The sequence below is a fragment of the Elgaria multicarinata genome, chromosome 1 (genome assembly GCF_023053635.1).
Source record: "Elgaria multicarinata webbii isolate HBS135686 ecotype San Diego chromosome 1, rElgMul1.1.pri, whole genome shotgun sequence".
NCBI lineage: Eukaryota > Metazoa > Chordata > Lepidosauria > Squamata > Anguidae > Elgaria > Elgaria multicarinata.
In genome coordinates this window covers 151,593-273,488 of record NC_086171.1, presented here as the reverse complement: position 1 = coordinate 273,488, position 121,896 = coordinate 151,593, and the positions used below count along the sequence as shown (strand labels likewise).

General features: G+C 49.4%; 3 protein-coding genes across 7 annotated transcripts; 1 reads left to right on the top strand and 2 right to left on the bottom strand.

The window, feature by feature from the left end:
- Window positions 1–493: 493 nt before the first annotated feature.
- Window positions 494–33,386, top strand: SMARCD3 (SWI/SNF related, matrix associated, actin dependent regulator of chromatin, subfamily d, member 3). Of its 3 annotated transcripts, none has more exons than XM_063121613.1 (13): window positions 494–794; window positions 14,396–14,649; window positions 16,936–16,978; window positions 19,000–19,122; window positions 20,565–20,687; window positions 21,341–21,436; window positions 22,951–23,052; window positions 24,440–24,601; window positions 25,357–25,454; window positions 26,186–26,321; window positions 29,083–29,205; window positions 30,585–30,686; window positions 30,811–33,386. In XM_063121613.1, exons 1-13 carry the CDS (start codon window positions 717–719, stop codon window positions 30,862–30,864), a joined length of 1,494 nt encoding a protein of 497 aa, XP_062977683.1. In that variant the 5' UTR covers window positions 494–716; the 3' UTR covers window positions 30,865–33,386. The 3 variants fall into 3 exon arrangements, with proteins under 3 accessions (XP_062977683.1, XP_062977678.1, XP_062977689.1); XM_063121608.1 differs by having other exon boundaries at window positions 20,565–20,831; XM_063121619.1 differs by lacking the exon at window positions 14,396–14,649 and having other exon boundaries at window positions 718–794; window positions 20,565–20,831.
- Window positions 33,387–36,541: 3,155 nt separating this feature from the next.
- On the bottom strand, window positions 36,542–88,719 carry SUSD2 (sushi domain containing 2). Of its 2 annotated transcripts, none has more exons than XM_063139813.1 (14): window positions 88,472–88,719; window positions 85,611–85,815; window positions 65,633–65,784; window positions 64,909–65,076; window positions 63,727–63,898; window positions 63,133–63,334; window positions 58,388–58,473; window positions 57,708–57,976; window positions 54,993–55,145; window positions 49,905–50,066; window positions 42,884–43,141; window positions 41,881–42,153; window positions 40,582–40,764; window positions 36,542–37,147 (listed from the first exon to the last, which is right to left on the bottom strand). In XM_063139813.1, exons 1-14 carry the CDS (start codon window positions 88,539–88,541, stop codon window positions 37,062–37,064), a joined length of 2,439 nt encoding a protein of 812 aa, XP_062995883.1. In that variant the 5' UTR covers window positions 88,542–88,719; the 3' UTR covers window positions 36,542–37,061. The 2 variants fall into 2 exon arrangements, with proteins under 2 accessions (XP_062995883.1, XP_063003497.1); XM_063147427.1 differs by having other exon boundaries at window positions 49,905–50,063.
- Window positions 88,720–101,969: 13,250 nt separating this feature from the next.
- On the bottom strand, window positions 101,970–116,421 carry CIB3 (calcium and integrin binding family member 3). Of its 2 annotated transcripts, XM_063119927.1 has the most exons (6): window positions 116,371–116,421; window positions 115,847–115,881; window positions 112,727–112,838; window positions 108,920–109,067; window positions 102,501–102,696; window positions 101,970–102,025 (listed from the first exon to the last, which is right to left on the bottom strand). In XM_063119927.1, the coding sequence occupies exons 1-6, from the start codon at window positions 116,419–116,421 to the stop codon at window positions 102,004–102,006; spliced, it is 564 nt and encodes a 187-aa protein (XP_062975997.1). In that variant the 3' UTR covers window positions 101,970–102,003. The 2 variants fall into 2 exon arrangements, with proteins under 2 accessions (XP_062975997.1, XP_062983978.1); XM_063127908.1 differs by lacking the exons at window positions 112,727–112,838; window positions 115,847–115,881.
- Between the last annotated feature and the right edge of the window lie 5,475 nt (window positions 116,422–121,896).

Below are 121,896 nucleotides of genomic sequence, written 5' to 3'. Positions count from 1 at the left end.
GGGGGAGGAATGCTGCCCGCGAGACCGGCCCTCCCTCTGTTCCTTCTCCCGCAGACTACCCCTCCCCTCCAGCCTCAGATGGCGGGGGGAAGGCGCCGTTCCTTTCGCTTCCCTCGGTAGCTGGGCGGCCTAGACGGTCCCGAGGGATGAGGCCTGGAAGCGGGGAAGGGAGGGGCGCCGCGGCGGGAAGTCATTGTGTGACCGGCGGGGACGAACGGACAGACGGAGCGCCGGGCTGGGCAGGCGGGCGGCGCCGCGAGGCTCCCGCCCGGGACAAAACCGGGCGGCGGCGGCGGCGGCGGCGGCGCTTGGCCTTGGCTGGGATCAGCCGCGGCGTTGCCCCCGGGGCTGGAGGATCGCCCGGCCTCCCCTCCTCCTCCTCCTCCTCCTCCTCCTCCGCGCTCCTCTCGGCCGCGCCAAGCCGAGGCGCCCGCGCTCCTCGCGGCTTATCAGCGGAGGAATTCGGCTGCTGCTGCCGCCGCTGTGGGCCGTCGCGGGCGCCCTGCAGGGCCCCCTCCCCCCTCGGCCGGCGGCGCTATTAGAAGTGTGAGCGGAGCGCCCAGCAGGGCTCGGAGGGGAGCGAGTTGGAGAAAAAGGCAGAGGAAGGAGGGAAAGGGAAGAAAGGGAGGCAGCGCGGAGCGGGAGAGCGGAGGACGGACGGACGGACGGAAGAGAGACCGGGAGCGAGGCGGGGAGGCCGAGCTCAGGCGACCCCAATGGCCGCGGAGGAAGTCACTGGAGGGGCGCGAAAGGCGACGAAAAGCAAACTTTTCGAGTTTCTGGTCCATGGGGTGGTGAGTGGGGGAAGTTCGGGAGCTGCCTGGCGGGGAATGGAGGCTTGAAGGAGCCGGCCGGCCTGGGAGGGGGAAGGGAGGGGGCAGCCCCTAGCCTGCTCTGGGGCTGGGGGGCACGCCCCCTCCCCCCAGCACGTGCTTGGGGGGACGATCTGGCGCGTGGAAGCAGGTGCGTTGCCCCTTGCCGCCGTGCTCAGAAGGTTTGGGGGGATACTGCTGTCCCTTTTTCCAACCGGCCTTCGCTAGCCCGGGCTCTCGAACGAGGCCCCCCCAACGCCCCCCCGTGCCAGTCTTGGGCATTCCTCTTTTGTCCTGGTAGGCGAGAGAAATCCCTGGCACGCTGACCCGAGTAGGGCTGGGAGATGCTTCTCCTCGGCAGCCCGAAAGTTCCTTTTTCGGAAACTGGCAGGCCGAGCGGGCCCTGAGAAGCCCACCTGTGTGCAGACCCCAGCTTAGACCCTCTCCAGCAAGGGCACCACTGAGCATGCAGGGGCCATGGGCACTGCTGCTCCTTCCCAGTCTTTCAGACCTTGGGAGTTTCTGGCCTGTAGTAAGTTGGCATTCTTGGGGAGCCCCCTCTTGCCCCACCCTCTCGGCCTGTGGCCTGAGACCCCTGGCAAAAGTGGCGGTGGGGGGCAGGGTGGGGGTTTCTCCTGACATGACAGGGGCTGAGAGCCAGCAGGGCCACTTAGCCCAGTCCTGGCTGCTCCAGGCTCTTGCTTGTCCCGCCTTGCCTTTGGTGGAGGGTGGCCTTTGGCGGCCCGTTCCAGGGCTCTTCCTTCGCTGTAGCTTTTCTCTTGTGGAAATCCACAACCGGCTGTAGGTAGGAGGCACATCCGGGTGGTGCTGTGGGGTCCTGCGCCCTCTACTGCAGGTCCCCTTGCAGGAGCTGGCTGGGGATGCTAGGAGTTGTAGTCAAACACATCTGGAGGGCTCCAGGTTGGGGAAGGCTGATGGAGGGTGCCTGGCATCCTGGCTGTAGCATCTGACCAGTCAGTTCTGAGGCCTGTCAGGGCATCCGGCGGCTCCTGAAAGGCAGGCCTTGCATCACTTTCCTGGGACCTGGTTGGGGCAGGAGCTCTCTCCCCAAAGGCAAAGGCCAGGAAACAGGGGTGCTGCCTGGCTCATGGGCAGCCAGACCGGATCAGAGGTGTGGAAGTGGCCTCTGGCCTGGCCAGGGTGCTCTGGCATGCCACTCCTTCCTGAGGAGGCGGCTTCTAATAATAGAGGGCACCTTAATGGAAGTGGAATGTGCTGCTGCTGCTGCTGCTGCTGCTGCTGCTGCTGCCAACCCAGGAGAGCTCCTGTCCCTTGGAGCAAGCAGCTCCCCCAGCATTTTGAGTCCTGGGGCAGAGGGGGAGAGTTGTCATGGCCGCCCTCTTCCCAAGCCCTATTCACTTTGCCTTAAGACTGGACTGGACGTTCACCCCTCCAGGCCTCGCAGCATGCTTCCCTCCCTGGCTCCCAGGGGCTGCTGGGTTTCTTCTGCCCACAGCCCACAGGCACAGGACTCCGTGCCCAGGCGCTCGCCATGCTGCTGCTGCTGCAATTGTGGAGATCCTTTCCCTCTTGCCTGGCCTTCCTTGCCTCCCACTAGCCACAGGCCCTCCCTGCGTCCCCCTGCTCTTTCGGGGGCATCCCAGCATGCAGGCAAGGAGGCTCCTTTAATCTGTTGCCAGGCCATGGCATCCACTGAAGAACGCAGGAGAATTGGTCCCTGCTGAGTGGTGTGAGGATGCCTCCATCCGTGCAGCTCAGAGTTTAGTGAACAGTTCGGTCACTGGACCCATGTAGAAAAATGCCTCTGTTATGCAGTCTGTAGTTTTTGCTGCCCTCTCTGGGCCCAGGGCAGCTCTTTTCCTACTGAAGGCTTCTTAATGCCTGGGGTGGTGGCAGCAGGGGGCAGCTTGGGATGGGGGTGCTACAGAGGGAAAAGGCTACGTCCCCCCTCCCCCTTCTCCACCCACTCCAAGCTGCCTCTCCTCCTGTCAGCTCTCCTGCAGAGGTTTTGTTACACACACCGTTGCCCTGTACCTTCGGTTCTTCAGTTCTTATTCTACTCAGTGCACCTGGGATTAAACTGGGTGCTGCTAATCACGGTGATGTTTGCTCTGGTCAAGGAAAAGGGATGAAAATGGACAGTTTGCTTCAACATAGCATAATGATCCTGCTTCCAAGGTACAAGTTTCCAGTGATTCTAAAATACCTTGGCAAGGTGTAAAGTGGGCCCGGATGATGAGACAGGGAGCTGAGGGGCCAGTTTAGAGAGCAGGAGTGATCAGGGAGGAACTGGAAAGGGAGACGGGCTGTGATGGACCCTGGAGCTTCTCAGAGCCTCCAGTAACTTTGGCTTCTGGTCTATGCACATATTTTGTAAACGAACCAACCAACCAACCAAAAGGACTAGTAACTTGGCTTAAAAATGAAAGAGCAGATCTCAGAATGTCAGTTCTGTGTTATCTCTGCACAAAAAGGTGCATCTTTTGTTGAATCCAATCTAGTATATAAGTCAAGCTCTCTGTGCTGTTGGTTATGTCGCGTTTCCTCCAGGCTCAGAGGCCACTTGCTCTATGCCAGTTGCTGGTGATAAATGTTTAAGCCACAACGCAGGAAATAATTTAAGGGTGGCATTTTGCTCTTTTTTGAAATGTGAAAGAGGAGGGAATGGCCACAGGGTGGGGTGTAGGAAGATGGCTGCTGAAAGTGATCCAGTGTGTGGCAAAGCAAGATATGGGCTCTTCAACTCAGCAAAGAGTGGAGAAACAAATCAGCTTGTGATGGGGGCACATGATGCATCATCCAGGGAAGAGCCTGGGGTTTGGTCATCAGGAAAAACTTCCTGTTAGAGCAGTACGACAATGGAACCAGTTACCTAGGGGGGTTGTGGGCTCTCCCACACTAGAGGCCTTCAAGAGGCAGCTGGACAACCATCTGTCAGGGATGCTTTAGGGTGGATTCCTGTATTGAGCAGGGGGTTGGACTCGATGGTCTTATAGGCCCCTTCCAACTCTACTATTCTATGATTCTATGATCCTTCATGGGTGTTTGTGGTATTCCCAGCAGCCACCTGGTTGGCTCTAGCCTAGGCAGACTCACGTCTGGTTCTGCGAAGGTAGTCCTTAAGGCTTGGTTGCATCCTGGGCTCTAAGGGGCCCTCTGCTTTTACTCATTTATGATTTAAAATGTCTTTTAGCCATCTTTTATGGTGAAAAACCCTCCTAAGGCGATGCCCAATATTCAACATGACATAAATAACAATTCCCAAAGCAACACTACATGTCAGAGCCAGCAATAACAATAAAAAGCTACAAACCCCAATAAAATATTAAGATTCAATAAATAATTGCGTCGGGAATTATTACCCAATTTTGTGAACCGCCCAGAGAGCTTTGGCTATTGGGCAGTATAAAAATGTAATAAATAAATAAATAAATAAATAAATAAATGTTCAGCAGCCCAATAAAAACCTGTCCAAAAGTCCAGTAGAAAAACGGAGACATCTTGAGGGCCTCAGTCATGGGGCTTGAGATGCCCCTGTGGGCAAAGGCTTTCACAAGGGTGGGCCCAATGCTGCCAAGGCTGTCTCCTGGGGTTTCAGGAGCTGAACTTGGAAGTGCTGGTGCAGGCTGAAGCACGGGGAAGGCAGCAGTGATTCAGGGAACTTGGTTCCCAGCAGGGTTAAGTCTTTAAAGTCGATGCCAGCACTTTAAATTGGGCCTGGAAATGCATCAGTAGCCATTGCAACTGGTGCTGCAATAGTGGTGTTGCATGATCTGATAACTGACTTTGCATTTGCATGGCATTCTGCACCAGTTTTGCGTTTCCAAACCACCTTTAAAGGCAGCCTCATGTAGAGTGTGGTGTGGTAGTCCAATCTGGATGTCGCTGTTGCATGCATGAGCCAAGGTCTTTCCTCTCTAGAGAGGGATGCAGTTTATTTCAATCTTCCCATTTTTAAAATCCCAAAGTGGTTCACAACTTATTACAAAACAATACATCATTAAAAGCGGAGCAACATTTAGATAAGTTAATTTCATGTTTGTTGGTGCCTAACATATCACAAGGGGAGGTTGTTCCAGAGGGAGGGGACCACCACAGAGAAGGTCTGCATGCTGTGTTACTGCCAGGTGAGGCTCTGCAGGTGTGGCACCAAAAGTAGTTTGCAAACAAACCTAAGTTGGTTAAAAGGTGGCCACAGCTGATCTTGGACCTTCCCCAATTATTGATGAGTCCAGGAGAACTTCCAGGCTGCTCTTTTGGTCCTATTGGGGTGGGTGGGGGAATGCATCCCCATCTTAGACCAGTTGTAAGCCTCTGTCCAGTGTAGCAGATTTTCCTACCTTCTGTCTTGTTTGGATCCCACAGGGATCGGTATTCAGACCAATACCTTTCAACTTATTCATAAATGATCTGGAATTAGGAGTGGGCAGTGAAATGGCCAAGTTTCCCAACGACACCAAATTATTTAAGGTTGTTAAAACACAAAGGGATTGTGAAGAGCTCCAAAGGGATCTTTCCAAGCTGGGAGGGTGGGCATCCAAATGGCAGATGCGGTTCAATGTACCGAAGTGTAAGGTGATGCACGTTGGGGCAACCCCCTCCCACTACAAGTATAACCTAATGGGATCTGAGCTGGTGGCGGCCTAGCAAGAAAGAGATCCTGGGACTGTGGTGGACAGCTCGATGGAAATGTCCATCCAGTGTGCGGCTGCTGTAAAGGAGGCAAACTCCATGTTTGGCATTATAAGAAAAGGAACTGAGAATAAAGCGGCCAGTATCATACTGCCTTTATACAAATCTATGGTGTGACCACACTTAGAATACTGTGTACAGTTCTGGTCACCACATCTAAAAAAGGATATTATGGGGCTGGAAAAAGTGCAGAAAAGGGCAACTAAAATGATTAAGGGGCTGGAGCATCTCCCCTACGAGGGAAGATTACAACAACTGGGATTGTTTAGCTTGGAAACAAGGAGGCTAAGGGGAGACATGATAGAGGTGTACAAAATTATGCGTGGTGTGGAGAATGAAGAGAGGGAGACATTTTTCTCCCTCTCTCTCGTGAAGCTGATGGATGGGAGATCCAGGACAAATAAAAGGAAGCACTTCTTCACACAGCACATAGTTAAATTACTCACTACCACAAGATATGATGGCCACCAATTTGGATGGCTTTAAAAGGAGGTGGATAAATTCCTGGAGGTGAAGGCTATCCATGGCTACTAGCCCTGATGGTTGTGTGTTATCTCCAGTATTCGAGGTAGTAGGCCTGTGTGCACCAGTTGCTGGGGAGCATGGGTGGGCAGAGGGGGGACCAGTGGGGCCAATTGGCATGGTCCTGTGGTTTTGAGGAGTCTTACTCCGAGTCTCCTGGTAGAATGTGCATTTCTGAATGTGAAGAAGTGATGTCATATACATCTTGAATAAAAGCGCTTGCCAGTACCTTTTTTATAAAGCGTTCTAGTTCATATGTATTTAGAACTGATTAAAAAATACTTAATGAGCGGTTTGAAATGGGGCCTACATTTCCCGTCTGGCCCGGGCCTATGACCAGCTTTGCTCAGCCCTGGGTGGGAGGGTGCTGTTCCACCATGTCCTGCTTGTTGGTCCCTGGCTGGTAGCTGGTTGGCCACAGTGTGAACAGAGTGCTGGACTAGATGGACCCTTGCTCTGATCCAGCATGGCGTTTATCTTCTTCTTCTTCTTCTTCTTCTTCTTCTTCTTCTTCTTCTTCTTCTTCTTCTTCTTCTTCTTCTTCTTCTTTTTCTTCTTCTTCTTCTTCGTATCCCGCCTTTTACCCAATACTGATCAAGTCTCATCTTGTTCACCGTCAACCACCTCAAAACCACTTTGAGACACGGATTCATGGTTTCCCTAGTAGATTGAAAAGAGGTAGAACCAGGTACTACCTGCATACTGATGACATTTCAGCCTGAGCCTTGGCATTATTTCCCCCAGATATTGAAAAGGATGGGAACCAAAATGGGACCTTGTGCCACCTCATAGGCCAATGGACATCATGAGGTGGAATGGAAATCCCACCAGCACTCATCTTCTCAGGCTGCTCCTCTAGGAAGGACTGGAACGATTGTGGCCCCCATGCTACCTGTGCCCAATGCATTAGATGCTCCAGAAGGATGCCCCAGTCAATGGTTCCGGAAGCCACTGAGAGGTCCAAGAGAGCCAATAGGGTTGCACTCACACCACAACACTCCATGCAAAACCAGGCCTGAAACCAGATTGGATTGGATCTAAATAATCAGTTTCCAGCAACACTGCTTTTCATGTAGACACAACTGTGAAAGAAATTTAAAACAATACAGGATATTTAGAACTGAATAGCAATGGACAAGAGCATAGTTGCATTCAAAACAGAATTTGATGGACTCATGAAAGACGGGATATCAGAGGCTGCTCTCTAGAATGGTCGAGGGCAAGTCCTTTTAATTTAAGCTTTGGTGCTTTGGTAGCTGGGGTGGGGAAAGAGTGGGGCTTCCTGCCTGCCCCTAACAACAGAGGCTGCCTCTGGGGCTGGATGGCCCTTGGCCAGGCTCAGGAAGCCTTCAGTTGCCAAATGTGAAATGCACTTCGTTGGATGGGCTCCAGCGCAGGTTTCAGAGAGCTCATCGGCCGATCTGATGCCACAGTGCCCTGCCAGACGCCTCCAGGAAGCCTCTGGGCAGGGTGTGGAGGCAGCAGTCCTCTCGAGGGTCACCGTAGGCTGTGCTCCTGCACTAGCGCAGAATTCAACATGGTTCTTGTGCAGATAAGAGTGGGTGGGGTGAGTCAAAGAGGAAGAAGGTGGCCCGTGTTCCTTATTTGTAGGATGCCTAGGAGCTTTGACGGGATGGAGAAGCACCTCCTGACCTCCTCTGGCCTATGAGGGCAAAGCCGTGTCCTTGGCCGGTGAGGCCCGACTCCCGGCAGTTTCCTCCCTTACCCAAGCCCTGCGTGGAGGCACGCGAGCCGTGCTCCTACCTGATGTCCCCCTTGTCCTTAGTTCAAGGCCCACTTGGGGGCTTGGGTTGTTCTAATGTCTGTGATGTAGGTTCTTGGGAAGATTTCAACCCAGATGCTGAACAAATATTTGAAAATTAGGGGTGTGCATCGGATTCAACCAAAGCCTGGGCAAACGTGGCCCCCTTTGAAGAGTTTCTGATGCTTCCCATGGTGAAGTGGGCCTCCTTCCAAAGTGACCAGAACCAAAGCTGGACCCTGTACATGGCGTTATTCACAGTTCAGTTTTGGAAAGGCAAGTGAGTGTGTCTCCCAGAATAGTGTATTTTGCTTTCGTTTCTCTAAAGGCTGACCAGGAGTGGGGGTGGGGAGAAGGGCTGAGTGACTGACAGGTCCACCTTCTAATTCTAGGCTACATTTTACCAGGGGCTCCAATTACTGTGCTTTGTGGTGGGTGGGAGGGTGGGTGGGGGAGAACGTGGCCCTGAGATGGCTAGCCTTCCAATGCAACCAGGCGTCAGTATGAAGACAGCCTTAAACTGAATTTCAATCCTCATGACTCCTTAGCCCCTGCACCTATCCACCTGAAACTTTGCGAGATTCATGCCTAAAGGCACCTTAGTGATGTGTATTGTTTTCATACAAATTGCCCAAAAAATCGGGGGAGGGAAGGGAAAGTGAATCACTCTACCTCCCTCCAAGTTTGAGGACTCACCTTCCACATAAACTGGCGTGCCTTATCCTTCTGAAACATTGCAGTTTTATTACTTGGGGCTATCTGTATGTTAATTTCAGCAGAAAGGTCTACAACGAACATATCCTTTTTTTGGATACCCTTGAAATGTAAAGTCTACTCTTCTGCAAAAATCTCTGCATCTGTTAGTCTGAAACTTGGCAAGCTTCATTTCCTCAGCAGGAACACCTATCCAAGTAAATTTTACCAAGAAATAAAAACATAATGATTCTGAAATTTGGCAGGCTTGGTCCCCTACTAATTTCATCTACTTCTGACAAACAGAAAAAAGTTATAGCTATGGTCTTTTTTTTTTCTTCCCTTGATAATCATCAAGAAATACAAAAGTGCAGATTTCCAAATCTCAACTTGGGTTTGGTTCCCAAGTTGAAGTGGACAGCCTCCAAATTGGTCTGAGCAGAATCAGGCCATTTCCCAAAATGCCAGTTTGGGTCTAGTCTTGTCTTCTACTAAAATGTTTCCTCAATAGCCAATAGCATAGCATGGAATGGTATCCTAGAGGTAGGACGGACCTCAAAGGTCATCTAGGCCAGCCCCTGCCAAGGTATGAAGTCCATTGCTACAGCAACCCCAAGAGGTGGCACCTCTCCAACTTCTTCTAAAACAAGAATGAAGGAGAGGCCTCCACCTCCCATGGCCTCCATCTGTCCCACTGTTGAATAGCTCGTATGGTCAGGAAGGCATTCCCAATGTTGAATGAAGATCCTTGCTCTTGTAATTGGCCCCTGGTGGCTTGGGTTCTCCCCTCTGGTGTCAGAAAGAACAAACATGCTGCAACATTTTGGGACTGCTGTTCACCTATGGAAGGATGTTGCTCCTCCTGCCTCTTAACCTTCCCTTCAGCAGGCCAAACTTAACTGACTCCTTCAGTCTTTCCTCCCAGGCCTTGGCCTACTGACTTCTCACCATCGTGGTTGCCCTCAGCTAGACATATTGCAATTTGTTGATGCTTTTATTTATGAATTAAATTTATATCCAGGCTTTTTGCCAAAAATGATGCTCAAGGTGGCTAACAACAATAAACATACAGATAAAAATAGAATTTAGATTAAAACTTTATTTATTTTCTATAAAATGTATAAACTGCTCTGCTTTGAGAGATTTTAGAGCAGTGTATAATAAATTTAAACAATATACAAAAAGTTATAGTAAAAACAAACATAAAAGATAAAAACAGATACCTTAAAAACATAGCCACAAAGGAAATAAACAGTACCTAACCAGTTGCAAACCCCTGTTGCAACAAGCCAGCTTACATGCCTGAATCGAAGCAGCTTTGTCTGCCAGCAGAAAGTCTGCCACGAGGGAGTTCCACAGCAGCCGGCCCCATGTAGATTGTGTGACAGCAGTCCAATCAGGATGCAATTAACACGTGAGGTACTGGTTCCTCTCTATTCGGCCCTGGTTAGGCCTCATCTAGAGTATTGCGTCCAGTTCTGGGCTCCACAATTCAAGAAGGACGCAGACAAGCTGGAGCGTGTTCAGAAGAGGGCAACGAGGATGATCAGAGGTCTAGAAACAAAGCCCTATGAAGAGAGACTGAAAGAACTGGGCATGTTTAGCCTGGAGAAGAGAAGATTGAGGGGAGACATGATAGCACTCTTCAAATACTTAAAAGGTTGTCACACAGAGGAGGGCCAGGATCTCTTCTCGATTCTCCCAGAGTGCAGGACACGGAATAACGGGCTCAAGTTAAAGGAATCCAGATTCCGGCTGGACATCAGGAAAAACTTCATGACTGTTAGAGCAGTGCGACAGTGGAATCAGCTACCTAGGGAGGTTGTGGGCTCTCCCACACTAGAGGCATTCAAGAGGCAGCTGGACAACCATCTGTCAGGGATGCTTTAGGGTGGATTCCTGCATTGAGCAGGGGGTTGGACTCGATGGCCTTGTAGGCCCCTTCCAACTCTGCTATTCTATGATTCTATGATTCTATGATTCATGCATGGATGTGGCTGGATCCAGCTTCTGTGGGAATGGGTGCACTTGGCACAGAAGCCTCAACTGTGCAAAGGCACTTCACCAAAATGTAGGCATCCCAGTTCAGGGCTGAAGTCAGGAGTACACCCAAATGGCGTGCCTGACTCTTCAAGGGGAGGGTGACCCCATCCAGCATAGGTGGAACCCTTATTCCCTGATCTACCATTCAACTGACCAGCAGCACCTCCTCCTCAAACTGTAGTACCCAGAATTTAAGAACATAAGTAGTGACCTGAGGCTGGATCAGACCAAGGGTTCATCTCGTCCAGCACTCTGTTCACACAGTGACCAACCAGCTGTCGATCAGTGATGAACAAAGCAGGACATGGTGCAACAGCACCCCCCCACCCATGTTCCTAACCCCATGTCAGCTCCTCCTAAGCAATGTAGATGCTTAGGAGATTGACCTCTTAATCACCTGTTGGAGAATTTTGCCCAGTACTGACATCAGGATGTCTGGTCTCTAGTTTCCTGGATCTACCTTCTTCCCCTTCTTGAAGTCAGGGACAACATTTGCCCATCTCCACGCTTCCATCATCTCACCTGTTCTCCAGGAGTTATCAATGATCATTGACAATGGTTCTGAAGTAATGACCACAAGTGCCTTCAGCTTCCTGGGAGGTACTTCGTCTGGTTCCAGAGACCTGAACTCATTGGAAGTAGCTCTGTGTTTTCTCACTATCCCCTTTTACCTCCCCTGGTAATATGAACTTGCCTGTGGATTAAGAATCGGAGGAGAGTCTCCTCCATGTTCTGCCAACATCAGAGGTGTGCTCTGTTGGAACGCGGGAGAGGGCCCTTCTCTGCAGCTGTGCCCAGGCTCTGGAACGCCCCATCCTGGGAGACCCACCTAGGAACCGACACCCCACCCCCACCCCGCACTGATCTTCTGCCGAATGCTGCCATCCCAGTGGGCTTTTGGACAGCCATGTTGTTTGCTCTGCTGTCCCATGATACGGCTTTAATGCTGCAATGCCTGCAGGGCTTCTAGTGTATCTTTTCTTCCTTAAGTTTTGATATTCATTTTATTGCTAATTACATATATACTTTTTGTTAGACATTTTGTGAGCACAAGATGTGGAAAGGCAGGTTAGACCTTTTAATAGTGTTGGTACAGTGGCAGGCTTTGCTAGCCACAGTAGTGGCTTCTCAGTGCAGGGAGTGGTGGGAGGGCCTGCAGCCTCTCCGGTGGTTTTGTGTCCTGAATGGAAGCGTTGGCATTCCTGGGTAGGGATTTAGTCCCAGTGACATTCCTGCACTTACGGTCCAGGGGCTTTCTTCTCCTACGCGCCTCCCGCTCTGCTTCTTTTCTGTCCGCCCACTGCACATCGAGAGTGTGCCTGACTCTTTGGAAAGAGCATTGCCAAGGGGCATGCACTGCCTGCATCGCCCAGGCCTCTGCTGCTCCCAGGTTCTCACACCATTTCTTGCCTGCTTGAAATCATCTGGGTCCTCGTTGAGGGCATCCCTCCACGTCCAGGGTGAAGGTCTTTGCCTCTGATGGGCTTCTGCCCCCACCCCCGGCTTTCTCAGTCTTTTGTTACAGCAAAGTTTGCCAAAGGCCCTTTCCGGCCAGGAGGCCCCTCGTGGCCCTTGTTGCTGGCTTTTCCATGCAGAGGCCTGGCTGGGGCTTCAAGGAGCCAACCTCCCAGGAGCCACGTGAGAAGGGCTTCTCCGAGGGGGTGCTGCGTTGGGTGTTCATAGGGCGCAGCCGGAGGCAAGTCTGCAGGGGGTTCTGGCAGATCTCTCGAGGTCATGGATAACTCTTGTATTGTGACTGACAGGTGGCAGCTGAGTCTCCGTGGAAGGCAGCCAGAATGCCGGAGTGGCAGCAGCAGGCGGCTCTAAATCCGACGTGGGCTTACAGGGTCAGCTGCCGCCGCCGCTGCTGCTGGGATGGAGAAAGTGTGGCCGGCCAGCCAGGCAGCCGGGGGGTTGGTTGGTTGGTTGGGTGGCCGTTTTCCCTCCCCAGGCTGTGCCATGGTGATGTGCTTGTGGCTGCAACAGGTGTGCTCAGCTGAAAGGCTGCTCTGTCTCCTTTCTCCTTCCTCCCCCCTCTGTCCGGCCTCTCAGAGTTCTTCCCGTGGCGCACGCCCATGGCTTCCACCCCTCCACACAGTGTATGTAGTGACGAGGATGATTTGTTTGGATGCATTTTTATGAGATGAACATAGTGCCTTACAGAGCTACTTGCTCTGTAAGGCACTAGGTCCCTGCCCCAAGGCATTTGCAATCTAAATGTTGCTGGTGAGGGAAGGAAGAGGCATGGGCAGTGAGGGGTGGGCGGGGACAAGGTGCCTCCACTAAAGCCGCTGGGCACGAGCCTTGCCAAAGGCTCTGTGAGAAGAAGGGCTTGCAGGGACCTGCAGAAGGCAGAGAGGAGAGCCAGTGTCAGGTGTTGGGAGGAAGGCAGGCAGGCAGGCAGGCAGGGGACAGGCAGAGGCCCCCAAGGAGGGTGGGCAAGGGGGCAGGAGTACCTCTGGGGGCAGCAGGCAGGCAGGGCCAGGACACAAAAGGTCATGGTGAGGAGCGTCAAAAGGGGGCCGGCCCGGCCCAAGATCTTTTGCCGCAGAGACGGAGCAGCATGCGTGCGCCCCAGAGCAAGGCACGCAGCAGGACCCAAGGCCAGCCAGGCTCTGTGGCACCTGAGGCAGAAATCCCCACGCGCCTCCCTCTCCCCTCATCACCCAGGAAGGCAGTCAAATGCAGTTGCCATCAGTTTAGTAACGAACCACTTGCTGCCTTTTGGTGACGCCCAGAACTGGCTGTCGGAGGTGGCTGCCTCCTGGTGCTGCAAGGCAGGGCCTCTCTCAGGAATGGGGCGCAGGTTCCGACAGAGAATGGAGCGGTGCTGTTCCCTGACCGCAAAGGGAAGCGGGGTCCTGGAGTCCAAACACCAGGCCTTCAAGGTGACTTTGCTTTTCAATGAATTAAGCCGCCAGAGCGGTTTTTATCCAGATTCGCTGTTCAATTCACATCCTGAAATTTCTTTACGTGAGCTGATTTATTCTCCCCAAGACTCCTGGTGTGTGCAGCTGCAAGAGAACATGCAGCCATGTTCTTGTTCCCTGCATTGCAATGTTGAGGACCCACAGCAGCCCCCCACCTCCCATGAACTATCAGGCCACCCTAGGCCACCCGGCACTCCTCACTCAGCGGATGTGTCCAGGGCCCCCTTAAGGGTGTGGAGAGCATTTGGAAACCCCTGCCCTGGAGGAAGGGTTCCTGGGGCAGGGAGAGACTGTGTGTTGGCTCCCCGGGAGGGAGGGAGGGATGGGACGTGTGTCCACAGGTGTCTCTGGGAAGGGTCATGGGTCATCTGCTTGGCATGGAGACCGTCCCTGGCAGCCTCTCTGGTTAGAAGAGTCAGGTCGGGAAGTTCCCCCACCCTTCTGCCAGAAAGCCTGGAAAGGCTGCTTCTGCCAGCCATGTTGGGCTCAATGCACAGAGAGTCCGGCCCTCTCTGCCGCAACTTCCTCCATCTATGTGCTTCGTGGTCCAGGCTTTTCACTGTGCTCTTGCCGAGGCCTCTTGGCAGATGCTTCTTGGATCTGAGTCGGCCAGGCCAAGGTCCAGTCTCTGTCTCTGTCTCTGTCTCTGTCTCTGTCTCTGTCTCTGTCTCTGTCTCTCTCTCTCTGAGGGTAGGGTTCACCTGTGGGTCAGCCACGTGGGGCCAGCCACCTATCCAATAGGCCCCAACAATGGCCGTTCCCCCTTGCCACCTCCTTCGCTGTAGCAGGATGGCTCCTTGCCATCATGAGCCTGTCAGCTTCTCCTCTCCTTCCTCCCCAGCACAAAGCTCCACTGGTAGTGCCATGGACAAGTGGACGCCCCCCTCCGCTCCATGGCCTGGCTGCCCCTTTGACACGGGGTTCAACGTGTGCCTTTCTCTCCTTCCCTCCCTCTCTAGCGTCCTGGGATGCCCTCAGGCGCCCGCATGCCCCACCAGGGGGCTCCGATGGGTCCCCCAGGGCCACCCTATGTGGGGAGCCCCTCTGTGCGCCCCGGGATGCCCCCGGCCGTGATGGAGCCCACACGCAAGCGGGCAGCGCCCCAGCAGGCCCAGCAGCAGCAGCAGCAGGCCCAGCAGCAGCAGCAGGCCCAGCAGGCCCAGCAGCAGCAGGCCCAGCAAGCAGCAGTGGCAACGCAGAACCGGCCCCGGAGGTGAGTGTGCTGGGGCAGTGGCGGGCAGGGTGGCGGCTCACAGAGGAGGCCCCTGTCTCCTTCCCCCTCTTGTGTGGTCAGAAGCTGCAGGAAGCGGGACAGAGCCGTGGGCTGCCCTGCCAGAATGGGGTCCCCTCCCTGTGCTGGAGGAGCACCCGCTGTGCTTTGCCTTCCACTGCACCGTGCCTGTGCCACATGTCGAGGTGCGTGTGAGCAGCAGGGCCTGGCCCTTATAAGAACGGCCCCTGGGCTTCCACTGGGTTTTCCAAAGCCCCCAAACCTCATCCCTGTTTCCTCAGGAAACTAACAATCCAGAGGCAGAGAGAGCCGTCAGTGTTGGACGGCGCTTGGTGCTTGCAGTTGCTCCCGGCAGGGGAGTCGTTGGGCAGCTTCGCATGAGGGGCGCTGTCGTCCGCACTGGCCTGGTCCTTCTGGCCTTCCCACATCCCCGTCCAGCCGGTATTGCCTCCTTCTGGGCAGAGAGTGTCCCCTTCCTCTCCCAGGCGCTCTGTCCAGAGAGCCGTGTGTGTGAGAGATAAGAGCTTGTTTCTCTCTCCCCTCTTCCCTGGAGTGTGCAGGACAGGGTCACTCGTCCCTAGGGAAGCTGCTGGGATGGCCTCTTCATTATAAGACATTTCAGTGGCACGTCTTATAATGCCTTGTGGTCTTGACTGCAGTTGGCCTGCATCAGCAGCATCCCCAGTTTTCCAGCTGGGGGAACTGAGGCTGAGTAAGGAGGGGGACGCCAGACCCTCAGCCAGTCAGTGCGTGTGAGTGAGTGAGTGGGTCTTCCAGGATCCTGCTCTTCGTTTTCCTTCTGGAGGGTTGAAGTGGCTGCGCCGTCCTCTGGCTTCCCTGCCTCCCTCCCTCGGATTTTGCGGGGAAGCCTTACTTCGCATGGACCAGGGCTTCATTCTGCCTTAAAAGCTTCCTGACTGTTAGAGCAGTACGACAATGGAAGCAATGACCTAGGGAGGTTGTGGGCTCTCCCACACTAGAGGCCTTCAAGAGGCAGCTGGACAGCCATCTGTCAGGGATGCTTTCGGGTGGATTCCTGCATTGAGCAGGGGGTTGGACTCGATGGCCTTGTAGGCCCCTTCCAACTCTACTATTCTATGATTCTATGATTCTATGCATGAGTCAGATGCTCACTTGGTAGCCCACTCAGGTGCAAGTGTGTCATGACAATGACCACGTTGCCTTCCATTTTCAAGCCTAGGATAGGCTGAGATGAATGTGGGATAGTGCACTGTGTGCTTCCTCCTTGCTCCCACTGATTTGTGTCCACATGTCTGCACATGCAAATGGACCGGTGTGTTTGCAGCCACCTCCTTCTAAGCTGTAGACAGAGAAAACGGAACCTGAGACATTGGGGCTCCCCTGGGAATGATGAAGCCATCACCGCACAGCACAGACCTTTCTGAGGCAGGCAGGCAGCTGCAGTACCTCCTGCCGTGCCAGGACTGGTTGCCCCCCTGCCTCCCTCCTTTTGGGGGGCAGGTGCAAACCTTTCTAGGTAGGGCAGCCTTGCAAATGGGTGGTGTTGGCTGATGGTCCAGCATGGCTGCTGCTTCTGGATTATAGGACTTAATCTACACCAAGCAGGATATTACACTATGAAAAACAGTATGAAAGCAGTATGTGGTCTGTGTCTTATGGGCCCCAGCAGTTGTCAGTGCACTTCAAGGCCTCTGTAAAGCAGTCGTGTGGCTCCTGCCTTTTACATACCACTTTCATAGTGCAATATCCTGCTTGGTGTAGATGAGGCCTAGGTTTGCTGCTACCAGTCACTGGACCCCTGAACGTTGTGGCACCGCTTGAGCCCTAGAAAGAGGAGCTGCTCTTTGCCCGCTCCATGCTTGCCAGCCTGGCCTATCGCCCTGCCTCTGGGCATGGGAATCCGAGGAAGCATGGCTCCGTTTGAAGAGGGAACCCTTCTGGGCAGTGGCCCTAGCCATCCTGAGCAGCAGAGGATGGGGCAGGAAGGGGTCAGACCTGCTCGGTCCTGTTCCTGTGCTGCATTCAGACCGGCAGCGTCCACTCCTCTAGCTCAGCTGGGGGCGCTTGGATCAGCTCGGTGGGGGCGGGGGTGATGCTCTGTCCAGGGAGCAGAGCAGGCCCCCAGGGGGCTGGAGGGAGGGGAGATGGGCAGAGTGAGATCCGTCCTCCCAGACCTCCACAGCTGCACGGCAGAGATGCCAGGATAATTTAGCAGGTGGCCCTTGTTACGCCTAGGCTGGTCACCATAGTAACATGCTTTCCCCCCTTTCTTTTAAAAATGTGCAGTGCCAAGAGGAGGAAAATGGCAGACAAAATACTCCCTCAGAGGGTGAGTTGTTTTCATTCCTCTTTTGCTTCTTTGACTGATTGGGTGGATCCCACAACACGTGTCCCCTGTGGGTTTGAAACGAGAACAGTGTAGCTGAGCCAGGGGTACGCGGTGGCGGAGCAACGTGGAGGTTGTGGCAGACTCCATGGTGAAGCGCCGGGAACTGTGGGGCTCCTCCCCTCCCTGTAGGTGTGCGGGCGCCCCGGAGCGTCAACCCCATTTCTTGTACGATGGGCCAGGGCATGGCGCCGTCTGCGCCTGGGGGACTGTGCAGGGGGCCTCCTGGGTGAGAAGTGGCTCATTCCCAGTGTATCCCTGTCTGGTGGTGCCGTGAGCCAAACTCCCAGCTGTTTTATTTATTTATTTATTTATTATTTATTTATTACATTTTTTATACCGCCCAATAGCCGAAGTTCTCTGGGCGGTTCACAAAAATGAACCAGAAGCATGGCAGCATCTGGTCACAGCTGTGATCCCCTGGAGCCTGCCTGGCTAAAGCCCTACTCAGGTGTTATGCCGGTGGAATGCACCATGCGCGAGCAGGAATGGGGCTGCGTTGCGTAGTCCTGGCATCACATCATAATGTAGCGCCACCCATAGGTATCCACACGCACAGGGTGCTGGGTTCCGAGTTGTGGGGAAGCTGCAGGCGTTCACGCTGTACACTGGGATGCCTACGGGCAGAGCTGCGTTGTGACGGTGCATTGGAGTGGGTGGGTGGGGTCTATTCAGCGTGGCCCCATTCTTGCTCGCGTGGTGCATTTCTCCACTTAGCATGACTCCTGAATAGGGCTTGAGCCAGCCACACCTGCACACTTTCTCCTTCCTGGCTGTGGTTGGCAATGGCTCCGCGGCTCCACCCGGGTTCTTTGCCAACGCAACGCATCCGGCTCGGGCGGTTCTGTTTCCTTCCTCCCCCTATTTCCTAGAGTCCCATTTTCAAATGCATCAGTGACGTGTCAGGCACAGGATGAGCCCCAGCAAGCTCTCTGCAGCTTCCATTTGTATCGCCCATTTATTTTTTTGATGTATCTTATAAGTCACACCAAAACGCCTCTTTCTAGTCATATATGCTTATGAATGATGGGGGCAGGGGGGGCGTGAGGGGTTTTTTGAGCCACTTTAGCAAGGTGCTTAACGGGGGTGACCAGAAAGGTGGTTTTCTCAAGTTGTTTAAAAAAAAAAAGTGTTATAAGGCTATAACATTACAGCCTTATACTGCTCTAATACTTTTAAAAGATTAATTATAGGGCTATATCACTATACCCCTCTATAAGGCTATAACGCTAATATATATGTTGCATTATATCATGATATTTATTTATTAAAATATTTTTACTGCTCTTCCTCCTTGGAGAAACCAGAGTGACACCAAAATGAAAATATTTTTTCATTTCATTTAGGTGTTATTTCACACACACACACACACACACACACTACCTGAAAGGGTATTTTAACACTACTTACAAGATGGTGTGTGTGTGTTTAAAAAAAGGTGATGAAATGGGCAGAAGTCTTGGCCAAATGTGTGCCATGCTTTGGTTGGCTCCCTGCCCAATGTCAAGAGCACGGCTTAAAAACCACGGCTTAAAAAAAGCGCTGAGCACATCTGCACCCGGGAGGTTGCATTTCTCTTTCTTTCTCAAGGAAGTCAGGCTTTTTCTGGTGAGAAAAACCGCTGGAACCCCCATAAAACAGTGGATGAGCTACGGTGGCCTCCCCACAGTCACTGCTTTTGCACAGAGAGTTGTGCGTAGATTCAAAGCTTGCGTGCTCCAGCGCTGAACCTGCGTGGGCCTGGTGCGAGCCGCCCCTGGGCTCCGCGCAGCTTCTGCCCCCTGGTTGGGCAGAGCCCTCCTTTCTCTGCTGGTGTGGCGAAGGGAGAGCGGCTTCCCACGTGGAAGCCCTTCCGCTCAGTCTGAGCAGAGGTGATGCGAAGCAAGGCCCCGCTCCGACAGGCTGCCCGGCCTGGTGGGAGTGCCTCTTCTCCAGTGACGTGCCTCATGCCACTCCCTTGCCAGATCCGGGAGCTGGTCCCCGAGTCCCAAGCCTACATGGACCTCCTGGCCTTTGAGCGTAAACTGGACCAGACTATCATGCGAAAGCGAGTGGACATCCAGGAGGCCCTGAAGAGACCGATGAAGGTACGAGCAGTGGGTGGGCGGGGGGGGGGGGACGACAACGACACACACACACACACACACACACACTCCATGCTGTGGGGACCAGGCCCCTGCCGCCACTGCTGAGGGATTGCTCCTTGCCAGGGGACCTTTTCCCACTGGGAAAGAGCCTTCCCTTCCCTCACCCCGCTCCCATTCCTGATGGGGCTTGGTGATTTCCCTCAGCGCTCCAAGCAGTGACCGCTCTGCCCACCTGCCCACCTGCCTGCCTCAGTGCTGGAGCCACGCTCCACCGTGGCCTGGCGGTTGGGTCCTTCTGTCGTGCGTAAGCCTTTTGCCTTAGGGTTGATTTAGGTATTTGCTGATCATGTATTGTGGGATGGGAGCTGCTGGGTTTACACTCTCCTTCAAGGAGGAGTTCGCTCGTTGAGGCGGATGCTGCTTTAGGTTGATTTTATACATATTTTAGTTTTTTTCTTTGTGTTATTTTATTATTCTGTAGTTTTAACTACTGCACTTTAATTAATGATTATGCGTTTCTTATTATTTGGTGATCATATGCTAATTTTTGTCCTTTGTGAGTTGTCCAGTGGGGCCTTCTAACAGGCCATGTGCTGGGATATACACGTGAAAAATAAAATTTTACAAAATCTGGTTGTGAAGGTCAGGTAATCAGTCATGAACCTGATCAACTTGGGATATCAGGCACCTTCTAACCATGTGCAGAGTACATTTTCCTCATTCTTTAGGATTAAAACCCATAAGTGTCCTCAGGCCCTTTCTCCAGAAATGCGTTGTCAGTGTGAGTTCCCCCTTGCAGGCTGCTGCTATTTGCCAGGTGACACAAGCAGAGGGCTGTGAGACGTTCCTCCGTCCAGGAAGGGTGCGTGTGGCATGGAGAGTCAATTTGTGATTTGTTCCTCTATTGCATTTCTACATCACCGAATAGCTAAATCGGGGAGGACGGTGCAGATGTGCAAAACAAGGGAGTCTGAGAAGTCCTTTGGCCCCTGGAGAGAAACAGCTGGCCCAGACTGGTCAAGGCACAGGGGATGCTACATGCTCCAGCCGGGTTTGCCCCCGAACCTCTGGATTTGGCTGGAAAGGCCCCTGAGCAGGAGGGCGGGGGCTTCCTCTCCATCGCTGATCACACTTGCCTTTTCTGTCAACCCCTCTGTGGATGGTCAAGTCTGGCATTGCTGTATCCTTGCTTGTCCTTCTGGCCAAAGGGCGGTCCTGGAGGCTGGCATTGGCTGTTGGGTCAGCGTCTGTTGCTCCTGCTGGCCACTAGAGCGTGTGTCCCCCCACCCATGAACAGGCATGGACACAGTGGGGGTGGGGATGCATGGGCCCACTTGTGGGGGCTGACCCTTGCGGAGCTGGGGAGCCACTGGCATTTGGCGTGGACCACACACCCCCTTCGCTGGCCCTGATGTCTGTCTGTCTGTCTGTCTATCCAACAGCAAAAACGGAAGTTGCGCCTTTACATCTCCAACACCTTCAACCCGGCCAAATCGGACGCGGATGACTCGGAGGGCAGCATTGCCTCGTGGGAGCTGCGCGTGGAGGGCAAGCTGCTGGACGATGTACGCCCGGGCCGTCCTTCTCCGCCGTCTCTTTTCCTGCTGGCTGGGCGGGGGCTGCTTGGGCCGGACGCAGCCGCTCCGGAGGGGCCGTGCAGAGGAGGCCCTCAGCCAAGGCAGAAGTGGACCTGGAGCAGGACACGGAGGGTGGGCAGGCGAGGGCTGTACCAGGCGGTCTCGGTGTGCCCCGTGGAGCTCTTGGCCCCAGTTCCTCCGGGGGAGGCCAAGCCCGGCCACGCCCGGCAGCCAGCGCAGGGCACCCCATGCCGCTCACTGCTGGCTTCCACGGAATGGTGCCCGTGACAAGCGGCAGGGGGGAGGGAGGCAGCCAGAGTCCAGGGCAAGCGAGGGGGCAGGAGTGGGGCTGCTAGAGAAAGGCCCCACAGAAGAGGAGGGCGAGGTCCCCAGGTAGGGAAGAACATCCGGGTCTCTGGAGCAATTGAGGCGGAGGGAGGAGGGAGGACCCATGAAGGTGGGCTTCAATGAGGCCTGGGCACTCTTCCCCGGGGAGCAGGAGAGGCCTGTGCCCCCCTCCTCGGGCTCTCCCCTGTCCAGAACGGGCCCCCTTTTTGCTGGAGGGAGGCTGCCCTTCACACGCCTCGCTGTTTCCCACCTGCAGTTCTGGGTGCTGATGCTTCTCCCTCCTGATTTCACAGCTCAGTAAGCAGAAGCGGAAGTTTTCCTCTTTTTTCAAGAGTTTGGTCATTGAGCTGGACAAGGATCTCTATGGACCGGACAATCACCTGGTGGAGGTAAGTGGGCTGCACCGCCCAAGGCAGGAGCCAGGCCTTGCAGAAGTGCAGCCCGTGAGGACCCCCTTCTCCTCCCCCTTTCCTTCTGCGTTGTCCTACTGGGTGCTTGTTTCAGGCTCACGGGTAATGCCAGCTGGTGCAATTAAAATCGGGATCTTTCCCTTCCCTTCTGTTATTCACCAGAGCTGTAGTGCTCTTAGTATGCAAGATGCGTTTGCTGTCATCAACTTGGGGCAGGACTTAGGTAATCCCATTTTACAGATGGGAAACTGAGGCTGAGAGGTGGGTGGCTTGCCTCAGGCCACTCAGCTTCATGGCCTTCCACACCCCAAACCAGTATACATGGGTGGCACTGTCCTGCGGGCGAAATGCTCACGGCAAAGACTGGCCTTCTGAGCCCTTTGTCAAGTTTGCTTCCAGTTCCTTTCCTCTGCAAATATGAAACGGAAGGCACGGGAGAAGCAGCGGACAGCTCAGCCCTGTCCTGGGACTTTGGGGTTCCCCTCCTAGCAGGACTGGTTGGGACCACCACCCACTGGGCCACTTCTAACTCTACTGTTCTATGATTCTTCTCAGCCCACTCTTGCAGCCTTGAATCATTTGGGGCTTTTCTATACGAGGCGTTGATCACGCACTCATCATCCCTTACTCACAATTGTTTATGGGTTCTTTAGACGATGTCATGACCCAAATGATCTCATTCATTGATCGGGTAACCTCCCTTGTGGACTGTGGGAATGCTGTGGACATAGATTCATAGGATAGTTGAGCTGGAAGGGGCCTATTAGGCCATCGAGTCCAACCCCCTCTTCAAGGCAGGAATCCACCTTAAAGCATCCCTGACAGATGGCTATCCAGCTGCCTCTTGAAGGCCTCTCAGGTGGGAGAGACCGCCACCTCCCTAGATAACTGATTCCATTGTCGTACTGCTCTAACAGTCAGGAAGTTTTTCCTGATGTCCAGTTGGAATCTGGCTTCCTGATACTTGAGCCCCTTATTCCTCATCTTGGACTCTGGGAGGATCGAGAAGAGATCCTGGCCATCCTCTGTGTGACAACCTTTCAAGTCCTTGAAGAAGTGCTATCATGTTTCCCCTCAGTCTTCTCTTCTCTAGGCTAAACATGCCCAGTTGTTCCAGAATCTCTGCGGGTGGGGGGAGCCACAGTGCAATCAGGGAGAAATTGGCAGGGGGGAGCATTGGGTGGTGCCATGGTTCCCCTCCCCTATGGGGGCTGCAGTTTGTGCACCCTGGTCTAGAGGTGGAGCGCTTGGCACGGCCAGGTGGCAGCCCCTTGCCCCTCCGCCTGGCGTGAAACCCAGCAGAATCCATGGGCCCATCAGAGGGAAGCACCGATCTGTGCTACCCTAGATGTGTGACGTGTGAAGGAAAGGTGGGCCACAGTGAGGAGTGTGTGGAGTTCCCAGGTGGGGAGGGGGCTTAAACGCCTGACTATGGCATGAGTCTCTGGACAGGGCGGGTGCTGAGTTGCTCTTTATGTGCTTGTCTCTGGCAGTGGCACCGGACCCCCACCACCCAGGAGACGGATGGGTTCCAGGTGAAGAGGCCCGGGGACGTCAGCGTCCGCTGCACCCTCCTGCTCATGCTGGATTACCAGGTCGGGGGGGGAGGGGCTTCATGGGTGCTGGTTGTGGCAGAGCACGCTGGCCTTGCGATGGTGCTGAGCCCCTCCAAATGGCTGAGGCCCTCCGGCTGCGGCCAGTGCGGCTGATGAGGCGAGGAGCGCCCAGGGAGAGCAAGGCCCTGGAAGGTGAAGGCCGAGGAACAGCCATGGGGCGCAGCAGGAGGAGGCCTTTGTGGGCCACGCTCCAGGGGCAGCCTCCAAGCTGGGGCTCTTTGCAAGATGCCCAGGAAGGGATCCCTTCGTTGTCGACAGGGGTTGGTGGTGGGCCCACGGGTGGCCTTCCTTTTAGGCCTTACCCTGGCGGAAGGCCCACCAGAAACCCAAAGCTCAGCGGCCACAGGGGCTTCAGTGGAGGCAGGCGTGCCGGCTGGCAGGCTCCTTTTGTGCCCGGTGCAGAGTGACGCTTGGCAAGGGTTCTGCGCTCTGCCCAGTCACTCAGGTGCTGAGCTCTCAGAGCCCCTTGGCAGGAGGCCTCGTCCATCCGCCCTTCAGAGGCAAGGACACTGCTGACCAGCTCGGCCCGTCAGTCTTTGCCTTTGCTTCAGTCTTGGTTTTAGTTATTTAGTCTTAATTCTGCTTTGATCTTGCTGCTGCGTTTTTAATTGCTATTTTTATTTTAATTGTTTTGCTTATTGTAAGCCGATTTATTGTAAGGACACAAGTGCTGGAAAAATGAGGCATAAATAATAATATTTATCATAAATAAGTCAGGAAGGAATAAATAAACAGCCCTTAATTCATTAATTCTCTATTAACATTTTGCCCTAAATTTGTTTTAAGAGGCTGCTGTGAAGCCGGGTTTGGGTTAGGGTTGCCGTTCAGGGCGCTCTGCGGAGGGCTGCAGGCCCATCTGGCCTGAGGGAGGGAGGGAGGCCATGGCGGCGTGGAGGCAGGATTGTGCCCCCCCCCAGCCCAGCTTGGAGCACAGCTGAGGGGCTCCCCGGAATGGTTGAGGGCCAGGCTCAGCCGTGGGGCAGAGGCTTTGGCAGAAGCCAAAGGTGTCTTTTGCATAGCCACCTTTGTGAAGAACTGCATGGCACTGCCCTTGGCCAGCTGGGGGGGGGGGCTCCTTTGTAGACTGGGGGACCTCCTCCTCCTCCCACCCCTCAGGGGAAGAGCTTGCTCTTTGGACCCCTGTCCTGTGAGTGGGTGGGTTTGAGGGGGGTGGGTGTGTGCCTCGAAACACTGTGCGGCTGCCACCCGCTCCACACACCCCACCTTCACCAGCTGGCCCAGCAGCTCCAGGGCAGCAGTTTCCAGCAACACCAGCTGGCCCGAAGCGTGGGTCAAAGGCATGTCCGAGCCACGTGTCCCGACGTCTGAGGCTTCTTCTTCTCTCTCTTCTCTCTCTGGGCTGCAGCCGCCACAGTTTAAGCTGGATCCTCGCCTGGCCCGGCTGCTGGGCATCCACACGCAGACGCGCTCCGCCATCATCCAGGCGCTCTGGCAGTACATCAAGACGAACAAGCTGCAGGACTCCCACGACAAGGAGTACATCAATTGCGACAAGTACTTCCAGCAGGTGAGCCCCTCCTGCCCTGGGGGCGGCTGTGGGGCAGGAATGCCTGGCCGGGCCCCTGCTGGGCTTCCGTTCTGGAATTGGGCACGATCCTGGTCGTCAGCCGCCTTGGGGCGATGCGGAGGAAGGACAAGGAAAGATGTTGATCAAGAGCCACGGCTGCTGCCACGGCCCCCTCCACCTGCTGCCACGGGGGCAGGGAGGCGGCTTGCTGTGGACTGGAGTGGCTCTTTGCCCAGCATGCCACGTCCTGTCCCCAAGGACCAGGACCAGCCTGGGGGTGGGGTGAGCAGCCAGGCCAGCTCCATCCCTTGCTTGGGCAAGCCTCTTCTTGGAGCAGGAACACGTGGGTGGGAGGACTCCCCCCCTCCCCTCAGGGTGTGTGTGGGACCTGACAGACCATGTCCCAAGGTCCTGGGCCTGCCTTTGCCTTCCTCTCCGTGTAGCGCCTCCTCCAAAGCCCACCTGGCTCAGCCGCAGCTCTTCTTGCCTTTCTGTCTCCCTGAGGCCGGCAACGGCTCCTCCTCCCCTTGACTCACCGCGCTCCCTTCCGGGGGCCCTGGGTGCGGCTGCCCAGCCCCTGTGTGCCCCATGGCCTGAGGAAGAGGGGGCCCGCCCCCATTCCTCGGCCTGTGAGATCTGGGGCGGGGGGCGGGGGCGGGGGCTAGCCTCTCCTTCCGAGGTGGGGAAGGGGACGCCGGCTGCCAACGTCCTCGGGGGAGGTGACACTGGGATGTCCCTCTGCTTTGCTCTTTCAGATCTTTGACTGCCCACGGCTAAAGTTTTCCGAAATCCCGCAGAGGCTCACGAACCTGCTGCTGCCACCAGACCCCATTGTCATCAACCATATCATCAGGTCCGGCAGCCCCACCTCCCCCTTCCACCCTGCTTGCCAGGAAGGGCCCTGCTCCCCACCTTGGTCTCCTGCTGCCCACACGTGCCCCGCAGCCCCTGGCCTAGCTGGTGCGGCTTCCCGGGCCATGTCACGTAGCCTGCATGAGCCATGCAGTGCTGACCAGCTCCCCTTCTGCACTCTGTGTGTGTGTCCCTCCCTCCCTCCCCTTCCCTTGGCTGCATCAACCCTTTCAGGCCCTCAGGCAGGACGGAGTGTCAGGCGTGAGCCATCCTTTGCCCTTCCTGCTGAGAGCAACCTGAAGGGAGCTTCCTGACTCTGTGGGGCAGAGGGGGGAGACGAAGGAGGGTGCCCCCCAGGGAGGCCCAAGGGGGGGGGTGGCAGTTGGCCCAAGGACACAGAGCTAGTGGTCAGGGCAGCCTCGGGGGCCAGGTTGGCTGAGCCCAGAAGAGCCGTCCTCTGGGGATGGGCCATGGGAGCTCAAGGGTGGAGCCCCCGCCTCACGGGCAGAAGGTAGGCCCCCGCCCCACCCCCGGCTGCATCCCCAGGCAGGGTGCAAGTCAGCACCATAGCCCCTTCCTAGCTCCATGGGCCCATGGCCGCGCGCGGCACAGAGTGGCTACCCTGGCCACTGCGTGCCTCCCCCTCCCCCACCCACCTGAGCCTAGCTGTGCAGCGTGTGACTCTGAAGGCCTCTGCCTTCCCCTCCCCTTTCCCCCACCCCATCCCCACAGTGTGGACCCCAATGATCAGAAGAAGACGGCCTGCTATGATATCGATGTGGAAGTGGAGGATCCCCTCAAGGGCCAGATGAGCGGATTCCTCCTCTCAACAGCAAATCAACAGGAGATCACCGCTCTGGACAACAAGGTGCGGAAGCCGGAGGGGGGCAGGGAGGGAGAAGAGAGCTATTCTGGATGTTTGGGGCTGGAGCTTGCAATACTGCAGCGGTGGGTGGGTGGGTGGGTGGGGCAGGGAGTTCCATGAATGGCAGAAGGGGGGGCTTAGGCTTTGGGACTCTTGACGAAGGCACTTTCAATCTGGAGAGCAGAGCTGTCTGATTTTTGGAGGTGTGTGTGGAGGGGAGGTATCATCACGGAGCACATGCGTGGCTTGAATAGAAACCGCTCCTAGGCCCCTTTCCCCACACCAGGCATAAGACTAGAACCCAGGCATAATGTTAGAAGTTAAGGGGGTTAAAAGGGATCATGAAGAGCTCCAAAGGGATCTCTCCAAGCTAGGAGAGCCAGCATCCAAATGGCAGATGTGGCTCAACGTAAGCAAGTGTAAGGTGATGCAGCATGTTGGGGCAACCCCCCCCCCTTCAAGCATAACCAGATGGGATCTGAGCTGGCGGTGACCGAACAAGAAAGGGATCTTGGAGTTGTGTTGGACAGCTCGATGAAAATGTCCACCCAGTGTGCGGCTGCTGTTATAATGGTAAACTCCATGTTAGGCATTATAAGGAACTGAGAATAAAAGTGCCAGTATCGTACTGCCATTATAAAAAAATCTATGGTGCGACCACACTTAGAATACCATGTACAGTTCTGCTCTAAACACCTAAAAATTTTTTTTGGTAGAGCTGGAATAGGTGCAGAAACGGGCAGCAAAAATGATCCAGGGGCTGGAGCATCTCCCCTGTGAAGGGAAGTTACAACAGCTGGGATTGTTTAGCTTGGGAAAAAGGAGGCTAAGGCATAATTATGCTTGATGTGGAGAATGTGGACATGGAGACATTTTTCTCCCTCTCCCATAATGCTAGAACCTTGTGCGGTCATATCCCATGAAGCTGATGGGTGGGAGATTTGGGACAGATCAAAGGACATATTTATTTATTTATTAAATTTATATACCGCCCCATAGCTGAAGCTCTCTGGGCGATTTACAAAAGCTAGTTCTTCACACATAGTTAAACTCTGGAATGTGCTACCGCAAGATGTAGTGACAGCCACCAATTTGGATGGCTTTAGAAGGGGGTTGGATAAATTCCTGGTGAAGAAGGCGATCAATGGCTATTCGTCCTGATGTGCTACTTCCATTATCCGAGTAAGTCTGTGTGCACCAGTAGCTGGGGATGATGGATCAGAGGGTGCTGTTCCACCCATATTCTGCTTGCGGGTCCCTGGTTGAGAGCTGGTTGGCCACTTTTAACTGAGTGCTGGACTAGATGGACCCTCGTTCTGATCCAGCAACATGGCTCTTCTTATGTTCTTTACCCAGTGGGGTCAACCCATGTGGCGAGTGGAGGGAGATCTAGAATGGATGAAAAGGAAGTCCTTCACACAGCGCACAGTTCAATTCTGTGAGATTCACGATCACAAGATGTAGTGATGGCCACCAAGTTGGGCTGCTTTCGGGTGGATTCCTGCATTGAGCAGGGGGCTGGACTTGATGGCCTTGTAGGCCCCTTCCAACTCTGCTATTCTATGATTCTATGATTCTATGAAAAGGCTATCCACAGCTACTAGTCCTGATGGCGCTGTGCTACCTCCAGATCAGAGGCAGGATGCCTCTCAGTCCCCGTGGGCTTGTGGGCTGCTTGTTGGCCACTTCTGTGGGGCACAACGCCTGCCTAGAAAGACCTCCTTGGACCCAGTCTGGTGGGCTGCTGTTGTTTTGTTTAGCTGCTTGTGGCAATCCTGATTTTACACACACTGACATGTGCCCCCTCTCTGTATTGATGGAGCGGCCTTTTCTGTCAGGAAGTGAGCTGGGATGGTGCAGGCGTCACCTGTGATCTGGATTGTGATCCTCTTTGTGTGTGTGTGTGGATGCGCGTGTCCTCCTTCTCTTCCCTTCTCAGAGCTAACTGGTGCCAGTCCTGCCAGGTGGGGTGATGGATGACCACTGGCTCAGGAGGGCTTTATCGAGGGAGCAGGGCACGTTCTCGAGGGAAGAGAGGCCTGTCCGAGACACTCGTTAAGAATGTCCGACGAGCAGCCCTGATGCCCTTTGGCCCGGCCGAAGGGAGCCTCTCCAGCTCAGCCTCCTGCTCCCAAAAACAGCCATCCACAATGTGGGGTGGGAGAGAAACAGCCGGCGGAATGGGGAGGGTGCTTGGCTCCATTCCCTGCTTGGAGATAACTGGCTGGCACTGCAACAGGCATGTGGGGTGAGATGGGGGCCCCTTTGAGCTGTGACAGCCACCCAGGGCTGCCTGCCTGCTCCTGAGCCAACGTCACATGCGTCTACCCCACTGGCCAGGATTCCTCGGGAGCTGCTTCCTCCGGGGCTTATAGCTCCGCAACGTCCACGCCGCCATGCTCCCGGTCCCTCTTTTCCAGGCTGCCTTCCGTGGTTCAATGGATTTCATGGACCTTGGATGTCGTGACGTTGTCTGAGGCCTGCTTTTCTGATAATACCATGGCAGAGGCCCCTTTGATAGGGGGGCCTCAGCACATGAGCTAGCTTGTGTGGGGCAGAGAAGTGGTGGTCCTCCAGCCTAAACGAGATGGCGGTCCTTTCTTGATCCCAGCTCGGGTGTGGGAGGCCATGCTGGCGTGTGGAGTGAAGCCATAATGGTGCGGGGGAGGGGCAGGGGGGCATGAAAGGTTTCGCTGGAGGACCTTGTGGCAAATTGCCCCCTTTTTCTAAGCAAGGGGCCCTTCTGTTGTGCTTCTGTGCCCAGATTCATGAGACAATTGAATCCATCAACCAGTTGAAGATACAGCGAGATTTCATGCTGAGCTTCTCCAAAGACCCCAAAGGCTACATCCAAGACCTCCTCCGGTCCCAGAGCCGGGATCTCAAGGTGGGCTTGCAGCTGGGCCAGTGGGTGGGTGGGTGGGGGTGGGCGGGACGGGTTCTGGATTTGGGCTGGTTTGTCCTTCAGGTTGCCTCTGGCTACATGGGACTCCATTACCTGCGCAGCCGTTTTAACGGGCAGGCTTTGTGGAACACGGCCCTGTTGAGAGGATGGAAGAGGCATGGCAGAAAATGTTGTGGCAATGTTTACAGCAGGGACTGGGAACCTCTGGCCAACAGACCAGTGAGGTCATCCGGCCTGCTCAGCCTGGGCGGGCCCCCTTCCCCAAGCCCCACCCCCCTAAAAACCAGTGGTGATGGGGAAATCCCTGCTCTTCTCTCTGAGGAGTGATTGGGGATAACAACAGGGATGCACTCCTCCCCCCACTAGGCTAGCATTGCCTGCCTGGAGTCCTCCCCAGTGGGGGAACCCTTCTCCAGCTGCCCCCTCAGTCAGGAACCCAGCTTTGCTGCGCACAGGCTCTCCCAGCTGGGACGCAATGAATGACTTCCAGAGATGTGGCCATGCCACCCCCTCCCACCCCCCACCCCCATCCACCCCGGGTTTCCAGGTTAAAATAATTGAAAGCTATTTCAAAAGCACCACACAGTGAAGGTTGGCTCAGAAAGCAGATGCACCAAATGGCCAGGTAGCCGTGTTGGTCCATATGGCAATGTCCAGTCAGGCAACGCCCTCGTTAGGACCTACCCAGATGTCACAAAAGATCTGATTTCTCCAATGCATTTCATTCCAGCAATGCTTGCGCAAGAGGCTTAATCCTGTCCCCTCCCAAAGCGCATTAGGGCACATTGAATCACTTCCCTTTACCACCATTCCTCCAACTAGAGAGATCAGCCTGGGGGCGGGGCGGGGCGGGGGGGGGGGGCTACATGGGGGGTGTACAAAAATGGTAAACATTAAAAAGTGTACAAAATTTAAAAAACTATCAGAAACATAAAAACAATAGTATAAAAACAACAGCGGCTACTTCTACTGCAAGGAAAAGGCATGGGGGTTAGGGTGGGCGGCGGCTGAGTTCTATGCTAATCAGTGGGCCAGTTTAAAAAAAGAGTTCAACATGGCAGAACTGGTTACCAAATAATTATTTAAAGTTAATACTGAACTGGAAGGTTAAGACATACTGACCGATACCTGGTATAATCTAATTTTTTGGGGGGTAGAGATTCAAGAAGGCCATTCAGTGGCAGATCACGGTCTGTTCAGAATGCCCCCCCCCCCTTGCAACCATGTGTAGCTGGGCAGGTTTTTTAGTGTGACGAGGAGGCCCAGTGGGCTGCTTCCTGCCTCGTTCCCACCACAGGCACGTGGGCCTGTGTGGGGCCTGTGTGGGGCTGCCCTGACAGGCTGTCCCCTCTGCATGGCAGGTGATGACGGACGTGGCGGGGAACCCCGAAGAGGAGCGCAGGGCGGAGTTCTACCAGGAGCCCTGGTCCCAGGAGGCGGTCAGCCGCTACTTCTACTGCAAGGTAAAGGCATGGGGGTTGGGGGGCGGGCAGTTGGGCTGGCCGGCCAGGGAGGCCCCCCGCCACTCTGCAGAGACACACAGAAAGCAGTGGCAGCCTTGCCAACCATGGCCATTTGCTCTTCCAGATCCAGCAGCGGCGTCAAGAATTGGAGCAATCTCTGGGGGTGCGCAACACATAAGTGGTTGGGGGCAAGGTCATGCAGACCCTCCGCCCCCCCACTCCACCGGAGGACGCCTCAGTGTTACGTAGCTCCCCGTTCCATAGAGCATGGACCGACTTCATGACCAGCCGGGGGCTTCCGCGCACCACCAGCCTCACCAGCTTTAGAGTGTGTTCTGCCCCCCACACCCCTCCTGCCCCGCTGCCTCCTGCTCCGGCCATTCCAGGCTGTGGGAAGGGGGAGGTTTCTGCTCTCCTCGTTCGTCCCCATCGTCAGTTGCTGGAGAATTACGCCTGCATACAGCACACACAGATCCTTTGGGAGTCAAGCCCAGCGAGGGTGGAAGGGCAGCCGAGCGGCACTGCCTTGAAGCAGGACGACGGACGGATGGATGGAGGCTGCCTGGCCGATGGCTGCTCCCTGCTCCTTCGCTGGGCCTCTTGTGGTCACACGACTGGGGCCTCTCCCTCTGAGCTGATGGAGGCCATGGAGAGACCAGGGCCTGAGCCGGCTGCACTTGCCTGGGTGGCCTTTGGGGTGAGGAGCAGCTTGTGAAGCGACAGCGTGCTGGGCAGAGGGGACGGCCTCATGGGCCAGGCAGTGAGCTGTGCCACCGTGGTCTCCCGGCCCGTTCTCAGGGCCCAGCCCAGCCCCCTCTCCTTCCCATGGAAGAGAAGTAACGAGGCCGGAGTTCTGGCCCCTCCCTCTACAAGCCCCGTCCCCACAATCATTGAGTCAAAGGAGGGCCCCCCAGCCTCCCTCTGAAGCAGTGTGACACGGGGTGTGGGTGTGCTTTGATGGATGGTGGCAGTCCTCAAGCGTGGGGTGTGCTATCAAGTACCACAGAAATCCTCACTTTGTGGGGGAATCCTGGAGCGGATGGTGGCCATGCCCTAAATCACTCTGGCCTCCACCACGCATCCTCCGACCAGCTAGCAAAGGGAGCCGGTTACATCGGCTTGATAGCCAAGACCAGCGCCGCAGCCGAGCCAGAGAGCAACGCACCTTCCGGCCTTGCTGGGGCCAGCAGGAGGAAGTGGAGGCCTGCGGGCTTGTATGCCTGAAGGGAGCTTTCATTCCTTGCTGGCCCTTCTGGCACATCTGGCCCTGAGCAGGTGTAGCCCCCTTCCCAAGTGGCTGGGGCACAGGGGCGGGCCCAGAGCCCGGTTGACGGAGTGCTCGGGCAACGCTTTCTGCCACGGGGTCAGCAGCGTGGCGCCTCTCCCTGGCCTTGTGCGCACGGCTGTGGATGGGCCTCGCAGGCTGTTCCCTGCCCCCACTCCCGTGTGCAAGCTGGAGCCTGTGAGGGAGGACTCTGCATGGGATGGCGTTGGCCCAAGGCCAGGGCCGTTTTTGCTCCATCGTCATGAAGCGGCCAAGGGCAGGTGGAAGCTGCTGTGGCTGAAGCGGAATGCCGACCGACACTGGCACAGCTGTTGACTTCCTGCCCTCCTCCCCCCCGGCCAATGCTGTGTGCTGCTCACAGATCTACCTGGTATCCAGGTGGGAGGGAATGACCCCTCAGAGCCCCCTTTCCTGCTGGGCACAGGATGGGCTGCGTCCCCCCCCCTCTCCTTGGGACACGGCGGCCTGTCAGGGCCACCACAAGGGCCACGCCCCAGATGCAGGGCTGGAGGCTGTTATGGAGGAAGAGCCCCCAGCATCTTTCAAATGGTGTTGCGGGATTGGGGGAGGGAGGCGGCTTTGGCCACCCCCACAGACTGATGACCACAGCCGCCTTCCCCAGCCTGCTGCTGCCTTCCAGACTTTCTCCCTGCGTTCCTGGCCAGGCTGGCTGGGGCAGTTGGCACTCGGAAGTCCAAAGTGCTTGGAGGGCACCAGGTCGGGGAAGGGCCTGAGTGTGTGTGGCAGCCTTGGCAGGAGAGGCTGAGCGAATGCCCCTCCCCCAGGATGTGGGCGGGGCAGGAGCTGGAGCTGCCTCTGCCACTGGTCCGTGCCTCCTGGTCATCCTGCCTCTGTCTCCCAAGCGGTGGGTGGGGAAGGCAGCTATTTGGGTCCCTGAGGGGCTGGGGAGCTTTGGCAGCCAGGAAAAAGGCCCCACCGGTACTATCCAGGTCGGTGCCCAGCTCCAGCTCCCTTGAGAGGCATGCAATGCTGAGTCGGCTCCAGGCGTGACGCTCTGCTGACTTGGCAGAGGGGTGGGCCAGCCATGGAAGCCCCTCTGGGCTGGACGGGCTCCGAGAGCAGGGCAGGCAGGGTGGGCCCCTGGGGTCAGAGCCACTGGCTCAGCGAGTCCACTGGGCTGGCCAACGTCAGCCAAACCAGGGCTGAGTGCAGGAGCGGACAAGTACGCGTGCCTCTGCCACCGGGTGCTGTCGGGCAACCAGGACTAGTAAGTCTGTTCTGGGGCAGAACAGTGTCAATTAGCAGGCTTGGAGGAGGGAGCTGCCCCCCCTCCATCCCAAGCCAGCCTGTGGGCCCACCAGGTGGGAGGTAGGAAGCACATGACCTTTCCCAGGTGAACGGCCCGTCTCCCTGGAGGGGCCTGGGGAAGGCCTGGGAGGAGCTGACGCAGAGAGGCTGCCCTGCCCTGCCCCTCCAGCCCCGCCCGGAGGCACTCTGGCTCTGTGTGTGAGGCTGCAGCCCTGTTTCTCAGGCAGAAACACCCCCCCAATCAGGGTGGGGGTGGGGGAGGGGAGGGGGACAGACAAGCAGGTTCTGTTACCAGGGGAAAGTCCTTTTCGTAAATGCGGTGTTGTTTTCCAGTCTCGGTGTCTGTTTTAACATGTTGTTTTTCTGGCAGCATCATTGCCCATCAAGCCTCTCCAGGACCAGCCCCCACTGGCCCTCTGCAGGGGTGGGTGGGGGTGAGGTGGAGCATGGTGGGGGTGGTCTGAGAGGGAGGCACAAATCCCATCTCCTCCCTTTGGTGGCTGCCATGTCTTTGTTGTATGGTGCAGAGTGATTCGTAGAAAAGCTTTTAAATAATAAAAAACTTTGTTTATTTGTATCCATCTGAGTACTTGATTTAGCAGTTTGCTAGTCACAGAGATCGCAACTACAAATCAGCTGAAAATTGAGATGAATTTCGTCAGACAAATGCAAATTCCTGTATTTAGGCAAGAAACAAGCAAATCACAAACACACAGGCATAGGATGAGGGATACCCGGCTTGGCAGTAATAAATGTGAAAAGGATCTCGGGATTGCAACTGATCAAAAGATGAGCAGCAGTCTGCCATGAGATGCAGCTGCAAAAAAGGCTAATGTGTTTTTTGGCTGGAACATGCTTTAAGAAGACATGCCTTGCTTGAGCTGGTGACCTTCTGCCTGTTTCTTCGTTCAGGGGACCTTCCCTAAGGGTTCTGTCTAGGATGGTCTGGGAGAAAGTGATCAGGTGCCTTCTACGTAGTCTGGCTGTTACTAGGAGGCGTGCTGTGCTTGGCTTTTTCCTGCACCCAAATGAAGCATGACTCAGTTCTGAGGATTTTGGCTGAGAGGAAGAGCGAGAAAGACTGATCCTGCATCCCAAGGGCATCACCTTCAACACACAACTCTCTGTTCCTCTTTCAAACTGCAAAGTGCACTCTCTGTGATCTGGTTCGCATTACACATCAGCCCACCCTGCCGTGGTTTGTCATGTCGTGCAATCCCCAGAGGCCGGAGTTGGAGGCTTAGACAACCCTCAAATACTCCAAGGCTTGTTTTAGGATTATTTGAGAGTTGTCTAACCATCAAACAACCCCTGCCATCTGGGTTCATATGTGACACAACAACCCATGGCAAACCAACACAACAGGACAGGCCCCGTGCATAAATTAACCCATGATGTCTTGTGAACAGCAACCCTCTCACCTTTGTCTCAAGCCACGTTCCTGCAGGTGAACTGCCCCTTCAGGGCCCATCAGTAATCATTAAAACAACATTAACTTTCTTGTCTCAAAGGCCCAAATGCTCAATCACCATTATCAAGATGGCCAACTCATTGTGATAGTTTTGAAAGGAGGTGTTCTTAATTAACCTCCATTATTCCTAATTTGGTTAAAATGCTAAGTATGTCAACATTACTTTGTACCGCTGGGTTTGTGATGGGCGTATAGACCACATGGCGAATTGCCTGCGAAGTGCAAGGGTTGCGGATATCATGCACCGTCTAGCTGGCGTAGTAGACATAGCATAGTAGTGCTGGGGTGGAGTCAGTTGTCGTGGTCCATGTTGGTACCAACAATTTGGGGAAATGTAGTCGTGAGGTCCTGGAAGCCAAATTTAGGTTGCTAGGCAGGAGGCTGAAATCCAGGACCACCAAGGTGGCTTTTTCTGAAATGCTACCAGTTCTGCACGCACAGCCAGCTAGGCAGGCGCAGCTGAGAAGTCTCAATGCGTGGATGAGACAGTGGTGCACTGAGGAGGGGTTCAGATTTGTTAGGCACGGGGGAACATTCTGGGACAAGCTGGGTCTGTACAAGTGGGGCAGGCTGTACTTAAACCAAAATGGAACCAGGCTGCTGGCACTAAACAGAAAAGGTGGCAGAGCAGCTTTCCTGGGGGGAAAGATGACAGGAGCTGGGAAGCATCTGGTTCAGGTTAAATAATCTGAAGGAGACGAATATGAAAATGTTTTTGATTGTTCCAATGTAGAAGGGGAGCAAATAGGCCATAAATACAGGATAGAACATGATAGCCAATCAAAGAGGGGGGGTTTGAGCAGGGGGTTGGACTCCATGGCCTTGTAGGCCCCTTCCAACTCTGCTATTCTATGAGTCTATGAAATGCAACAGTGAAAAAGGGACACCCCAGAGACATCTGGGGAGGGACGCCGTGTATAGGGGTTTCTGTGCAAATGCTAGAAGCCTCCAAGCCAAAATGGGAGAATTGGAGTGCCTGGTTTTAAAGAAAAACTTTGATATAGTGGGCTTGACAGAAACCTGGTGGAATGGAGAGAACCAGTGGGATACAGTCATCCCTGGATACAAACTCTACAGGAAGGACAGGGAAAGGCGTACTGGGGGGCAGTGCTGCTGTGTACGTCAAAGAGGGCATTGTGTCGAGTAGACTAGAGCGCCTAAACGGGGCAGATTCTTCCACAGAAGTGCTGTGGGTGACAATGCAGGGCCTCAAAACTAATGTAGTGCTAGGAATGTGCTATCGTCCCCCCAGACCAAAATGCTAAGGGTGACCTTGAGATGGAAATGGAAATTGGGTTGTTTAGCTTGGAGAAAAGGAGGCTAAGGGGAGTCCTGATAGAGGTGTACAAAATTATGCCTGGTGTGGAGAATGTGGACGGGGAGACACTTTTCTCCCTCTCTCAAAATACTAGAACCCAATGGGGTCATATCCCATGAAGCCGAGATTCAGGACAAATAAAAGGAAGGACTTCTTCACACAGCGCATAGTTAAACTATGGAATTCACTATCACAAGATGTAGTGATGGCCACCAATTTGGATGGCTTTAAAAGGGGGATTGGACAAATGGAGAAGAGAAGGCTATCCATGGCTACTAGCCCTGATGGTAATGTGCTGCCTCCTGAATCTGAGGCAGTAACCCTGTGCGTACCAGTTGCTGGGGACCATGGGTGGGAGGTTGCTGATGTACCATGTCCTGCTTTGTTGGTCCCTGGTTGACAGCTGGTTGGCCACTGCGTGAACAGAGTGCTGGACTAGATGGGTTGGACTCGATGACCTTGTAGGCCCCTTTCAACTCTGCTATTCTATGATTCTATGATTCTATGGACCCTTGGTCTGATCCAGCCTCAGGGCACTTCGTATGTTCTGATGTTCTCTTGTATAGAATTTTTAGTATGGTAGTACTGGAAGAAATCAGGTCTGCCACTTTGAGCCTCTCTCAAAACAGAGATTGCAGACTGAATGAACGAGTCACTGGTGGGTGTTGCAGTCATTAGACTACACCTCACATTCTGAGACGAAGAAGCAACAGCCGGACCCTCATTTCTGAAAACATAAAGTAATTCAGGTCTACCTCTTGCCATGGCCAAAGTGTGCAGGTTCGTGAGCAGGCAAAGAAGAAAAATAAAGAGAAACACGACAGCCCTTATATTAGCAAAGCCAGAGATTAATTTTAGGTGGAGCACTAGGTAAAAGTGTCAGTTGAAGCCAAATTGTGTGATATTACCTAGTGGTTGGAAGGCATGGCAATCTCAGAACGGAAGTCCCTCTTCAGGTGGTACAAAATACTCTTCCTCTCGTGGTGGGTTCTGCCCTGAATGGCCAAATTGGGTATTTTCCATCCGCCAGAGTTAGAGAATCCAGCAGACAGCTGCCAAGCTCACAAAGCCCAGGAGGCCCACCGCAGACGCAAAGCAGGGTGCCCGATGCCCAGTGCCTATAGAGGGAAAGACAAAGGCTGGTGTTGCTGTGGTCAGAAGAGACCCTCCCTGAGGCTGCCTTGGGGAATTGGTGCACACAGCAGGAACGGAAGGCCAGAATGGCAGGGCCAATTCCAGTCTAGCTGTGCCTTTGCTAGCAGTGCCATGCTGCGTCAGGAAAGAATGGAAATCTACAGGTGAGGCTCTACTGCTTTTGTAGTGATGAACTTTGTATTTATGGAATTCAAATAAGACCTCTTAAATGCCATGTCCTGACAGAAAGGTGACCAGGAGTGGTTCCAGATGGAGGGCTCCTAGAGGTCCCAGACCAAAGGCATTGTGCAGCTGTTCCATCTTTGTGGTATGCCGATGTAGGGAAAAAACCGCACCAATAAGCGTGGATGTTAAAAAGAGAAATCAACTCTAGTGCTTGATAAACGTGTTAAAAACTATTTTATTCTTTAAATCAAGCACCAGAGTTGATTTCTCTTTTTAGCATCCCATCTTTGTGGTAGTCAGTGATGTGAGTTTTCCAGAAAATTTCCCATGCAAATTAACAGGCATAGGAAAAATCTGGGTTTTGCACTGGAAAATGTTCTGATGCCCACGTGCAGGGGTGGGAAGCTTGTGGCCCTCCAGATGTTTTGGCAAGATGCAGAAAAGCACCATCGGTCAATTCTGTGCAGGCACAACAGCGGCAGAGATGTAGGGTTTTTCAGCATCCTTCCCCATCACAGAGATGTTTCCTCCAGCGGCGATGTGCTAGCCTTCGTCCCTCCTCTTTCATTGCCCTCGGCTGCCTGCCAAACCAGAGAGCTGGCCTGGCTCTACTGAAGGGGAGCAGGTGCTGAGGAGCCATCCTGCCGCATGGCCATTTCCATATTTCACAGCCCAGCTGGGACTTTGACAGTATCACAGACAGACAAGGCAGGAGACTCCCCAAACCCTTTCCATTCAGAGCCATCAGGCGACTAGGGCCAGATCTGCACCAAGCAGGGTACGGCACTTTGGAAACAGTTGGGAAACTGTATATGGAGTCCTGTTCGGGGCCCCAACAGTTATAAAACATTTTAAAGCAGGAGTGTAGCTCCTGTCCGGAGTAGTCCATTTTAACTGCAGAGGTTTAAGCCACCAGTCAGTCTGAAACTAACCAGGAAGCGATCTAACCATGACGTTGGAGTCACATGAAGCGACTCCACCCTCGGAGCACCAACGCCGCTGGAACCAAATGCCAAAGCAAGAGCATTGCCCTACCTCATGTATGGGGCCAGATACGAACTGGTTGTCCATGGCTGTCACGTCGGACATGAACTCCTGAGCCACTCCTGAGCTGAGTGACCTCAGCATGGACATTGAGATCCTCCAGCTTAAGGAGCCTGACATACAGGAGCTTTCATGATCATCTACAGAATCTGATTCCACAGTAGCCATGTCTAAAACAGGGATGAATCTGCAGTTCAAGATGAATTCAGTCCACGTTTTTTCATAGAACTGGACGCCTTTGCTGGCTGAACCTCCGAAGGGGGTCCTGCTTCAGCCTACACCTTGCACAGAAGCGCCTGGCTTTTCCGCTTTCATTTCGAGATGGCCTCCCCCCAACCCCCGGTTGACCTCTCTCCTGTGAAAATATCTGCTACCTGGAGATATGATGCCTCTCACGCTTCGTGCTTCTTGGTGTGGCGACATGCCAGTGCATGCACGCGCTTAAGTGGCCACCAGAGGGCAGCAGCTCCCCACGTGGAGGAGACCTGTTTAGCCTTCTGCCACCAAGCAGGATGAAAGGGGCTAGTCACCTGAGGGAGGTGCTCTGCTGGGCCTTCCTGCAAGACAGCTGTGGCTGGTGCTGCAGCGGAAGGGTTCCTTCTGCAAGAGACAGGCTGGGGGAGGGGGGAGGGCACTGGGGTTCCCTCTGTCCTTGGCTGCCTGTCTTCCCACCACATGGAAAACCCAGCCCTCCCTGCTCACAGCTAGAACATGCCTCTGAGCACAGCACAGGCCAAGGCAGCAGATTTTGCATCACTCCCCACCCCCTGCTCTTGCCACATGCCGGAATCCCCTGGAAGACACATGATTCAGTCATCCTGGGCTGTGGACTGGTTGGTTTGGATTTCCGGTCCCTCCCTGGGAGTTGCCGGTGAACATGGAAATGCCTTTGTTGTTTGTAAACTCTTCCTTTAACTTTGAGTGGGTGGGAAAGGGCCAAGACGGGACGAGGCCGCGCTGCAGAGCCCCTGGCACACCCCAGCCCACCCCAGCCCCGGCAAGCTGCTTTGGTGAGTTATCCTGTGCTCCTGATAATTTAGGAACATAGAAAGCCAGAGCCCCTTGGTCCATGTAGCCTAGTAGTGTTGACACTGACTGGCAGCAGCAGCGGTTCTCCAGGGTTTCAGGCAGGCGTTTTTCCAGCCCTAAGCAGAGATGCTGCCGGGGATTGCACCTGGGACCTTCTAGTCCCCGTCTTTACAGAGACGCTTTGGCGACAGGAGGCGCCTTGCACCCGCACTTGTCTTCCTTCCCAGCATCTACATGGGAAGGAAGGCAAGTGCAATTTTTCCTGCCTGCACCTCTGGAAAACAAAAAGAACAAACAAACAAATGGGAGGAGGAGGAGGAGGAGGAGGAGGAGGAGGAAAGGAACGGGGCCGTTCCTCCTCCCCTCCCTTTTTTTAAAAAATAAAATAAAAATCCTAATCTCTATCTGTGGAGCTCTGCAGAAACATATAATAAAAATAAAAAATGTGGGGCGGGGGGAAGGAACGAGGCAGCAGAGAAGGACGCGAGAGGGACTGGGAGAACCCCTTCTCCTCCTTCTGGCTGCCTCGTTCCTTCCCCCCTTTTATTATATGTTTCTGTGGAGCTCCGCAGATAGATATTAGAAAATTTAAAAAAGGGGGGACGAACAGGCAGCCAGAGGGAGGAGAAGGGGTTCTCCCAGTCCCACTTGCGTCCTCTTCTGCTGCCTCCTTCCTTCCCTCCCTCCACGTTATTTTTATTACATGTTTCTGCACAGCTCTGCAGATAGAGATTAGGAAATTTTAAAAAGGAGGGGGGCCCATGGCACTCTCACATGCACACACCCTCACACCGGCTGAGCAGAGAGGAAGAGTAGAGAAGCCAGAGTTGAGCAGTCCTCTGGGGTGGGGCTCTGCTCCTTGTTAGTGCTTGCTCTGCTCAGTTCCCTGCAGTTCATCAAATGGCCCAATCCGAAGCCCTTGGACGGTGCTTCCGCAGATTCTTTCCCCCTCCCTCTGCCCCTGTGCAATGTATCAGAAGGATAACTGTCCTGGTGTTTTTGACAGGGCCTTGAGCTATGTCTTTTGCATCCAGACGCAGAGACAAGTTGGGGTTTTGTTAGGTCAAGTGTGCTGAAATGGTGGCCGCTGAACTTGTGTGAGAAACCTCTCCTGGGAATAATGTGTGTGTGTGTGTGTGTGTGCTAAAGTGCCACCTACCTGCATTTGGCACGCAGCCAGTGGGGCTTCCAGACCACGTGCTGTTGCCCTGGCAGACTCTTGCTGCAGGACCTGCAAGGGTGTACCCAGGATCGCAGCGGAAGTGGATGATGGAGCCGGCTAAATAGTTGGTTCCGTCTTTCCTGCCATTTGCGGGGGGAGCCAGCCAGCCGCAAGAAACCACTGAGGGAGAAATAGAAGGGTGTTTTAGGTCAAGCAGCTTCACCTTGACACGGCAGGGACCACATTGAGGGAAGGCTCTGGGGCAAAGCAGCAAGTGGAGAAAGATCCAAGTGGCCAGACTGCAGGAGGCCGTGGCTTTTTTAGACCTTGGGGGAAGCTGCTACCCACCAGGGTGACCCTGGCTGGACTCCAGGCAAGAGAGATGCAGAAGCCACTTTTAGGGCCAAAAGAGGGGAGAGGCATATTTTTGACAAGGAGGCAGCTTTTGCAGCAGCCTGCAGGTTGGGAAATGCATGGTGCTCCACATGTTTTGGTCTACACCTCCCATCATACCTCACCACTGACTATGCTGGTTAGGACTGATGGGAGTGGTAGGCCAAAACATCTGAGGGGGGGCACAGGTTGCCCACCTCTGCTCTACAGGGAGAAACCCTCAAACATCTATTTTGCTGCTCTAGAGGTGGGGCCAAGCAAGGTTTCATTGTCCAGAGCCCACCGCAATGTTCTGGGTCACTGATGTGCCCAGGGTGGGAGATACAGGTGAGCATTGTACATTGTTGGCAGAAGAATTCTGTTTAGATCAGGATGAAACACATCTATCGTGTGGCTATCAGTAATTGTCCTGCTGCCACCTTCTTGGAAATAAGAAAGGGAGGGGGATTCCCCGAGGGTTGAGAAGCTGCCCTGGGCCAAAATGAGGCACCCAAGCTGTGCGTTGCCAGGCAAGACCAGCCCCAGAGGCCAGATAACTGCAGACTCTAAGGCTGGGCTTGGATCATCCCAAGGAGAGAAATGAGAATGCTAGGCATGCCTCTGCTGCTGTTTGCACAGCAAGACACACTCCCCATTCACTCCTGAATCATCGCCACCCCTTCCCTTTTTAGAGGGGTCCGGAGGTAGCTTTGTGTGCTAATGCTGAGCTGGGGTGACATTTTGTCCGGAGGGTGCATGTATCTTTGCCTGGGACTATGTTGCCTTCCCAGTGTCCACGAATCACCAGGGCCAGAGGGGGTGCACAGAATGGTCCCCACAGCAGGCGGAGACATCTTTGCTGTGACCCCTAACCCATTGCCCTGCACATCCCTTATGACAGCAGATGGATCCCAGTCTGCTCACCTGGCCGGAGACTCTCCTTCAGGTGCCTGTAGCTCTGATGTGACACCTTAGTGCTGTTTCCCACAGCGAGGTCTCTGGTTGTCAGGACATCAAACCTACAGAAAGAGTCTGATTGGCAGAGCACAGCCATCTGCTTGACAAGGGGGTCAGTTGGGTCTTCGGAGGGAGAAAACACAGGCACAAAAGAGGGGTCGTGCTTTGGTCCATAGAAGAAGTGCTGCAACAAGTACTGTGTGTCGTATGTGAAAAGGGACGTTCCATTTATGATGGCCCCTAAAAAGAAGAAAGGAGACAGGGTCACTTCTTTGTCCCACCTAGGCCTAATCTACACCAAGCAGGTTATAGCACTATGAAAGCGGCATCAAAGTGGTATATAAGAGCAGGAGTCATACGACTGCTTTATAGCGGTATTGAAGTGCACTGACCACTGTTGGGGCCCCATTGACACGTAGACCATGTATACCACTTTTATACTACTTTCATAGTGCAATATCCTGCTTGGTGTAGATTAGGCCCTAGACTGGCCTTCCTCACCTGCAGGTATGTTGGGCTACAATCCCCATCGTCATGGGATCCTCTGCTTGTCATGAGGACAAGGCTAGCAAAGACAGGGGTGGGGTGGGGGTTGGCTGATAAGCACGAGTTATTCTGTGTGTTTAAAGCTGCAAGAACTTCCATCATGGGAATGGCCTGGGAAATCTGAACTTGGCCTATGCATTGCTCCCTTTATGCGGCTTTAAACTGGGTCCACGTGAGCCGCCTTGGAGATGAAATGGAGAGCTGGGCTACAACTATTTTGAACCCATGAGGCTGCTTCCATGGCCATGAGGGCAAGAGGTGCCTGCTTCCCTCCAGCTTGATTGAAGCTGTGTGAATGTCTGGAAGTGCCCAGAGGGGCCATTGGGTGTGTTGGGACTCAGACTAGCCTTCTGCCTCCCTTGGCAGTTCTCCCTGGCTTGAAAGCCTCTTTGCAGCAGCCCAGAAGGGTGGCCCTTTCACTCACAGTCTGCACCGAAGGCAAAGAGCTCCTCCGGGCTGCTGTTGCTGCCCGCCTCAATGGTTGTTCCGTTGCGGAGAATCAAGTCATCCTGTGGGTTGCCGTTCATCACCCCGAAGAGCCCTTGTGTGTGATTCTGGAATTTCTCTGGCAGCAAAACGGTGAGGCTCAGCACCCTCCCTGACTTCTTACTCACTTCTACACCAACTCCAGAGGAGAACATGATGGTGACATTCTGCCCAGGGGTGGTAGAGAGAAAGAGGCCTGCAACAGAGAAGAAAACCAGGTGAACTTCCCTGTGGCGCAGGCAGAGTTAGGGGGTAGCCCCACTATACAGGAGTGGCTAGAAAGAATTCAGATTCTGAGATAAGATTCCCAACGAAATGGTGGTTCAACTGCTTACTGAGGATGGCAAATTGATAACAGATGACAAAAAAAAAGGCCAAAATGCGCAATTCTACTTTGGCTCAGTCTTCTCCAAAAAGTGGGTCTATGACTGCCCTGGAAAAAGTGAAGCAGAAGTTGAGGGGGCAGGATCGCAGTTTGAGATTGATAAACAAATGGTCAAAGAACACCTAATTTCCTTGAATGAGTTTAAATCTCCAGGGCACGATGAACTGCATCCTAGAGTAATGAAGGAGCTAGCAGAAGAACTCTCAGAACCTTTGTCTATTATCTTTGCAAAATCATGGAAGACGGGTGAGGTGCCGGACGACTGGAGGAGGGCTAACATTGTCCCTATCTTCAAAAAGGGCAAAAAGGAGGAACCTGGGAACTACAGACCAGTCAGTCTGACATCCATCCCTGGGAAAATTCTGGAGCAGATTATAAAGAAGTCAATCTGTAAACACCTTGAAATCAATGCAGTGATTACTAGAGGCCAACATGGATTTGTCAGGAACAAATCCTGTCAGACTAATTTGATCTCATTTTTTGATAGGATAACCTCCCTTGTGGACTGTGGGAATGCTGTGGACGTCATATATCTTGACTTCAGCAAAGCTTTTGACAAAGTACCACATGACATTCTGATTAACAAACTAGCTAAAAGTGGGCTAGATGGAACAACTATTAGGTGGATTCACAGTTGGCTACAGAATCGGACTCAAAGAGTACTTCTCAATGGAACCTTCTCAAACTGGGGAGAGGCAACGAGTGGGGTGCCGCAGGGCTCAGTCCTGGGCCCAGTGCTCTTCAACATTTTTATTAATGATTTGGACGAGGAGGTGCAGGGAACGCTGATCAAATTTGCAGATGACACAAAATTGGGTGGGATAGCGAATACCCTGGAAGACAGAAACAAACTTCAAAGTGATCTTGATAGGCTGGAGTGCTGGGCTGAAAACAACAGAATGAAATTTAACAGGGATAAATGCCAAGTTCTACATTTAGGGAATAGAAACCAAATGCACAGTTACAAGATGGGGGACACTTGGCTCAGCAATACTACAAACGAGAAAGATCTTGGAATTGTTGTAGATCACAAGCTGAATATGAGCCAACAATGCGATATGGCTGCAAGAAAGGCCAATGCTATTTTGGGCTGCATTATTAGAAGTATAGCTTCCAAATCACGTGAGGTACTGGTTCCTCTCTATTCGGCCCTGGTTAGGCCTCATCTAGAGTATTGTGTCCAGTTCTGGGCTCCACAATTCAAGAAGGATGCAGACAAGCTGGAGCTTGTTCAGAAGAGGGCAACCAGGATGATCAGGGGTCTAGAAACAAAGCCCTATGAAGAGAGACTGAAAGAACTGGGCATGTTTAGCCTGGAGAAGAGGAGATTGAGGGGAGACATGATAGCACTCTTCAAATACTTAAAAGGTTGTCACACAGAGGAGGGCCAGGATCTCTTCTCGATCCTCCCAGAGTGCAGGACACGGAATAACGGGCTCAAGTTAAAGGAATCCAGATTCCGGCTGGACATCAGGAAAAACTTCCTGACTGTTAGTGTAGTACGACAATGGAATCAGTTGCCTGGTGAAGTTGTGGGCTTTCCCACACTAGAGGCATTCAAGAGGCAGCTGGACAACCCTCTGTCAGGGATGCTTTAGGGTGGATTCCTGCATTGAGCAGGGGGTTGGACTCGATGGCCTTGTAGGCCCCTTCCAACTCTGCTAGTCTATGATTCTATGATTCTACTATTAGATGGATCAACAATTGGCTATAGAATTGTACTCAAAGATTGCTTATCAATGGTACCTTCTCCAAGTGGAGGGAGGTGACGAGCGGGGTACCGCAGGGCTCAGTCCTGGGCCCCGTGAGCTTCATTAGACTGCCGATCTTGCTGTTGGTTTGTTTTGGAACAACCTTGGGAAGCAAGGCACACCGCAAGTCCTGGCTTTACGTCATACTTGCAGGCCTTTCCAGATGGAAGCCTTCTTCGCTTCCAATTCTGTAGGCTGCCTGGCAGCCAAATAGGCTGGAATCCAAGATACAGAACTTCAACTGACTTACACAGACATTTGCACAAACCCCTTTTATATGCTTTCTAACTTGTATTATTATTACTTCAAAGTGATCTCCTATTTAGGCTACTTCACTATAGCTATTCCATAAGCTTATAGGTGATTAAGAATTATAATTAGTTAATTTTGTTGTTTTCTTTTGTCATCTGGTTCGATTATGTTTCTTGTTGGTGTTGCTTCTTTTATTTCAAAGTAACATAAAATGTCATGGGGGAGAAAAGAGAGAATAGGAGTCAGGTGAAGAGGATCATCTCTTTTTCCTGACATGGGCACCCGTCTACGCACTCCACGTGATCTGTCTCCCTGGGGAGCCCCCTGCAGCCACGCACAAAACACTCCATCTTCTGTGGGGCTCAGCAGCAGTGAGGCTCCTTCTCAAGCCTGCAGCCAGAAATGTTGTGGTCACGTGCTTGTCAGTCACCGAACTTGGTTTGCCCTCACTGGCCAGAGTAGTGGCGGGGCGGGGGGAGGGGGGGAGGAACGGCTGGCATCTCTTGCCGAGACTTGAGGGTGGAGCCCTGCTTGCCTGCCTACTTTCCCATCTATCGCAACAGGTCGATGGGAAAGAACTACTTCAAGAAAAAGAAAGAGAATGGAGCATGCAGAGAAGGAGCTTGGCATGCCTAGGAGGAGGGGGGCTCACAAGCCCACCCACCCCACAGGGCTACTCTGCTTGCTCCTTTCCTGCTCTCACTTTATTGGCTTCTCTGGGATTTGCCTTTTTCCATAACCACGCAGGAAGCCACTTCCTTCCTCTCTTGGTGGCCTTATTCTTGGTTTCTCCTTGGCTTAGAATCCTGTCCCCACCAGCTTCTCACAGAGATGCTGTCACATTTATTCCACTGGCCCTCCTGCCTCCCATCTGCCCAGATTGGAAGTTGGCCTATCATTTAGGGTGGATTCCTGCACTTAGCAGGGGGTTGGACTCGATGGCCTTATAGGCCCCTTCCAACTCTACTGTTCTATGATTCTATGATTCTGTGATCAGCCACGTCCATCATATGGTTTAGTCCATGGCTTTTATTTCTTTTCAGCCAGGGAGGGTAACGATTCCTGGGGCAGTATAAGAAGCTGCCTCTCTGTCCATTTAGCCCTAGGTTGTCTCCTCTGATTGGTGTATGGATTTGAACTAGGATCTGGGCCACACTGATGGGTCCTCTTGGACTTACATTCTTGACCAGGTTTGTGTTCTTTTTTCATTTCTGTAACTTTTAAGACCACAAGAAGAGCCCTGATGCTGGATCTGACCAAGGATCCATCTACTCCAGCACTCCTCCAGCCAGTTGTCGACCAGGGACCCACAAGCAGCCCATGAGTGTAACAGCATCCTCCCACCCATGTTTCTCTGCAACTGGTGAAAATAGGCTTATTGCCTCTGACACTGGAGGTAGCTCATAGCCATCGGGACTAGTAGCCATTGATAGCTTTCTTCAGCAGGAATTTATCTAACCCCCTTTTCAAGCCATCCGAAGTGATGGCCACCAAAACATCTTGTGACAGCGAATTCTATAATTTAACTACTGTATTTCTTCAATTGTAAGACGCCATCGATTGTAAGACGCACACTAATTTCAGTACCAACAGAAAAAAAAAACTCCTAAGACACACCTGCGATTCTAAGACGCACCCCATTTTTAGAGATGTTTATATGGGAAAAAAGTGCATCTTAGAATCGAAGAAATGGGGTATGTGCTCTGTGAAGAAGTACTTCCTTTTATCTGTCCTGAATCTCCCACCCATCAGCTTCATGGGATGTCCCCAGGTCCTATTCTTATGGGAGAGGGAGAAAAATGTCTCCCTATCCACATCCTCCACATCATGCATAATTTTGTACACCTCAATCTCCTTTTTTCCAAGCTAAATAGACCCACCTGTTGTAACCTTCCCTCATAGGGGAGATGCTCCAACCCCTTGATCATTTTAGCTGCCCTTTTCTGCATTTTTTCCAGCTCTACAATATTGTTTTTTAAGTATGGTGACCAGAACTGAACACAGTATTCTAAGTATGGTTGAACCATAGATTTGTATAAAGGCAGTATGATACTGGGAATTTATTCTCAATTCCTTTTCTAATACTGCTTAACATGGAGTTTGCCTTTTCACAGCAGCCACACATGGGGTCAACATTTTCATTGAGCTGTCTAATAATAATAATTGGGCGATCGCTGCTAGCTCAAATCCCATCAGGTTATATTTGAAGTTGGGATTTTTTGGCCCAGTGTCCATTACTTTACATTTGCTGCATTGAACTGCATTTGCTATTTAGATATCCGTTCTCCCGGTTTGGAGAAATCCTTTTGAAGCTCTTCACAATACCTTTTTGTTTTAACCACCCAAATAAATTTGGTGTCATTGGCAAACTTGGTCACTTCACTGCTCACTCCTGATTCCAGATTGTTTATGAACAAGTTGAAAAGCATTGGTGTCAATACAGATCCCTATTGGACGCCACTATTTACTTCTTCCATTGGGAGAATTTACTGTTCATTCCTTCTCTCTGATTTCTGCACATTAATCAGTTACTGATACATAAAAGGACCTCTCCTCTTATTCTATGACTGCTAAGTTTGCTCAGGAGACTTTGGTGAGGGGCTTTATCAAAAGCTTTTTGGGAGTCCAAGTAAACAATGTCCACTGGATCACCCCTGTCAACATATTTATTGACCCCCTCAAAGAACTCTAAAAGGTTAGTGAGACAGGACTTGCCTTTGCAGAAGCAGTGTTGATTCATAGAATCATAGAATCATAGAATAGCAGAGTTGGAAGGGGCCTACAAGGCCATCGAGTCCAACCCCCTGCTCAATGCAGGAATCCACCCTAAAGCATCCCTGACAGATGGTTGTCCAGCTGCCTCTTGAATGCCTCTAGTGTGGGAGAGCCCACAACCTCCCTAGGTAGCTGATTCCACCGTCGCACTGCTCTAACAGTCAGGAAGTTTTTCCTGATGTCCAGCCGGAATCTGGCTTCCTTTAACTTGAGCCCGTTATTCCGTGTCCTGCACTCTGGGAGGATCGAGAAGAGATCCTGGCCCTCCTCTGTGTGACAACCTTTTAAGTATTTGAAGAGTGCTATCATGTCTCCCCTCAATCTTCTCTTCTCCAGGCTAAACATGCCCAGTTCTTTCAGTCTCTCTTCATAGGGCTTTGTTTCTAGACCTCTGATCATCCTCGTTGCCCTCTTCTGAACACGCTCCAGCTTGTCTGCGTCCTTCTTGAATTGTGGAGCAGTTCAAGCATCTTCAGCAGGACCTGCCCTTCTATATTCTTACTTATTTTATCTTTAATAATGCTTTCAACCAATTTATCCAGAACAGACGTTAAGCTAACTGGCCTGTGATTTCCTAGATCCCCATCCCCCAAACCCGGATCCCCTTTCAAAAATTGGTGTTACATGGACCAGTCCTCTGGTAAAGGGGCTGATCTTAGGGACATGCTGCATATTTTGCTTAGAACATCTGCAATTTTATATTTGAATTCTTTGACAACTCTAGGGCCACAGCTAGACCTATGGTTTATCCTGTGATCATCCAGGGTTCGCCCCTGCCTGAGCACTGGATCACCTGTGTGTCACCTAGATGAACAGGTTTGACCCCTGGACGATCCATGGATAAACCTTAGGTCTAGCGATGGCCTAGGATGGATAGCATCTGTGCCTGGTAATTTATTTGCTTTTCATTTATCAATAAGGTTTCATCTCTTATTGTTTGCTTGCATCGCTTTTGTGCCAGCTTGTGTTCCCTTTTGTTTTCCTCACTTAGGCAAGACTTCCATTTTCTGAAGGAAGCCCTTTTTTCTCTAATAGCTCCCTTGACACTGCTCGTAAAGCATGCCAGTGACCTCTTGGACTTGGTGCTACTTTCCTAACCTGTGGAATACATTTTAGCTGAGCTTCTGTTATTGTGATTTTGAATAATCACCAAGCATTTTGAGGGGGTTTAATCCTCTTGACTTCTCCCTTCAACTTCCTTTTTATCAGATCCTTCATTTTAGAGAATTTTCCTCTTTTGAAGTCAAATGTGACTGTTGGACTTCCTGGGCAATTTCCCACTTAAATATATATTGAACCTGATAGGACTGTGGTCGCTGTTGCTGACTGGTTAAACAACAATTACATCTTGTACTAGGTTCTGGGTGGCACCACTTAGGATTATGTCCAGGGCCACCTCCCCTCTGGTCAGTTCCATGACCAACTGTTCTAGGGTACAGAACTGTCTTGCTGCTTTTCACCACTGGTGGGTGCTTTCCTTGTTGATCATGGAGGTCCTGTCCTTGAGTTTAACCAGAGAGGATGCAGCATTGCAGCACTTCATTCAGTACCCTTCGTCAGCCCTGCGAAGGAGCCGTGTGGCTCCATGGTGGAGCCCCTTGCTTTGCATGCAGGATGTTCCTGGTTTGATCCCTGGCAGCATCTCTGGCGGGCTGGGAAAGAATCCTGCCTGAAATCTGCCTGTGGGGAGAGCGGCTGCCGGTCCATGTCAACAGTATAGTGGCCTAGATGGACCAGGGGTTGGGGCGGGGTCCAACACAGTATAGAGCTGCTTCCAATGTTCCTTTCTGTCTTACCTTTCAAGTCCATCCAGGTTTGTTCAGAGAAATTGAGAGCTTTGTGATTCAACAGGACCTCCAGGGTGTCAGAGTGTTCCGGAATGCGTATCTCAATCACATCTGAGTCATTCTCCTGCACTGCAATGGCAGAGAGGCCTGTCACATTCGCCTGGATTTCTGCTGGACAATAATAATAATAATAATAATAATAATAATAATAATAATAATAATAATGAGCTCAGTCCAGTGCACCAAGATCACAGGGATTGGAGGTGACTTATTCATATCATATTAAAAAGTGTAACCCACTTTTAGCAGCTCACAACAAGACAAGAAAACACTAAAAAAACAAATTCAAAGTTTTAAATATCAACAAGCTTTAAAGCCACAGATGTCTTGGGTGAAAACATCACTTTTAACCAAATATCTAAAAATTCCAGTAGGCTGGAATGGGGCTGAAGGTTTTCAGTTGGGAGGGAAGCTTTTGGATTTGGGCCACCACTGAAAAGGCCTTGGTTCTTAAGGGCTTGTATGTACACTCAAAATACCCAGTTGTGACTGTGCCATTGTGCCCTGTTGTTTATATGACACAGCTGCCAAATCGCAGCCACATTGGTCTTTTCCCTGCAAAACTGCCCTTTTTCTAAGTGTTGATTTACCGTGAATTTTATTTAATTAATTAATTAATTAAAAACATTTATATCCCGCCCTATATCAATAAGATCTCAGAGCAGCATACAGATAAAAGCATACAGCATAAAAACAGTAAATATACACAGTTAAAAACAAATTAAACCATAAACCAAGTTAAAACAATATATAATTTAAAAGCTGTAAAACTATTAAAACAGTTAAAACAATGTGCCTAGTGAATTCAACCATTAAAAGGTTTATTAAAAAGCCATGTTTTCACTTGGTGCTGGAATAAAATCAGCGTTGGCACCAGTCGGGCCTCCAAGGGGAGGGAGGGAGGGCATTCCACAGTCGGGGTGCCGCCACAGAGAAAGCCCTCTCCCTTGTCCCATCATAGCTAATGTGTTGTGCTGGTGGAATGCGGAGAAGGGCTCCTCCAACAGATCTCAAGTCTCGGGCAGGCATATATAAGGAGAAGGGCTCCCTCAAGTATCGAGGTCCCAAGCCTTTTAGGACTTTAAACATCATTACCAACACCCTGAATTCTGACCGGAACCGTATAGGCAGCCAGTGCAATTCCTTTAAGACCGGTGTTATGTGGTCTCTGTTAGGGGTGTGCACGGACCCCCCGCTCCGCTTCACTTGCAGATCCGCCATTTTTCGGATCGGGCCGCTCCGCCCCGCCCCCGCTCCGCCCACTTCCGCTCCGCTCCGCCCGGAGCTCCGGATCCGGATCCGGAGCTCCGTTTCCCCCCCCCCCATAGGCTTGCATTGAAAGCTAAAAAATTATACAACTTTTTTTCTGTTCAAGTTAGAAACCTCATGTTTGGCACCATGACACCTCATGGGGATATACACACGCACGCCAAGTTTCAAAGCAATCCCATCATCCCCTGATTTTTGGCGAATTTTTGAAAATCGGGCACCCCACACACAACATCCCTGCGAGGTGTGTTAAAAAACACGGGGAAAAGCCCGTTCAGATGAAGAAAGAGAAGTTTCCCAGAATCCCAAGTTACCTGTTTTGCCTATGCCCTCCTCCAACTTTGGGATCATCATGACCGGGAGCTGACTCTGCCCCTCAGCCCTTTGTAAAAGGTATTTTTCCCGCCGATTTTTTAAAAACTTCTAGCCCGCGACCCGTACGATGCAGAAAGTTGAGAGTGGTCTCAAAATGACCCCCATCCATGACTCTCTGTGCACAAGAATTTTCAGAATGATAGCTTAAACCCCCCCCCCCAGTTATCCCCGATTCTTTCCCTCAATGCAATCCTATGGGCGAAAAGCCGAAAACGCAGTTTGAGCCACGCGGTTGACCCGATTTTCACAAAAATATAGCCCGTGACCCGTACGATGCAGAGAGGTGAGAGTGGTCTCAAAATGACCCCCATCCACGACTCTCTGTGCACAAGAATTTTCAGAATGATAGCTTAAACCCCCCCCAGTTATCCCCGATTCTTTCCCTCAATGCAATCCTATGGGCGAAAAGCCGAAAACGCAGTTTGAGCCACGCGGTTGACCCGATTTTCACAAAAATATAGCCCGTGACCCGTACGATGCAGAGAGGTGAGAGTGGTCTCAAAATGACCCCCATCCACGACTCTCTGTGCACAAGAATTTTCAGAATGATAGCTTCAAAAACAACGTAGTTATGCGCGATTATTTGCCGCAATGCAATCCTATGGCGAAATGTTTTCAAGATGGCGACCGGAGCGCTCCGCCTGAACTCGGAGCTCCGAAAAATGGCCGCTTCTCTTCGCCTTGCTTCTAGGGGGTCCGCGGTCTGCTCCTACTCCGCCTCTGGGTAAGGCGGAGCAGGCCAATCCGCTACTGCTTCTACGCTCCTAATCGGAGCGGAGCACATCCCTAGTCTCTGTAAGATGTACCCGCCAGCAGTCTAGCTGCTGCATTTTTCACTAGCTGCAACTTCCGAGTCGTCTTCAAGGGCAGCCCCACGCAGAGTGCATTGCAGTAGTCTAATCGGGAAGTTACCAGTGCATGCACTACTGTGGCTAGGTTGTCCCTGTCCAGGAAAGTCCGTAGCTGGCAGATCAGCTGAAGCTGTCCCCAAGTACTCCGTGCTGTGGAGTCCACCTGGGCCTCCAGTGACAAAGATGGATCTAGAAGTACTCCCAAGCTACGCACCTGCTCCTTCAAAGGAAGTGCCACCTCATCCAGAACAGGTCGCTTACCCAATTCCCGGACTCAGGAACCACCAATCCACAGAGCTGCCATCTTATCAGGATTCAGCTTCAGTTTATTGGCCCTCATCCAGCCCATTACAGCCTCTAGGCACTGGTCCAGCACCTTCACAGCCCCAGCTGAGTATCATCAGCATACTGATGGCACCCAACCCCAAAACCCCTAATGACCTCACCCAATGGCTTCAAATAGATGTTGAACAGCATGGGGGATAGAATAGAACCCTGTGGCACCCCACAGCTTAATTGCCATGGGATGGAACAGGAATACTACAATACCACTCTTTGGGATCGGTCCCGCAAGTAGGAGCGGAATCACTGTAACACAGTGTCTCCTATTTCCATCTTGCAGAGCCGGTCCAGTAAGATACCATGATCAATGGTATCAAAAGCCACTGAGAGATCCGGGAAGATCAACAGGGTAGCACCCCCCCCTGTTTTTCATCCGGAGTAGGTCATCAGTCAGAGCCACCAAGGCTGTTTCAGTGCTGTGCCCTGGCCTGAAACCAGACTGAAATGGGTCCAGATAATCCGTTTCTTCCAAGAATGTCTGAAGTTGCCCAGCCACCACGCGCTCAAGCACCTTGCCCAAAGAGGGGATATTAGCGATGGGGCAGTAGTTCTCACATACCTCTGGGTCCAGGGAGGGCCTCTTCAGGAGAGGGCGCACTACAGCCTCTTTCAAGGCAGCAGACACCACTCCCTGACAGAGGGAGGCATTTACCACCCCCTGGACCCATCCAACCAATCCACCTCTGCTAGATCAAATTAGCTAGGATGGGCAAGGGTCAAGCTTACATGTGGTGGGACGGACTGATTCAAGCGTCTTGTCCACATCATCAGGCTGCAACAACTGGAACTGATCCCAAGAAACATGACCTGACGGGGCACTGGACACCTCCCCAGGCTCTGTGATAACTGTGGCATCAAGTTCTGAGCGAGTACGAGCAACTTTCTCCTCGAAGTGCCTAGCAAATTTATTACAGCAGGTTACCAAAGGTTTCAATTCTGGTTTCCCAGAGCCCAAGCCTCCTACCAACAGGCTCTTCACCGCTCAGATAATTTTGCTGGGCAGCATGTTGAGGATAAAATTGAGGAGGCATAATAAGATTTTTTTGCCATCCTCACTGCCACGTAATAGGCACAACGAAGAGTCTTTACCATTGCTCTGATGTCATCACTGTTGTTTCTTTCTACGTCGGTGGCTTCAGTTTGAGTTTAAGGATGCAGACAAGTTGGAGCGTATTCAGAGGTGGGCAACCATGGGCTCTTCCACACGTTGTACTGAGGGTGCTTCTATGCGCTCCCAGTGCGACCCCGCGCCCTCAGTACGACGTGTGGAAGAGCCCCAGGATGATCAGGGGTCTGGAAACAAAGCCCTATGAAGAGAGACTGAAAGAACTGGGCATGCTTAGCCTGGAGAAGAGAAGATTGAGGGGAGACATGATAGCAGTCTTCAAAGACTTAAAAGGTTGTCCCACAGAGGAGGGCCAGGATCTCTTCTCGATCCTCCCAGAGTGCAGGACACGGAATAACGGGCTCAAGTTAAAGGAAGCCAGATTCCAGCTGGACATCAGGAAAAACTTCCTGACTGTTAGAGCAGTACGACAGTGGAACCAGTTACCTGGGGAGGTTGTGGGCTCTCCCACCCTAGAGGCCTTCAAGAGGCAGCTGGACAACCATCTGTCAGGGATGCTTTAGGGTGGATTCCTGCATTAAGTAGGGGGTTGGACTCAATGGCCTTGTAGGTCCCTTCCAACTCTGCTATTCTATGATTCTATGATTCTGTATTGTTTCCCATTGTAATATTGTTAAAGTAAAAATAGCACAATGAGCAACCTTGTGTGCGGCTGGCCAGCCACCCCCACTAGAAAAAAAGAGGGACGTAGGAATGCTGCAGTGCACAACACCAGCCCCAGGTGACCCCGGCATGCCCACACCTGTCCAGGTGCTGTCCTGGGCCTCGTGGCTGTTGCCTGGCCACCTGTTGCTCTCAGTGGTTATCTGGCGGGGATTTGGGCCTTGCAATCTAGTTCTGGCTGCACCACTGGCCAGAATGATTTGCCCAGTATCCCAGGGAGGGGAGGTGGGTGCTGTTAGGCTGAGGGAGCACCTGCGTATGGCCATCCCGGGGCTGCTGGCTGAAGTTGGCTTTGAGCTGCTGGAGAGCTCGCCGTCCAGGGCTCATTATTGCCACCTTTCCACTAGCTCTACATGGGCTGGCCTCAATCAGGGGATGTGGTTGGGGGAGGGAGCGGTGCCCCAGCCTCACCTTCCTTTCCCCTCAGCAGGTTGGCACGACGGGTTCTCACTTGGACTCTCAAGGATGTGAGGTTGGATTGCAGCACTGTGTATTCGCCAAGGCCTTTGAATGTGAAATTCGCGCCATCAAACGTGAGAAAGTGAGGATCTCCAAAAGCTGCAGCTGTTAAGCAAAGCACACAGAGAGAGCTTAAATCATGAGCATCAGGAATGTAACAGGTGAAGCAGAAAGGGTAACCTAGAAGCCTCTAAGATTTGGCATTCAAATGAGCCAAACTGCCTCCATTTCTAAGGGGCAAGGAGGCTGCAAGTTCAGCTGGCTTTCCCCCCACCCCACCCCAGACACCAAATGGGTGTTGGCTAAGGAAAGCCCAGGCCTGCCCTGTTAAATGCCCTCTTCGACCAGGGAGCCATCTCAGGGCGAGCTGAGATATGACCCGTCCTAGAGCCTAAATCCCAAATGGCTTCTGCAACTGAGTTATGCCCTTCAGGCAATTCCACAGCCCCGTTTCCCAGCCATACCCTCCCTTTCGGAGTCTTCCCCCTCGAGTTTGCAGAATCTGTGTTCTCTGGACTCTACATGGCACTGTCTGGTTTTAGACAGTCCTTTCGCACTGGGTGTTCTGTAGGCTAGACGGACATAGCCAGTCTGCCTTTTATGTATTTCCCCCTTTGTTTTCTTGCTGGCCGGGAACACTCTAGAGGGAAGCATCAGCCTGCAGCCACCTGGCATCTTCATTTCCTGAGCATGTTCCCATGTGTGGGTCCAAAAGCATTCTTGGGAAATGAAGACGGCAGTGGCAAGAACCCTGACTTTACGTTGAAGCAATTTCAGCTGCTAGTCACAAAACAGGTGATTTTACAATTAAAAATAACACCTGGGAGGGGAAAGGGCACCTCAGCAGGTGGCAAGATGGATCCCTGGAGGCACAGTGGGGCCAGAGGGCCCCACATTGGCTGCCCCTGAGCTGTGTTACCATGAAAACCATCTGTCATTCAGAAACATTTTAAGGATATTGTCATTGCACAAAGAGTTTCTGAAAAATTATGATTTATTTATTCAGTTATTTATTTAACTTAAGTCCCAGGATCAGACAAGGTTTGCCACAATTGGAAGTCTATATAACAACGGGCTCCAGGCATTTCCCAAACATCTTTAAGTTAAGACTAACTGCTCGAAGGAGGGGCTCCCTAGATATTCCGGCTGTCCCACTGGATGGTGATCTGGTGGATATTGTTTATTTGGACTTTCAAAAGGCTTTTAGCAAAGTCCCTCACCAAAGAACAGAAAGCAGAGAGTTGGAGTGGTAAGCGGCAGTTACTGCAGCTGAAACTCTCCCCACAGCCTGAGTTTGATACTAGTGGAAGCTGGTTCTCAGGCAGCCAGCACAGGTTGACTCAGCCTTCCAGCCTTCTGAGGTCGGTAAAATGAGTACCCAGCTAGCTGGGGGAAAGGTAACTGCGACTGGGGAAGGCAATGGCAAACCACCCTGCTACAAAGTCTGCCAAGAAAATGTCAGCTAAAGCAGGTGACCCTCCAGGAGTCAGTAGTGACTCAAGTGCTTGCATGAGAGGTTCCTTTCCTTCCTTTCCTTTCACCCGATGGAGGGAAATAAATACTGGGGTCTCACAGGGATTGGTATTGGGACTAATTCTTTCCAATTTGTTCATAAATGATCTGGAAATTAGGAGTGAGCAGTGAAGTGGCCAAGTTTGCAGAAGACATCCAATTATTTAAGGTGGTTAAAACAAAAAAGGTATTGTGAGGAGCTCCAAAAGGATCTCTCCAAGCTGGGAGAGAACGCGTCCAAACGGCAAATGCACTTCAATGTAAGCAAGTGTAAGGTGATGCAGCAAGGTGGGGCAAAACTAACAACAGCCCAACTTCAAGTTTAATTTGATAGGATCTGAGCTAGCAGTAACTGACCAAGAAAGAGATCTTGGGGTTGTGGTGGACAGCTCAATAAAAATGTTAACCCATTAAAATGGCTGCCACCATTAAAACAGCAAACTCCATGTAAGGCTTAATTAGAAAAGGAATTGAGAATAAAACTGCCAGTATGACACTGCCACTATACAAATCTATGGTGCAACCATGACTGGAATACTCTGTATAGTTCTGGTCATCATACTTAAAAAATGTTATTGTAGAGCTGGAAAAGTTCAGAAAAGGGCAACTAAAATGATTAAGGGGCTGGAGCATCTCCCCTATGAGGGAAGGTTGCAACTGCTGGGATTTTTTAGCTTAGAAAAATGGTGAGTGAGGCTATAAAGATGTGGAGAAAATGGATAGGAATACATTTCTCTCTCTCATAATACTAGAACTTAGTGGGATTGTCCCATGAAGCTGCTGGTGGCAGATTCGGGAAAGGTAACAGGAATGACCTCTTCACATAGTGCATAGTTTAACTATGGAATTCACTACTACAAGATGTGGTGATGTCCACCAATTTAGAAGGGGATTGAACAAATTCTTGGAGGAGAAGGCTCTCAATGACTACTACTCATGATGCTTCTATGCTACCTCCAATATCAGACTCAGCAAGCCTATGGGGAACATGGTTTGGAGGATGCTGTTGCACTCCTGTCCTGCTTGTGGGTCCGTTGGTCAGCCACTGTGTGAACACAATGCTGTACTAGATGGACCCTTGGTCTGATCTAGCCTCAGGGCTCTTCTGATGTTCAGATGTTCTGTAAAAGGACCATGAAAACACAGTGAACATACCAACATGGGGTGGGCGGTATCTCCTGCAGCCACTAGAGGGACGGTGCTTGAAGTAGACGGTGCAGTTATCAGACCACAAGCAACAGTAATAAAAACTGATCACATCATAAAGCCAGTGGGAAAAGCCAGGGATTCTGGGGGGAGTTTTGTACGGAGGGGCACCCCAGTCGTGCCCTCGATCTGGTGTGCTTCCCCCAATGGAGTCTCCTGTGAGGACTTGGGTTCCAGTAGCATCATAGCAGCACTGTTGCCCTGCAGCATATTTTGGACTGATGGGAGGAAGAGAAGGGGAAGCAGCTCAAAATCCTTCAGAAGGCAGAGGCAGAGATCGTTCCAAAGAAAATCATGGGACTTGACCATGAGCCATTAGTCCCATCATCATCATCATCATCATCATCATCATCATCTCAATTTATATACAGAATATCCTAGGTGTTATACAAAGTTAAAACAATTTAAACAAGATAAAAACAATAAAATACCATAGGTAGCATAAAAATGTTAAAAACATTTTAAAAAGATAAATCAATAAAACCATACAAGATAAAAACAATATATAATGGTTAGCAATAAGATTCTAAAAAGGGGAGGCCTGTCGGGATAACAGAACCTTTAATGCTTGCTTAAAGACATTCAATGAAGTTCAGCAGGTGTGTCTGTACTTGGAAGCAGAGCTTTACCTGGCCTGAACAGACCTCACACAGTGCACTGCACCTGGATGGTAAGTGCAGGCGCTCCCCTTTTCTATGTCACAGCCATAGTCCGTCTGGGAGAGAGAGAGAGAGAGAGAGAGAGAAGAACATCAGAAGAGCCCTGAGGCTGGATCAGACCAAGGGTCTATCTAGTCCAGCACTTGGTTCACACAGTGCCCAGCCAGCTGTCAACCAGGGACCCACAAGCAACCCATGAGTGTAATAGCACCCTCCCACCCATGTTCCCCAGCAACTGGTGTATACAGACTTACAGCCTCTGATATTGGGGGTAGCACATCATCATCATCATCATCATCATCATCATCATCATCATCATCATCATCATTTATTTCTTACCCGCCTCTCCACTTGGATCGAGGCGGGGAACAACAGCGAATATAAAACACATAAAAACTGATTAAAAACATAGTATACATGATTAAAACATCCTAAAAACATTCTAAAATGTTTAAAGTGCAGGAGCTATACTAGAGTGACTAGATTTAAAAGAGGGCAGGGCAGCTTTAACTGTTGTGATAACGAAGAAATTTCACCAGGTTCTCCATATATACAAATGAAATTACACCTGCTGAAATTCCCTTTTCAATACAACTGTTAAAGATACAGCAGCCCTGTCCTCCTTTTCATATGGTCACCCTACACATTAGAAGCATAGACTCATAGAATAGTAGAGTTGGAAGGGGCCTATAAGGCCATCGAGTCCAACCCCCTGCTTAATGCAGGGATCCACCTCAAAGCATACCTGACAGGTGGCTGTCCAGCTGCCTCTTGAAGGCCTCTAGGTTGGGAGAGCCCACAACCTCCCTAGGTAACTGGTTCCATTGTTGTACTGCTCTAACAGTCAGGAAGTTTTTCCTGATGTCCAGCCGGAAACTGGCTTCCTGTAACTTTAATCTTAACCCTGGCTGGATGAACTATTGATTGATATAAAGCATTTATATCATACATTTTGCAAAAGATTAGCAAGGTGGCTTACACCAAATAATTAAAACAGAAAACCAACACATTTATCACCACCAGCAGCCATTGCAGGAAAAAGCAGATCTTAGAAGCACTAAACATCTCTCTCTCTCTCTCTCTCTCTCTCTCTCTCTCTCTCTCTCTCTCTCTCTCTCTCTCTGTGCGTATAGTTTTAATGTGGTTCCTAGCAGAGCAACCTATACATGTTTACTCAGTCATAAGCCCCTGTGAGTTCATTATGACTTACATATATAGAAAATTGCAGCCAAAAGGATGTTAAATTTGGCATCACAAACCCCGACAAGGGCAGGGAAGTTTACACAAGATGGAGTAGGTGGTCCTTCTAATGCCCCTGGCCTCCATAATATAGGACTCATTGAGCACTTTGGCTCATGCCTAGAGGTGATTGGGCAGCCAGCAAAGCTGTTTCTGCTTTTGCTGTTTATTTACTGGATGAGTTTGCTCTGCACCTTTCCTTTGAGGGCTCATCATTTCTTATTTGTGGCAGAAGTGGATTAGTTACAACAATGGAGCTTGGGTGTGGTGCAAAGATTCATGCAAACAGAAAGCCAGTCCTGCCTGTTCTCAAAAGGGCAAATGGATAAGCCGAATGGTCACAATAGGGCTCGTTTCTGCCAGTTGTGTAAGAGGGTTCTCTGGGTGATGCCAGCATGCACCTACGTGGTTTCCAAGCTCACAGGCTGGCAGAAGAGGATGAGGCTTTGGGCAGGACAGAAGCCCCAAGCTGGGTTGGGCAGCCTTTTCCCAGTTAGAGCCTGTTCTGACTTCACAGCAATCCACCTTTGTACATGGAGGTCTGGGGCCTTGCTTAGTTCAAAGCACAGGAAGATACTTTCATGGTTGGCCAAGGGAGAAGATGCTTCCATGGTCAGCCAACCAGGTCTCCAAGGACTGAGCAGGCTCAGCCTTTTGGTCCTGCCTGTTAGTTTCTCTGATGACGTCACTCTCACATGCGCTGCCTTGCTAGCTCATTGGCTTATCAGGCTGTCAGTCAATGAGACAAACTTGTTTAAATGGAAGGCCATTGGCTCCAGAGTCATTTTCTGGCTTCCTGGAGTCCAGGGCCTGAGTTATTCCTCAAACACCTCCATAAGTGCTCGTGACTTCCACTGAAATGCATCTTCCACTATTTCTCCACTGGAGACAGTGTATGACTTAAGTTATGCTGAACCAAAGATACACAGGAAAAGAACATAAGAGACTAAGTAGGGCCACGCTGGATCAGACTGAGGGTCCATCTAGTCCAGCACTCTGTTCACACAGTGGTACAGTGACCATACATCCTGTTTGGCCCGGACATGTCCAGAAATGGGGGGCCAAACTGAGTCTGAGGGGGGGGATCCTATTTTAGTCAAAATTGTCTGGGAAATGCGCACTGTAAGGCCCTCACAGGCTTCCGTCCGGGCCTCTGTTGATGCAGTGCACCCATTTCCAAAATGCAGAAACGCATGCTTTAAGGCCCTTCCAGCTTTCCGCTGCCACCACCACCACCTGCTGCCGCTGCCAGGTGCATCTGCCACCACCAGCAGCTGCCTCTGCCATCACCTGCAGCTGCCACCAGCTGCAGCTGCCGCTGCCGCCAGCTGCACCAGCCAGCAGCAGCAATAGCCGCTGCTGCCATTGCCAGCTGCAACAGCCACCAGCCACCACCAGCAGCAGCAGGCACCACCACCAGTAGCAGCAGCCACCAGCTGTCAATGAGGCACATTTTTTTTGCTATTTTTTACTGTTATGTCTTGTTGAAGTTGAAACAAGCTAAGAGGTGCTACTCTTTAGTCCATTTTGTTCCATGGCTAATGCTTGCAGGCTAATAGTAGTTTATACTCTTTCTGAATGCTTGTTTGCTGTACTAGATTTTGTGAAGTCAGACTTATGACCAAGGCCATGATTGGGTGGGCACACCCCCTTGGGGGCTGGGCATGTTGGTAGGCACGCCCCCTTGGAGCAGCCATTTTGTCCTCCTTTTTGGTTTCCAAAATATGGTCACCCTACACAGTGGCCAACCAGCTGTCTACCAAGGACCAACAAAGGAGGACACAGTGCAACAGCACCTTCCCACCCATGTTCCCCAGAAACTGGTACGCACAGGCTTACTGCCTCAGATACTGGAGGTGGCACATAGCCATCATAGCCATTTTAGATTGTTGGTTGTTTTATTATGTTCCTCATGGTTGTGAACCGCCCAGAGAGCTTCGGCTATTGGGTGGTATAAAAATGAAATAAATAAATAAATAAATAAATGAATAAAATAAATCAGGGCTAGTAGCCATTGATAGCCTTCTCCTCTAGGAATTTATCCATCCCTCTTTTAAAGCCATCCAAATTGGTGGCCATCAGAAAAGAGCTCCTTCATAGGCCTGCGTGCGTTTAAGTAGTAGGCCAATGTAGTTGTCCTTTCGTACACTACATTGTTAGGGTGATTAGAAACTGAGAATGGGCAACACATAGAGACCGTAGGAGGAAATGGCATTTCAGGGGCTTTAGGAACCTGCCTGGCTAGTTGCCTGCCATGCTACGTGCCACCACAACTTGGGAGGGACCATCACATAAGTGGAACTCCAGCTTTGCCCACGGAAGGCCAAAGGCTGCATCCCTTTAAGGGGAGGAGGAAGCCCCAGGCTTGGATGGCCTCCCTCTGCACAAGCTCTGCAGTGCCTTTGGCATTAAAAATAGAGCAGCCTTCCTCGGCCTGGTGCCCTTCAGATGTTTTGGACTTCAACTTCCTTCAACCCCAGCCAGCATGGCCAATGGTCAGGAATGCTGGCAGTTGTGGTTCAAAACATCTGCACAGCACCAGGTTGGGGAAAGCAGGAACAGACAATATTGGCTAGATCAGGGTCCCCAAAGTGGCACCCACAGACACCTATGAATGGGCTCCCGGCCTGCTGGAACCAAAATGTGGTGTGTTTTTTGTTTTGATTTTTTAAATATAAATACAACTTTTAAATCCATACAACTTTCTGGTGTTCCCACATAGGCTTCAACAAAAACTGACTAAATATCCAATATTAAAGACTGTTCCAGTACAAAATTTATCTGTCTAAAACCTTCTCACAGAAAGAAGCAACTATTGGACACAACCAAAACATATACTTATAAGAAGCAATTAACTGTACTGCACCGCCAACAATTAGCTGAATTAGACAATCCCTTATCAGAGTGACCTTGCGCTGACCTTGCTCAAAACAAATGAGGCAGCCTAAGAGCCACAGACATGATAGGGAGACACCAAAGCAGCGATCCACTAATTAGAAATTCCGTGCTGTTGTCCACCACAGTTTCGCAAATCCCCCAGTGAGCCCAAAGGCCCAGAAAGGTTGGGGACTCCTGCGGTAGATAGACAAATGCTCTGACCTGGCCTAGCTTCAGATGTCCCTGTAACTAGCAAGGTCTGTCTGTGTGGGGCTGCCACATGTCACATTCTTTGTGGATTTGTGCACTTGCTGAGGGGGATGCTGCCTGTCTTAGGGCAGAAACCCCCCCCCAGCCTCCCCTTCCCCAGATTGCCCTTGTGAGCACGCCTCCAATGTTTCCCCCCTTGAGGCCTGGTGCACTGAAGAGTGAGAGGAACCACCCAGGTACCCTGACACCAGTGGCATGCCTGTTGTTCTTTCCCAGACCAGCGTCCATTGAGATTTTTCTCCAGTGTTCCTTAAGCCTCTCTGCCCCAGTTATGAAGCTCCCACCCCCACCCCCCATGACCACCCTCAGACCAGACACGCGTGGCCTACGTGGAATCGGCCCATGTCTGCGCGGGCTTGGGCCAAAGTGCAGGGGCAATCCATAATCTCCTCCAGGAAATTGGGCAGGCCCGTCTCTTTGAGGTCCCACTGCTGGCACTTGGCTGTGGCCCATGCGGCGGAATCCTTCCGGAAGGCATCTTCCAGGTGCCATGCCAGCGCATGCTCTGTGCTCCAGATGGACGCCACATTGCTGGTGGTAGGAAGCAGAAGTAGTAATTACCGTGTGTAATGCAGGGAAGATGTTCTGGTGTGGTGTATGATACATATTAACAACTCAGTGCTGCAATGTCAGCAGCTATTTCAGGTTATGGCTTCTCTCCTGAAGCCTGGGGTGGTTTCCTCTGGTGTATTAAAGAGGACATCACAGCCACTTTCACTCAATTGCTGGACGGAGCCGTGAGAAGCCTATGTGGGAACTGGCTGTCCATAGCCCTCGCCCTGTGCTCTCTCTTGTCCCAACAGCATTGGTAAGGCTTTGAGGAATGTTTCACAATGCCGTACGTGTCAGGAGGATGTTGCTGTGCTAACCCAGCAGTAGGAAGGGCCCAGAGCACTCAGGTATCCTGGAGCTTAATCACGTACCTCTGGCCGTCAGAAGACACATTGGAAGAAATCCGCAGAGCCCCTACTTCCCAGGCACTGTACAGAGCTGAAGGGGCTGGCAGGAAAGTGAACTCCCCTGTGTTGGGGTGGTTCCTTCTCAGAGTGTAGAGATACTTCCATTCAGCTGCCCAGTCATTGGAGTAAGGCCTGCCTATGGAGGGGGAGGAGCAGGGCTTGACTCAGGCCCCATGAGCTACATGTGGGCCAAGAAGCCCTGCCATGACTCAGAAGGCAGAACTGCCCATGGCTGCCTGCAGAACAGCTTCATCCGGATCAGACAAAGGGTGTCTGGTCTAGCATTTCCAAGAAGTGGCCAGACCCCCCACCCCACCAGAAGCTCACAAGCAGGAAACAAAGGCGGCAGTCATCATCCCCCGCCGGCCGTTTATCCCACCTTAGTGTAGCAGAAGGTCTGCTGCCCCTGAGCAGAGGAGGGTTGGACCCCACATCCGCCTTCCACTGATGGAAGTGCTTTGCTCAGGGAAAGGGCTTCTGCTTGATTTTGGGGAACCCCCTTTCCCCCCACTGCAGCTCACCCCTTTGAGCAGAATCCCTAAAGCTGTACATAGCATTTCCAGGGGGCTGGAAGGAAACAGGGAAGGTGTCTTCTGGAAGTCCAGCAGCGTGTGCCTAATCTGGATACGACCCAGTCAGAGCCTACGTCCGTCTAGCACTGTACTGCCCACACTGACTGGCAACAGACCTCCAAGTTTTCAGGATGGCAGTCAGGGAGCTTGCCTAGCCCTACCTGGAGATGCTTCTGGGGATGGACCCCTCCCTCCCCCGGGTCTTCCTTCTGCCTGCAAAGCCTCAGAGACTCTACTGCTGACCTATGACCCCTCCCTGGATGCCCGTTCCCCTTAGCTCTCATGGCTAACAGGCAGAGACCGCTTGGCCATGAATTTGGTCACATCCTTGGGCAGGGCAGGACAATCCGGCCAGTGAATTCAGAGTACTCCAATGCGGGAGCCTCCAATGCATCGGGAGTCCATGTGAGGGACTGTTCTCATCCCTCGCTGTTTCAGGGCGCGCCTGTGAGAGAGACCATTTCCCCCTCCCATTGCAGGCAACTTATGACAGCTCCAGGGCTGCCCGAAGTCTCCCTGCACCCTGCGTTGAGGGTGTGGTGGGAACAGGCAATGCGGGTCGGTATGGAATTACCTGTTTCGTTATATCCCCAGACTTCTATATTGACGTGGCTGGCTTGAAGCGTCTGCTGGTGCCATGTGACCGTCAGGCTTCCTCCGGTCCCAGGCGTGCCGTAGTATTGCCACTTCGTTTCATTCACTAATGTGCTTTTTTCCAAAGGGGACACTTTGCTATGATGAACTACATTACAGAACAAAAGATGGCCATTGGCTGCTCGTTCGTCTGCTTCATACAGATCCTAAATAAACATGTGCAACTAGCCGCGGGTTCCCACTAGTTGAATGACAGTAATTGTGGCAGGCAAACAAGCAGTTTTCACAGAAAGGAGGGGTGCAGTGAGCCCTTGTAGAAGGGGACTCCCCCTGCCTCTTGTTCTAGTGAGAAGCATTGGGAGGAAAATGCCATTGTGTGCACAGGAGGGACGGAGTGCCCCCCACTCTGCCCCCCCACTTTAGAAATGGCAAAGGCAGGGATAGAGGGGCTGGGCGGAGCTGCCTGCCCCTAGCAGTCCTGGCCCTCCACACTGCAGCGTGGGGCTGTTTCACTCAGGGCCTTGTGTCACTTCAGAGCCACGTGGGGTGCCTCTCCAGGCACTGGAATGAGGGTGGCTGCTTGGAGGAGCCCTGTGCTGCCCTTCTAGGGATCCTGTCAGACGAAGGGGTGCGTGCAGAGTCTTGCTTTGAGGGAAGAACACAGAACATTCAAATCAGAACAATAATGGCAGCTGTGACGTCACCTGACACCCATGTGCTTGACCAGGGAAATGTCCTGCCACCATCTTGAGAAATGTCCAGGCTGACGATGCCAATCTGATAGAGCAAGGGGGAGATGCAATGGACTCGTCCATCTTCAGCAACGTACCCATTGGTCTCAAATACCTTTGCAAACCTGCCAATACAAAGGACAGAAAACACTGCAGCTAAAAGGAGCAACCGGTGGTCCCACCAGACAGCTGCCTTCCGAATAACCTGTTGGACCCCCGTCCCCCCACCCACCACCCATCCGACGCTTTTGTATTCTCTTCCCCACCCTTTCTGCTGCATTAACTCCCTTGGCTCGAGCCCACGATGCTATGAAAAAGGGACCAAAAATTACCCAAGATGGCTGCCAGCAGCACTACATCTGAATTCAAATAGAAATGTGTGTGTTATTTTACAGGTGCTACAAGAATGGAAGGGTTACCACAACGTTAATGACATTAGAACAACCCTTTACCACTTCCATTAGTTCTTATATCAGCTTTTATACCAGCAGGTTAAATAGCTCTATTGAAGATATAGAGCAGCTATTATTATTATTATTATTATTATTATTATTTATATAGCACCATCAATGTACATGGTGCTGTACAGAGTAAAACAGTAAATAGCAAGACCCTGCCACGTAGGCTTACATTCTAATAAAATCATAATAAAACAATAAGGAGGGGAAGAGAATGTGCTGTGTCGCCATGGGGACCTCCTACAGAGCTCATGAAACTCCATTCCCTGCCTCCTTAATATCTGCCTGCCTGTCTGTCTGTCTATCTACAGTCTTGGGGCAGCAATATTTCTCCCCCTTTCTAACCTCTAACCTGGTTCTTTCGCTCCCCTTTACCCCCTTGCATTGCTATTTCTTCTGTCAACCTCCGGCCTCACTATTTCGCTCCACCACCACCCCAACCTCTTTAGCTCATGTTAGACCTGCCAGGCCCCCATGGCAGCCATTGTGTGACCAGCCACATCCTCCATGGGAACCATTTTGTGGTGGTGCCCACAGCAGATTCTCAAATCTCCAAAAGTGCTCACAGATCCAAAAAGATAGAGGTCCTTGATAACCCATGTTTCAGGTGCTTAATGTGGCAAACTAATTGCATTTCTATTCTAAGCTAAGTCTCATGATTTTTGGTAGGGCTGTGCACAGACACCCCCGCCATTCGCCCGATTTTTCAGGATTTTTAAAAAGATTTCCCCCCTTTACAATATTAGGACAATATTAGCACTTCAAAGGGAACACCTTTGAAGTGCTAATATTGTCCTGAGATGAACTTCACTATCTCTTTTATTTCTGAAGGATATTGTGGTTGAGGTTTAACTTTAAAAATTTCTTAAAAATCAGGGGATGATCCAATTTGCTTCAAAATTGGCAGGACTAAGAATCTCTTTAGACATTATCATGGTGCCCAGTTACATGTCTGTATCTTGAAAAATGACGGAGATGAATGCAGTTTTGTAAATGGGGAATGCTGAAATCTTTAAAAATTGTTAAAAATCAGGGCATGATCTGATTTCCTTCAAAGTGGCCATGCCTAAGATCCTATGTGGAAGTTATCATGGTGCCCAGTTACATGTGTGCAGCTTAAAAAATAACGGAGATAACTGCATTTCTGTAAATGGGGGAAAATATGTTAGATCAATGTTCTTTTCACCCAAGGACGAGATCCAAACAGCCCTTAAGCACGACTCCACCATTCCAGCGACAGAGGGTTCAAAAGCGCTTTATTGATTAGTAATCAAGGCCTGGTCTCTTCAAAGGGAGCAATCAGACAAAAGACATAGGGAATATGGTACAGTATTTGAGCTTTCAAGGGGCAGGGCCCAGTAGCAGCATTAACCAATCAGAACATAACACTGAGGCATAGCTAATTATGCTAAACAGTCCTGTAAACAATACCTTAGACTGACAGTAAGTTATAGAAGTTAACTTCGACACAGCAGCACTTGGAGACAGCTGGAGCCAGAATTCTTGTTTATATTAGATAAGAAGGATGCACTCAAGGAGACATTCTCATACAGGGCATTATGACATTTTGCTTGGTGTGCAATGGATACTATACAGTTTCCTGTTAAAAATGGAGGTGGTTATGCTAACAAATATTTTAACAATTCCCCAAAAATTGGGGGGATGATCTGATTTCCTTCAAAATTGGCATGACTAAGGATCTAGTTAGAAGCTATCAAGGTGCCCAGTTACATGTCTGTATCTTGAAAAACAAAAAAGTTATAGCCATTTTTCTTTTCCAATGTAAGTCAATGGGAAAAGATGCTCAAAATAGTGTCCAGAGCTCTGGATCGAGGTGAAGCGATCCAAACAGAGGCAAACTGCTTTATTTCGATTCGCAGGTCCCTCGCCTCAATCTGGATCCACATTTAGTGGGTCCAGATTGGGTCGCTGCGCTCCAGATTCGCCGATCCAAATCGGAGCAGAGCACAGCCCTAATTTTTGGTGTGTGCATCTATGTTCTGTCCACATGGTGGGCAAGGCATACCTGAATGGGCAGTGCCAACAGAGGTAGTTCTCTTTTCTTTTTTTTTGTGCACTTGCACCCTGGTGTGTGTGAATTAAAGGAGGAAGTGGCTGGCTGGGAAGCATTAAATCTCCTCTCCTCATGCATAGTGGTTCTGATCAGGATTGGGTACTCCACTTACTTGGAGGCAAAGAAGAAAGTGAGGATCAGCTGCATGTTGCACAATGCATTGAAGTCAATGGGGCTTCAGTAAGTCTTTCAAATCCCATTTATTTCAATGGGTCTACGCTGTAAGGGAAAGGTAAGGGTTAAATGGAACTTGGGACTGGAATGTATTTTAATTGTATTTTATGGTTCCGTAGGAAGAGATAAGGATGCCAGGCCAGCTGCATGGGGGAGAAGACTGGAGCCAGTCCGGCCATAACTGTCTTGTCCTTGAGTGATTAAGCAGCCCGGGCGAGAGGTGTGAAGACATGCCATGTATCAAAGCTGGAGGGAGGGGGGAAAGGAGTGAAAAGAATGGTATAAAGTTCCCCCCGGTGAAGGGAACCGTGGTGGTTGTCAGCTGAGATCGGTCCGGGGAGACGTAAGAAACTGTTAGCATTAGTTTTAGCTTGCCTGTTCTGGGTTCTTATATATGCATGCTTTTAATGTCTTATTCTGCTAGTCCCAATGTATTCCTACCCTTTTCCTAAATAAAAGGTCTTAAACCTCACGTTGTGAGCTGTGAGTGTCTGTGCCTGGGGATCCATGCTAAATCCAGTTAAGAAACCAGCTAGGCACTGGGTGCTCTTCCTTTACATGGTGGGCAGCGCTGGGATTTGACACATATCCGGAGGGGCAAGACGCTGGTAGGAAAAAGGGGATAGAGACGAGGCATAGGTATGAACCCAGTGACGGGCAAGGTTGATTAGGCAGCCAGCAATGTCTCATAATCAGGGAGCAATTGCTCTAGGCGAAGAGTTGTTGGGGGCGACCTCTCAGGAAGGGGCGGAAGGGGAACCCATCGCAGCCACCTTTGAATGGGTGGTGGAACGGACGCCTAGCTCCATGGAGAGGGCCCGGAGGCGACGGGTCGTGCAGCTCTGGATGCCAGGCGAAGGGCAAGAAGAAGAGGGGTATGATGTTCGGCCCAGGGCCCCATACCCTCAGGGGATGGGAGGCGGAAATGGCCTAAGTGCGGAGGTGGAGGGAGAGAGCAGAGAAGCGAAGATGCAGCGAATGTATACTGAGTGCCTGGAGCTAGTAACTCGTCACTTGCGGATGGTCGAGATGAAAGAAGAGAGAGAGGGGACCCGAGGGCCGCCACCACCGGCAGGATCGTCGGGGCCTCGGTTCGACCGGCGAGCATTTCCAATGTATCTGGAAGGTGATGATGTGGGGGCCTTTCTGGCAGCCTTCGAGGATACCTGTGACGAGTTGGGGGTCCCAACCACCCAGAAAATGAATCTGCTGCGCCCACAGGTTTCCGGGACTTTGAGGGAGTTGGTATCCACAATTCCCCGAAAGTTGTGGCAGGATTATGAACATTTTAAGATGGTGGCGAAGGAGCAATATGCCCTTTCGGCGGAACATTGCCGCCAGAAGTTCAGGCAACTCACCAAGAAGCCAGGAGAAACCTTTGCGGCGTTTACTACACGAATGTTGACCGCAATGGAAGCTTGGCTGGAGACAGAGGGAGTTCGCAACCTCAAGGGGGCCAAGGATCTGATGGCCAAGGAGCAACTCTATCGGCAGATCCCCGAAAAGTACAACGCCTGGGTGGGGGAGAAGACTCCGAAGACTCCGATGGCTGCAGCACAGATGGCGGACCGTATGCAGGCGTTCGAGCGGAAGAGCCTTGGGGGAGCCCGCGGGACAGAGAAAGGCCCGGAGAGGCGTCCCGGCGGAGCATGGGCAGAAAAGAAGCCAGTTTGGCCCGGGAAGGAGCGGAAGGAAAAGGGGAGTGCCCCTCCAGTAGCGGCGGCGACGGCACCCCCGGTGAGTGGGGGGTGCTTTTACTGTAAGGAGCCCGGTCCTCTGAAGAGGGAGTGTCTGAAGTTAGCAGTGAAACAGGCAGGAGCGAGCGGCAGCCTGGGGCCATGGGCGATGGTGCGAGCAGCGTCGTCGTCGTCCCCAGTGCCAGCATCTCCGTTGTCAAATTGGAGCAATGACAGTGAGGGAGAAACCGCCGACCTGGAGTGGGAGTACATGAGCATGGAGCCGACGGGAGCAGTGAAGGAGACCGCAGGTCTGGAGAAACAGCGCTCTGCTTCCGCTGTCACTATGCGCCTGGTGACCCCCGCGCAGCTCCAGTGGAGTCAGAAGAAATTCTGTGAGTGTGTGGTGGTTGATGGGAGAAAGGTGCGGGCTCAAAGGGACACCGGCGCAGACTTGAGCAGCGTACATGTGGGCCTGCTCAAGCCGGAACAGAGACTGCCGGGGCGAACTGTGACCGTTACTCCCTACAGGGCACCTCCCTTTGAGGCGCCGCTGGCCCGAATAAAGATTGAGTACCGGGGGTGGAAAGGGGAGCTGGTTATACTTACGCATACAGAAGGGCCGGCTTTCCTGCTGGGGAATGATTTGTGTTTTAAAGCTACACAACTCTCCATGGTTACTCGGGGGAAAGCTGCCAGGCAGAGGGAGGACTCGGAAGAGGAAAAAACCCTGAGCGGGCAGAGGGAGGCCAGAGTGGGGGAGGTGAGTCCCACCCAAGCCGGATTGGACACCCCGGAGTTCCGCCAAGAACTACAGCAGGACCCCACCCTACAAGAGTGCCGGGATGCGGTTGGGGGGACGGCGGAAGGACAGGGGAAGACGGGAACGGCTGTGTTCATGTGGGAAAGGGGTCTGTTGTACCGGTTGTTCTCGCCCAAAGGTGGGGTGTGTGTGGAGAGGAAACAGCTGGTGGCGCCCCAGTCGGCACAGAAGAAGGTGTTAGAGGCAGCCCATGAGTTGGTGTGTGTGGGGGCATCTGGGTATTCGACGAACCTTGGAGCGGGTGAGCTGAGACTTCTACTGGCCGGGGGTGGCAAGGGAGGTACGAGAGTTTTGCTCCACCTGTGAAATCTGCCAGTGGGTAGGGTTCCCCCAGGATCATCCTAAAGCCCCACTCCGCCCCTCTCCCATTACAGAGGTTCCGTTTGAGAAGATGGGGTGGATATCTTGGGACCCTTTAGCCCTGCGACCCGATCGGGGAAGAAGTATATCTTAACCCTAGTGGATTATGCCACCCGATTTGCAGAAGCGGTGCCTCTCTCCACCATTTTGGCCCTGCAGTTGGCGAAAGCCATGATGACGGTTTTCACGCACCTGGGGGTTCCCCGAGTGTTGGTGCACGACTTAGGGGAAGGATTTATGTCCCAACTGTTAAAGGAGTTGTGGAAGTTGGCGGGGGTGCAGCAGTGTACCTCCGCCGCGTACCATCACGAAGGGAATGGGTTAGTGGAGCAGTTTAACCAGACGTTGGGGAAGATGCTGAAAGCCTATGCCGTTAAGCATGCTTCCGAGCTTGGCGGCCATGAAGCTGGTAAGAGCTTTTTAATTCTCCAACCGGCCACGCCAGAAAAGTCAATTATCTCCTTTTAAAAGGGCATAAATCTTAAAGGAACACGATGGAAAAGGACTAAGAATATTAACTGTTGATGTTGTTGATAACGGTGCAAATTTGAAGTGAGTTAAAAGTGAGATTTGAAGCGGCTGGAGGAACGTCTCTGGAAAGTGAAACCAATTGCTAGGCACCGGAATGTACGGCAGCTAATGGTTTATTTTTGTTAGAGACGTGGACTTGATTTATGGTGAATCTCACTTTTATTGGAAAGCGAAGAGCTGTAAAAAAACGCTGGCTCTATAGAGTGAAAGTAATCCAGGCACAGACTGACTGACGGACGGTGTGCTAAATTGAGCTTAAGGGGGGGAGGTGGACTGCAGTTTGGAGCGTTGGCAGTGTTTGGTGGGGAGACGGCTGGTTGGTGCTGTCGGGACTGTGTTTATGGTTGTTTCGGTCTCCCTCAGTGAATGCTGTCTTGATGTGTGGTGAAATTCCCCCCCCCCCAGAAAAGAAAGAGTGATTAAGTATCGGGAAGCATAGAGAGCTAAAAATAGTCTGCCAAGAAGGGGAGCCGGATGTTAAGGAGAAGATTCATGCCCTATGTCGAATATAAAAAGAAAGATTAAAAAGGAAATTGCAAAAGTTAAGTGGATAAAAAAACGACCCAGTAACCATAACCTCCCCCATCTGGAAGGATTGGCTTTGGAAGAAGAGCAGGAAGAGACAGACACTGAAATAGAAATGGCCGAAGGTGGAAAATCAGCTGGCAGCCAGCCAGCCACCTTAGCTGAAATCAAGAGTGTTATTGCAGAAAACAATGCAATCATTTTTTAAAAAATGGATCAGCAAACGGAAGAATTAAATAAACGCATGATTGTGCTAGCTGATAAGATTACGCAGAATGTCAAGGCAATAAAGGATTTGGAGGCAGGAGCAGACCTGACCGAGAAGAGACAGGAGGCTTTTGAAAAATCGTCTAATGTGCAATTCCAGGACCACGAATTATGGCTGATAGCTTTAGAAGATCAAAACCATCGTTCATCACTTCGCATAAAACATTTAATTCAAACACAAGGAGAAAATCTGCAAGATATAATCTTGAAGTGGTTTAAAGAGATGATGCCTGATTTGCAATTAGAGGACTCTGAATTGGACCGAGTCCATAGAGTGGGGGGGCAAAACTACAAAGGAGCTACCAGAGATATTTTGGTGAAATTTGGCAATTATTATAAAAAAGAGCAAGTTATGAAGAAACTGAGAGCTATGGCCCAGCTACAGTATAAAGGCAAATCAGTGCAAATTTATAATGATCTTTGTCAGCACACACTGAATTGGAGACGCAGTGTCAAGCCAATAACTGAAATATTAGTGAGAAAAAAAATTACATATTTGTGGGGTTATCCGGTTTTCTTAAGATTTACATATGGTAGGGGGGAGCACAGAGTAACTTCTTTGGATCAGGGTAAGGAGTTGTTGAAGAGCTTGGGTCTGTATGAGGAAGCAAGTGTGACGGAAACAGGTGGGGGGGGAGATGAGGCTGGGGCATCTGGAATGTAATAGAATTGTTAACTGGATGAGATAATTATGAGATAATTGTAGATAGAAATGTTAAACATAAAGACCTTGCCGGCCAGGTGCAGCACTGCCTCCCCCCCTCCCCCTAAAGTAGATGGCTGGAGTATTAGACTTACGGGGATTTGGGGGGGGGAAAGAGGTGGGGGGAGGGGAGGGGGGAAGGGGAGATGGTATGGGTTAGAATAAGGGTTTTGTTATGGTGTTTGTGTTTTTATGTATGTGAATTTGAGTTTCAGAGCACAAGGGATCGAAAGAGACATCAAAAGGGTGAATATGGATAAAAAAATAAAAGTATCAACACTCAATGTTAAAGGTTTGGGGGCAGTCGTGAAAAGGAGGAGAATAGAACAAATGTTTAATAAGGAAGGATCTGATATTATAATGATGCAAGAAACACATCAAGGGCTCGAAAATGTAAATATGATAAAAATCAAGTGGCTAGCTTATTATGAAAAGTCATTGGGGACTTCAAAAAAAATATGGAGTGGCCACTTTGATTTTTTAAAAAAGTGGATTTATATTAGAAACCATAAAAAAGGATGAGAGTGGTAGATATCTTATGATAAAAGGTAAAATTGAAGGAAAGGCATATACATTAATTAATGTTTATGCCCCAAATGAGAGACATAGAGAGTTTTTTATAAAATTATTTAAAGAAATAGAAGAATTTAAGGAGGGGTATGTTATCTTAGCTGGGGATTTTAATATGGTTATGGACAACAGATGGGACAGGTCAAACCCTACTAATGTTGAAAAGAGGAATGATATTACTATATTGAATAAATTAGTAAAAGAAAATGATTATGTGGATTCTTGGCGTTTACTTAATGGGGCTAAGCCTGGGTTCTCATATTATTCCCCAGTTCATTATACATACTCCAGGATAGATCATATATTTGTCTCAAAAGGTTTTGCAACTAAGATTTGTAAAATGGAAATGGGGGTAATAAAGGTAACTGACCACACATTGTTAAGTTTAGAATTTGCAATTAAGAAGAATTATAAAGAGGCGTACAGGTGGAAAATGAACACAAAAATATTGAAATATAATAAAGTGGTAGAAAAAATTCAGAGGGAATTGTCAGAGTCCTGGGAAATTAATGAAAAGGGAGGAACAGCTGGGTCAGTCGTTTGGGACACCATGAAGGCTGTAGTAAGAGGAATCTGTATTAGAGAAATGTGTAATTTAAAAAGACAACAGCATGCAGAGCAGGAGAAGCTAGAGATAGAAATTAGAAGTTTGGAGGAAGAATATTGGCAGGGTAAAAATAAATATAAATTATTAGAAATACAAGCTAAGAAGAAACAATTAGAAAATTTAAATTTAGAGGAGGTTCAAAAATTTTTAATGTACATGAAAAGGGAGTATTTTGAAAACAGCAATAAGAATTCTAGATTGCTTGCCAGGCTCACACAAAAGGAAAAAGCGAGAAACAGGATAGGAGCATTGAAGGATAATCAAGGGAATTATTGTCATACAATGAAGGATAAAATAAAAAAATTTCAGAAATTTTATCAGGAATTATATAAAGGTAAAGAAGTTCAAAAAAAGAAGTTGGAGGATTATATAGGAAGGTATATAAGGAAGGGAATAAAAATAGTACATAAAGAGCAAATGGAGAAGGTAATAACTCAAAGAGAAGTTGAAGATGTAATTGATCATTTGAAGGTGGGTAAATCACCAGGAGCAGATGGCTTAGGACCAGAATATTATAAAGTTTTTAAGGAGTTATTAATTCCGAAATTATTGAAACTTTATAACGCTATATTATTAGGAGAGAAGATACCAGAATCATGGGAACATTCATTGATAATATTAATTCCAAAACCAGACAAAGATTTGACTATCCCCGATTCATATAGACCTATTTCATAAATAAATCATGATGCCAAAAATTTTTCATCTATTTTGGCTAAACGGTTAAATAAATTTATATCAGAATATATAGGAGAAGATCAATGTGGATTTGTGGCGGGGAGGCAGATGCATAGTTTAGTGGGAAGAGTTTTAAATGTAATACATGCGATAAAAAAATCAAAGATTAAGGCAGGAATTTTGGCATTGGATATTTTTAAGGCTTTTGATTGTGTGAGCTGGCAGGCATTAAAGATTATTTTAGATAAAATGGGATTTTGAAATAAATTTAAAACTATAATAGAACACTTATATTCCAAAAATACAGCTGTAGTGGTGGTAAACGATGGACTCACTGAAAAAATACGACTAGCCAGAGGTACAAAACAAGGATGTCCACTCTCGCCGGTCCTGTTTGTAATGGTTATGGAAGTATTGGCGAATGCAATAAGAGATGATGGAGAGATAGAAGGAATTGGAGATGTAAGGGAAATAAAATTGAATATGTTTGCTGATAATACCATATTGACTATTAAGAATCCAATAAGAAAAAATAGATAGAATTAAACAACAAATTCTGAGAATTTGAAGAAGTTACAGGATTAAGAATAAATTGGTCTAAATCAGAGATGATTTTGTTTAATCATACTAAGAAGGAAGAAAAGGAATGGGAACATAAGGGAATAGAAATGATTGTTAAGGAACAGATTAGATATTTGGGAATTAAAATTACAAAAAACTTAGATAATTTAGAAAAGGAGAATTTAACGAGGTTAAAAAAAGAGGTATTAGAAAAATTGGAAAAATATAAAAGATTAAATTTATCTTGGTTTGGAAGAATAGCATTAATAAAAATGAAGATTTTAGCTAAGATAAAATTTGTGTTTAGGATGTTACCAATAAAAATTTCAGAAGCTGAGATAAAAAGTTGGCAAAATATTATTAACAAATATTGTAATGGAGATAAGAAAGCGAGGGTTAATAAGAATAAATGGTATTTAAGCCAAAAAAAGGGAGGATTGGGTCTCCCAAATATAAAATTATACTATGCAGCAAATAGGTTAAGACATATTGTAGAAGCAGTTATAGGAGTAGGAGATTTTGATTGGATGGAGGATAAAACTATATGTAATGTAGAGATGAGTTTGGAAAATGTTTTTTTTAAGGAAGGAGGGAGAAAGTGGGTTGAAAGTATAGGTAATCCACTCCTGAGGTTTCAATGGGAAATTTGGAGTAAATTTAAAGGGAAGTTGCTTCCGAGCAACTCTCCCTTGTCACCGGTAATAATGTTAAAGTATTTCCCAGAGGAACTGAAGGGTAGATTAAGTAAAATATTAAAAGAGAAAAATAAAATGAAATTAAAGGATTGGTTAAGAGATATAAACACAAGAGAAGATATGGAAGAGCTGTTAAAGGAGAAAAAATTATCTTGGTTAGAGTTTAGGCAATTAGAACAATGGAATAAAAAGTGGATTAAAGAAAATAGAGTTTGTAGAGAAATGACGAAGTTTGAGGAGTTAATAGTAAATAAGGAAAAAGGTAAAGGAGGTAGTATAGTCTTAAAAGGGTTAATGAGCAAAATATATAAAATATTGTTAGAAAAAGGGCTAATGGATAGCTCAGGAAAAATGATATGGGAGACAGATTTGAAGGTACAAATAGGGCGACAGAGCTGGGAGGGACTGTGGAAACAAAGAGTGTTGAGAAGTATGTCAGTGAGAATAAAAGAGAATTATTTTAAAATTTTGTGGAGGTGGTACCTAACCCCGATTAGATTGAATAAGATAAATAATCAGCATTCAGCAAATTGTTGGAGAGGTTGTGGGGAAAAGGAACGTATTTACATATGTGGTGGGAATGCAAATATGTACAAAGATTATGGAAGATGGTGTTTTTTGAAATTGAAGAAATAGTGGGAATAAAAATAGAACAAACACCAAAAATTGCATTACTGTCACTATTTGAAGATTTAAAATGTGGAAAAGAAATTAAAGAATTGATATCGAGTTTGCTGACTGCAGCACGATTGATGGTAGCTAGGAACTGGAAGATTCAGGGGGAATATTCTATTGAAGAATGGTATAGAGAAGTTTGGGATATAGCTATTAATGATAAATTGACTTGTAATATTAAGTGGAGGAAAGGTATAACCAAAATAAATGAGTTTGAAGGAATTTGGAAACAGTTCCTAATATTTGTGTTTTCTAAGGAAAGTGGGAAACCGCCAGCGGAAGAAAGCATGAGATTTTGGAAGCAGGAATAGATCCCGAGGTGGGGGGTGCACTTATATGTTAAGAATGCTTATATTGTATGATAGGATAGGTTATAGATAATATTTACTCATATATATGTACTCAACATTTACTCAAAATGTATGTAGTATGTTGTGTTGTTGTTTCTTTTTTGTAAGATGTTTATTTTGTGTTTTAAAATAAAAAATTACAACAACAACAACAAAAAAGCATGCTTCCGATTGGGATCAGGCCCTGCCCTATCTGCTGTTTGCTGCCCGGGACGCTTGGGGTTCTCTGCAAATGAGCTGGTGTTCGGGCGAGAGCTTAGGGGGCCTTTGAAGCTATTGAGGGAGGGGTGGGAAGGGCGGACCAGCCCCACACCCGTTTCAGTAGTAGCCTACATGCAGGAGCTGCAGAACCTGTTGAGAGAGGTAGGGGAGGCGGCACAGGAAAACTTAGCCCAAGCCCAAGAAGCCCAGAAGGGGTGGTACGATAGGAAAGCCAGCCAGTGCGTATTTCAGGAAGGGGGTAACGTGTTGGTGTTGAAGCCGCTGAAACCAGAGAAGCTTGCGGTGAAGTGGGAAGGCCCGTTGGTAGTGGAAAGGAAGTTGAATGAGGTTAACTACTTACTGAAGGATCCCAAGGCTCAGTGCCGTTCGAAGGTGTATCATGTTAACATGATGAAGCCGTTCCATGAGCGGGTCGTTCAGGTATGCCAGGTCGAAGAGGGGGTCTTGTTAGAGGGAGAGGTGGGAATTGATGTGCTAGCCAGTTACTGGGGGAGGGAAGGGCTGTCAGACATTCAGATGCCCGAGGAGTTGAACCCTGAGCAATGAGAGCAGCTTAAACGGTGCCTGGGGGAATTCCAAAGTTTGTTTTTGGGGCTGCCAGGGCGGACATCCCTGACGAAGCACTCTATTTGCACCGGGAACCATCCGCCCATTCAGTCCCTTCCCCATAGGCTGAATGGCAAGCAATTGGAAGTGGTGAACAAGGAGATTGAGGAAATGCTGGCTATGGGAATTATAACAAAGAGCCAAAGCCCATGGTCCTCCCCCCTCGTCCTCGTGGCTAAGAAAGATGGCACTGTCAGATTCTGCATTGATTACCGTAAATTGAACAGCATTTCCTCGGTGGCGGCTTACCCCATGCCACGCACGGACGATTTGATAGAAACGCTAGGGAAAGCCAAATTCATCTCCACCTTGGACTTAACTAAGGGTTACTGGCAGGTGCCGCTGGATGAGGATGCTGCCTTGAAGTCTACCTTTTCCACCCCTAGAGGGCACTATCAGTTCACAGTGTTGCTGTTTGGGCTCTCGAATGCTCCGGGAGGCTTTCAGAAACTTATGGACTGGGTTTTAGAGGGGCTGCAGGCTTTTTCGTGCGTTTACCTGGATGACGTGGCGGTGTTTAGTGAAACCTGGGAGCAGCACTTAGAACATCTGACCCAGGTGCTGGGGCGGCTTCGGGAGGCCGGGCTAATGGTGAAGGCCTCCAAATGTCAATTCGGGAGGGGAGAAGTGACGTACCTAGGACACCGAGTGGGGCAGGGTGCGCTAAAGCCCCTGGAGGCCAAGGTAGAGGCAATCCAACAGTGGCCTGTTCCCCAAACAAAAAAGCAGGTTCAGTCCTTTTTGGGGCTAGCTGGCTATTATCGCAGGTTCATTCCCAACTTTAGTCATCTGGTGGCCCCCCTGACTGACTTGTGCAGGAAGAGACAGCCGGTGAGGGTGCAGTGGATGGAGGCGTGCCAGCGGGCGTTTGAGGGGCTAAAGGAAAAGTTAAGGCGTGCTCCCATCCTCCGAGCTCCTGATTTTGACCGGCCGTTTGTGGTGCAAATGGACGCTTCGGAGGTGGAGCTGGGAGCCGTGCTTCTACAGGAAGGAGAGAGGGGCAGCCACAACCCGTCACATTCATCAGTAAAAAGCTGCTGCCACGGGAGAGAGCCATAGCTACCATTGAGAAAGAATGCCTGGGCATCGTGTGGGCTGTGAGGAAGTTGTGCCCCTACCTTTGGAGGTGGCCGTTTCAGATACAAACGGACCATTCCCCGCTGTACTGGCTGTCCCGGGTAAAAAACACCAATCAGAAGCTGTTAAAATGGAGCTTGGCGCTGCAAGACTATGAATTCACTATCACCCATATTAAGGGAAAAGATAATGTAGTAGCCGATGGGTTGTCCCAAAGCTTCGGACGGGAAAAGGAATTGGAGGGGTGGTGTGAGAAACCCCTGCCCCTGCGTGGGCGCAAAAAAGAGAAATAAAAGAAAAGGGGTCAATGTGTACATCAGTAAATTCTATGGGATAGAGAGATGGAATTTTCTAGAAATTCCATCTTAAGGGGGGAGGTGTAAGGGAAAGGTAAGGGTTAAATGGAACTTGGGACTGGAATGTATTTTAATTGTATTTTATGGTTCCGTAGGAAGAGATAAGGATGCCAGGCCAGCTGCAAGGGGGAGAAGACTGGAGCCAGTCCGGCCATAACTGTCTTGTCCTTGAGTGATTAAGCAGCCCGGGCGAGAGGTGTGAAGACACGCCACACATCAAAGCTGGAGGGAGGGGGGAAAGGAGTGAAAAGAATGGTATAAAGTTCCCCCCGGTGAAGGGAACCGTGGTGGTTGTCGGCTGAGATCGGTCCGGGGTGACGTAAGAAACTGTTAGCATTAGTTTTAGCTTGCCTGTTCTGGGTTCTTATATATGCATGCTTTTAATGTCTTTTATTCTGCTAGTCCCAATGTATTCCTACCCTTTTCCTAAATAAAAGGTCTTAAACCTCACGTTGTGAGCTGTGAGTGTCTGTGCCTGGGGATCCGTGCTAAATCCAGTTAAGAAACCAGCTAGGCGCTGGGCGCTCTCCCTTTACATACACAAAGTGTCCCAATAACAAGCAAACCAGGTCCTGTAAGCCCACCTATGTGTTTTTTAAAGTGTGTTTCCCCCTTTCCCATGGTTGAAGAGTATAAAAATAGAACAACTGGTTGGCCACTGTGTGAAGAGAGTACTGGATGAGATCGATCCTTTTTCTGATGCAGCCTCAGAGGCCTTCGTAGTTCTTATGTACTTCAACTCTGCAGTCTTTTTTGCAGTTGTGACTGAAGGTATGGCATTGACATAAGGCAAAGTATTGTCATGGAATCAAATTCTCTTTCCTTTACATCTCTGTTGAGATACATTTCAATATGTTCTTTGGCCCTTTCTACACCTAAGGGTATAGAGGAAGGGAGGGGGCGATCCGCAACTTACCTGCTTCAGGGATCGTCCCTGTGTGTCTAAATGGAAGCGCGATGTCCCAGATGGGAGGAAGTGTGTAGCTCCTGTCACGCTTGCCATTTTAAAAAAACAGGAGCTGGAGAACACGTGCACTCCAGCGCAGAGGTAAGTACAAAAAAAAAAAAAAAAAAGCCCCAATCTCAGACCCCTCTCCAAACCCAATGGGCCTGGGCTCCCCCATCCTGGCTCCTTCCCTCTGCTGACCCCTGCTACTCGAGGGGAGGAGGGAAGAAGTCAGGACAGGCGCCTACAGGACAGGCGCCTACATTGCCTGCAGTCCTCGGGATCTTCCCAGGACCACGGGTAAAACCGGGATAACTTAGGTCTCAATTATACAGGGAAAATGGAGGAATCATCCCTCCCTGCTCCTGGGATCCCCTGTGTGTCATTTGGATGCACAGGAATGATCCCAGGAAAAAAGGCTGGTGTAGAAAGTAGGGGTGTGCACGGACCCCCCGCTCCGCTTCACTTGCAGATCCGCCATTTTTCGGAGCGGGTCGCTCCGCCCCGCCCCCGCTCCGCCCACTTCCGCTCCGCTCCGCTCGGAGCTCCGGATCCGGATCCGGAGCTCCGTTTTTGCCCCCCCATAGGGTTGCATTGAAAGCTAAAAAAGTAAACAACTTTTTTTCCGTTGAAGTTAGAAACCTCACGTTTGGCACCATGACACCTCATGGGCGTATACACACACACGCCAAGTTTCAAGGCAATCCCATCATCCCCTGATTTTTGGCGAATTTTTGAAAATCGGGCACCCCACACACAACATCCCTGCGAGGTGGGCAGGGGAGGAGGGAGGGAAGGCAGGCAGGCATGCAGCTGGCATTTCTGGGGGCATAAGGAAGGGAGCCAAGGATAAGCCAGTAATGCATATAAAATGGAATAAATCAATCAATAAACAAAGGAGGGGTGGAATTAAAAGCAGCAGTGTTGCTCAATAAACAGCAAGAAGAATTAAAAAAAAAAGGCTATATCTGTCTTTTACCAGCAATAGGGGGACGTGCCCGGGGGAGGGGGAAGTAGCTGCCAGTTCAAGACAGCCACCAACAGCTCTGAGAAGAAGTAAAACGCTCACTTCAACTCATAACAGGCATTGCTCCACCACTGAAAAGTGACCATTCACTTCAACTCATGATAGGCATTGCTCCACCGTTTTACTCTCTTTGGAAGGCTCTATGGCCTTCCAGTGCAGGAGAGAGTGGGGGCACGTCCACGATGAGATGCCCTAGGGGAGCTCATCCCCTTGCACCACATCGATTCAGTTGTTCACCAAGGTTAGGGTGGGGAGCAGTGCTGTGTTTTCTATCTCTTATTCTTGGCTTAGTATATGATTTCAGGTTGTGTTTGTGCATTTGGTGGGGCTACTGTGTTAAAAAACACGGGGAAAAGCCCGTTCAGATGAAGAAAGAGAAGTTTCCCAGAATCCCAAGTTACCTGTTTTGCCTATGCCCTCCTCCAACTTTGGGATCATCATGACCGGGAGCTGACTCTGCCCCTCAGCCCTTTGAAAAAGGTATTTTTCCCGCCGATTTTTTAAAAACTTCTAGCCCGCGACCCGTACGATGCAGAAAGTTGAGAGTGGTCTCAAAATGACCCCCATCCACGACTCTCTGTGCACAAGAATTTTCAGAACGATAGCTTAAACCCCCCCCCAGTTATCCCCGATTCTTTCCCTCAATGCAATCCTATGGGCGAAAAGCCGAAACGCCGTTTGAGCCCCGCGGTTGACCCGATTTTTAAAAAAATATTGCACGTGAACCACAGCACGCAGAAAGTTGAGAGTGGTCTCAAAATGACCCCCATCCACGACTCTCTGTGCACAAGAATTTTCAGAACGATAGCTTAAACCCCCCCCCAGTTATCCCCGATTCTTTCCCTCAATGCAATCCTATGGGCGAAAAGCCGAAACGCCGTTTGAGCCCCGCGGTTGACCCGATTTTTAAAAAATTATTGCACGTGAACCACAGCACGCAGAGAGGTGAGAGTGGTCTCAAAATGACCCCCATCCACGACTCTCTGTGCACAAGAATTTCCAGAACGATAGCTTCAAAAACAATGTAGTTATGCGCGATTATTTGCCGCAATGCAATCCTATGGCGAAATGTTTTCAAGATGGCGACCGGAGCGCTCCGACTGAACTCGGAGCTCCGAAAAATGGTCGCTTCTCTTCGCCTTGCTTCTAGGGGGTCCGCGGTCCGCTCCTACTCCGCCTCTGGGTAAGGCGGAGCAGGCCAATCCGCTACTGCTTCTACGCTCCTAATCGGAGCGGAGCACATCCCTAGTAGAAAGGGCCCACCTTGTGCTCAAATTGGAGTAATATGGATTTCTGGCTGCTGCTTGTCCTTTTTTTTTTTTTTTAACACAGTAATGCACAGTTACAATTAGAACAATGGAATAAAAAGTGGATTAAAGATAATAGAGTTTGTAGAAAGATGACGAAGTTTGAGGAGTTAATAGTAAATAAGGAAAAAGGTAAAGGAGGTAGTATAGTTTTAAAAGGGTTAATGAGTGAAATATATAAAATATTGTTAGAAAAGGAGTTTAGAGAGAACTCAGAGAAAATGGTATGGGAGTCAGATTTGAAGGTACAAATAGGGCGACAGAGATGGGAGGGACTATGGAAACAAAGAGTGTTGAGAAGTTTGTCGGTGAGAATAAAGGAGAATTATTATAAAATTTTGTGGAGGTGGTACCTAACCCCGATTAGACTGAATAAGATGAATGATCAGCAGTCAGCAAATTGTTGGAGAGGTTGTGGGGAAAAAGGAACGTATTTACATATGTGGTGGGAATGCAAATATGTACAAAGATTATGGAAGATGGTGTTTTCAGAAATTGAAGAAATAGTGGGAATGAAAATAGAACAAACACCAAAGATTGCATTACTGTCACTATTTGAAGATATAAAGTGTGGAAAAGAAAATATAGAGCTGATATCGAGTTTGCTGGTTGCAGCACGATTGATGGTAGCTAGGAACTGGAAGATTCAAGGGGAATATTCGATTGAAGAATGGTATAATGAAGTATGGGATATAGCCATTAATGATAAACTGACATGTAATATTAAGTGGAGAAAAGGCGTAACTAAAATAAATGAGTTTGAAGGAATCTGGAAACAGTTCCTAATATTTGTGTTTACTAAGGGACGTGGGAAACCGCCAGAGGAAGAAACGATAAGATTTTGGATTCAGGAATAGATCCCGAGGTGGGGGGTGCACTTGTATGTTAAGAATGATTATGTTGTAGTATGATAATGTATAGGTAATACTTATTCAACATATAAGTACTCAACATTTATTCAATATGTATGTAGCAGTTTTGATGTTTTTGTTTCATTATTATTATTTTTGTAATGTTGTATGTTTATATAGTGTAGAAAAATAAAAAAATTATAAAAAAAAACAGTTACAAGATGGGGGATACTTGGCTCAGCAATACTACAAACGAGAAGGATCTTGGAATTGTTGTAGATTGCAAGCTGAATATGAGCCAACAGTGCGATATGGCTGCAAGAAAGGCAAATGCTATTTTGGGTTGCATTAATAGAAGTAGAGCTTCCAAATCACGGGAGGTACTGGTTCCTCTCTATTCAGCCCTGGTTAGGCCTCATCTAGAGTATTGCGTCTAGTTCTGGGCTCCACAATTCAAGAAGGATGCAGACAAGCTGGAGCGTGTTCAGAGGAGGGCAACCAGGATGATCAGGGGTCTGGAAACAAAGCCCTATGAAGAGAGACTTAAAGAACTGGGCATGTTTAACCTGGAGAAGAGAAGATTGAGGGGAGACATGATAGCATTCTTCAAATACTTAAAAGGTTGTCACAAAGAGGAGGGCCAGGATCTCTTCTCGATCTTCCCAGAGTGCAGGACACGGAATAATGGACTCAAGTTAAAGGAAGCCAGATTCCAGCTGGACATCAGGAAAAACTTCCTGACTGTTAGAGCAGTGCGACAATGGAATCAGTTCCCTAGGGAGGTTTTGGGTTCTCCCACACTAGAGGCCTTCAAGAGGCAGCTAGACAAGCATCTGTCAGGGATGCTTTAGGGTGGATTCCTGCATTGAGCAGGGGGTTGGACTCGATGGCCTTGTAGGCCCCTTCCAACTCTGCTATTCTATGATTCTATGATTCTATGCCCCCTCCCCCCCGGTAAAAGCTACTCATTACCAGTGGACATTGTCATCAGTAATTTGGGTCAAAGACTATTTAAAAATAGTCCAAAGACCCTAAGCAAGTATCCAATTGAATCCCTCAAGATGAAACCAACCATTCCATTTAAAGATCCATGGATTTGGAAGGAACTGTGCTGACAAATGTGTGCATGTGCGCAAGAGAGAGAGAGAAAGAGAGAGAGAGAGAGAGAGAGAGAGAGAGAGAGAGAGAGAGAGAGAGAGAGGGTATTATTAGACCCCAGGAATGCTCCCTCAATTGAGTCATGACCAACTATTGCTCAGTGTCAGATAACAGGCTAAAGGGGAAATATTTTGGTGTATAATATATCAGACAGGCCATACCTTAGCCTCTATGAAAATTTTATCCATAAGTGAAGTCTAAAACCAAGATTTTTCCATTCCTGACTTACAGATTTTTGCATTATGTATTCTCAGTAGAGCTCCCCCAAATTATTTCAATTATGGCTCTTTTCCCAGTCATTTTGAGTCCCTTTAGGACATAATTGGTGAAAGGTGACAAATTTATATTCCCAAATGAAGATTAAATATAGTCAACTATTTTTAAAAAATACAATTAGGGTGTTCTTTCAGTGAAAGCAACTTATTAAAGATGCTATTATGGCTAATAATTTTACTAGGGTCATAGGCTATCAAAAAAATGTATTTCTTTAAAAAGGGCTACCTCATTTATTCACTCCAAATTGTAACAACCAAACCCTCTGGCCATGGACTATAAATCACCATTTTTGGGTTACGCTAAAGATCCCCCTGCTGCCCAGTGATACAGATATCTGGGAGAAGCCATTAGGCTTTCCCCTATGACTCCGTGGAGCTCAACGAGGCTTCGCTGCTCACCTGCACTTCACAGAATGATTGGTGTTAAAGGTCACATTTAGAAGCATAAAATCCTTTCCACCGAGCAGAGTTCCTGAGTAGGGAGAGATGTTCAGGCAGAATTCCCAATAATTCGAGCAGCAAGTTCCCAGGGACTCGCAGGTCGCTTGGCATGAGCAGCTGGGCTGGGATGTCCCGCAGTGACCAGAGCAAGAGTCTTGGGCTCCTAGTTAGAAAGTGGAGATTAAAACAGCAAACACTGGACCAAGCATTGCCTCCCTCATGTACCAGAGTAACCAGACTCAGAGGGGAGGGAGTGTGTATGTGTGTCTGTCTGTGTGTGTGTGTGTGTGCGTGTGTGATTTTTCTTCTCTGTCCAACTCAAATGAAAACTTGCAGTTGACTCCAGTGGATTCCCTGAAGAACGTTTGGGAGAAGCGCAGCTCTGTGACAAGTTGGAACATAGAATTGACACATTCCAATTCCAGTTATCCCGGTTTCATCTACTGCTGATAAATGAGAGGTGTTTCCTGAACTATTCTTGAGTAAGCTTCTCGCATCCCTCACTTTCCAGGAAATGTCTCTGTGTCCCTTGTACTCTTTGAAAAGGACACTGAACTCGAACAGGGCACCTAGGAGCTATCACACACACACACACACACACACACACACACACACACACACACACACAGAGCGCTGTTGTGACCACTCCAAGCATTTGGCTCACTTTCCCAGCAGGAAGTCCAAAGGCCCTAAGCAACTCCACTGTCATATTGCAGCGATCTTTACTCCCAGGGGAACCACAGCAGTGGCTGCCCCAAATCCAGTTCCCTTCTGGGTCATGAGAAGAATTCGGAAAGGAACTCCCCTTCCATGAGGAACGATGTCCCCAAAGCTGAGCAGCTCGCCTCAGGTCATCCTCTGCACTTAATCAGCAACACTTTTGCTCAGTTATATGGATTGAAAAGTAAATTTAGTAAGAAAGAGCAGTTATGGGGGACAGGAATGAGCTGTGGATCACATTGTATGAAGATAGGTAGAATGTTCTGCTAGCCTAGACTGCACCTTTTACACTAGAGGTACAAAGTATCAATCACCTGCATGTGACCCACAAAACACCCTGCCCACAAAAGGTTAGAGATATGAACTTGCCTGCAGGATTTTGATCTTTCCAAGCGTGGCTGTTGTGCATAATAGAATCATAGAATAGTAGAAATGGAAGGACCTACAAGGCCATCGAGTCCAACCCCTTTGTGGATGGTTCGGTGATGCAGTCTCCTCTGGGGTGTGTGGGGTTCTGTTATGAGTTCTCTCACCAGCCACTCACCGTGTCCTTCTCCCTTCTCAGGCACTACTGCCTCAACAAGCCCTCCCTCCGCCCGCCCCCTGCCTTACAGTCCATTCCCCAGGTATGAGAAGAGAGTCACTTTGTTCTGTTCATGGCTTGGCTGCTTGGAGGAGTATTACTGATCGGAGACAAGTTGAAGCCTTCTATAGAGCTGGGGTGATTTCCTGGCTTAAGACTGAGAGGTTACTGTGCCATTCATCCTGTCCGTTGTGGTGGTCTGATGCCTCTTCTGCCCCCCACAAGACTTTGCCTCTGGGTAGAGAACTGGGTGAAGCCATGGGCTTCTGCCGCCCACATTCCCTCCAAGTCCCTGCTCCCCAGGCCCAGGGAAGGGCCTGGGCGGGCACATCTCTTGCCCAATGAATCCCCTGTGATCTGGTCACACAAGCACCTGAGCCTCAGCACCTCTCTGGCTGGCTTGCTGGCTGGCTGGCTGGCAACTCCCCTGAACCTGGAGCGGATCTACACAGAGTCGTCAGGGAGCCCTGAAGGCGCTTGTGTGCGGCTCCAGGGCGCCCCGAAACTCCTAGTGTAGATAGAGGCAGAGGCGGCGGCGGTGGCAGCGGCGGCGGCTCCGCATCGCCCCTTGCGGGGATGGGGCGAAAAGTTTCTGGGTTCTCCAGCCGCATCCTTGCCGCCGCCGCTCACCTCCACCGTCGTAATTCTATTCTTCTTTGCTTCCCCCGGCTCTGGGAAAGGAAGCGTGGGCTGCGCAGTGACGGCGGGAGAGCAGGAGGCCGTGGGTGGCGGACGTGCTCCGCCGCAGCCCTCTCCATCACCGAGTCAACGAAGAGGGAGGAAGGGAGGAGGAGGAGGAGGACGAGGAGGCAGCGAAGGGACTCCCCCCCCCGCCTGGGGTGGACACGCTGGAGAAAAAGGCGGTGAGAAGATGAGGTCAGGCTAACCCCGGGCCGGAGAGCCCGGAAACGTTTCGCCCCGTCCCCGCGAGGGGCGATGTGGGGCCTCCTCCTCCTCCTCCTCCGTCTCTATCTACACTAGGAGTTTCGGGGTGCCCTGGAGCTGCACGCAAGCGCCTTTAGGGCGCCCCGATGACTCTGTGTAGATTTGCTCCTGTACTAGGCAGCCCTGAGGAACCATGCTAAAGGCAAGAGCAACGGCTCCCTCCCTGCTGAGAGGGCCTCTGCCCCATTTAGACAAATGTGTGCATCTCTCCCTGCCTCTCTGCCCTGGGGGACAGGGCCGGCCAGGGCCAGATCTACGCTACTGCTTTAAAGCGCTTTATAGCAGTTTTGACAACTGTATGCGGAGTGTGTGCTGGGTCCCAACAGTTGTCAAAATTGTTATAAAGTGCTTTAAAGCAGCAGTGTAGATCCTGTCCAGGATGACAGGAGCAGAGAAAAGTGCAAGGAAGCCAGAAGAGAGGCAGAGGCACTTGCCAAGGCAGAACTATCAAGAGTGTGGCTTCTATGTGTGCTGTGGCTTCTTTCATCCTCTTGAACATCTTTCTACATGTTAAAACCATTCAATTTGCAGCTTAATCATCTGGGATGAGTGAATATGAAATTGTACCTACCTGCTTTCAGCCAAATGGTCATGTAGAAAAGAACGAAGGCAACGGCACTGCTGTGGCAAAAGAGGTTCATTCTTGGTTCAGGGATTGATCTTCCCCTCAAGTTGCTCTCCAGAAAGGAAGAAATCCTGGCAGAGCTGCTTCAGAGGGAGAAGCGATCCTTGGACTTGTTGTAGCTCAAAGGTTCTTTAAGAAGTGCTGACAAGAAAGAGGAACAGCAGGTCACATTCTTTTATAACGCCAGGAGCAGCAACGCCTTTCCCCTTCTTGCTCGGAGGTAAATAGCAAAGCAGCGCAGGGCCAAAGCAACAGCTGTGTGGCATGGCATGGCATGGCATGGCATGCAATGATGATGGCAGACGGTGGTGGCAGCAGCAACGGGCAGGCAAGCAGAGCTTTGCTTACCTCCTTGTTCTGTTCCTTGGTGGAGAGGGATTTTCCCTAACCAGCACTTGGAAGCTGGAGCATTGATGGCCTTTTAGTTCACTTGAATAACTAGAAGTACAAATAACAACAACTATAACACTGACCAAGCAATTGTGATTCTGAGACTGAGCCGTACAGATGTCTTGGCCGACCACTTCCATCAGCACCAGACAGCATAGCCAATGGTGAGGTCATCCCGCCCCGTTGGCTCTCCTGGCCACAGCTGATGGGAAGGCTGGCCAAAACATCTGGAGGGCTGCCCGTTGTCCACCCTTGTTCCGAAAAACAAAAAAGCTTCATCAGTAAATATCTGTTCCACAAATAGGAGATGGAGAATGAAAAGCAAGAATTGAAAATGGGGGGAAACAAACACAGAGACAGTAGAAAGCAGTGTCAGGTTATGAACAAAAAGACAACCTTCCCTGGAGGGACTCAAAAGAATCGTCCTCACTTTTTCTCTGATTCCAGATGTTTATTTCTCATGCAAAAGTCCATAAATATCAAAGTTCTTCTACTTGGTTAGCTGCCTCTGTAATCTCCCCCGCCCCCTCGCCCCAACACAACATGTGTAAACGTGAGACTCTTTCTTCCCTGACATTCTGAGCCAGTCTTCACAGACCCTATCTCTTGACTTTTCTCTTTGTTTTTCCCGTTCTTTGCAATACTCACAACTATTCTTGGAACACTCCCCTGCCCCTTCTCTGCCAATACATGTATCCCCCCCCATATTGAAATATAGATAAACTGAAGAGATGCCAATTGTTATGGGACAGAAGAGAACCCCCCTCCCCCCATATACATAAGCCTAATTCTTTCTAACATATCCATAAGGTTTTTTTTTAGCAAACAGATTTGTGGATTCATTAGCATACCAACACCACTTTTTACAATCTCTGTAATCATAGGCAAAATTTTCTTCTGATACAAATATTTTAACTGTATTTATTTATTACAGATTTATTTTATCCACCCTCCCTCCAAGGAGTTTTGGGTGGCATGCATGGTTCTCCCCTCCACTTTATCCTCACAACAACAACTTTGTGAGTGGATTAGGCTGAGAGCCAGTGATGGGCCAAAGTTGCCCAGCGAGTTTCATGGCTGAGTGTGGGGATCTGAATCAGGGCCTCCAAGTCCAGCACCCTAACCACTATACCACATCCTGGGACAAGCATTCCAGAAATGAGTCACCAACCCAAAACATGTGTATCCCTTCTGTTCTATCAATTAACTTCTATTGGTACCATTTGGCTCCGCTATTGACTCATAGCTGTCATTACTCCTGGACAATATTAGGCACAGCCAATCCTCCCATCTTAATTTTCTGTTGCACTTATTGCAATTATTGCTGTCTTATTGTTCCAAAATGCAGAGCTGGCCCAAGACATTCAGCTGTTTGTACCAGAGTCACTTAGGGGCAACACTTTAAAAATATTGCTGCACCATCCACTTCCTGCCTTCATCCCTCCCAACTCCAACACCGCCTAAAGCAGCTCACATCACCCTGCAGAATGGCAAGGCTGTTATCAATATATGAAGGGGTTAAATGTACACAAAATAGTAAAGAATTAGTAAACAACTTATTAACTGCAGCTAGATTAATAATTGCCAGGAACTGGAAGGAACAAAGGGATTATCAAATAGAAGAATGGTATAAAGAAGTCTGGGATATAGCTATTAATGACAGACTCACGAGTAGTATTAAAGTTAAGAGAGGACTGCTGAAGCGAAATGACTTTGATGAGGTTTGGAGACAATTTGTTAAATTTGTATTAGGAAAAGGGAAAGGGAGTAAACCGTCGCGGGATACACTACAATTTTGGAAAGGAGAATAAGGGTCCCAGGGTGGTGGGGTGTACGAGATAGTATTATATTATTTCAATGTTCTTTTTTAATTTCATTATTGTGGTATATTAAGTTGAAGTAGTGTGATTATTGTATGTCTTATAAAATGCATATATATATATATATATATATATATATATATATATATATATAAAGAATGGCAAGGCTGGAACAATGAAAATGAAGCACACCTTCAGTAGAAGAATTAGACTTAAATTTCTCTGGTTAGGAATATAAGAAACTGCCTCATATTGAGTCAGATCCTTGGTCCGTCTGTGTTATGCCCCACTGGAGAAATCCTCCTCCTCTAAGAACATCAGAAGAGCCCTGATGCTGGATCAGACCAAGGGACCACCAGTCCAGCATTCTGTTCACACAGGCCATAGCTAGACCTAAGGTTTAACCCAGGATCATCCCGGGTTTGTCCCTGCCTGAGTGCTGGATGCCCTGTGTGGCACTTACATGAGCAGGTTTGACCCCAGGACAATCCTGGGATAAACCTTAGGTCTAGCTATGGCCACAGTGGCTGACCAGCTATCTACAGGAAATCCATTAGCAGAATGTGAGTGTAACAGCCCCCTCCTAACCATGTTCCCCAGCGACTGGTGTGCATAGTCTTCCTGCCTCTGATATTGAAGGTATCATAGAGACATGAGGACCAGTAGCCATTAATAGATGTCTCCTCCAGGAATTTGTCTAACCCTCTTTTAAAGCCATCCAGATTGGTGGCCATCACCACATCTTGTGGTTGTAGTAAACCCCATAGTTTAACTATGTGCTGTGGGAAGAAGTCCTTCCTTTTATCTGTCTTGAATCTCCCACCAATCTGTCCTGAATCTCCCACCAATCTGCTAAATGTGGATCTGAATTGGGTCAGGGGAGCTGTGGATTGAGGCGAAGCAGTTCACTTCCATCCGGAGCTTGGAATGCAGGTAAGTGGGGGGGGAGGGGTGCTCACCTGGCGACAGCACTGCAGTCTGTACGGCAATGGCAGTGGAGCCACGTAAGGGGGCAGGGGGGAGGTGGGCTTACCTGGCGCGGTCTGGCGCAGGGTTCAACTGAGGCCCAGGCTTGGGCCTCAGTTGAAGCCGGCGCTGGACCGTGACGGCTCCGCCTCTGCAGTCCATGCGGTGATGGCAGCAGAGCCAGGTAAGGGGGCAGGGGGAGGGGGCTTATTCGGCCCCCATTTTATCCCCTCTTCCCCACTTACCTGCCTCCGCCATCCGCCATGGAAGCAAGTAAGTAGGGAAAGGGGGGGGGGGCAAAACCTTGAGCTGCCCCTCCGGATCTTGCTCCACAGAGTGGAGTGGGGGAGGGTCGCATCAACCTGAAGCAGTTCAGACCTGTTCCGAAAGTTCCAGATCGGGCCACGAAGCGGTTTGGGGGGGCGGGTCCGTGCACAGCCTTAGTGGAAACATGTCACCTATTTTAACAATGCAGCAGTGGCATCTAGTGTCCAATCACAGTATTGCTATCGAAATTTCTCTCTAAAGGACTAAGAGCTCCATCACACCTACTTTTTTCCTCTGGTTTGAGTCTGTGGTTTCCCCCTCCATTTCCTTAGTGACTCGAGCTCTGGGCACTTTCATGTCTGTGCGTTGTTACGCAATAATAATAATAATAATAATAATAATAATAATAATAATTATTTCAGCTCATGTATCTTTTCACTTGTATTGCTTCTGTGTTAGTGAAATCTCCCACCCCACCCCCTATGATCCCCCCTGCAGTTATTTTTTAATATATATTTAATTTTTTATTTATTTCTGTACAAATACAATAGTACACTTGCCTGAAACCCTGCAATTATGGTAAAACAACACACAATGCTTTCCCCTAAGATCATATTAAATAATAAAGTGAACAGAAAGTATTACAATTAGTTTCTGGAGATATTTGTGGTCAATGTTGGCATGGCAACAGGAAGCTGACATTATTCTGGTCAGGAAACCTAGACATGCCTACTCAGGAGTAAGAACCATAGAGTTAAATGGGATGGAGGTGGCCTTGCTCACCTTCTCTGTAGAGCACTCGGGTGCCCTCTCTCCCTCCCCTTTCATGGCTGAGCAGTTGAGTGGAGAACCATCCCACCCTTGGTATTATTGGTGCTGGGAAGCTTACTGTTCTGTGCGCTGGTGCAGTTGGGGGTCTGGGGATCTGCAAGGCTCCATTTCAGCATCGACACGAAACTGCTGAGTGAGGAAATCAAGGTATGCTGTGTGCAGTGTCCTCAGTATGCTGATCACACCCAGCCGCAGACAGATTAACAGTTTGTTCACCAGTGTTTGTACCCAACAAGGTTTTGTGAATGGCATTTTTTCCAGTAATTATTGCTGTCTGTATTTTTTGCATTTCATTTCACTCTGACCTCACTGTTTACAATAGGGGTGTGCACGGACCCCCCGCTCCGCTTCTCTTCCAGATCCGCGATTTGCGAATCGGGGCGCTCCGCTCCGCCCCCGCTCCGCTGCGGAGCTCCGGATCCAGATTGGAGCTCCGTTTCCCCCCCATAGGCTTGCATTGAAAGCTAAAAAAGTATACAACTTTTTTTCTATTAAAGTTAGAAACCTCAAGTTTGGCACCATGACACCTCATGGAGGTATACACAAGCACGCCAAGTTTCAAGCCAATCCCATCATCCCCTGATTTTTGGGGATTTTTTGAAAATTGGGCACCCCATTCACACCCCTTTCGATAGCTCTGTCAATTTGCACGTTAGAAACCTCAAACTCAGCACCATGATAGCTTATCCAGGGATACACATGCACGCCAAGACTCAAGGCAATCCCCTGATTTTTGGCGGGGCTCTAACCTTTTAACTCACCCCAAATCAAGTCCCATTTTACAACTATGTCAATTTGCACATCAGAAACCTCACCTTCAGTACCATGACAGCTAATCCATGTGTCCACATGGATGCCAAGTTTCAAGCCAATCCCATCATCCCCTGATTTTTGGGGAATTTTTGAAAATCGGGCACCCCATTCACACCCCTTTCGATATTTCCGTCAATTTGCATGTTAGAAACCTCAAACTCGGCACCATGATAGCTTATCCAGGGATACACATGCACGCCAAGACTCAAGGCAATCCCATCATCCCCGGATTTTTGGGGAATTTATGAAAGTCAGACACCCCAGTATCTGCAGACAGCTCAATGGGCCCATTTCAAAGGAAATCCCAACATGCCATGAATTGGGGAGTAGAGATAAACCTAAATATGAATCTTCTTCCACACTTGAAAAATTGATTTGGAACTTGAGCACAGGAAGGACTTCTCCCCTGAGTCAAAGCAAGACACACAAAAACCATCACTGCGAGGTGGGCAGGGGAGGAGGGAGGGAAGGCAGGCAGGCAGCAGACATTTCTGGGGGCACAAGGAAGTGAGCCAAGGATAGTTTCAAAGCCAGTAATGCATATAAAATGGAATAAATAAAAAAATAAATAAACAAAGAAGGGGTGGAATTAAAAGCAGCAGTGTTGCTGAATAAACAAGAAGAAGATTTTTTTTTAAAAAGGCTATATCTGTCTTTTACCAGTAAGAGGGGAGTGGACGTGCCCAAGAGGAGGGGGAATCATCTGCCAAATTGACTGGTCCTGTCTAGGTGCGAGTCTTTAAGAAGCAAATGATCACTTCAACTCATGATAGAGTGGGATGGGTGACTGCATGAACCCTCTGTCGCTGGAATGGTGGAGTCGTGCTTAAGGGCTGTTTGGATCTCGTCCTTGGGTGAAAAGAACATTGATCTAACAATAGGCATTCTCTGATTTACCTTTGGAGGGCTCTGATGGCCCTCCAAGGACAGGAGAGTGCACAGGGCATGTCCATGCCCTAGGGGAGCTCATCCCCTTGCACCACATCTATTCAGTTGTTCCCCAAAGTTAGGGTGGGTAGCAGTGCTGTGCTTTTTCTATCTCTTATTATTGGCTTAGTATATGATTTCAGGTTGTGTTTGTGCATTTGGTGGGGCTACTGTTTTAAAAAACACTGGGAAAAGTCTGTTCAGACTAAGAAAGAGAAGTTCCCAGAAGCCCAAGTTACCCGTTTTGCCTATCCCCTCCTCCAACTTTGGGATCATGTGATCAGGACCGGGAGTTGACTCTGCCCCTCAGCCCTTCGAAAAAGGTATTTTCCCGCTGTTTTACCCGATTTTTCCAAAAATTCTAGCAAGCGAATCGCAGCACGCAGAGAGCTGAGAGTAGGCTCAAAATGACCCCCAGCCACGACCCTCTAAGCACAAGAAGTTTCAGAAAGATAGCTTAAAAAACAACAAAGTTATCCCCTATTCTTTTCCGCAATGCAATCTTATGGGTGAAATTTTTCAAAATGGCGATTGGATCGGTCCACGAAAAGAGAAGCGCTCCGTGTATGGGCGCTTCTCTTCACCGTGCTTCTACGGGTCCCCGGTCCGCTTCTACTTCGCCTCTGGGCAAGGCGGAGCAGGCCAATTCGCTTCTGATTCTCCGCTTCTAATCGGAGCGGAGCACATCCCTACCAATGGCTACTAGCCCTGATGGTAATGTGCTGCCTCCTGAATCTGAGGCAGTAACCCTGTGCGTACCAGTTGCTGGGGACCATGGGTGGGAGGTTGCTGATGTACCATGTCCTGCTTTGTTGGTCCCTGGTTGACAGCTGGTTGGCCACTGCGTGAACAGAGTGCTGGACTAGATGGGTTGGACTCGATGGCCTTGTAGGCCCCTTTCAACTCTGCTATTCTATGATTCTATGATTCTATGGACCCTTGGACTGATCCAGCCTCAGGGCACTTCGTATGTTCTGATGTTCTCTTGTATAGAATTTTTAGTATGGTAGTACTGGAAGAAATCAGGTCTGCCACTTTGAGCCTCTCTCAAAACAGAGATTGCAGACTGAATGAACGAGTCACTGGTGGGTGTTGCAGTCATTAGACTACACCTCACATTCTGAGACGAAGAAGCAACAGCCGGACCCTCATTTCTGAAAACATAAAGTAATTCAGGTCTACCTCTTGCCATGGCCAAAGTGTGCAGGTTCGTGAGCAGGCAAAGAAGAAAAATAAAGAGAAACACGACAGCCCTTATATTAGCAAAGCCAGAGATTAATTTTAGGTGGAGCACTAGGTAAAAGTGTCAGTTGAAGCCAAATTGTGTGATATTACCTAGTGGTTGGAAGGCATGGCAATCTCAGAACGGTAGTCCCTCTTCAGGTGGTACAAAATACTCTTCCTCTCGTGGTGGGTTCTGCCCTGAATGGCCAAATTGGGTATTTTCCATCCGCCAGAGTTAGAGAATCCAGCAGACAGCTGCCAAGCTCACAAAGCCCAGGAGGCCCACCGCAGATGCAAACCGGGGTGCCCGATGCCCAGTGCCTATAGAGGGAAAGACAAAGGCTGGTGTTGCTGTGGTCAGAAGAGACCCTCCCTGAGGCTGCCTTGGGGAATTGGTGCACACAGCAGGAACGGAAGGCCAGAATGGCAGGGCCAATTCCAGTCTAGCTGTGCCTTTGCTAGCAGTGCCATGCTGCGTCAGGAAAGAATGGAAATCTACAGGTGAGGCTCTACTGCTTTTGTAGTGATGAACTTTGTATTTATGGAATTCAAATAAGACCTCTTAAATGCCATGTCCTGACAGAAAGGTGACCAGGAGTGGTTCCAGATGGAGGGCTCCTAGAGGTCCCAGACCAAAGGCATTGTGCAGCTGTTCCATCTTTGTGGTATGCCGATGTAGGGAAAAAACCGCACCAATAAGCGTGGATGTTAAAAAGAGAAATCAACTCTAGTGCTTGATAAACATGTTAAAAACTATTTTATTCTTTAAATCAAGCACCAGAGTTGATTTCTCTTTTTAGCATCCCATCTTTGTGGTAGTCAGTGATGTGAGTTTTCCAGAAAATTTCCCATGCAAATTAACAGGCATAGGAAAAATCTGGGTTTTGCACTGGAAAATGTTCTGATGCCCACGTGCAGGGGTGGGAAGCTTGTGGCCCTCCAGATGTTTTGGCAAGATGCAGAAAAGCACCATCGGTCAATTCTGTGCAGGCACAACAGCGGCAGAGATGTAGGGTTTTTCAGCATCCTTCCCCATGACAGAGATGTTTCCTCCAGCGGCGATGTGCTAGCCTTCGTCCCTCCTCTTTCATTGCCCTCGGCTGCCTGCCAAACCAGAGAGCTGGCCTGGCTCTACTGAAGGGGAGCAGGTGCTGAGGAGCCATCCTGCCGCATGGCCATTTCCATATTTCACAGCCCAGCCGGGACTTTGACAGTATCACAGACAGACAAGGCAGGAGACTCCCCAAACCCTTTCCATTCAGAGCCATCAGGCGACTAGGGCCAGATCTGCACCAAGCAGGGTACGGCACTTTGGAAACAGTTGGGAAACTGTATATGGAGTCCTGTTCGGGGCCCCAACAGTTATAAAACATTTTAAAGCAGGAGTGTAGCTCCTGTCCGGAGTAGTCCATTTTAACTGCAGAGGTTTAAGCCACCAGTCAGTCTGAAACTAACCAGGAAGCGATCTAACCATGACGTTGGAATCACATGAAGCGACTCCACCCTCGGAGCACCAACGCCGCTGGAACCAAATGCCAAAGCAAGAGCATTGCCCTACCTCATGTATGGGGCCAGATACGAACTGGTTGTCCATGGCTGTCACGTCGGACATGAACTCCTGAGCCACTCCTGAGCTGAGTGACCTCAGCATGGACATTGAGATCCTCCATCTTAAGGAGCCTGACATACAGGAGCTTTCATGATCATCTACAGAATCTGATTCCACAGTAGCCATGTCTAAAACAGGGATGAATCTGCAGTTCAAGATGAATTCAGTCCACGTTTTTTCATAGAACTGGACGCCTTTGCTGGCTGAACCTCCGAAGAGGGTCCTGCTTCAGCCTACACCTTGCACAGAAGCGCCTGGCTTTTCCGCTTTCATTTCGAGATGGCCTCCCCCCAACCCCCGGTTGACCTCTCTCCTGTGAAAATATCTGCTACCTGGAGATATGATGCCTCTCACGCTTCGTGCTTCTTGGTGTGGCGACATGCCAGTGCATGCACGCGCTTAAGTGGCCACCAGAGGGCAGCAGCTCCCCACGTGGAGGAGACCTGTTTAGCCTTCTGCCACCAAGCAGGATGAAAGGGGCTAGTCACCTGAGGGAGGTGCTCTGCTGGGCCTTCCTGCAAGACAGCTGTGGCTGGTGCTGCAGCGGAAGGGTTCCTTCTGCAAGAGACAGGCTGGGGGAGGGGGGAGGGCACTGGGGTTCCCTCTGTCCTTGGCTGCCTGTCTTCCCACCACATGGAAAACCCAGCCCTCCCTGCTCACAGCTAGAACATGCCTCTGAGCACAGCACAGGCCCAGGCAGCAGATTTTGCATCACTCCCCACCCCCTGCTCTTGCCACATGCCGGAATCCCCTGGAAGACACATGATTCAGTCATCCTGGGCTGTGGACTGGTTGGTTTGGATTTCCGGTCCCTCCCTGGGAGTTGCCGGTGAACATGGAAATGCCTTTGTTGTTTGTAAACTCTTCCTTTAACTTTGAGTGGGTGGGAAAGGGCCAAGACGGGACGAGGCCGCGCTGCAGAGCCCCTGGCACACCCCAGCCCACCCCAGCCCCGGCAAGCTGCTTTGGTGAGTTATCCTGTGCTCCTGATAATTTAGGAACATAGAAAGCCAGAGCCCCTTGGTCCATGTAGCCTAGTAGTGTTGACACTGACTGGCAGCAGCAGCGGTTCTCCAGGGTTTCAGGCAGGCGTTTTTCCAGCCCTACGCGGAGATGCTGCCGGGGATTGCACCTGGGACCTTCTAGTCCCCGTCTTTACAGAGACGCTTTGGCGACAGGAGGCGCCTTGCACCCGCACTTGTCTTCCTTCCCAGCATCTACATGGGAAGGAAGGCAAGTGCAATTTTTCCTGCCTGCACCTCTGGAAAACAAAAAGAACAAACAAACAAATGGGAGGAGGAGGAGGAGGAGGAGGAGGAGGAGGAGGAGGAGGAAAGGAACGGGGCCGTTCCTCCTCCCCTCCCTTTTTTTTAAAAATAAAATAAAAATCCTAATCTCTATCTGTGGAGCTCTGCAGAAACATATAATAAAAATAAAAAATGTGGGGCGGGGGGAAGGAACGAGGCAGCAGAGAAGGACGCGAGAGGGACTGGGAGAACCCCTTCTCCTCCTTCTGGCTGCCTCGTTCCTTCCCCCCTTTTATTATATGTTTCTGTGGAGCTCCGCAGATAGATATTAGAAAATTTAAAAAAGGGGGGACGAACAGGCAGCCAGAGGGAGGAGAAGGGGTTCTCCCAGTCCCACTTGCGTCCTCTTCTGCTGCCTCCTTCCTTCCCTCCCTCCACGTTATTTTTATTACATGTTTCTGCACAGCTCTGCAGATAGAGATTAGGAAATTTTAAAAAGGAGGGGGGCCCATGGCACTCTCACATGCACACACCCTCACACCGGCTGAGCAGAGAGGAAGAGTAGAGAAGCCAGAGTTGAGCAGTCCTCTGGGGTGGGGCTCTGCTCCTTGTTAGTGCTTGCTCTGCTCAGTTCCCTGCAGTTCATCAAATGGCCCAATCCGAAGCCCTTGGACGGTGCTTCCGCAGATTCTTTCCCCCTCCCTCTGCCCCTGTGCAATGTATCAGAAGGATAACTGTCCTGGTGTTTTTGACAGGGCCTTGAGACCTATGTCTTTTGCATCCAGACGCAGAGACAAGTTGGGGTTTTGTTAGGTCAAGTGTGCTGAAATGGTGGCCGCTGAACTTGTGTGAGAAACCTCTCCTGGGAATAATGTGTGTGTGTGTGTGTGTGCTAAAGTGCCACCTACCTGCATTTGGCACGCAGCCAGTGGGGCTTCCAGACCACGTGCTGTTGCCCTGGCAGACTCTTGCTGCAGGACCTGCAAGGGTGTACCCAGGATCGCAGCGGAAGTGGATGATGGAGCCGGCTAAATAGTTGGTTCCGTCTTTCCTGCCATTTGCGGGGGGAGCCAGCCAGCCGCAAGAAACCACTGAGGCTGAAATGGTGGCCGCTGAACTTGTGTGAGAAACCTCTCCTGGGAATAATGTCATTGATTTCGTAGCCCTTTGGTCAAATTCAGGATGGCTCTTCTAATGGACTTAGAAGCCTATGTTGAACAATTGCGAAATGACGGCCAATTGAAATTTACTTTGGGCGCTGACAGTTTGTCCAAAATAAGTTATGAAACTTAATGTGTTAGTTGTAGAACGTGAAATGGCATATAGTTTAGTATGTGGATCAACCTTCTAACACACTGATGTTATGAAAATGAATTTTTAAAAATTAAAAAATGGCTGCCAGAACCATTACATTTCAATTAAACATGAACTAAACTTATCATTTTGTACTCAGAACAACAATATAACACCTGCAGTTATTGTAGAACAACTCTTCACAACTTCAATTTGTTTTTATATCTACTATTTATGCATGCTTTTATATCAACATGGCTTTTTAACAAAGCTTTTAATGGCTAAATTCACTAAGCCTGTACATAGTTTGAATTGTTTGAATTGGTTTTAAATTCTATACTGATTTAACTTATTAATGGTTTAATTTGTTTTTAGCCATGTATATTTATTCTTTTATATAGTTTGCATGATTTTATCTGTACACCACCCTGAGATCCTTGTGATATAGGGTGGGATACAAATGTTGTAATAACTAAATAAATAAATATGTTAACTATTTATGTTTAAGATACAGTAGAGACAAAATAAATACAATTCCATGATCACATTACAGAAGGTAAACAGCTGCAAGTTGCCCTGAAGTTTTGATGGAAACTAAAACAGAAAATGGAAGGACTGGGGGTATATTATAGGTGCACAATAGACAAGACACAGACAGGTGTAAATGACATTTCAAGGGGAAATCTTGGGCAGCACAATCCTACTACCTGATGAGGACCAACTCCAGCATTGGAGCTCCTGAGATATCCAGACTGTCCAAAGAAGCCTGGCTGGGTCAAAGAGAGGAAGCAGTGGGGATTTTGTTTTCTCTCTTCCATCCTTGCGAGGGGTGTGTGTGTGTGTGTGTGTGTGTGTGTGTGTGAGAGAGAGAGAGAGAGAGAAAGAGAGAAATCAGTGATGAGACTTCCAGCACTGATGTAAATCCCCCCACCCCCATTCTCGTGTTGGTGAGGTCCGTGAGGGGTCTGGCAGGGACCTCTCCTGGCATGCTCAGGGACTGCCCACCCACTGTTTCATCTTGCACTGAGCCCACAATTTCTAATTCCAATCTACAGCTCTCCTAGTTTACGGGAGAGCAGTTACTTGACCCAATCCACCAATGCCGTCTTCTATGCATGAGACTGCTCCTGAGTAGCCACAACTGGCTCCTGAGTGGGGAGGGCAAGCCAGTCTCCAGCAATGAGGCAAGGCATCTGTCCTCATAGGCAGCAGCTCAGATGCATCACCAGCAGCAGTGCAAAGGTGAGGCTGAGCATGACTGAGGGTGCAGCAACAGAGAACGTGGGTGCTGAAGGGTCCACGCAGCCATCCTCTGAACTGCCAGGAGGGGATATGGGGGGGGTCTCCATGGTTTATCTCCCCTCTTCTCACAATGGGCATTTCTTTTAATGGGAAAGGGGTGCCCCCTAACCCCTTTGGCAGTTTGGAGCTTGAGTTCAATGTGCTTCAAGGATCTGTAAGGTTTGCCTGCAGGATGTTTTGATGAACCTGGGAAGTGGCCATACAAAAGGCTGCCAGTTTTGTGACCTCAGTAGGCAAAGGGAGTTTTAAAATACATGTCCAGCACCTGGAATTCTCTGAACCATCCAACAGTTAAAAGTAAAGGCCCCTGTCTATATTGGACAACCATCTGTCAGGGATGCTTTAGGGTGGATTCCTGCATTGAGCAGGGGGTTGGACTCGATGGCCTTGTAGGCCCCTTCCAACTCTGCTATTCTGTGATTCTATAATTCTATTATTCTATTTCAGATAAGAGTTCTCTAACAAGAAATAAATACAGATAAAGATGTGTCATTATATCTAGGTAGAAAAATATACTGCCCTACCAAGTTTATTCCTATGTCTAATCATTTTAACAACAAGAGACAAAAGTACATTTTGTTTGTTGCCATCCTCTTCAGAGCAGGTGAGCTTTTATTTCTCCTTTGCAATGAATGATGCCTCCTCCAGCTGCATGGAATTCGGAGGGCGGGTGGATGGAAGGGCTCCAGGATGCATCAGATCTGGCGTCAGTCTCTGCATGGGAAGGGATGGGTGTTAGGAGTGTTATGCAGGGTCTTCCTTCTTTTTGAGGCGCTGTGGGTTGTTCACTCAGATTCTAATATGAAAAGTGCTGTTAAAAAATTAGAATAATACTTAATCATTTGTGGCCCATGGTCAGAACATTTGGCAATAAGTACAAGGAGGCTGACGGAGATAAAACATCAGGTTGCAGCTAAATTCTAGGCCTCAATTTTGTGATTGTTCAGAGAAACTCCCAAATTATTTCAGCTCAGGAAAAATGCTGCTCTCTTTGCTGAAATGCTTGATAGAACAAGACAGCTCTCAATGTGGGCTGTGTGGGCTGTGGCTGTATGTCCCGAGAAGAGAAGGCGGCACAGGTTGTACTCAGTAGAATAATGAAAGCAACTCCAGCGGCCTACGGCAACTATTTTTCATGAGCTGTCTGCCGCACTGGCCTGTGCAGGGTGAAATGGGGAAGCCTGAAGGGCAACTTTAGGGCGTTTTCATCATGAAGTGATTTTCCTGGCACTGTTTGACTTGTGAGAAAGGGTTTCGCAAGACTAGCGCAGGATGGGCCCCATTACCTGAGGAAGTCGGGGGCTCGCACAATCATGTGCTGGAAATCTTCTAGGGACAGCTTGCCATCATTGTCCAGGTCGGCCTCATCCATCACCTTGTTGCACACCAGACACACTTCCTCGGGAGTCAGTTCTTTGCGGGTGAGTTTGTTCACGGTCTTCTCCAAATCCGATTTGCAGATGTAGTCATCGTTGTTAAAGTCTGCTGAAAGGGAGCACTTGGATCTCTCAGAGTTGGCAGAGGGGGTAGCATAGCCTCTGCAGACTTCTACTGTTACTTTCTACTGTTAGTTTTACCCTACCCTGTGCCTGCTTACCCTACCCTGTACCTGTTTGCATTCTCTTCCCCTCCTTATTGTTTTACTATGATTTTATTAGATTGTAAGCCTATGCGGCAGGGTCTTGCTATTTACTGTTTTACTCTGTACAGCACCATGTACACTGATGGTGCTATATAAATAAATAAATAAATAAATAATAATAATAATAATAATAATAATAATAATAATACAAGCTCCCCTCAGAATGTCTCCCTTCCACCTGAATGGCCACCCAAACCCATAGTTGGGGCCAGCCCAAGACATCTGTCTGCCTATGGCAAAGGCTATGATGCTCCCCTGCCCTCATTCCATGCACAGAAGTCGACTGGGCTGGTAGCTGAATCTTATGACTCAGCACTGGCGTTCCTCCACTACCCCTGAGTGGAACAGACGAGCACAGGAGGAGCAGAGCAGTCCCACACTGCCTCGCCACCCACAGATTCTGCTGCCTGAGGCACCTGCTTCGCTCTTGTCTAATGTCAGTGCTGATCCCATGGAAGCTAAGAGTGTGGTGGGCGGAGGGGTTGATTACGAGTGCTGGGAATGCTGGCATTGCTTTAAAGTGCATACATGCACACAGGTTTTCTCTGCAACTACGTGGGCCCTTCCTACCCATGAACATCTGGCTTGTGTGTGGCACAAAAACATTTTCTTCAAAGGAGCGTTCAGTTTTTAATGAGGCTGTCACTGACTGCAAGCTGGTTCCAGGGTCACCTTTGTGCCTTTAATAGCTCAGGACAGGAAGAAATGAGAGAGAGACTGAAAGAACTGGGCATGTTTAGCCTGGAGAAGAGAAGATTGAGGGGAGACATGATAGCACTCTTCAAATACTTAAAAGGTTGTCACACAGAGGAGGGCCAGGATCTCTTCTCGATTTCCTGACTTGGAGCTGAGCAGAAGCAGGGAAGAGCAGCTGGCCCAGCTCAAGTAGAAGCTACAAAAGTAAGCCAGTTCCCAGAGAGAGAGAGCGAATAGAGAGCGAGCTAACAGGAAGAGCAAACAGGAGTTTGACAGGGGGAGTGTAGGGGAAGAGGAGACTAAGGAAAGGGGAACAAGAGAAGCCTCAAGGAAATCCAGGAGGCTGCCAATTTAAAGAGGCCGTGTGCTTGCCATGTGCTCCTGAGTGCTGAGTGAAGAGGGTTGGTGTGCAGAGTTGCTGCAGGACCTGAAGGGGGTGTGGCCTGATTGCTGATTGTACTTTGTACACAGCAATCAGTGGCCTGATTGCTGTTGATTGTTGTTGGCCTCCCGGTGACCTCATTCTGTTTCCTGACTTGGAGCTGAGCAGAAGCAGGGAAGAGCAGCTGGCCCAGCTCAAGTAGAAGCTACAAAAGTAAGCCAGTTCCCAGAGAGCAAGCGAACAGAGAGTGAGCTAACAGGAAGAGCAAATAGGAGTTTGACAGGGGGAGTTCGGCAGGGGAGGCCAAGGGGGAGGCCTCTAAGGAAAAAAAAAGAGGGGGGGGAAACAAAGAAAAACATAAAGAGAAACCCACCCACCCCACAAAACCAAAAAACAAACAAAAACAAAACCCCAACCAAAAAAATCTTATTTTCCCTTAAGACCTACTCATATAGTTGTGTACCTTCAGAGAGGACAGGACAAAGTAAAGGCAATTCCACTATAATCAGAAAGGAAAAAAACAAAGCAGAAATAGACAATATGGATGGAAAGGAGTCCCTAGAGGTGGCGACCTGCAAAGGGTGTGCAATGTTCATGTTTCTGCCTGAGCTCAACATGGCGTATACCTGCAACAAGTGCAAGCTGGTGGCACTTTTGGAAGAAAAAGTGAGAGGACTTGAGTGGCGAGTGTCCACCCTCCAAAGAATAAGAGAAGACGAGGAGTTCTTAGACCGAACGGTGGAACTGCAACAGCAACAAGAAGCACACGAGATTGAAGAGCAACAGCCAGCTGAAGCAGAAGTGGAGTATGCTGAGGAGAGGAAAGCCAATGAAGAGGAAACTCTCTGGAAAAGAGTGACAGTTAGGAGCAGAAGAACGAGAAGGCATTCTGCACCGGTGGAACCATTAGAGTTAAGCAACCGCTTTCAGCTTCTGGAGGATGAGTCTGAAGGACAGTTTGAAGAGGAAGAAGTACAGGAGACACCGTGCAACAATGAACAAGAGGCAGAAGGTAGGTCAACCAAGAAGAAGAGAAGAGTAGTCATTGTGGGAGACTCCCTGCTGCATGGGATTGAAACCCAAGTATGTCGTGAAGACCCATGGACTCACCAGGTGTGCTGTCTCCCTGGAGCACAGATTAGAGATGTGACTGAAGGGTTACCAAAACTCATAAAGTCCACGGACACATACCCCTTTCTTCTCATCCATGTGGGAACAAATGATGTCCCCAAGCAGAGCTACGAAGAAATCATTTCAGACTATGAAGCTCTGGGAAGGAAACTGAAGAACTTTGGGGCCCAGGTAGTTTTCTCATCCATCCTCCCGGTTCTTGGAAGAGGATTAGAAAGGGAAAGAAAAATACTCCGGATGAACGACTGGCTACGAAGGTGGTGCCGACATGAGAATTTTGGATTCTGGGACCACGGGCTATGCTACTTGGAACATGAACTGCTAGCAAGGGATGGGTTGCACCTCACAAGGGCTGGAAAGAATGTGTTCGGCCACAGCATGAAGAACTTGATCAGGAGGGCTTTAAACTGAATCTTACGGGGGCGGGAGACGTAAACCTCGAGGCAACAATGGATGAAGGCCAAGGCACCACAGTACAGAGAACAGCTCCAATAGTGCCCCCAAATAGTGTCCACAACAATGTAGGAACAAAGCCAGACTATAAAACACATGGTCTTCGATGGCTATATACTAATGCCCAGAGCATGGGAAACAAACAGAACAAACTTGAACTCTTATTACATGAAGGCAAATACGACTTGATAGGTATAACTGAAACTTGGTGAGATGACTCCCATGACTGGAATATAGCAATTGAAGGATATAACTTGTTCAAAAAGAACAGAAGAAATAGAAAGGGAGGTGGAGTTGCACTATATGTTAAAAATACCTATCCCTGCACAGAAATACAGGCGGATCAGACTGGGAGCCCCATCGAGAGCATCTGGATTAAAATAAATGGGGCAAGGAATAAAAAGAACATGATAATCGGAGTCTACTACCGACCACCCAATCAAGGAGAAGACGAGGACGAAACTTTTGAGAAACAAATTGCCAGTGTTTTAAGGAAGTGTGATGTAGTAGTGATGAGAGACTTCAATTACCCTGATATCTGTTGGGAGACGTAGGCCATAGCTAGACCTAAGGTTTATCCCTGGATCGTCCAGGGGTCAAACCTGTTCATCTAGGTGACACACAGGGGATCCAGTGCTCAGGCAGGGGCGAACCCTGGATGATCCTGGGATAAACCTTAGGTCTAGCTGTGGCCCAATACTGCCAAAAGTGGCCCTTCCAAGAAATTCCTGACATGTGTAGGTGATAACTTTCTCCTACAGAAAGTGGAGGAAGGAACTAGAGGATCGGCAATCCTTGACTTGTTATTGACCAATAGGGATGACTTAGTGGATAAAGTGGCAGTTACGGGAACTCTGGGGGAAAGTGACCACGTCATACTTGAATTCTTGATTATGAAGGAGACAAAAGTTGAGTGTAGCCATATACGTACTCTGGATTTTAGGAAAGCTGATTTTAATAAACTCAGAACTATGATAAGTAAGGTCCCATGGCAAATGAGCCTAATGAGAAAAGGAGTGCAGGATGAGTGGGAGTATTTAAAAAAGGAAATTTTAAAGGCACAGTTACAAACAATTCCAACAAGGAGAAAAGATAGAAGACAAAAGAGGAAACCAAAGTGGCTCCACAAAAAGCTTAGAGATGACCTGAAAACTAAAAGGGATACATATAGGAAGTGGAAGGAAGGCCAGGCTACAAAAGGAGAGTACAGACAGGTGGCACAGAAGTGCCGAAATGGCATCAGGAAGGCTAAAGCTCAGAATGAGTTGAGATTAGCGAGGGATGCTAAAAGCAATAAAAAGGCTTTCTTCAGATATGTGAGTAGTAAAAGACAGAGGAAAGAAATGGTGGTTCAACTGCTTAACGAGGATGGCAAATTGATAACAGATGACAAAGAAAAGGCTGAAGTGCTCAATTCCTACTTTGCCCCAGCCTTCTCCCAAAAGCAGGTCTATGACCCCCCTGGAAAAAGTGAAGCAGAAGTTGAGGGGGCAGGATTACAGTTTGAGATTGATAAACAAATAGTCAAAGAACACCTAATTTCCTTGAATGAGTTCAACTCTCCAAGGCCCGATGAACTGCATACTAGAGTAATGAAGGAGCTAGCGGAAGAACTCTCAGAACCTTTGTCTATTATCTTTGCAAAATCATGGAAGACGGGTGAGGTGCCGGACGACTGGAGGAGGGCTAACGTTGTCCCTATCTTCAAAAAGGGCGAAAAGGAGGAACCTGGGAACTACAGACCAGTCAGTCTGACATCCATCCCTGGGAAAATTCTGGAGCAGATTATAAAGAAGTCAATCTGTAAACATCTTGAAATCAATTCAGTGATCACTAGAAGCCAACATGGATTTGTCAAGAACAAGTCCTGTCAGACAAATTTGATCTCATTTTTTGATAAGGTAACCTCCCTTGTGGACCGTGGGAAAGCTGTGGACATCATATATCTTCACTTCAGCAAAGCTTTTGACAAAGTACCACATGACATTCTGATTAACAAACTAGCTAAAAGTGGGCTAGATGGAACAACTATTAGGTGGATTCACAGTTGGCTACAGAATCAGACTCAAAGAGTACTTATTAATGGAACCTTCTCAAACTGGGGAGAGGCAACGAGTGGGGTACCGCAGGGCTCAGTCCTGGGGCCAGTGCTCTTCAACATTTTTATTAATTATTTGGATGAGGAGGTGCAGGGAACGCTGATCAAATTTGCAGATCACACCAAATTGGGTGGGATAGCTAATACCCTGGAAGACAGAAACAAACTTCAAAGTGATCTTGATAGGCTGGAGTGCTGGGCTGAAAACAACAGAATGAAATTTAATAGGGATAAATGCCAAGTTCTACATTTAGGAAATAGAAACCAAAGGCACAGTTACAAGATGGGGGACACTTGGCTCAGCAATACTACAAACGAGAAGGATCTTGGAATTGTTGTAGACTGCAAGCTGAATATGAGCCAACAGTGCGATATGGCTTCAAGAAAGGCAAATGCTATTTTGGGCTGCATTAATAGAAGTATAGCTTCCAAATCACGTGAGGTACTGGTTCCTCTCTATTCGGCCCTGGTTAGGCCTCATCGTATTGCGTCCAGTTCTGGGCTCCACAATTCAAGAAGGACGCAGACAAACTGGAGCGGGTTCAGAGGATGGCAACCAGGATGATCAGGGGTCTGGAAACAAAGCCCTATGAAGAGAGACTGAAAGAACTGGGCATGTTTAGCCTGGAGAAGAGAAGATGGAGGGGAGACATGATAGCACTCTTCAAATACTTAAAAGGTTGTCACACAGAGGAGGGCCAGGATCTCTTCTCGATCCTCCCAGAGTGCAGGACACGGAATAATGGACTCAAGTTAAAGGAAGCCAGATTCCAGCTGGACATCAGGAAAAACTTCCTGACTGTTAGAGCAGTGCGACAATGGAATCAGTTACCTAGGGAGGTTGTGGGCTCTCCCACACTAGAGGCCTTCAAGAGGCAGCTGGACAAGCATCTGTCGTTGATGATTTAGGGTGGATTCCTGCATTGAGCAGGCGGTTGGACTCGATGGCCTTGTAGCCCCTTCCAACTCTGCTATTCTACGATTCTATGATTCTCTCAAATCCAGGAGGTGCAGCTTTTCCTATCACCTCATTTTGTTGCCTTGGAAAAACTGTATGTACTGAATATTTCCCTGCCCTTTAGCTGATTTGTGGAACCTCCTGTCATGCTTTCCTGAGAGCTGCCTCCCCTCAGTGGTTCCAGCTCAGCAATGCACTCGGCCTTTTCTGCAGACAAGTCCTTGGAGGCTCTAATAATGAAAGATTGTCCTGCATTATCAGTCTGAAAAGTTAAGCAGAGAGCACACGTGCACACACATCCCGCTCTGGCTGCAGCCAGCTCCGGGGCGCCCAAGGGCCACTCACCATAGATTTTGAAGGCGTAATAGGCCTTCAGGTCACGAGGTGCCATTTCACTCATCACTGAGAACATATCCAAGAAATCATCTAAGGTCATGTTGCCCTCACCATCCTCGGAGAAGACCTCAGCTATCCGCTGTCGAAAGGGGTTGTCCTGGGACAGGAGACAGAGTGGGAAGTGAAGTGTAGCTGTTCCTCTTTCAGGCCAATTCCTCAACACCCCCTAGCTCCCCCTATGGACCTATAGGGGAACACCCTACTCTTAGGCAACCAGACCCCTTTCCTCAATGTTTCCCCCAGGAACCAAAACGTGTGTGTGTTTCTGGTGGCGTAGTGGAAGCAGCTGTGGTGGCCTCCCTTTGGCATGGGTGGCAGCAGTGGAACTGTGGACATCGGCTGTGGTCTCCTTTCTCTGATGCTCCCTGGAGTCAAGAGGCACCTTTTAAAAAAGCTTTTAAAAATGTACAAGTATTGGTGGTAGCAGAAACAAGAAATATTGGTAGCCCCCAAGTGCCAGCATCAGGGTCGTAATGAACATGGTTGGTGACAGACACTGACCCTTTTTGTTCTGCCACCAGCAGAGGTGTTAACAAGAGGTTAAAAGAGAACCTTTGCACAGGCAGATACTGGCGGTCTATGGGGTTGTGCTGCTAAGGCTCGAGGCCTCCCTGAATAGAAAATGTCTGGGGAGAGCAAGAGCCAAAAGATACAGCAGCTTTCTCAGCTGAGCTGATGGAGCATATGGGCTCTGTGTTCCTGTCTTCTCTCCCTCTGCTGCAGCCAGATGGAAAGTGCTGTGCAGCATGACATGAAGGGGCGAGGGGAATGGAAACAAATGTTCTTTACTATTCCATTAGATTTAACTTATGTTTTAATTACAAGTGGCACACTGAACATTCTTCTTGTTTGTTTGTTCAAATTTTGGACAACTCTAGTAACGAGTTGCTCAAATAAAGTGTGTTCATTTCTAGTCGCTTCTCATGCACCCAGAAGTTCTAATCCTTCACATTATTAGTTTATTGCCATGATCAGGCAGAAGGCAAAACACTTTCAGAACATAAACATCTATTCAGTGATGAGAAAGGGCACTGAATAGTAATGTGTAGCCTAGGGTGACCATATTTTGGAAACCAAAAAGGAGGACAACATGGTCGCCCCCAAGGGGGCGTGTCCAGTACCAAGGGGCCGTGCCCACCCGAACATAGCCTTGGTCACATGTCTGATTTTACAGCACACATTTAAGACAAATCTGTTCTACATAACATCTTAATGTTAAAATCACTGAAATAAAGAACAAGTGAGAGATTCAATGTATCTGAAATTAACTTCACTCACTCCTTCTTTTGTAGGTTTTGCTGTACTTTGAAGCTTTTGCTATACTCTGTGTGTTACATTCTCCCCTTCCTTCAAATATCTTTTCTAACTGTATCTTCACTCATTGCAAGCTGCTATTGTTGTTAACAGGGTTTGCTACTGGCCCCAGATCTGTTTCAAATTTGGTATGGCTAAAGCTCTACCTAAAAGCTATCATGATGCCAACTTTCATCTCTTTATCTTTAAAAATTACAGTTTAAAAAATAATAATTTTAAAACCTCAATTTTTTAAAAAAATCCTAAAAAATCAATGGATGAACGGATCTGTTTCAAATTTGGTGTGGCTAAAGCTCTACCTAAATCCTATCATGGTACAAAGTTTCATCTCTTTATCTTTAAAAATGACAATTTCAAAAATAATAATTTTAAAACCTCAATTTTTAAAAAATTCCTAAAAAATCAATGGATGAATGGATCTGTTTCAAATTTGGTGTGGTTAAAGCTCTACCTAAATCCTTTCATGGTGCAAAGTTTCATCACTTTATCTTTAAAAATGATGATTTAATTTTTTTTAAAAAACCCTCAATTTTTAAAAAAATCCTAAAAAAATCAATGGATGAACAGAACTGTTTCAAATTTGTTATGACTAAAGCCCTTCCTAAGAGCTACCATTGTGCCAAGTTCTATGTTTTTATCTTAAAAAATGACAGAGTTATAAGCATTTTTGTTAATTCCCATTAGACCTGCTCTTTGAAAATAACAATAATCCGGATTTCCCCTCCCCTCCCGGATTTGCCGGCAAAAACCCGGGCAAATCCGGGCAAATCCAGTCATATGATCACCAGAGTTGATTTTTGCTTCAGGGAAACAGAGCACCAAGACTAGGTCAAAATGGGGTGGGGGGAGAATAAATCAACTAGAAAATAACAACATAGCATCTGAAAATTGATCTTTGGAACCCTGTTCAAAGAATCTGTGTGTGTGTGTGTGTGTGTGCACGCACACACACACACACAGTGAATTCCTTGCTCCACTTTCCCCAGTGGTTAAGAGCATTGCCTTGGAGGAATATTTTCCATCTTGGCTGGGTAAAGTCTTGCAAGGAATCATTCCCCCTCTTCCCATAGAAGCAAATATGAAATTAATTCTAATTGTGGCTAATAAAAAGCACAGCTCAGTATTTGTTATGTAGTGTCTTGGCATAGAGCCAGCCAGAGGGGGCCAAGGGCCTTGAAGTCCAATTCCCCCTGCAAGGCAGGACAGATACCCATTTCCTATGTCCCACCACCACCTATAAATCAGCTGATGCAACCCACAGCACTGCAGATTGGTGCCTGCAGAGCAACTGTCTAGCCCCAGCCGCCACTCAAGCAAGCCGAGATGGGATGCCCTCCCTCCTCGCAGAAGGCAATCAGCTCCAATCCCTGATTTCAGTTAGTAGGTTTCTCTTGGTTTCAGTGAACTGTGGCAATTCTGGCCCTTCTGTGTTCGAGACTGTAGGGCCATATCTACACCTAGGGGCTGACTAGATGGTGAAAGCCCTGTGGTGGCTGTGTGGTCCTGCTGCATCGATTATATGAGAGAGCCAGTGTGGTGTAGCGGCTAAAGTGTTGGACTGGGAGTCAGGAGATCTGGGTTCTAGTCCCCAATCGGCCATGGAAACCCACTGGGTGACTTTGGGCCAGTCTCATACTCTCAGGCCAACATACCTCACAGGGTTGTTGTTGTGAGGATAAAATGGAGAAGATGAGGAGGGTTATGTACACTGCCTTGGGTTCCTTGGAGGAAAAAAGGTGGGATATAAATGTAATAAATAAATAAATATGACACAGCAGCCACCTCACAACCATTATTGGGCTTTCCTGCAAAGCTGTGACTTTAAAACGTTGGAGACTTCCTCTGACTTCTCCCCTCCAGAGCGAGGTGAGTACAGCGCACCCCATGTCTATCCTTGCTCCAGAGTCACAGCAGAGGCATTCCCAGGCACATGGTGACCCCTGATTGGTGACTGTCCATCCGGGGAGAGAGCTGACCCAGTGGGCCAGTGGCTGCAAGAAACTCTGCACCCTCCCTTTGTGTTGGACTTAGCCATTGCCACCCTGCTCAGAGAAAGCACGCGGTTTTGCTTAAGGTGGCAGCAACCCAGTGCCATATAGACAGCCCCCTTGTGTGAAGTCATGACAAATGCAGGGGAAAAACACTGTGAAAGTGATATATGGAATGTGGATTTTGCCCCAACAGTTACCAGTGCAGTTCAGTACCACTATAAAGCAGTAGTGCAGATCTAGCCAAGGTGACTACTGACATTTGGTTGGATCCCAATTTAGTCATCCTTAGAGCAGACCCACTGAAATGAGTGGCACACAAAGTAGTACAACTAAGTCTAGATCCAACCCATATCATTTCCTGGCCTTGGGCAATTAGTGTGTGATGCATTATTCACCAGGGGATTGGGAGGACATGGCCAGGGTTGTCTCCCCGGGCTTTGCTGGCCAGTACCTTTAGCTCGGGCATGCTGCCAATGAGTTCGTAGGGGAGCTTCACGCTGGGTCTGTTTGTGTAATCAAGCGGGACCAGCTGAGGGGCCAGGTCACGGTACCTGTCAAACAATCTGCAAGGAAAGGAAAGGAAAGGAAAGGAAAGGGAAGGGAAGGTGTCTTTCTCACCTGTCTGATCCAGGACCAGGGCTTGGACAGCTGGCTGGGAGGCCAGGTATCTGCATTGGGCTGGTAACAGCCAGACACCACTGAGTAACATGCAGGATGTGAGACAAGGCAGGGGTGTTTTTGGGGAGTTCCAATATCAAGAAAGCTGAGATCTCCCCAAGCGCAGCCTCAGCAGCAGAGGAGCAGTGGTTGGATGCCTGGCTGTGCAGAGGCTTCTCCTTGGCTGCTCTTGGGTTCACCTAACTCCGCTGTTAGCCAAATGTAATTTTCTCTGGCAGCAAGGAGGGCTCAGCACTCAGCCATACAGCTGCTGCCTAGAGGAAGCAGGCAGGGTGGTGCTGGTGAGCAGGCTGTTTCTCCACTCCCCAAAGGTAGAAGGGGAGATGAGGAGGAGGGTGTCAAGCCTTGCATTATCTCAAAGATGTTAGGCCAGCTCAGGATGCAGCAAGGCCAGAAGAGGGTTGGAAGGTCTCCTGAAATGCCACCTCTCTCTCTCTCTCTCTCTCTCTCTCTCTCTCTCTGTGTGTGTGTGTGTGTGTGTGTGTGTGTGTGTGTGTGTTGGGGTTGTGGCTTTGCTTTGGATTGGTTGTGGTTTGGGGCTTTCTTTGATTTTTGATTTTTTGGGGGCCAGTTCTGTGAATTATAAAAAAGTATCTCTCCGTGTATCATCTCACTGATTCACAACAGTGTTCTCTGGAATCCTATGAACATTTATATGGAAATAAGTCCCAAATGCCTTCAGAATACGTAAATATGAGTAAATATGCTTAAGATCAGGTCGCCCCAAGTCTCTTCCTGCTCTGCCAGCTTGAAAGGGTATTTCTTTTATCATTGCTGTTTCCCCTTTAAAGTTGTTGGGTTAGATCCAGATTCAGTCATGCTTAAGCTAGACCCACTGAAATCACTGGGACAAGTTAGTGATAAACTTAAGTCCTGTTGATTACAATAGACCTACTTTAAGCATGACTAGATCTGGATCCAACTCTTTGTTTAAATTTACTGCTTGTTACTACTTTTTTATGTTTAGGGTCTTTACTAAGTTGTTTTGTTATTCTTAGGTTGGATCTGGATTTAGTCATTCTTTGAGTACACCCACTGAAATTAACAGGATGTCCAACAAGTCCCATTGATCTGAATGGATTCAAGGCCTTATTTTGAAGCCAGACACTTTAAGGCACAGGTAAAAAGGATGGCTGTACATCCTAAGCAAGCTAATGAAGAACTAAAGGCAGCCGCGGGGAGTGGGTGGGGTGAAAGGGTGTTCACTGAAAACTTTGGAAAAGCAGGGGGGCAGTGAAGGGTGGGTTGGTGTTTGTCTTCTTTTTTGTCTTTGCTTACTCCTCTTGCTGCTGCTGCTGTGGGGTTGCAGAGTCTGCCGTCCAAAGCTGTCATCATGGGAAGTGGGAGAGAACAATGAGGCAGACGTTTCAAAAGGGTTCCCTATCAATAATAGATGCCTTATTCATGATACAATTATGGTCTTGGCTCCCATTCCACACATGAAAACATACCTATACTTAGGTTTCATGAACTACAGCCTTTCACTCCATTTGTTTTTCTTGCCACACAGCACACCACACATTACAGAGGAGGGGCACATTTCTCCAGGTCAGGACCCTTCTGTCTCTTTCTCACTCTCTCCCAAGATCTCAGCCCACAAGACTTGTGTCATGGCTTTCTCTGGGTGGGTGTCTATTCATTCATTTATGCATGCATGCATCAATTTATATCCCACCACTCTTCCTGGGAGCTCAATGCAGTGGACAGTGTCCTCCCGCACCCACCCAGCAATCATTTTATCCTCGCAATAACCCTGTGTGGTAAGTTAGTCTTTTTCAGTAGTGGTCCTCTGATTGTAATGGTCTTTCTAGTGAGGCCCACCAGGTGCCAACATTCTCACCTTTTCAACACCGGGTTAAGACTTTCCTCTATTCACAGGCATTTGATGGCGTATGATTGTTTTTTTAAAAAAATGCATCAGTTGAAGTATTTGGTTGTCACTGATGTTTTATTTGTTTATGGGGTCCTGGTGTTTTAGTGGAAATAGTTTTAGCTGTCTTGTATGGGGTTCTTTTTGTATGTTTTAATCCTGTTGTAAGTCCTTGTGTGCTTGCCTTTTTTCTTTTTTTAAGAGGAAGGTGACAAAGAAATCTAATGAATGATAATAATAACAGGCTTAGAGGAGGTGACTTCATAGCTGAGTGGAGATTTGAACTGAGGCCTCCCAAGATCTTAGTCCAAACTTTTAACCACTCTACCACGTTATCTTTTAATCTCTGCAGAGCCGTGAATATTGGGAGATGGGGTGAGCAGGGGAGACATAAAAGATGGAAAATATGAATTATAAGGCAGGACTGAGTTCCTCATTAAGTCTCACACATCAGCCTGCTGTGGGGCACGCCATCTCCTCTGTGGGGGGGAATCTACTACAGCTACCAATGAAAACAACAATGGTGTACAGCAATTCCATTTCTTACTCCTTAATGGTGTTTTTTTTTTTTTTTTTTTTTTTGTAGAAAGAAAGGACAGGGAAGGACACACATGGGAGGGTTTCAAATGGAAAGCCTCATCTGGACCACTCATAAAACTCTTTGAAGAAGGCAGGGCAATTGCTCGGCAGAAACTTCCTCTGGAAGGACACTTTAAAAAACCTTCAGCATTCATTGATTTAGTCTGCTTTATTACAGTTTTCTTAAACTTACTGTGTCATTGTAACAATAAATGTCCCTCAGCTGATGAGGAAAGGAGTTTCCAGAACACCAAGTTAAAGAGCAAGCATGGCAAAGCACATTTGATCAGATATGTGTTAGGCATCTCTAGAAAGCCAGAGCACCAAGTTCCATTTCCCTCAGCATGGAAAAAGGTGGAAACTATGCTTCGTCCATCCCTAATCCTTTATAACTGATATTCCTGATATAAACACTTGGATCTGACAGGTTCATAGTTTTCTCACCTCAGAATTTCTTTCCTTGTGAAAAATGTTGCATCCTGAAAGGCGGAAGAAATATGTAATCAGGCACTGGAGAAGGTGTAAACGTAGAAAACCCACACATCGGCATAATTTCTGATCCTGTAATGGGAACTATTAATTTCTCCCCACCCCCACCCCCGGTGTTTTAAATGCCCCCCCAACTCCTGAGGCAATCTATTCCACTGGTGCACTAATGAGAAAGGGACTCAAGAAATGCCTCGAAGCTACGAAAAGGCAGCCGGTCATGGCTATGACTCCAGCTGCCGCAGCCACTCCGGCTGTGGTCACTGCACTGTCATCGTCCCCCCCAGAGCTGTTTTTCCCACCTGGTATTTGCACCCTTTCCCCATTTCACACCCACACAGGCTCCCTTTGCACATGCGAGCGAAACAGCAGCAGCAGCAGCAGCAGCAGCAACAGCAACAGCTCTCTCCCATAGTCTGCCCTGCATTAGCAATGTTCAGAGGTGGCACAAATAGTACAGGCAATGAAACCTCTTTTCTTACCTGATATGCATCCAGCTGTTCTGGAGTGAAGATGGTCTGCTTGTTACCCATTTCTAAACCCCGGGACTTCTCTCATGGCTCCTGCCCCCTCAGCTGCCTTTCTAGGGAGGCTGAATATTGCACTTATGAAAAGCAGAAACAATGGGGCTCTCTGAGGCTGAAGGGGATCAGGTGTCGCTTGCTCTGCTCCATGGATCCTGTATGGATCATAATAGGGGCATTTCATCAAATCTTTAGTCCAGCGAAGGCGGTACGAGGTGCGTGTCCAGCACCACTCACCTGCCTCTGGAGTGCTCCAGGCAGTTTCAAATTACGCCACTGAGGCCAACACCACAGTCTCGCTTGCTGGGCAACCAAAGGGGTGGGGGTGGGGTGGAACTGTAGATGGAGAAGCTGGAGTACTGCTCAGCAACGCTGTCTGCCTGCATCCCACTGCCAGAAAGAATCCCTGCTCCCCGTTCAACATCTCCCCAAGTGGACTAAAACTGAACCCATTCTGAAGAGCCTCCCCTCCACCCCTCATTGCCCTTCCTAATGAGAGCTTTGGCAATTGGGTGGTATAAAAATGTAATAACTAAATAATGAAATAATGCACAGCTCACAAGCTTCCTCCCTCCCTCTCCCATACAAGCAGTATGCCCTTTTCTGCAGTCACACAATGTCTTCCCTGAAATGTGAAGGTGATTTCTCTCTTTTCATGTCATATACCTTCTTGATTTAAAAGTCTTTAAAAATGCAAACAAACACACTTTGGAAGAAAAAGGCAGAAAAAGGTAAGTAAAATGATTAAGCAGCTGGAGCATCTCCCCTATGAGGGAAAGTTACAACAGCTGAGATTGTTCAGCTTGGAAAAAAAGAGGCTATGGGGAGACATGATAGAGGTGTATAAATTATGCACGGTGTGGCGAATGTGGAGCGGGAGACATATTTCTCCCTCTCTCAAAATACTAGAACCCAATGGGGCTCTATCCCACGAAGCTGATTGGTGGGCGATCCAGGACAAATAAAAGGAAGGACTTCTTCACACAGCACATAGTTAAACTATGGAACTCAATACCACAAGATATAGTGATGGCCACCAATTTGGATGGCTTTAGAAGGGGGGTTGGATAAATTCCTGGAGGCAAAGGCTTTCAATGGCTACTAGCCCTGATGGTTGTGTGCTATCTCTAACATTTGCGGCAGTAAGCCTGTGTGCACCAGTTGCTGGGAAACATGGGTGGGATGGTGCTGTTGCACCATGTCCTGCTTGTTCATCCCTGCAAATGGCTGGTTGGCCACTGTGTGAACAGAGTGCTGGACTAGATGGACCCTTGGTCTGATCCAGCACAGGGCTTTTCTTGTGTTCTTAGTTTCAAGATGGAGAAGTCCTAGTGCTAACAATCAAAAGGCCTTGTGCAGCTATTCCATATTTTATTAGAATCATATAATAGCAGAATTGGAAGGGGCCTATAAGGCCATCGAGTCCATCCCCTGAAAGCATCCCTGACAGATGACTGTCCAGCTGCCACTTTAATGTCTCTAGTGTGGGAGAGCCCACAGAACCCCTAGGTCATTGGTTCTGTTGCCGTAATGCTCTTACACTCAGGAAGTTTTTTCTGATATCCAGATGGAATTTGGCTTCCTGTAACTTGATGTGTAAAAAGGAGAAAAAGCACCACTAAGCAGTATGAGAGAAGAGACTAGGGGTGTGCATGGACGCCCCAATCCGCTTGTCTTCTAGATTCACAACTTCCGGATCGGGTCCACTCTGCTCCGCTCCGATCCACCTATGGTCCGGTCCGGTCCGCTTCGCTGTGGAGCTCCGGATTGGAGCTCCGCTTCCCCTCCAATAGACTTGCATTGTAATCCAAAAATGCCTACAACTTTTTTTTTGTTAATTTTAGAAACCTCATACTCGGCACCATGATAGCTTATCCATGTATACATATACATGCAAAGCCTCAAGCAAATCCAAGCATCCTCTGATTTTGGGGGGATTTTTGAAAATCTGACACCCCATTTTCAGAAATGGGATTTACTCTGACATTTTTACAGATAAAAACTTTGAAACAGGCACCCTCACTGATGCCATCTAGATCCACATTCATGGCAAGTTAAAAGCAAATCCCATCATCCCCTGATTTTTTGCGGGGTTTTCCCCTTTTAACTCACCCCAATTCAAGCCCCATGCTAGAACTCCATCAATTTTCATGTTAGAAACCTCAAATTAGGCACCATGACAGCTGATCCATGTATACACATGCATGCCAAGCCTCAAGCAAATCCAAGCCTCCCCTGATTATTGGGGGATTTTTGAAAATCTGACACCCCAGTATCTCAGGGATTTTTAAAGCTGCAGACAGCTCAATGGGCTTTCTTTATTCATGGCCATTTCAAAGGACATCCCAACATGCCATGAATTGGGGAGTAGATAAACATAAATATGAATCTTCTTCCACACTTGAAAAATGTATTTGGAATTTCAAAAAGTCTAAGTGAGTGCAGGAAGGACTTATCCCCTGAGTCAAAGCAACACACACACAAACCATCCCTGCAAGGGGGGCTCAGAGGAGGACAAGCAGCACTGGGAGCAAGCATGCCGGAGGCTTGTGGGGTTGAACCACAAAGCCCATTATGTAGTACAGCTCCCAGGCACCAGGCAGGCAGAGAGGCAGGCAGAGATGCCATAGATCTCTGGGGGAGTCAGTCCCAGCAGATCCAGCTACCTCACAAGGACGGCTCCCAGGCAGATGGGCATTGGCTGGCTGGCTGGCAGGCAGGCAGGCAGGCAGAGAGGCAGGCATGGGCAGGCGGGCAGAGAGGAGCTGGTACTTTGAACAGCTTATTGAAGCAGTTACTTTGAGTGTGGAAGATGATGCAGGCATCTACCACACTGTGGCTTGGAGAATTAACGTTGCTGGATGATCTACTTGTAAGTGTATAGCATTGCAGTAATGTGCAAAGTGGAAGTGTCAAATGACCTGGAAAAATCAATCCTCAGCCAGCACCCTCCAAAGGGCAACCCGTGGACTGCTGGATTTTACCACCAGTTCCCGTTGCAGAAAAGCAGCCCACTGCCAAAGCACAGGTGAAGTCAATGAGTTGCATGAATTGAAGTGCAGGTTGCTTCTCAAAGCCATGAACCACGACAACGTGGCATTCATCTTCTGTCAAGGGAGCTTGAAGAACTTGAGTCAATGGGTTGCAGGAGTTGAAGTGTGAGGTGGCTTCTCAGAACCATGATTCCAGACAGGATGACCCAACTGAACTGACTGTTAGGAACTACACTCAGCGATGCAGCAGAAAGAGGGATTACAGAGGAAGAGGGGTTGGATGAGACTGGAGAGAGAACCTCGGCCAGCTGCTGCTCCTCATCACCCACATCCTGGAGGACCACCACCTCCTCCTCCTGCCCCTCCACTGTGATGAGGATGCACAGGAGCATCAAACTTGCAGAACAATCCAAAGGACAACCAGTGGACTGCTGGAGCTTAAGTCCCGCTCCCGTTGCAAAACCAATTGCCCAAAATCAAAGTAGTGGCTGGGGTGAAGTCTATGACTGCCATGAGTTGAAGTGTGAGGTAGCTTCTCAAAGCCATGATTTCAGATGTTTGTGTTGGGATGTGAGGGATTCACATAGGGAGACACTTATAAAATCATAGAATCATAGAAAAGCAGAATTGGAAGGGGCCTACAAGGCCATTGAGTCCAACCCCCTGCTCAATGCAGGAATCCACCATAAAGCATCCCTGACAGATGCTTGTCCAGCTGCCTCTTGAATGCCTCTAGTGTGGGAGAGCCCACAACCTTCCTAAGTAACTGATTCCATTGTCGTACTGCTCTAACAGTCAGGAAGTTTTTCCTGATGTCCAGCCGGAATCTGGCTTCCTGTAACTTGAGCCCGTTATTCCATGTCCTGCACTCTGGGAGGATTGAGAAGAGATCCTGGCCCTCCTTTGTGTGACAACCTTTTAAGTATTTAAAGAGTGCTGTCATGTCTTCCCTCAATCTCCTCTTCTCCAGGCTAAACATGCCCAGTTCTTTCAGTCTCTCTTCATAGGGCTTTGTTTCCAGACCCATGATCATCCTGGTTGCCCTCCTCTGAACACGCTCCAGTTTGTCTGCATCCTTCTTGAATTGTGGAGCTCAGAACTGGACGCAATACTCTAGATGAGGCCTAACCAGGGCTGAATAGAGCGGAACCAGTACCTCACGTGATTTGGAAGCAATACTTCTATTAATGCAGCCCAAAATAGCACTTGCCTTTCTTGCAGCCATATCGCACTGTTGGCTCATATTCAGCTTGTGATCTACAACAATTCCAAGATTCTTCTTGTTTGTAGTATTGCTGAGCCAAGTATCCCCCATCTTGTAACTGTGCCTTTGGTTTCTATTAGGGGTGTGCACGGACCCCCCGCTCCGCTTCACTTGCAGATCCGCCATTTTCCGGAGCGGGTCGCTCCGCTCCGCCCCCGCTCCGCCCACTTCCGCTCTGCTCCGCTCGGAGCTCCGGATCCGGATCCGGAGCTCCGTTTTCCCCCCCCAATAGGGTTGCATTGAAAGCTAAAAAAGTAAACAACTTTTTTTCCGTTGAAGTTAGAAACCTCATGTTTGGCACCATGACACCTCATGGGCGTATACACACACACGCCAAGTTTCAAGGCAATCCCATCATCCCCTGATTTTTGGCGAATTTTTGAAAATCGGGCACCCCATTCACACCCCTTGGGATAGCTCCGTCAATTTGCATGTTAGAAACCTCAAACTCGGCACCAGGGCAGCTTATCCACGTGTCCACATGGACACCAAGTTTCAAGGCAATCCCATCATCCCCTGATTTTTGGCGAATTTTTGAAAATCGGGCACCCCATTCACACCCCTTGGGATAGCTCCGTCAATTTGCATGTTAGAAACCTCAAACTCGGCACCATGATAGCTTATCCATGTGTCCACATGGACGCCCACACTCAAGGCAATCCCATCATCCCCTGATTTTTGGCGCGGCTTAAACTTTTTAACTCACCCCAAATCAAGTCCCATTCTACAACTACGTCAATTTGCACGTTAGAAACCTATCCTTTGGTCCCATGACAGCTTACCCATGTGTCCCCATGGACACCAAGTTTCAAGGCAATCCCATCATCCCCTGATGTTAGGGGAACTTTTGAAATTTGGACACTCCAGTATGTCAGGGATTTAAAGTTGCAATTGCAGACAGCTCAATGGGGCCAGTTCCAAGGCAATCCCAACATGCCACGAGATAACCCTAAATCTTCTGGCACATTTGAAAAAGGGATTATTGAACTTGATAAAGTCTAAGTGAGCGCAGGAAGGACTTCTCCCCTGAGTCAAAGCAAGACACATCCACCATCCCTGCAAGGCGGGAAGGGGAGAAGGGAGGGAAAGCAGGCAGGCAGGCAGGCAGGTAGGCAGGCAGCATGCATTGTAGTGCCGCAAGGATGGCTTGAGCACTAACGCATAGCAAACCAACCCGTAAGCGGGCGCAAGGAGCAAGTGAGGCAAAGATGGCTGGTTGTTTCTTTC

Bases quoted from the DNA above. Each gene is read 5' to 3' on its own strand.
- CIB3 (XM_063119927.1), bottom strand. From the start codon at position 116,421: ATGGGTAACAAGCAGACCATCTTCACTCCAGAACAGCTGGATGCATAT. The intron at 112,839-115,846 runs GTGAGAAAACTA...CTTTCCTTGCAG, and splicing joins ACAAGGAAAGAAATTCTGAG to ATTGTTTGACAGGTACCGTG. The intron at 102,026-102,500 runs GTAATGGGGCCC...ATTTTTTAACAG, and splicing joins CGAGCCCCCGACTTCCTCAG to CACTTTTCATATTAGAATCT.
- SMARCD3 (XM_063121608.1), top strand. From the start codon at position 717: ATGGCCGCGGAGGAAGTCACTGGAGGGGCGCGAAAGGCGACGAAAAGC. The intron at 19,123-20,564 runs GTACGAGCAGTG...TCTATCCAACAG, and splicing joins CCCTGAAGAGACCGATGAAG to CAAAAACGGAAGTTGCGCCT. The intron at 23,053-24,439 runs GTCGGGGGGGGA...TCTGGGCTGCAG, and splicing joins TGCTCATGCTGGATTACCAG to CCGCCACAGTTTAAGCTGGA.
- SUSD2 (XM_063139813.1), bottom strand. From the start codon at position 88,541: ATGAACCTCTTTTGCCACAGCAGTGCCGTTGCCTTCGTTCTTTTCTAC. The intron at 42,154-42,883 runs GTGAGTGAAAGG...TCTTCTTTTTAG, and splicing joins CTTTGCCTTCGGTGCAGACT to GGGCCATCATAAATGGAACG. The intron at 40,765-41,880 runs GTGAGCAGACTG...TTTCTCCCTCAG, and splicing joins GAAGGAGAGTCTCCGGCCAG to TGGTTTCTTGCGGCTGGCTG.